Raw genomic sequence first — 144179 nt, 5'->3', positions numbered from 1 at the left:
GACTGAGGATTTGGTGCTATAGATTAACTAGTATTTATTATCACCATCCCATCATCCCAGTATCCTCGGCTGAGGATGAAAGAAGCTTCAGTGCTCTCAGAAGACTAAAAACATGACCAAGGTCAGCAATTACATTGAGTTGTTGTGTGTTGTGTAGTCCATGTCTGTTGCTGTAACAGTAGTTCATGTTTAGAATAAAAAATCCCAGCTCACTGATTTGATAGAGGCAATAGTGTAGTGTGCCTAAAATGTTGCATAATTTTGCTGAGAGATCTTTTACTTTGTGGAAATCTTAGATGAGTATTTTTATGGACAAAAGCCACCAGGTCATTCAATGTTCCCTTAGTGCTAATGTATCAGAGATGTTGGTGTACTATAACTGAAGTAATGTTGTCCTTACAGTCATATTCTTTTGTTGTCATGACTGTATTTGAAGCTATTTTTATTTTTGTATGATACCTGATTTATATGAAATATAGCTGAAGTAAACTAAAGTCTAAAATTAGTCAGTCATTTGTTTAATAGTAATTTAACATTATATAATTCACATGTAAAACTGAATTGTAAGTTTAAATGGTTTAAAAGCATGAAGAATAGCATATGTAGTCAAGTATATATCTCCTTTTTTTTATCAAGAAGCAAAGACAAAAAAGAAAAAAAAGGAAACAGGGCAGGGTTCGGTGGTTAAATCATCTGTCCCCACTAATGCCAAAACCAAATCTACGCCCTGGGAGATAGTGTCTGTCTCCCGAATCCAAACTGGAAGCTGGTTCCGTAGAAGAATGAGTCTGAATGAGATTCCAATTTCATTGCTGTACATCCTGGTGGTGTGGATCAGTGGATCAATGTCCCATTCACTCTTGGCGTACAGCTTGATGTCATCCACGTAGAGGAGGTGGCTGACAATTGCTCCAGTCGGGATCCATAGCCATGCTCATCAATGATCTCACTAATGCTATGTAGAACAGCAGTGAGGACAGAGTCCTTGGTCGATCCTGCATTTGATGGTGACTTGTGCTATTTTCTTAAAGTTGGACTCTAGTGTTGTTCACCACATCCCCATTGAGTTCCCGATGAAGGATCTAAAGGTCCTGTTGACCTTGTATAGTTTGAGGCATTCCAGGATCTACATGCGGGGCATTGAGTCATAGGCCTTGCTGTACCTGGGTTGACAGCACTAGCTAGTGTTTCGCTGTAGTATTCCTGTGTCCTGCTCATTTTTTTAGCCATGTGCCTGTTCATCTTTGCTGCTATATGTGTAAAACATTTTCGATATGGTGAGCGAGACATATTGTGTTGGACATATAACATAGATTAGTAATAACTAAAGTTGTTTTTGTTGTTGTTGTTTCTGTCCAAAAATGGTTTGAACGGGGTTAAACATTTCAAGCAGATTAATATAATTTTTATTTAAAAATTCTCCCTTATCTTATTTTACACCCATAATAGTATGTGCTAAATCAGAAGTGTGTTCTGCATATGCAAATTAAATCTTTCACAATGTAAAATGAAGACCAGAGAAAGAAGTGTATGTTCCTGGTTTTTTAATCATAAAATGGAAAAAAAAAAACAAGAATCTAATAAGAGCCACATCAATCATGAAGGAACTGTACAATGTAGGCAGAAGTGGGTAGCTAGACAGAAACATGGTGTTAGCTAGACTTCTCATTTCATCAGTTGCAAAGTAACATTTGACATAAATACATTTATTAAAAAAAAAAAAAAGACTGAAAAAGTTGTCACTGTACAAAATGTAAACAGCATCGTTGATGACAAAAGACATATTCTGTTTCTCAATGTGATATGGAAACCTTTTAATTCTCAATATTGTTAGTGTTTTCATTTTGCTTCCAGGGTGTCAGGTTTATATAGTGGATTGTCATTTATGCTTAGAAATATTTACTCATACATGCTTAGAGTTGCATAATCGATGTCATGTTGGTAGAGGGTTGATCCTTAGTAGTCTGTGGAGACTCTGTGTGCCTCCCAGAGCACTCTGGCATGCACACACAACTTAAGGTCAGGAGAGAGGTTATATCTGCTCTTACTGATATATGGTATAGCAAACACATGTATATCTGTTTTACTCTTCCTTTTGTTTAGATGAACTGCTGGACTTCCAAACCAGCAGGTTTAGGGAAGTCGTTTATGGGGTCACACTCTGACCCCCCCCCCCACACACACACACACACACACACAGACGAGGTATTCTTTGTCCACATGTATACCTATATGAAACGTCATATGTTAATGAACCTATGCATATTCATGTGACCACAATAAAAGGAGTGCTACAGGGAACCTGGCTGAGAGGCTGACGGAGGTCAAGTGGGTGGAACGAGGAAGGCCTCCCTCATGCATGAGTAACACAAAGAACTTTGCCTACTCGCGTCTTGCTTTTGCTGTGTAGTTGAATTGTCTTGAACGTTCCAGCGAATGGGTTTAAGCTACAAACCTATCACAGGGTAATGCAGAAAAGGAGAAAAGCCTCCAGTCACATTCCAACACAAAAGATACCCGCAGCAGAGAGGACCACCATCAGCACCAGTGATAGTTAAAGGGCAGTCTGCCACCCAGTACTATTAATAATGCAATCTAATGATTCTATGATTTAAAGTCATACAGTATGTATCATCATGCATCATTCATGAAAACCGTCTTCATTTACCATGTATCCTTGCTATGCTACCTTTTACAGCAATGCAGAGTATTTGGCCACCCCACATCATCAGACATTTAGGGCCTTTTCCTAACAATTTTTAGAAAACATAATATTTCATGTCCAACATATTTGATATTAGATCTGATTTTATTCAATATTAAACTGAGGATGAAAACATCACTATATTTTTACAAACATTTAAAATAATAGTACATTTGAATCCAAGGGTACTTTTTGTAGGTTTTGGTATTCAAAACAATTGACAAGCTGACTGGACTTTTTAAGGTACAAGCTAAAAATGCAAAAACAAACAAACAACAACCTATTCTCAAATTCAGAACTGTTCTACACACAGAAAGGATATATAATTTATCCTTACTGTGCAGAACCTAGACCTCTCTTGGTTGAAACTGTTTTTTTTTGTTGTTGTTGTTGTTAGCTGTCTCCTAATTTTTGTTGGCCCCCAAATTCTCTACACCGATGCATATATAGGACATCACATATAATGGGTTTCAACTAAAAAACAAAAGTGCAAACACATATTACAAGGGATCAGTGAAAACAAGTTAAAACATTTAACTGGCAGGTTAAACTTTTCTCTGAATTCTAATGTATGCATAGTACATTAGCAAATTTAGTGTGAGGTGTTAGTGTCAGCTTCTCTGCATGCTTGTGTCTTTACAGTTCAGCTAATGTACATGGCACATCTCCATTGGATGCTTTGAGTTAGGTAAAGTGGCCTTTAAGAAAATTGTTTAAAATTGAATTGGCGCACAAAGCTATTCTCTGGGTAACACAGAATCTACAAACAGGTTTTAGTTTTTGCTAATATATAGACTCACACTAGGCATTGTTGTAATTCACTGTTATATTTTGCCTTTTTGCCTCTGTTCTGATAGAAGGGTCATTTTTGTATATTATAATTTCATTTTTATTTTATAAATATATATTTTCATATTTTTTATTATATTTTATGCAATAGTACTGATTACAGTGAGGATTCAAGCTGTATCACCTCCAAGGCAACTCACAAATATTTTGCAGCCAGTTACGCCGTTAGTGACACAAACAGTATTCAATTTCAACATGATAATAAAACACGCAGGCTGCTATAACATTAAATTACTTTTTTTCTTAAATAATAAAGGACACACTTTTGTGGCTGCAGTTATTTCTACTGCCCATATTGACTATGAAGTCCTTTTAATTGTCGCTCCTTTTACAGTAGCAATTCTGCCATGGTTAATCTAAACTTCACGCATCAAATGATGGTGATGTAGGCCAGCACAAAAGAACAAAAACATGTGCATCTCACAATTTTCCACATAAGACAACAGAACAAACTTTCCTAGGCTTGTGACAGCTGCATGTGCAGCAACGCCGCTGAAGTTGGGCAAAACAATATGCATTCTGGGATACTTATATACAGGAAGAGCTGATTGGGCCATACCAAGTGTACCTCTTACATGGGGGAGAATATATAATTAATTTTAAGTTGTATATTTCCTTTGACTTATGAGTTGTCTATTTACTTTGTATTCTGTTGAGTATTATTGATTTGAAGAGGTTATTAAACTAACAGTTATTTTGTTTTGTTTGGTGTTACATAATTTGTTAGTATTTGTTATTACCTTATGTGTCATCCTGGACTGATCAGCCAGTAGTTATGTCCCCTGTGTTTGTTGTGTGTTAGGGCAGTTATAATGGGGTAAATCAAACCTATAGATGGGCAAAGTGAGACTTTGTGAAACACTGAAACACTCAAAGCATTTGTGCCAGAGTTGTATTGAGGCTTTGAAACAATCTGAAACCCGTCTCCATGATGACATCTGCTGGCCAACCTTCACTACACCAGTACACTACACTGGCACAGACAAGCTCTGCACAATTCCAAACAAAGCTACTTATTATACCAGACTGTTAATAATTATGATCAACACATATTTTGGAGGCCAGAAAAATATTGGGACCGTTAAAGATGGGTGGCAGCCTGTGACTATAGTGATCGATGTACTTCAGCAAAATTCTTCCTCTGTTAATAGTCATATTGCTTTCAGCAACTTAATTTACAAAGTAAATCATTCTTAGAAAAGACCGCTGTGTTTACTGGAATAACCACAGAGGTTTCCAGCTGTCTGGAGCTCAGTCTGTCTCGTTTTTTCCTCAAAGCCTTCAAACTTTGGACGTCTTTGGTTGATTTTGAAGCTTTCCAGGTGTTAGTGTCAGCTTTGTGCTAGAAGCCCCCAGTCTCTGTCTTGATGCTAGTAATCATTCAAAAGAGGTCTTTACATATTATGTATATATCTATATAATATTGGATTGATTACACTATAGATTCCAGTGTTTAATTGAAGTAATAGTATCATAAACATTAATTCAGTAATTACAAATGACTCAGATTCTTGAAACATTGGAATCCTGGTGCTTTGTAATGCCTAGAAGGAGCAAGTTTGGCACCGGTTGAAATTGGGGTGAAGTGCGCCAAAACCTTGTTTAGTTGTGGTCATGCGACCCAGGTGTTTTGAACCATGCTTCGGAGCAGTGTTTCAAAACATCTGCACTTCACAAGCTTGACACAGTGTCGAAACACCATTTCCTCTCCGGTTTATGGGATATCTGCTTTAAGGCACACATTTGTAAAACTACCTTCTCCTACACCAACTACAGGGGCCTGGCTAGGTACAGGTTTTTCAAGGGTGCAGTGCTGGGTCTCCAAAACTACAAACAGGCTAAATTTAGTATCGCTATTACAAAAGGAGGAGGAACCATTAAAGAAGCCATGCTACACATATATATTCGGTGCAAAGGAGGTAGAACTATACAGCAGTGAACCAACAACAAGCTGCATTCAGAGGGTTAGTGGTTAGGGTTTTAGAGTGATGTTATTTTAATTTATATAGTGCCAAATTACAACAGCAGTCTCCTCAAGGATTTATGAGATTGGTAGTCTTTAGATTCCCAAGCATAATTCTGTCATGGAAATCCCTGCATGGTTCAGGAACACTTCCAGAAATCACTGTCTGAACACAGTTTGTTGTGCCATCTACACATGCAGATTAAAGCTCTATTAAGCCATATGTGAACATGATCACTTTTCTCTGGGTCAAAGCTCAGAGAAGACAGTCTCAGTCCATTCTTTGTCTCAGAATGGACAAAATAGAAAAACGTTCTCTGAACGCACAACAGAAATTTGAAATTGTTTTTGGAAAACATGAATACCTTATCCTCAGGACTAACGATAAGAGGCGTCACCCAGCTTGTTATCAGCACCCAGTTAAAAGCCTGCATTTCTGATGGTACAGGGTTTCATTTGTGCCTATGTAATTGGCAACCTATGTATCTGGGAAGGCACCATCAATGCTGAAATGTATATAGAGGTTTTAGAGCAACACAACATAGACAGACAAGAATGAGGCAGCATTCCTCTCGCAGAAGTCCAGCTACAACAGAAAAGGTAGTGGTGCACAGTGGTAAACGTGAAACTGTGCAAACTTTTTGAGACTTGGTTACAATAAAATTAAAAAGGCCTTGGTTTTTTTTATGGTAAATTTTCTCAGTGTTAACATCTGATATGTTTTCTTTGTTGCATTGTGAATAAAACGGAATTTGAAATTTGAAAATTCTGTTTTCATTTACATTTTATACAGCATCCCAACATTTTTGAAATTGAATTTGGATTTCAAAAGTTGGAAAAAGAAAGTAAATTGACTCAGGCGTACAGGTCCCACTCTCACTTTGCACTTATGTGGCGTCTGAGTTGTCTTCAGCAGGTTCAGGAAGCTCATGTTGTCTGTACATAAAGGTGAGGAGAAACAGAGCCACATCATATGAGCACCAATAGGCTGTATGTGAAGTCACAGCTGACCAATAGCGGCTTTCTACTAATCCCTCCCGCAGCTCGAAGTCAATGCGTCTCTCCAATTCCACTGCAACAGAAGAAATGCCATATTAGGATCTAAGATCATGTCAGCCAGGCTGGTGCTGAATACTCATACTGAAGAAGTTCATTTGACTTTTTTTCACTATGCAACATGTGGTTTCCATTTCAGTTTACTGGAGCAATAAAATTTCTACTTTTGGCCTAAACTCTTACTATTAACCAGACATAGAATATTTTGTAGGTATGCATTAGTAAACTACAGTAGATCATAAAACATATTTATAAATACTAAATGTACGCATACATTTGTAACCACCAACCTTTCTTTCTCATCAATAAATTTAATAGAATAGCCCTTTATTGTCATTGTACATGTACAACAAAATTGTGGGTGCACAAAACCAGCTGTGCAGGAATAATCGTTGCCCTGTACCTGTGACATGTGCAATGACAATAAAGTTGAATTCTATTCTATTCTATAAAATATAAATAGCAGACAGCGGGAATAAATAACAAAGAGGAGAAATATATACAATCAAGAGGAATATATAAAAAGCAATAGAGTGCTTGGAAGTACTGCAAAGAAAAAATACTTCTGAAGACAGTCCGTGTGTGTGTGTGTGGCCTGACTGATGGGGGTTACTCAGACTATGGCTCAGATTAGTGAGGTGGGTGGGGTGTGGGGGAGCCAAGGAGAAGGATCTGTTTGTGAGTCTTGAGGTGTGGGACCTGACTGACTTTAGGTGCCAACCAGAGGGCGGCAGGTCGAACAGGTAGTGGGCGGGGTGCAAGGGGTCACCTGTGATGGCCCTAGTTTTCTTGAGACAGGAGGAGCTGGCGATGGCCTCCAGGGGTGGCAGAGGGCAGCCAATGATTTTTTGGGCAGTGTTAATTAACCTCTGTGCAGTCTTTTTTTTTTCTCAGTTGTGGCCCCTGCATACCAGACACCCATGCAGAGCACAATCTCCACTAAGGAGTGGTAGAAGGCCAGCAGCAGCTTCTGGTCCAGGTTACTCTTCCTTGGGACACAGAGGCAGTGCAGCTGCTGCTTGGCCTTGTTTACCAGGGTGATGGTGTTGTGGGTCCAGGTGAGATTGGCGGAGATGTGAGTGCCCAGAAACCTGAAGGTGGAGACAGATTACACCTATATTCCATTTATGATGCAAGGGAATTGGACCTCCCCTCCGCGAATCGCTACCTTATCATGTTGGAGGGATTTGTGTGTCCCAGGGATCCCCGGGGCTATGTTGTCTGGTTTTTTTTTCCCCTGTGGTAGGGTTTCCCATGGCACATTGTCTGGGGAGGGTGCCCGAGGGCAACCTTCTGGTGGCTGGGCCTTAGTCCATGGGGCCTGGCTGGGCACAGCCAGAAAAAGGGACATGGACCCATCTTCCTGCAGGCCTACCACCCGCACAAGGCACCGTAGGGGTCGGGTGCATTGTGAGCCGGGCGGCGGCGAGGAGCGTAGGACCTGGGTGTGTCTGCTTTGGGGTATCTGCTTTTCGCGGATGATGTGGTTCTGTTGGCTTCATCGGGTGATGGCCTCCAGCTCGCTTTGGAATGGTTTGGAGTGTGAAGCAGTGGGAATGAGAATCAGCACCTCCAAATCTGAGGCCATGGTCCTCAGCCAGAAAAGGGTGGAGTGCCCACTTCGGATCAACGATGAGTTCTTGCCCCAAGTGGAAGAGTTTAAGTATCTCGGGATGTTGTTCACGAGTGACGGGAGGAGGAGCAAGAGATTGACAGACTGATTTGTGCTGCGGCTGCAGTGATGCGGACACTGTATCGGTCGCCTATGGTCACGAGCTGTGGGTCATGACTGAAAGAACGAGACCGTGGATACAAGTGGCGGAAATGGGCTTCCTCCGAAGGGTGGCTGGCCTCTCCCTTAGAGATACGGTGAGAAGTTCGGCCATCCAAGAGGAGCTCAGTGTAGAGTCGCTGCTCCTTTACATCGAAAGGAGCTAGTTGAGGTGGTTCGGGCATCTGAAAAGGATGGGAGCCTCCTGGGTGAGGTAGTCCGGGCATGTCCACCGGGTGGAGGCCCCGGGGCAGACCCAGGACACGCTGGAGAGATTATATCTCTCAGCTGGCCTTGGAACGCTTTGGTGTCTCCCCGGACACCTGGTCGAGGAGGAGGTGGCTGGGGAGAGGGAGGTCTGGGCTTCTCTGCTTGGGCTGCCGCCCCTGCAACCTGGCCCCGGATAATAGGAAGGAAGGAAGGATGGATGGGTGGGAGGGAATTTGACCTGTCTGTGCCTCCTGAAGTCCATGATGAGTTCTTTTGAGGTTCAGGTTATTTTCTGAGTGCCAGTGGGACAAACTCTTTACCTCCACCCTGCATGCTGTCTCATGTTCATCAAAGATGAGCTCAATCACGGTGCTATTGGCATACTTGATGATGACATTGGTTGTGTGGGTTGGTGTATAGTCATAAGTGTAGAGGACATACAGTAGGGGGCTGAGAATGCAACCCTCTGGGGACCCGATGCTGAGTGAGAGTAGAGTGGAGAGGTGGGGTTCAAGTCGGACTGATTGAGGCCGGTTGGTTAGGAAATCTTTGATGCAGGAGCAGGAGGCAGGGGGGATGTGGAGGTGGTCCAGTTTGGTGGGAAAGGATGTCTGGGATTATGGCGTTGAATGCTGAGTCCACAAAGAGCTTCCTCTCGCAGCTCTTCCTAGTGATGGTAATGGAATACTATCTGCTCAAAACACTTCATTGCAGTGCAGTGGCAGACCCTGTATTTATTTAAGAGGACCCAAACACAGACGCTCAAGGCAGGAATCAGGTTTAACAAAAAACAAGCTGTTTATTGAAGGCCAAAACACATGCAAAACAAAGGCGAAAGAACATGGAGATAAACTAAACTAAAAATCTAAACTGGGGAAAAACTAACCAAGGTCTAGTCTAAGGAGCTTGGAAAAGCGTCAGGATTTCTTTAAGTTTTCTTGAAGACGTTTTACATCTCATCCAAGAAGCTTCTTCAGTTCTAAGAGCAATTGGTGGAGATTCCCGGATTTAAGCCTTGTGGAGTGTCCACAAGAGGGTCATGGACCCCCTATTGTTCCTCTACCTAATCACATGAGCCAAGGTGTGAAAACGGGTGTGGGTGAACAAATTGTAAGACCTTGCCTCACCCTATCATGTGATTTACTGAAGTCAAATGACCCAGGATGTGAGTGGGCTTTAAAGCGTCTGGGAAGGATCTCAAAACTGGATTACAGAGGGTTGACAGTTGGTGTCCTAAGCCCCGCCCTCTGTTCAATAATGGTCATTCAAAGTGGACATAGATGGCTTCTTTCACTCCTCTTTCAAATCATCTGTCTTATCTGTCCTAAATGTGAACACTGGCATCCTCGAAAGAGTGACCTGTGTCCTTTAGATGCAGATAGACAGCCGAGTCTTGTACCCTGGTGGTGGCTCTTCTATGTTGTGCCATGTGTTTATCCAGTGGCTGTTTGGTCTCTCCAATGTAGAGGTCCTAGCATTCCTCACTGCACTGTATAGCATATACCACGTTGTTAAGTTTATGTTTAAGAGTTTTGTCTTTGGAATGAACCAGTTTGTATCTGAGTGTGTGGCTGGGAGTAGACTGGGATGTCGTGCTTGGAGAAGACTCTGAGTTTTTCTGATAAACCGGCTACATAGGGGATGACAATGTTGTTGACTTTGTCTTTCTGATCCTCCCTAGTTGGTGTCTGATCTTCTTTTCTGTGCGTCTTTGCTGACTTGATGAAAGTCCAATTAGGATAACCACATGTTTTAAGAGCTTCCTTTACACGTGTGTGTTCCCTCGGTCCTGATTACTCCAAGTTTGTGTTCCAGAGGGTGGCGGGAGTCAAAGAGGAGGTATTGGTCCATGTGTGTGGGTTTCCAGTAAACTTCAGTGTTGAGGTTTCCATTCTCTTCAATGTGCACGGCACAGTCCAGGAATGGCAACCTGTTATCATTTGTGTCTTCCCTGGTGAACTTTATGTTTTATCCACAGAGTTAATGTCTGCGGTGAAGGATCCAAGAAGTATAATCCTTCACAGCTCACATCACCGGAGGTTTCCTCCGGTTATGAGGTTTTTCTACCCACTGTTGCTTGCTCGTAGGCGGGTCATGTGATTGTTGAGGTTTCTTTCTGATACTGGAGGATCTTTACAATATAAAACACCTTGAAGCAACTGTTGTTATGAAATGGCACTATATACATAGAACTGAACTGAACTGACTTAACAGAACAAACATGATTTCGACTCACAAAAAAGTTTCTGAAAAATGATTACAGGGAGATAAAAGAAATGGTAAATGGGCTGGTTCTTATATAGTACTCTTTTACTCAAGCACTTTATACATGTCTCATTCACCCATTTACTACTCTCTACTTGTAGAGATTATAGCTAAGTACTTTCTAATTATCATTCACACAGATTCTGTGTGACACAAACATTCTGATGAATGCATCAGGAGCAACTCAGAGTTCTTGCCCAAGGATGCTTTAGCATTCAGACTCAGCCTGGGATTGAACTACCAGCCTTCTGATTAGTGGATGATCTGCTCTAGCCCCTGAAGAGCAGCTACGTTGGTTTAAGATCTCAATAACCACAGCAAATCATAGATGCTTTACTTTACAGCACTTACATGAGGTGATGTCCAAGACAGCTGAGGTGGACTGGGACATGGCAGGCTCCACCTCCCTTCTTTCCTCCATTATTTGTTTGTCTTTGTCTTCTTTCTCTGCCATTGCTACTTCTTCCTCTCCTGTTCCCACATTTTTTACATCAGAGGTCCCACTCTCAGAATCTGATGGCTCCTCCTCCACTCCACCCACCTGGCCGCTGGAACGGGAAAAGCGGGAAAATAGGATTCCTCCAATTCCCTTTCCGAGACTTGCAGCACCTTAGGGGTAATTAGATTTATGCATTAGATCATCTTATTTTGTATTCCTAATCTAAAGTTCTTCATTAACAATATTTACTGTGTTCAAAAAAGTCATGTGTCTTCTGCCCTTTTCTTCTTTCAACTGCTCCCTTTTGGGGTTTTCCGGATACCCACAACCAAGGTATTGGGCAGTAATGGAAAAAGCTGGATTGATGCACCAACCGTATTAATTCTCATGTTTTTCAAAGCCTCAGGGAGTCACTCGAAGGGGGCAAAAGGGCAACAGGTTCATGACCCTTGTCTGTGGACCACAACTGTGGCAGCAAAATGTCACCTTGAAATGTTTGTTTTTATCGTTCTAGTGCTCTACAAATTTCATGACCTAAAAACGCTTGGCTTGTCTCATCTTAAATTTTTGGGAGCTTAGTGGAGTGAAGTTCTAATAGTGTTAGAAGCAGTACCTCTATATCTGCTGTGTAATATCAAATGTCTTTTATCCAGTTAAAGTTACTCTCCAGAGCTAATTGCTTCTATTGATTTGTTTAGAAACTGTTTACTGCCCAGTGCTGGGCCTGCTACAATATCAGCAGCTCAAGCATCTTCTGTTTCTCTCAGCTTACATCATCTGATTTTACTTGGCATTCATATCCATTTCAGATATTATTATTTCACTAAACTGATTTTTAAACATGAGAAGTTAAAAAAAATCACATATATATAATGTTCTCCTATCATCTATGACTCTATTGCCGAAATCCTCACCCATGATGCTGGCCTTGCCCAGGTTGGTGATTGACTCTCCATAGTGCCGCCGGGGCTGGGGGGGAGACGTGCAAGGGCTAGGGATGCTCTCTGAATCTGAGACAGACACAGTCTCCTTCAGGGGATTGAGCAGCGTGGGCCGGATCAGATCATACGGTGCCGGGTTGGTAGTGTTGTACCTGCACATCACATCAACCTCTGCTCAATGAAACATTTTGTCCTACTTAAATGACATGATAGTTATTACTACACACAAAACCAAAAAGTTTATTTTATTCTAGCCTTTACAGCTGGAAAACATCTTTTATATACAAGACACTTGACATTTCTTACCAGTGGATCTGAACAGGTGCAATGTTACTGTAGTGCTTTAAGATTAGAGGCTCCAGTCTGTACGCCTAAAACAAACAAATGTTTAAACTCATTAGGTATTTTAAAGACACAATTTAATCATGACTGTAAGCTTGTCTTTAAATTTTTTTAATTTATATTAGTGTAATACTACCGTAACCTTTTGTAACATTATCTTTGTCAGTATTCGTTGAACAAGATATGAATAGCTTGATCATTAAAATAGGTACTTATTATCTCAGCAGGTTAATAAGATACATAACTGTGGCGCTTCAGCCACAACAGCTCCCACTTTGGACCCATGATACAGACATCCTCTCTACTTTTAATATTTGGCTTCAAACGTTGCTTTTTGCTAAAGCATATTTGAATTTGAATTTATTTATTTAAAAGGGACAGTGCAGTTTTACGGAGCCCCGCAGGGGACATGGGAGAAAAAATAATTAAGACGGACTTTTGCGAGATCTAACTCGGGATCTCGCAAAAGTTTTGCGAGATCTCGCAAAAACAAACTCGGGATCTTGCAAAAGTTTTGCAAGATCTCGTAAAACAAACTCGAGATCTCGCAAAACCTTTGCGGTTTTGCGAGATCTCGCAAAAGTTGAATTCCAACAATTACTTAGTTGTAATATTACTCTTTCTGGGTCACAAAATAAACTTTTAAGATATTTTGAGGCGTGAATGTAGTTGTGTAAACGTCAGATATCTGCTCGGTTTACAAGACATCACGTATTTGCAAAAGTGCTCCATCTCGAAGCTAACGGGAGGTTGAGACCTACTACAGCTGGGAGGAACACCGCTTTCCCGGCACATCGTGCCTCGACCTCACGGTCGGCTTCGAGCTGGCGGCCTCCGAAGAATGCGGCTAAAACTTTTGCGAGATCTCGCAAAAGTTTTGTGAGATCCTGAGTTAGTTTTGCGAGATCTCGCAAAAGTCCGTCTTAATTTTTTTTTCTCCCATGTCCCCTGCGGGGCTCCGTACAGTTTAACATAGTCCAAGTAAAAAACATGAAACTGATGTAACGCACATAAGTTTCATGTTATGTGCGTTACAATAATTTTCAACAATTGTCCCTTGTTGGGATTACAATCAACATAGATACATTTTACAATAAAACATACATTTTCATAAAACCAAAATACATCATAAATACCATTACAATTAATAGATAATTAATTAATAATTAATTACAATTAAAATAAATTAAAAATCATTAGTTAAAATTACTACATCTCTGATTTCCCTTTAACAAAACTTTAACTTTCAATGTAAAGGATCTGATGTCTGTAATCAATTTGATTTCGGTTGGAAGTGTGTTCCACAGATGGCAAGCCTTTATGGAAAAAGCTGATATAGTTAGAGTTGGATCAGATAACCCTGAATCTTCCTTTAGTTGTGCTGCAATAGTTTCTTTTTCACTCACCAGTCCGCATTTAATTATCATTTATTATTAATCTCTGGCCAAACACACCCAACGTTATTTATAAAGCGCTTTAAAACAGCAAGTGCTGACTTATATGTTTGACTGCTTAACATTAAAGACAGAATAAAAAATAATTTAAATTATGTGTGTAAATACATACATATACATATATATATATATATATATATATATATATATATATATATATATATATATATATATATATAAGGGGTGCAACAGTACTCGTATCGATATTGAACCGTTCAATACAGTGCTTTCGGTTCCGTACGCATATGTATCGAACAATACAAAATGTTTAATTTATTTTATCAACTTTTCTTCTGACGATGCTGTCTGTGTTGAGCACTCAGTGGATCTGTGTTCAACTACTCCGCCTAGGCTGCACTGTCGAGTGCAGATCCACTGAGCGCAGCGCAAGCTAGCGAGACAGAACCGAACCGTGAATTTTGTATATTGTTGCACCCCTAATATATATGTATATATCATTTGCCTGACATGGTCCACGTCAGCTGTTGAGGAACCAGGGCACCTTGATGAGAAAAGAAATGGGTGTGACTTTTAATTTCTAATCTGTGGAATTCTTCCACGGCCTGTCTTCAACTTGTCTTCTTACACTCACCCCAACTGGTCGCAGCAGATGGCCGCCCCTCCCTGAGCCTTGTTCTGCTGACGTTTTCTTTCTATGTTAAAAGGGCGTTTTTTCTGCCCACTGTCACCGAAGTGTTTGATCATAGGGGGTCATCTGATTGTTGAGGTTTCTCTGTATTGTTGTTGGGTCTTTACTTACAATATAAAGTGCTTTTAGGCGACTGTTGTTATTGTCGCTGTATAAATAAAACTGAACTGAAACGAATGACTCACCACAGGGTCTGTAGGGTGGAATATGTTAAAGAGGCGATTGCAGATAGATTTTGGAAGGATGTGGTCCTGCATGCCATTGTTTACAGGACGGATTCCTCGCAATGCTAAGAATACAGCCAGAGGAGACCCCATGCAGAAGAAATTCTCTACCTGCAATACAGAGAACAGGGTATCATTAGAGATATTAGAGATATAGTCATTGCTCCTCACAGGCATTTACACTACAAGTGAAGCTCCCTCAGATTGTGATTCTGTGAGCATTTGACATGCTAGGAATGTTTGTACTTTAAATATGAAGGCCGATTTATACAACAATGTTTTTAGGCTGAAATACAGGGAGACTATAGCTGCAATCAGATCTATGACAAAAGATGAATAGAATGGCATAATAGCAACCCATCATTTTTGATATGTGGTTCACATTTTGTCACACTTTAATGTTTCAGATCATCAAACAATGTTAGTATTAGACAAAGTTCATTTCAGTAAATATTAATTTTTTAAATGATGATTTCATTCGGCACCAGGAAGCAAAGTTGCAGTCCTACACAACTCTTTGTGGCTTCTCTCCTCTTGTTATCCCCCCAAAACCCCATCCGCTTAGAGACTGTGTCAGCTCCCAAACAAAAAAACCCCTAAAAATCAGGAAAAAAATGACTTAGAATCACAAAGAGTACCTGAACGCTACATCCACAGAGGTCGATTATCTTGTTAATAATTTCACCTCCTCACTACGTATGACACTGGTTACTGTAGCTCCTGCGAAAAATAGAGCCTCAAATCAGAAGTACTTGACTCCCTTGAATAATTCTCAAACACGTAGCTAAAGCAGATAACTCTTAAGCTGTCACAAATTTAGAAGACAATCGTTTAGCCTGGAGAAAGTTTGCTGCTTTATAAGAAAGCCCTCTGTAAAGTTAGAACATCTTACTATTCATCACTGATTGAAGAAAATAAGAACAACCCCAGGTTTCTCTTCAGCACTGTAGCCAGGCCGACAAAAAGTAAGAGCTCTGTTGAGCCAACCATCCCTTTAATGTTAAGTAGTAACGACGTCATAAACTTCTTCACAAATAAAATTTTAACCATAAATTAATTTGTAGTACTTTCCAGACTGATAGATGTTTTTGTTTCTTTTCTGCTTAGATCTTGAAATGATGTGTCCTTTTTTGGGCTCTTTCTACCTACTTCACTTTGTCAGACAGGTTCTATTTAAGTGACTTTGTGATTCAGTGGGTCTGGGTGTCACTAGTGACTATGGAAGCCTGTAATTCAAAATTTCGAGTTATCTTTCTCAAAATTTCGAGTTAATAAGTCGGAATTTCAAGTTAATCAGTCGAAACTTTAAGAAAACAAGTCAAAATTTTGAGTTAACAACTCAAAATTTAGAGTTATGGATACTTTTTTTTGTGGCGGGAATGGGCTTCCATAAGTTACATTGAAGTTGTCTTTCCATAAAATGTTGTTATTCACAGTTAATTTGTGATTTATTGAGGGGGACTACTTTTTCACACAGTGCCAGGTAGCTTTGGATTGGTTTTTCCCTTAATAAATGAAATCATCATATAAAACTGCATTTTGCATTTACTTGATTTATCTTTGTCTTGTATACAAATGTGACACAATTCAGTGTGACAGCCAGTTTGCCATACATAAGAGTATTTTTCTACCAACTAAAGACATCTGAGTGTAAATTTGCAACACAAAATGACTGTCACAGATGATCCATAGTCCTTTTTGGACATGTTTGAAAATCATCACTTCATGAGCACCGAGCTGGGGTCTGCCGACCACCCTTCTGCCTACATCCAGCAGCTGAAAGATGCAGCTATGTGGTAGCTGCAAACAGGGAAGGCAGCTGGAGAACAACAGCTACAGGAGCTGGTCATCACGGAACAGTTTGTGAGGGATTGAGATGAGTAAATGAGATGTCACGGGCCAGTGAGCTCGAAGGCAGGTGGTTCTTAGCAGGTCGTCACTTTGGCTAAGAACCACCTTGCTGTGCATATAGGGGAACACACTGAAGCAAACCAGGCTACCCATCTAATACCATGGACTGGACCTAAAGTCACTGTCCCTGCTTTACTGCCATGAGTCCAGTTGCTTGCTGGAACTGCACCCAGCTTGCCTTGGGCAGGAGTGCTGCAAGCATGTAGTGACCCTGTCACTTCTAAAAATAAGTGCCCTCATAGGTGGTGGTGGTGGTACAGGTCACTTCCAACACCTTTTCCCAGTCAGGGGGGCACCAAACAGTGTTCTGATCAAAATGCAAAGGGGATATACATTGTGACATGATAGATTCAGACTACATTCAGTCCCTGACTCAAAGGGATCTGGTTCACACATTTTAAGTGTGTAAATGGGGATATTTACTGATATGCAGTAGCATCAATGTAAAATAGGTACAAAGGTAAAATGCCAGTAGCCCGATCCCATTGGCCACATATTTGGGTGCATGTGCACACTTAACCACATAAATCCAGCTCACATTCCAAAAGCACCTTTGTGCTCTTTACCACTTATGGAGGTCATGTTTGAACAAACTGGCATGGATTTCACTGGGTCGTTTCATCAAGCCATTTGTGATAAGTTCAGGTGGACTGTGCAATTCGATATTACAAAGCAGAGCACCATAATATTTCTGCAAGAAATGCCAGATGAATGACAGAGCTGAGATGAGTCCTTTCTAATTACCTTTTTTAATCAGCCCAGAAGGCATGTGTTGCCAAGTTGCATCTTCCAGGTTACAATAATTTCATACAACATCATGTTAAGACTTCCCAATGGTGACGGTTTGGTCAAGACTTTATAGTTTGCCAGAACACAAAAAGTAGTTCTGAAAGAATTTAAACTAAATCTGGAAATGAAGGTAGTAGGAGTAATGGTGCCTGGTGTAGTCCTATTGTTATTGTCATGAAGAGGGATGGGTCTATAAGGTTCTGTGTTGACTATCCCAAGGTGAATGCTGGTTTACAGTTTGCTGCCTACCTCATGCCCTGGATTGATGAGCTCCTTGAACAATTGGGCACCGCTCAATTTTTCATGACACTGGATTTAACCAAGGCCTTACTGGCAGATTTTCTTATCTCCAGAGTACAAGGAAAAAATGCCTTGGTTTGGTGCCCCGGCCTGTTGCATCCCAATACTACAAATGCTACTTTCTACGAAGATTAAATGATCAGCCACAGAAAAACCTGAGCATAGCATGTACAGTGGGTAAGCGCAGTGCTGGAGCCCTTGAAGCAAGCTGGACTTATTCCCAGCCTGAAGAAGTGCAGGATTGCAGAGAGGCAGGTGCACAATCTGGGATCCAATTCCCCTTGGGCAGTGGGCGAATATCCTCTCATGTGGACAAGATGGGATTGGCTTGTTACTATCAGAAGTTCATCCCACATTTCACGGATGTGAATAGCCCATAACTAAACACACCAAGAATGGTGGTCCATCTTGGGTCTGGTGGACTGATTGGTGCCAAATGGCTTTTTATAGGGTGAAAATAGCCCAGTAGTGGAACCCCCTGATCAACAACTTCTCTGTCCCTTTTATGTCGCACATTGATGTGTTGAACAGAGGTTTGGGGTCTTATTTTTTTCCAGTTGGTGTGTGGGGTTAACTCTCAGTGCTTTACATCAGAGAGAAACTTAGTATAGCATACCAAGTTTGGACCATGCCACACTGTTGTTGCTCCACTACATAAAGGATGCCAATGTCCAGATCACTCGATGATGACTGTGGTTAACTTCTCTTTCACTGGGGAAGGGGTTAGAGCAAATAACTCCCCGCCCTAAGTTGGGCAGTGGGGGTGCGTGGCTGTGGGTTATGGTTTGTGGCTTTGCAGTAGCAGGAAAAGGTAGGGCAGGATGACCGAGGGTTCCTGCATCAGTTGCAGAAAGACACATAGGGTGTGTGTGTGCAAATTCGTTTTTTCCCTATATAGTACATGTTGAGCACAATAAAATGGTAAATGGCCTGTATTTATATAGCGCTTTACTAGTCCCTAAGGACCCCAAAGCGCTTTACATATCCAGTCATCCACCCATTCACACACACATTCACACACTGGTGATGACAAGCTACATTGTAGCCACAGCCACCCTGGGGCGCACTGACAGAGGCGAGGCTGCCGGACACTGGCGCCACCGGGCCCTCTGACCACCACCAGTAGGCAATGGGTGAAGTGTCGTGCCCAAGGACACAACGACTGAGACTGTCCGAGCCGGGGCTCGAACCGGCAACCTTCCGATTACAAGGCGAACTCCCAACTCTTGAGCCACGATCGCCCCACAATAAGCAATAAGGAAGGGGGCAAATACTTTTTGACTGCACTGTGGGGCTGAAGGAACGCAGTGGTGGACAAACTAAAGCAGTGGGAATGAACACTATCCATGAGAGTATATTCCCAGAAAGTTTTATAATAAAGATCTGTGTGTGCAAATCTGCTCTGTTTGAGGAGAAACTGCTACACCATCTTTACCTTGAATTTCAGGGCGGGCACTGGAACACAAGACGAAGTCTGCAGACCCTGGAACTGATCCTCTAAGTCCCTCAACCTGGACAGGATGACGGATACCATTTATTATGCCAGTGTAAAGCAGTTGACATGACTTTCAGCCGAAAACATTCTAATACATAATGAAAAAACAAAGGCTGATGTGAAAATTGCGGCCCGAAAAATGTGTGAAAAATCTGAAACTGAATAAAATAAAACTGTTTCTCCAAGTCAATGACAAAACAATAGTGATATCTCTGACAGAGATTATCAAACTCTCAAGCTATATTTTATTGAGCATTGATCCTTATAAAGATATTTGTTCCCTACATTTTGAGCGGCTCCAAGCCATTCTGCTGATGAAGGCCACTTAAACAAAGAGTTAACCTTTGTATTGTATTAATACACAAGTATTATACAATTATATTACACAAGTGATTAAATATTTCTCTCTCCCTTCCTATATAATGAAAAAATGTGGAAGAATAAAGAGGGTCTCTCCTCAAACTCCTTTGTGCCATTAGGTACACTTTTTGCTGAAACAGATGGGGACTGACTCCTTACCTGTTTCAGACAAAAGCCAGAGGAGTACCTGAGGCGCGTTAGTCTCAGTTGCTCCTGAAGGTGGTGCTTTTCATCAGTAGGCCAGTGGATCTGTGGATCCTCTGGGTCTAGGGCTTCTGGATGATGAAAGCGAACTGGATCCCAGCCTGTCATTATGTCAAAGGTGATGACGCAGCCCAGTGAGTGAGACACTATGGACACCTTCCCATTTTTCTCAAAGTCTGGGTTCCGTGAGCAGAAGAGCGAGTACAGACGATTCAGTTCCAGAGTCAATCCCCTGGTAATCTACACAAACAAAACAACAGCATGTGTGCACAACACCATGAGATATAAGTTTAATTATGTCAATCAGATTCAAATAGATATGATTATATTTGATGTTTTAGGGTCATTTTGATCGGCCGGTAGACCAGTGCTGCATAGCCAGTCTGGATTACAAAATCTTAACCAGGTTTTAAGTGTGACAAAGTTTGGTTTAGCCTAATAGGAGTAATGCTGAGTGCCAGCAGGGAAGCAGTTTATTCAACACACTGATCACAATTTAGAATCACCAATTAATCCAACATGCATGTCATGAAGCTGGAGTACCTGGAGGAAAGCCACACAACTTGCTACAGAAAGACCAGGCTTCACATCACAAACCACTGCACCAGCTCCCTGCAGCACCATATCAGTGAGGGGACAAAGGCTAGCCCTTAGGAACACGGTTTGTAGTAAGAATACTTATTTATTGTTATTGTTTTTCATTTATTAGCACATTGAAATAAAAGGTTAAAATAAAATAAAAGTTTTATCGTTGTCATGTGTTGAGTGTGAGAAAAGTGAGGATCCAAATGCAGACATGCAGAGACTTACTGAGGTAAACTAAAAGTAAGGTGTTTTATTTGGCCGATTGCAAAAATGCATGTGAAACAAAGTGCAAAGGGAAACTGAAAACTATTAACTAAATTATTAAACTATTAAATGTGATATCAATTAAGCATTTGGGAAATCCATTAACTCCCTGCACTAAAGGGAAAATTAACTGGCACATGTGACTGACACACTCTGTAAGCGAATCATGACAAAGGTGGTGGATCAGCCCAAAACTACACAGGCGGAGCTTGTTGATGATATGAAGGCAGTCGGGACGACAGTCACGAAGGATTTCTCCATTAAGTACTAAGTCATGTTTTGCTTGGGGATCAAATTTATGTTTTTTGGTTGGCGTAGGATTTTTTTGTTGATATCCTGTTTTTTTTCATTAAACGAACCTACCATCAAAATAAGAGACTGGTCATTTCTTTTTAAGTGTAAGTGTAACAACTTTGACTTACACTTTAACCTCAATAGCTCATCAGTTGGATCAGCCCACAATGGGCAATCTTTGCTCACCACGTGCATCAGTGAGACTTGCCTCCTCATGACCAAGTCGCTGGATCACCACCCATTCCTTCCTTTTGACCACTTTTGATTGATACTGACCACTGCAAACTAGGAACACCTCACAAGAGCAGCAGTTTTGGAGATGCCCATTTTCAGCTGTGAGGACAAAATGTTCAATTGCTCACTATTATATCCCACCCACTAATAGGTGCCATGAAGAAGATACAAGAGAAGAAGAATGAACTAAACCTCTTCTGAGAACATGCATTTGTATTTGCCTTAAACCAAAGGGCAATTTGACTGCTACCACTGACAGTGTGTAACTATCCTTGTTCTTTGATATATAAATAACTCCTTGGGGTTAGTGTCTTGCCCCAAGGATATTGGAGAAGACGAGGATTGAACAACCAACTTTCTGATTAGTAGGCTGCTCTACCATCTGAGCTACAGCTACCCTGAATGTTGAAATGGTGGGGCTTTTTCACTCACCTCATCTCTGTACAGAGGACTTGTGTAGTACATGATGTCCATGGCACTGCTGTTCAACATGTCTCTTAGACCTCTAACCTTGTCTGGAGTGATGGAGTCCACTGTGTCTGTAGGAAGAACATCCAAATACATAAGACATAGTTGTCAGAAGTTCCCAGAGCAAAATGAATTACTTTTTAATGCTTCTGCATATACTTGAGTAGACATTATGATTCTGGCTTGCAATGTATAGATATGGCAAAACTCAGTAGTATTGTCCTTCTGTCCAACATGAATATTAGCGAGTAAACCACAACAATGAAACCACTGACAGGTGAAGAGGATAGTACCATCATCAGCAAGTGTCAGGAACATTTTTCTCACCAGTGCTACTGACTTTATCCTCCTTGTTTTGTAGCATTCAACAGTATGCTACAAAACTTCTCCTCTTTTGGTCCCTTTCGTTTGCTGCATTCATTTCTGTAGTTAAAAGTTGATTTTGGGGGAAAAGTAAGTATGAGGAGGAAGTATAAGGATGATAGATGGATAGTTTTTCAGTGTCACTCTGAGAAAGAACGTTTCTAGTTTCAAAGATGTTGTGCAAATGGAAGAAAACAGTTGTTGTTTAATATGTACCCTGAAGGACGTATCCTGGTCAAAAAAGGTTCCTCACAGTGTTACTGGAGGCCAAGGTAATGCCATCCAGAGTAAGAATCTGGTTTCATATCCATATTTGTAAGCTGTTTAAGGCCAAGTGAATTCATCTCATGTAGACAATAACGTGGCGCACAGCGTGACGTGAAACAAGGCACATACCTTTGACATTGTGTGACGAACTCTGTACTCCTCATCCACACGTAAATGCAAAAAAGGAGTTTTTAAAAATCTGTTTTCGGTGATTTGAAATGCCGTGTACGTGTGGACGAAAGGCCCAAACGCATAGAAACAGCTGCGTTTTCAAAAATACCCATGGAGGTGTGGACGAAGCGGTGTTTGGGGGGGCAGCAAAAAAAGTTTGGGAACCACTGAATTAGAGAATTAGAGGTATTTATGTCTTTAAGACATTCCTGCAGTTTAACTAATTGGTGTGTGTTATCTGGCTAGACAGAGTTGGGTGCCATCTGTATAGCAGTGAAAATGTACGCTATGCCTTCTGATGATATTGCCTAAGGAAGGCATGTATCATGTAAACAGAAATTGGTCCTAGCATTGAACCCTCTGGAACTCCATATTTGACCATAGACAGCTCACACAATTTTCACCACAAACTCATGAGCTGTGCTCTAAAACTTTTTAGTGAAGGACCTATATAAATTCAGCTAAATGCACTTTTTCTAGTTCATTTGATCCCTTACAGTAATGTAAGTTGTCTTCATGCAAGAACATTACAGAACGCCATGTAAAAATATTGTCACATAGCTTACAGTCCTCTGCTGGAGCCCGAAGCCTGTTTCCATTATAATGACTCTGTCTGTCAGACTCCAACCATAGGTCTACACTTAACATACACTTGTATGACCTATAGTTATATGCTTTTTTGATTAGGTCAACAAGCTGCGTCTGTTCTTTTGGTAAATTATGGATAGATAGATAGATAGATAGATAGATAGATAGATAGATAGATGGATAGATAGATAGATAGATAGATAGATAGATAGATAGATAGATAGATAGATAGATAGATAGATAGATAGATAGATGGGTCTACTTATGAAGTCCAAACCAGGAGGTTTTAGAGCGCTTCGTGTTTCCATCTGCTGACTAGCTTCATGGTGATGCTGATTTCCTTTTCTAGCAGGACTAAATGGTTTGCTGAATAAGTTCTTACTGAGGTTGATGGGCAAGGCAGCTTGTCCGACCTGAACCCCAGAAAGAATCAAAAACACAGATGAGCTATCAAAGCAATCTGGGCTTAACAGAGCTGATCACCTCTATGCCACGCTGCATCGACGCCATAAAGGATATTTCATGAGCTATAAGGTCATCATGGGCTGTAAGCTAATCATCAAAATAAAAAAAGGAAAAAGCTAAATATATATTACAATATTGTAATTCTTTATTTAGTTTTTGCACTAGTATTTAAAAATCTTAATAGAAATTCAGTTAAAGATCAGAATACAGAACAAAACACGAGGATGATGGTAGATTTCTTTTCTTAAAAGTAATCCAGAATGGCACTAAATCACTCCCTGTAAAAAAGAATTTGTCACATTTCTTGTTATATTACTTTTGGATTACTCAGTAATATGCCCTGAAGTGCACTCTGACACAATGACCAGATAACAATATAAACCTGAGCTATAGTCTCCCATGTTGACACAAATCACTATCCTAATCAGGACATACATGTGCTCTTTTTCTTAGTCTTTACATAAAACCACAAAAACAACATCACAAAGCAGCTGAAAACCAGCTCAAAGGAATTCCCTCAGTGATTTTACTTTAGAATATATACGGACAAAAATGAAGTCTGCAATGCTGCAGGCCTAACTGCTCATCACCACTTTTGTTGACTGTTAAGGTTCAGGCTCTGGCTACATCCTGGTTCAGCATATGCTCAGCTTTAACATCACTCTGGATTCTTCTGTAGCTTTATGTCAGCATGCTGTTTGTGTAGACATATGCAAAGAGCAAGAGTCGTATTGGTTTTGTCCCAGATGCAGTTTGCACTCTACCAGCGTACTTTTGCCTTTTTGTGCAATTAAAATAAAAGTAAAGTCCATATTTCCATTCCTCAGAAAAACATTGTTGTAATTTAGTCTGCCTCTGGTGTGGTATTGAGAAATTTTGAAAGTCTTTCACTGCATTACCTAATGTGGATAGTTGTTCAAGAGCCAAAGACCACTTGTGGAGAGCTACAGAAAGACCTGGAATCAGCAGGTACAATTGTTTTGAAGAAAACAGTAAGTAATGCACTCAACTGCCATGGACTGTATGCATGCATCTACTAGGATGATGAAGATAAAACGCCGGTGGATGTGTGATACTGAAAACAGGAAACTCTCAACTGTTTTCAGAGAAAGAAAATAATGGCTCAGCCAATCTGTTGACCTCAATCGCATTTAGAATCTATGGAGAGTACTAATGCTCTGAGTCCATAAAAGGGGCCCACAGAGCCTCAGAACCTGAAAACTATTTGTGTGGAAGAATTATCAAGCATCACACTGCACGCGACTAGTTTCTCCATACAGGAGGCATCTTGAAGCCGTCATCACCAACAAAAACTTTTGTACAAAGTGGTAATTGCATTTCGGTAAGCATGTTCAATACCTTTTTTTGGTGTCATTTCTCATTATTACACATTAACTACTTAATTTATAGATAGATAAGATACTTTTATTGATGCCCATGGGGAAATTGACTTACAGCAGAAGACACCTGACATTCAAAAACACCACATAAAAAACAAACACATCACCTTAAAAAACATAAGCACACAATACATAGACACTTTGGCTTTCCTTACATCTTAGGGATGATTTTATACCACACCAACTTGGAAGCCTATGTGTTGCTCATGTTCAGAATTTTGATGGCTTGAGGAAAAAAAGATCATTTGGACGTATTTTCTGTGAACAAAGTGGGACAATAGCGCTGTGCAGATGATAATAGTCCAATAATAGAAAAGGTAAGTGGATGCCTTACATCACTCACAATATTATTTGCTTTACTCCATGCCCAGTCCCTAAAAATGCTTTCTAAACTTGCAGTTTAGAAATGTAATAGCAATGCAGTTCCAGGCAACTTACTAGCTAGTATCACTGTCTTTCTAGTCGTCTTTTTCTGTGCCTCAGAGACATTTTCCAAACCAACAAATAATACAAGAACTAAACACACTATAAATAAAAGCCCAACGAAACATATGAAGCATTTTAGTTATGTTTTATGGTCGAGCATAACGCCCAGACATTTGTATTCAGTCACACACTGGATCAGCTCTCCATTTAATTTAGGCTGGGATACTGGATTCCTCCTAAAATCTACTGGTATTTGGTCTTTGTGGTGTTGAGGACAAAATTTGCCCTCTCACACCATTTAATAAAATATTCAAGAACTGGCCCATCCTCCCCATCATACACGAGGCTCTCTAAAGCTGTATCATCTGCATAATTAATAAAAAGTCTGTTTTGAAAGGTGCTATTACAAGACTTGGTATACAGAATAAACAACAATGGAGATAAAACAAAGCCCTGAGGGGAGCCTGTTGAAATGGTCAGTTTGTCAGAAAGTTGAGTTACCATTCTGACCAGCTGTGTTCTACTCCAAAGAAAATCAATAAGCAAAAATTCTTTTTCCAATTTATCTGCTAAAATAATCAGTAAGATTGTGTTAAAAGCAGAGGAAAAGTCCACAAATAAAATCTTGGCATGAGTCTTTGCTTTTTCCAAATGAGCATGTAGTAAGCAGCAAAATTAATACAGCATCTTCCACCCCTCTCTAGGGTTGATAAGAAAATAGCATGAGGTCTATAAGACCTTGAGTTTTCGATACCATGTACCTTTTCACCACATGTTCAAAACATTTTATGGCCAGAGATGTGGGTGCAACTGATCTGAAGTCTTTTGGAACCAAAGGTCTAGGGAACTTTGGAACAGGAACAGTTACTGACACTTTCCAGATATTTGGTATCGTATGACTGTTAAAAGAAAATCAAACAAAAAAAACTGAAAAATATTTTTCAAATACTCCCACAGACATTGTCAGGATCTGAACTTTTTGGGGGTTTACAGCCTCCGAAAACTTGCAATACTTTTGATTCTGTAATAAAGTCCAAGGGAGGAGTTGGTGAGGACGGCAACTCAACAGGACAGTCATTTCTGCTGCCACTATCAAAGCAGCAGAAAAGGGTGTTTAGCTGATTGGCCATCTCCAGACCCTCACTAACCTGCAGGTTGAGGGAAGCCTTCCCCCTACCTTGATGTGGGACATTTATCATGGGTTTGATACTCTGCCACGCTTCTCTGGAATTACTAGATGTCACAGCACCCTCTAACCTTTGATTGTACTTTTAATTTGTCTCTGGAGGTCACTTCTGGCTATGTCATCATAGTCTTTAAAAGTCTTTTTCTTCATTTGTATAACCTTTACAAGTTTTGGACGGGATCACTAAATTCACAGAGAAATGTATATAATCAGTCACCTGTTTGGTACAGTCATTAATGTTAGCACTTTTAAATACTTAGACATCTATGGTTTGATTTCTTTGCATGTGTGGATTAGATGGGTTGTTACCAACATCTAGTGAGAATTTTATGTCATTAGCGCCTCTAGAAATATAAATATATTTTGCATAGAAAAACTGTGATGTGTTCAATGCTTATTTACCCACTGTATATGTTCAACATTTGATATAGAAAAAAATATGCTGAACAAAAATAAGATTCACTAAATACTAATGCAAATTTTGATCCTGTTTTAGAAGATGAAACTCTGAGTCAGTTTAATGTAAAGTGTTGTAAGCAGGCTTTTCACACGTGCCGTAGCAGAAAAAAAACCCTGCATAATAAGCTTGGACCTACAAACGAAAGTGTTGTAAAACATACCTCCATCGAGACAAAGTTTGGACCTCCACTCCACAGGAAGGAACTCTACATGCTCTGTGGTGCGATCTGAGAAGTGTTTCTCCTCCATCTTTCTGGCAGCATCTCTCATCCTATCCAGCAATTAAAAATAAATAAATAAACTGTTACTTCCAAAATTACTCTAATTTTAATTTGTTATCTGTTCTTGCAATGGAAACACCATAATTTCTCACATGCTGGTGTTCCTGATAATGCGACCCTGGTCCATCTTCTGGCCAATGCCATGCACCACAAATACAATGTGTGTGGTTTCAGGTGGGGTGTCTTCAGGTGCAGCCTCTTCCACGTACCCTCGATGGAGACGTGTCCCACTGCTGGAGGCTGAGGACGTGAGAGACAGGTACAGGGCTGTGAAAAAAGTATTTGCTCTCTTCCTGTTTTTTTTAGTCCATCCAGCCATTCATCCATTTTCTTCTGCTTATCCAGGGCCAGGTCGCGGGGGACGCAGTTGAATGCCTTCTTCACATGTACTTCACATGTATACTGGTAGTCAAACTCCCATGCAACCTCAAATATCCTCAAAATGATAGGGAGCTAGTCCAGTGTTACGTGAACAGGACGAAAACTGCATTGTCTCTCTTGTATCCGAACTTTGACCAATGGACGGACCCTACTTTCCAGCACCCCCCCTATAGTTGGAGCACCACTCTGGTCTGCCAATACAACGGTACCACTTGAGATCGCCATATGACATTGTAGAGGCGTGTCAACCAAGACAGCCTTACAACATCCAGAGCCTTCAGGAACTCAGGGTGAACCTCATCCGTCCCAGGGGCTCTACCACCAAGGAGCTCGGTAGCCTCACCCTCAGTGATGATTGAGTCATGCCCCTCATCTGCTTCCTCTATGGAAGACTTTCCAGTGTGATTAAGCAGGTCCTCAAAGTATACCTTCCACTGCCTAACAATATCCTCGGTTGAAGTCAGCACACCACCCCATTATTCACCGTATGGGTAGAGCACTGTTTTACCCCTCCTGACTCACATGACAGTTTGCCAGAACCACTTCAAGGCAGTCCAAAAGTCTTTCTTCATGGCCTTACTAAACTCCTCCCTCACCCGAGTTTTTGATTTAGCCACTGCCTAAGCCACATTCCACTTGTCCTGCTGGGACCCATCGGCTGTCTCCAAAGTCCCACAGGCTAACCAAGCCGAGTAGAATTCCTCACCAATGGAGGTGCGGAACACGGTCCGTTCTGACTCAATGTCCCCAGTCTCCCTCGGAATGCTGTCGAAGCTCTGTCAAAGGTGGGTGCTGAAAATCCCACATCAGCGTTGAAGTCTCCCAGTAGCACAACAGAGTCCTTAGGTGGAGCACCCTTAAGAACACCACCCAGGAACTCCAAAAGGCCAAGTATTCTGAACTGTTGTTTGCCACATAAGCACAAACAACAGTCTTCATTCGTTCCCTGACGCAAAGGCATAGAGAACAAACACTTGCACTCACAAGGGAAAAATCCAACATACAGGCAGCAAGCCAATGAGATACCAAGATACCCACCCCAGCCCACTCCCTCTCACCAAGGGCAACTCTAAACAGAGGCAGAGTCCAGTCCCTCTCAGGAAGACTAGTTCCAAGCCCGAAAGATTCAATTGAGGTGAGCCCAATTATATCTTGCCAGTTGCTCTCAACCTCATACACTAGCTCAGGCTCATTCCACCAGACAGGTGACATTCCATGTCGTGATCACCAGCCTCGGTAGCCAGGATTGTTTTAGTTTGCTGCACAAATGTTTAAGAACATAAAACAAATTCTAAAATATAACCTGAGTAAATAAAAAATCAGCTCAATATCACAAGCGGCACACAGGTCTGGTTACTGCCATATATACTTAATTGCTTAAATATCGCTTACCTAATCATTTAAATCACTTAAATAGAATCTCTCTGACAAAGCGAACTAGGCAAAAAAAACCAAAATTTTGAATATCAAAACAGCAAGTCCACCTCTGAATGGCTGAAAAAAACAAAAACAAAATTAAGGTTTTGGAGTGGCCTAATCAAAATCCAAACTTTTTTGTTGAAATTTTGTTTAGTTTCATGACATGTTTCAGCTCAGAAGGACACTAAAACATTCTCCTCGTCTTTGCAGCAGCTGGAGTTCCTTGGTGACTACTACTGTCCTGTTTCCCTGATCCTGCATGGAATGTCAGCAGTACTCACCAGGTCAGCTTCGTGGGGTGCACCCCATTTCTCACCCAGTGACAGCTGGGATAGGCTCCAGGGTCAGATGACCCTGAATTGGATAAGCAGAAGAGGATGGATAGAATTCTTGGAATAGACAGAAAGTGTTAATCATCCTATATACCTTTAGAGAAGCCCAGTTTCTGAGTTACAGTACGTGCAATCTTCGAGGTGGTGGCATCGCTGTACAGATACACCTCATCCACACTGTGCCAGTCCACATGACTCCTGTTCAGCTTCAGACTGTGGATAGCTGTGAGAAGTCACACTGTAATTAAGAGCAACTGACATAATTCATGCAGAATAATTAATTCACCAACTCCCATGACAGTATGCAGAATTGGAGTTAATGGGATCACTGCATTTTTAAATTTGTTACTTTTTGTTGATTATGAAAATATTTGACTTGTTATATATTCTTATTCCCATGGACAGATATAACTGCTGTGAAAACAGAATTTCCCAAATCTGGAAATATCTTATTTTATTACAGATTTTAGAATCAATAAACCCATGCATTATAGCATCACTTGACTTGTTTTGTGAACTTCCTGTAAAAGACCATTCTGGCCAACAGAGACACACATCTACAGACATGGTTGCAAACACTCATCTTCTTTGCCTGACACACACACAATGGCATCTCTCTGTCTTTCCTGTCTGTTTTAAATTCCCTACCGTCCTTGCTGTCCACTGTGGTGGTCACTGCCTCGATCTCATAGGTGTCCCTCATCTGTTGCCCCCTGAAGCGTAAAAGATGTTCCTGCTCAATCAGATCACTCTCATCCTCCTCCAGTGGAAGCCAAGTTCCATCAATGAACCACTGGCCCCTCATCACAGGAATTCGGTCTTGCTCTGTGGAACAACATGTGAAGTTTATAAAAACAAAAATTGTAATCTAAGACAGAATGTTGGATCCCAGTAACAGTAAAGAGGAACTAATTTTGAAAACATCAAACACAAAATTTTAAATTAATCATATCTGTCAGTGTGTGTGTGTGTGTGTGTGTGTGTGTGTGTGTGTGTGTGTGTGTGTGTGTGTGTGTGTGTGTGTGTGTCTAATCTAAGAATACTAAGCAAATGTGTAATTATAGGTTCAATTTAGAATTGACCCAAATTAGTTCATTAATATATTAATATATACACTATCATTAAAAAGTTTAAGAACATCCCTACAGAGAAATTGCAAAGAAAGTCAAGGTGTACAGTACAGTTTCCTTCACCAACAAAAGGCACTCAGAAACTGGGGCAAACGCTGACAGGAAGAGGTCTGGCAGACCTATAGCCACAACTGAATCAGAGGACAAGTTTCTGAGAGTTAACGGCTTGTGTGATAGTCGGCTCATGGGACAACAGCTTCAAGCACAGCTTAAGAGTGGTCATAGTAAGCAAGTATCACTTTCAACTGTGAAGAGAAGACTTCGAGCTGCCGGTTTGACAGGATGTGTTGCAGCAAGAAAGCCATTGCTAAGAAGTCAGAATAAGACAAAGAGGCCATGAAACACAGCCAATGGACTACTGAAGACTGGAAGATGGTATTATGGACTGATGTGGAAGAGGAAGTGTGATGGTTGGGGCTGTTTTGCTGGATCCAGACTGGTGACTTGTAATAATAATAATAATAATAATAATGGATTGCATTTATATAGCGCTTTTCGGGGCCCTCAAAGCACTTTACAATTCCACTATTCATTCACTCACACACTGGTCGAGGCAAGCTACAGTTGTAGCCACAGCTGCCCTGGGGCAGACTGACAGAAGTGAGGCTGCCATATCGCGCCATCGGCCCCTCTGGCCATCACCAGTAGGCGGCAGGTGAAGTGTCTTGCCCAAGGACACAACGACCAAGACTGTCCGAGCCAGGGCTCGAACCGGCAACCTTCCGGTTACGTAGAGAATAAGAGGCACCCTGAACCAACACGGCTACCACAGCATTCTGCAGCACCATGTAATATCCACTGGTATGTGCCTAGTTGGTCAGGGGTTCATCCCACAGAAAGATAAAACATAAGTCCAAGACCAGACCAGACCAGGCCAGACCTACCTCAGAAAAAAGAACAAGATAGTAAGCTTGAAAATATGGAGTGGCACAGTCCAGACCTAAACTCCATCGAACTGGTTTGGGATGAACTGGACAGAAGACTGAAAGCAAAGCAACCTACAAGTACCACACATTTATGGGAACTTGTGCAACAGATATGGGAACTTTGTGGAAAAATATTTTATGTCTATAGTAGAAAGAATGTCCCGGGTTGGTCAGCTGTTATATCTGCCAAAGGGGGCTACTTTGATGAGTCAGAAGTTTAGAATAAATTAATTCCATGGTTTCTTTTTTTAACTCTAATGGCTTATTTGTACTATGCTTTCATTTCAGAGTGTAATAGGAGAATAAAGTGCATAACCTTCAATAAAAAACTAGAAAAATTGCAGTGTTCCAAACCTTTGACCAGTAGTGTGTATATATGTATTCCTGCTCTCTGCTCTACATCCCTGTAAAGTATTGCTGTTGTGTTGGACAAAGTCTTGAGAAGTCTCCTTCTAATATACGACTAATTGTGCGGAAACAACTGTATTATTGTCTCGTTTCAAAGAGCACGTCTAAAAACATGCTTGTTAAGTGAACTGGTAGTTGGAACGTGGCCACGGATGTGAGGCAGATAAAGCACTTAATGTGTACAGAATAAAGCGCTGAGTGAATGCATGGCTCAGTGTGGCTTTTGGTCTAAAGCACTCTGGGTGGTCAGTAAGACCATGACGATGTCAGTAACAGAGGACGTTTTTGCAGCAGCCTATTAGCGCAGTCCTCAGAGCTCAGAGGTGACAGAGTCAGCAGCAGCAGAGGTTTAATTTTCTTAGAAGTGGTCAAAGATACTGACAGCAGAACACGTGCTAACAGTCCTAACAACAGCTATGTCATTACTGAGATGCTCACGGTTCCAATAAACAGGGTAGCATTCCTTTTCTTTGATATCCACTTCATAAAGGCCCCCTCTGACACACACTGCCTCCACGCTGGTGCCGCCGTTGTGGACCGGCTCTGTGATTTGCTCTGACACTGAGAGCTGTTGCACTGCCGGTTCCGCCCTGAAACTTGCACTGTCCACGGCCGAGCTTTCCGGCTGCAGCTCAGAGGACCCGGCTGTCTCCTTTTCGTCGGCTTCATTGGGACCCACGGCCTTATCCTGGTTCTGGTCAACGAGCCGCCGGTAGATGATCTCGATTTTTAAAGAATCGTGTCCGACGAAAGGCTTCCACGTCCGTTTGTCCTCTTTGTAAAACCAGCGGACCTCCTCTGGCCCCAGCTCTGTAACGATGTCACCGCGGTGCCGGGAGCTGTTGGACCGGATGCGCTTTTTGGTTGTAAGGTTGCCATCGCTTTCGGTGTAGTTTGGCTCGAAATCCAGATAGGATGAGGCAGAATATTCAACCCGATCCAGGCCCAACATCATCCCATCCAAGGGCAGACGCGTGTCCAGTAAGCTGGACTGTGCCGACTCCTGGTCCCCATCACCGATGCTGTCCGCTAACACGCTGTCGTCAAAACCGGACACAAACACATCGTTTGCCATGTCCCACTCACTGCTGCTCACAGAGTTATTCTCGGAGCTCTGCTGCCGAATAGTCCCTTTTTCCTTTATACTGCTCATTTTTAGAGTCCACAGGAAAACTCACAATGATGTCCTCCCACCAGACCAGTGGACCCGATTAACGGTTTACTTTTCTGCACCTACTCACTGTCTTTCTTGCCATTATAGCTACACATTAAAGCTGAACAAAGTGAAGATAAATCCCTGCTTTCCTGGCCCCATTTGCATCCTCCTTTCTCTGATAATGGCTGGAATAAACACAATAAGCTATGATGGGATTCGCAGTCGCTCCCTAGTGTTAGGTAAAATACGAAAAGTGGAACTTCCTGTTCAAACGTTCAAAATAAACAGATTTTTCACAATAAGACGAAAATTGTAAACCCAACTAACGCGTGCGTGCAGGACGCACACAACGCGCGTGCGTCCTGCGCGCGGTGAACTTACACATCCAGCTACAGACCTTTAATTTGAAGATCAGTCTGTTTTTTCACTCGTTTATTCAAAATCAGGTCAAACAATCGTCTGACATTTCATCTTATACTGTTTAGAATTTTGCTAAACTGACTATTAACCTGTCGTCGTGTCAAAATTAAATTCCAAAATACAATTGTTTGTAATAGCAGGAATCGCACGGTGCATCCAGTTCAATTAAGTTTTATTTATCCCGCGCCAAATCACAACAACAGTCGCCTCAAGGATCGCTCGATCCAGAAAGTATTTACAGCGCTTCACTCGTACCAAATTTTGTAATGTTACAGCCTTATTCCGAAATGGATTCATGACAAAGTGAAATTCCAGGATTCCAGTGAGCGCAGTGACCTCTATCATCCATAAATGGACTCTTCCTAGAGTTGGCCAAGCTGACCTATTTGTTAACAGTGCTCACAACAATTTTTCGAGTATGCAAATATCTCATAAACAGAGAAGCCATGTGAAATAAATGGAACCCAAACTCCAGTCTCAAACAGTCAAACATCATGCCCCAGTCACACACAATATTACATCCCTGAGGAAAGTTTATCAGCTGAACAGCACATGACATGCAGTTTCAGATTCAGGGGCAATTCTAGGATCAAATCTTTAGGTGACTCAGCCCCTGTTCATAATGTCACGCATAAAGTCCTGAAATTAATATTAATTGAATATTCTGCTTTCACACTGGGTAAACAAACAAACAAACAAAACCCCTCAGTTATCAATGGATGCTTACACAGCTACAATATTCATTTACAACAGTGTCATATTTGCTATGTCCACCTCCAGACTGTCACAGAGCTTTGCACTGCTACAGATAGACAAGCACACAGCTCCTCCCCTCAGTAACAGGTTTGTAACACTGAACAGTACTTTAAGAGGAATTTAAAGAGGTCAGTAAAAGTGCTTTTCAACAGCTTTGGAATATTAAACAGTTTTCATGAACATGGGTGTAAACCTGGCTGGCACACACATTAAGATAAGCTCTTTAACTAATAATAGTTAGTCGCCTGTTATGATTAACGTAGTGGCAAGTAGATTTCAGGTTGCAGATGGAATATTAAGCTGTTTAGATGTGGAGAACATGGGGCAAACCAGGAGTGTTGCTGGCAGTGCACAGCACCAGGGGAAGCTGAGGGCTTCGAGAAGTAATCTGAGCAAGCAAAGACTGAAATGTGGACCAAAGCTGTGGAGTCAAATGGGTTTCCATCCATCCTAAAGATCTGAGCTGAAGATTTAAAGCTGCAGACTGAAGCTGGTCTTATGCTCCTCCGTTTTATGCTGTCTGCTGCACTCCAAGATTTGGGCCACTCTTGCTTGCATTGTTGTTGGTCAGTCCACCAGCTACAGAGAAGAATGAAGTTATAACATTCAAAGATCTGAAAGTGAGAGTTAAAAAATATGAAAAGTGTGCACTGCAGCCACTGTCTGTCGGCAGGGCAAAAAGGAAGGGGATTAAATATAATAAAAAGACAGAAAAGCATGCTGTATGGTCAACTGCTGCGCAAAATATAGTTGATAATAAGAGTGAGAAGGGACAATAATTTCACCCTAGTGCATGCGGATATCACTTTGTATTAGTTCTGATGGATTGTGCAACACGAAATCCCAAAGCAGTGCTACTGTGCACCTTTTTTTTTTTTTTACAAAGAGTGTTGCACAGGTGCAGTTTCAGGCCATTTTCTGAGTTGGCATCCTGAAAGAAATACTGACTGACCAGGACACATCGTGTATGTCTCGCACACTAAAAGAACTGCGTGAATTATTGGGAATTACCTTTGAGAAAGTCATGGTGTTAGACCTAAAGAAAGAAAACTGGAAGCAAGGTCCAAGACCAACTAAAATGAGATTTAATATGCTTGCCAATTGGGGATTCACAGGATTCATCCATAATTGACAGTGAACAAGTTGTTTGTCATTGGTTACAACTAAACTTTCACACGCCTCCTCATGAGTGACAGCTGTAATTCACCTGAGATCAATTGTTCAATTTCGGAGACATTTCCAGGGAAAATGATACAGAAAGGTATAGGATTTGCTTGACAGATGGCCAATATTTGGCATGTGATAACTAGTTCAACAATTTTGTGTGTGATGACTCAAGCAATGGATGTATGACTATTAGTTTTATTGGGAACGACTATTCAGCATCCATAGGTATGATTACTTTTGACTGACATGACATAAGCAAATGGAAATGTCAGAAAGCAGCAGGGAAATGTATGGAAGCAACTGATTCATGTCCAAAATCATTTTCAGTTTGTTCAGAGAGAGGAGAAATTGCTACTATGATGTGCACAAATGACTGAGTGTTGTGGAGGTTGAACTAATAGTTATGAGAATTTCAATTCTGATCTGAGAAACGCACCAAAGCGACTGAGAAAAACTGTAATGTTGTCCGTGTGTAATTTACGTTGAGTAGGCTAACCACGTTATTACATTAATGCATGTAAGGTGAACTAGCAAACATCATCATAGCTACATGCCGCTGTCTTCTTGTTTGATGGCAGATACTTCCCTTCACCCTGGCCAAAAAGGCTAAAATGACCAAAGAAAAAGTGGAAAACAGTTAAACATGAGAGGTTTTTGGATAAAGTTTGTGTTTTTTCCATTGTTTAAGCACTGCTTCCAGCCAAGAGTGATACCATATATGCCCTATAGCTGCAGAAAAGGCTAACATTGTTATCTTTTTACAAAAAAAAACAGCTGAACATGAGAGGTTTTTGGACAAAGTTTGTGTTCTCCATTCTTTAAGCACCGGTTTGAGCACCGTTTAAGCACCGGCACCGTTTCAAAAGTACCGGTTTGGCACCGGTATTGGATAAAACCTAAACGATACCCATCCCTAATAAAGACACACATTGCTGTCCCGGACCAGCTGTTATATGAGAGATTGAGAGATTGTCTCATTTTTGTTTCTTTAATGTTGTCTAAAACACCATCATCAGTAAAAATCAATTATACATTCATATGTATTTTGAATGGGGAAATCAGAGTCTGAAAGAGTAAACAGTGAAAAACATTTCAAACACGTAAAGAAAGGCTACACCATGTCAGAGGAAGCTACGATATCAAATGTATCAGCTACCGTTTCTTAGTCTTAAGCTTTGTACATATGTAAAACTGCATTAAGGTGCTATAATTCCCCTGTTATCAAAACGCTGACAAAAGAGGCATGAAAAATAACAAATCTTTGGCCAGGTAAAATTAACACCCTGCCTTATCATAAGCACAGCAGGACACCACCATCTGTTTTAATCAGCTCTGAATTGGCTTTGGTCATCACAGAGGCTTATCTCCCAGCGTGACCTTCTGAAATCCCCCTTTGTCTGACTGATTTGAAACATAAAACCTCTTCCTCAGAAGGCCGTAAAATCAGTTATATTTCCCACTGGTCAGCTCAAAGCCATTCTCCCCGCTCTCTTGTTGGTCTAAGCAAGAGCCTGCCTATCCCATATTGCTTTATTGGTGATTCAGGGAGGAGCACCCAGACAGCCAGTATCGTCAGGTGTGGACTTGAAGTTTGTGAGTTGGTGTGAAAAAGTTTTCACCCCCTTCCTGATCTCATATTTTTTGGTGTATTTTCCACATTTAAAAGTTTTAGATGATCAAACGAATTTAAATATTAGAGAAGGATAACACAAGTAAACACAAAATGCAGTATTCCATTATGATTTTTTTGCTTCTACGGTCATAAATCACAGGGCCAGAACTCACTTTCTAAAAGTACTCTTATCCCTCCTTAGCATGAATGGAAAATGCAGTTAACATTTACATGATATGCGCAACTTTCTTGCTACTTTGTTGTTATTTTCATGAATGGTCGGATGATCCGTCACAATGAATTTTTCTCCTCCCCTTTCATAAAGGGTGGTCCAGTGTATCCTCTGCTAAAGGAAGTGCTGATGCTTCTTTCCTTAGTATTTGGAGAATATGAACAGCTCTTACTTACTATGACAGCCACAGAGATACTTCCGGGAGTGAAAGTTATCAGACTGTTTCAAATTATGGAAGAGGATTAAAGTCACTGGGGAAAAATAAAAGTGGGCACATCGTTTTTTTTCCAGAATTCTGAGAAAAAAAGTTAGGTTTCTGCCTTTTTTCTCAAATTTCTTTTTTCAGACATTTTCTCAAATTTTTGTGATATTTCACTCCACACCAGTTGGTGGCGGTAATGCACCATTTTGCTGTTTGACAACCACCAATACATAATAAAAACAAAAAGAAGAAGCTATTTCCGTGTTACGTCTCAGTGAGAACCTTGCTAAACAAGATGGATTATTGGAATGAACCCAAGGTGTTATATGAGGTTTTTTAAATAAACACGCTTATTCTTGAAGCTGATGTGAAATGGCAGGGGTGTTTCTAGCCACACTCTACGAGTACTCTCCACTCTTTTATATTAGTGTGGTGTCGCTTTGTTTCGTTGTAACCGCTGCTATGGTCCTCGGCTGGTAAGTTGTATTTAGCTAATATAGTTAGCCACACTTTGATATATAATTTACATTCGTTGTCACCACACAGGTACCCTTCGACTTTATATATTAACGACTTGAATGTGGCCTTCATGATATAACATAGCATGTAGGTCAGGCGCAGCGTGCTGTAACATGTCTATCAATCATTTTGCTTATTTTCTGTTGAACAAAATACTGCATTGACCTTTAATTAAAATAATCCAAACTATTTTTTACAGTCCATTAATTTTCACGGTTTCAGAACTAACTGGAGAAACTATCATAATTAAAAATCTGAGTTTAGTATCGTTCCCATTGATACTTTAATCATAATGTTTACAGTCACTAATGACTGCCTTAAGACTGGAACCGACGGGCAATAACAAATTTGATGATTTTTTTTCCCTCGGTGATGCTGCCAGACAATCATAGCTTCTGCACTGAGCGATCAATCTGGGACTTCTGGGCTTTGTTATGATGTTTGTGTTCCGGTGATGTGGGTGAGCTTGATGGGTGTGAAAATGTTCTTTCCACACTACCTGGCGTTATCTACGCTAGTGTACTCACCGTTGCTTAAGTTTGGTTTCTGGGTCTCATCGGGGTGCACTTTAGGGCTGTGGATATTATGAAGATTACTAGAACAACCTCACAAATGTGCACACACACACAACGAGGTGAAAAAAAATAATGGGCTAGTGATGTTTCAAAATAATATTCGTTGTCAGAGGCCTCGACCTGTAGATGATAGTAAATATGACATGTGACTCTAGTAGCGCGGCTTACCATTTAATTCTTTTCTGATCCCCCGCCCAAAGGAGAAAAAATAAATAAAATCAATGTACAGGAGTCTGGCGTGGTTGTCTTTACTGTCCAGGTGGGTTAATACCGAGTGCTGTGAGCAGTGATGTGTCAGCAGGGAGCACACCTCTGTGGTCTTCCAGGTTTTCTGATTGCCACATGTAGTGAAGTTCTTACCTACAGTGACATCCTCTGTACACTGTGCAGTGTTGCTGGTTACTGTCTTCGCATACTCTTGGATGCTTATGTGGTCTCGCCGAGAGGCTTCACTCAGTGTGCCTAAAGTAGAAGTGCTAAGGCTGCATCCTCTGTTTGTCATTGGCTTTATGTGCTTCAGTGAGGTTTGTAAGCAGGTACAAGCATAATGGAAAGATGATCAGGTGGGGTCAGGGGGTTGCCTTGTATGCGTGTTGGTGGTTTGTGTACACCAAGAGTCCAGCATGTTCACCCCTCTGGTTTTAAAGTTGTTGTATTGCTTGAACTTGGGGAGCGCAGTCTTGAACCTGTTGTGGTTAAAATCCCCTCCAATCACTTCAAAGCTGCTAAAGTGTTTAGGTAGAAGCCCAATGTTGCTGTGGTGTAGTCCTCCAAGTGCCTAATTAGAAATAGCCTTAGCACTGGGAGCAGTGTACACAATGGCAGTGATAATAATGGTGAATGGCTGCCGTTTACACTGAGGAACTCTGCCATCTGTCATTTTTTCTCCTTGACAATTGGTTTTTCTTCCTCTGAAGTTTTTGCTCATTACCTGAATTTCTTTCATTTTCCAACCTAATAATTGCCTGTTATTCTTGAATATGTTATTCTGTGAAATGGACATGCAACACTTAGAAACAATTCAGACGTTGTATCTGGTTAGCTGATGAAGAAATAACAAATTGCTCAATCCTTTTACAATAAAGTTCAGAATCTGCACTTGAGTTGGATTTTTGATTTGTGATAATTGGTTGTAGAAACATTTCCAGGCATAACTGTGTCATGTTCTAGACTACAGTCAACATAGTAGCAGTTAATTCAGAAGAGCATGTTTCTACACAGCCAGCCAGTGTGTGCACCCCTCTGCATTTAATCGAATCGGTTTAGATTTAAGCGAGAACACCACCAGACAGAGAGACTCTGCTTACTCTCGCCTCTTTTCTGTAGGTTTGGCTTTGACGTTCCAGTTATACTTCGCAGCTATGATGAGCAAGAGCCCAGCTTACCAGCCGCTGAGAAACAGATGGTTCAGGTGACCAATCCCTTCGCCCTGGAGTTGGGTTCTGGATCAGCAAGTGTTACCGGTGAGAACAGATGAGGAATGAAATAATGCTGTTACTGGGAAAAGGTATTTTTTTGGCCCAAAAGTATTTGGGGATGTGAAACTTCCATGCCTGCATCCAGAAACATCCGTTAACCCTCATATTCGAGTGTGTTTCCAGAGGATGGTGTCCAGCTGGATGTACTAAATAGAAAAAACTGTAAATCTATTGACTGCCAAGAGAATGTTTCTGTGTAGTCTATATAATTATCAATTTGATTTGCGGTCTGCTGTTCAATGGAAAGAACTCTAAATGGTGATGCTGTGGAACACTGAACCTTTTTCTGTTTTTGCTCTGTTCAGACGGTGTGCTGGTGAGACCTTGTTGTCTGGAGTCCTGTGTCCTGAGCTGTTTCTGGGGCTGTGAGGTCAGTACCCTACAAGGAGTGCTACATGCCCACCAGCACGGCATGATGCTCAGCACCCACCAGCATTTCCAGGAAGCCCTGAACCTCCACTACTATTATTGCCAGAAATTCCAGTATCCTATTTGTTGCTAACCAAGTATCTCAGTGGTATGCCTCTGCCAAACAGTTTAGACTTGATCTTTGAGCTGTGAGATCTAAAATTGTGTTGTTCAGTCGAGCTGGAATGTAGAAATTTCTTCTTTCTTTTTTCACACTGTGTGTCACTCCCCTCTTCCCTCACTCCTGAACGAAACCCAGAGACATCTAAACTCCCCTACTTGGGGCGTCAACTCGTCCTTGACCCAGGGTGGGCTCTCCACCCTTTTCTGGCCTCAGATTTAGAATGGGAGATTTCTATTCCTGCTATTTCAAACTCTGCTGTGAACCACTCTAGTGCAAGCTGGTGGCCACCACCACCTGATGAAGCCAACAGAACCACATCATCTAAAAAAAGCAGAGATGAGGCTGAGGCTACCAAAGTGGAAGCCTTCCGGCACCTGAATATGCCTAGAACTTCTGTCCATAAAATTTATTATGAAGAGAATCAGTGACAAAGAGCTCTAGCGGAGTAAAACACCTACCAGAAATGAGTCCGACTTATTGCTGCAATGCTGCTCTAATGTTCTATGACCAGGACGAACGCCACACTGTTAAGATTCAACTAATGGACAAATTGTCCTTTCCAGTATCCTGGAAAAGACCTTCATAGGGAGACTAAGGAGTGTGATCCCCTGTAGTTGGAGCACACCGATGTTGCAGCAGCCAGCCTTGATAGCCGGGTATCCAATTGCTAGGGCCTGTGCCACTGCCCTCCGCCTGAAACACATTGCACCTGACCCCAACGCTGTGTCCTGGAGGGGGTGGGCGTGCCCATGTTGTCTTTTTGGGGCTCCTTTCTTTCCGTCCAGCTGGACCAAGTGGGCTAGGGTCCGGTCATCAAACACTTACAGCATAACAGCATAGTCCCTGGGATCACACAGTGGAGATGTGGCTTGTTTCCGCTTGTAGGAACCTTTGAGGTCCATTCAGGTGATTGGCACTGGACTAATTGTTACATGTGGTCTGTTCAAGTTCTTGTGCCAGTGGCAGCAAAGTTTGTGTTATTAGTCATCAGTCAAAGCAATCATTTCTAACATTTCCGCTCTTTGACTCATTGAGCTTCATGCTTCATGTCTGCCTTATGAAGGAAGACATGAAGCATGTCTTCATGTCTCCTGCCGTTAGTGTCTTTGACCTTCTCTCAGTATCAGCAGTGAAGATAGAGCGGAGCGGCACGCACAGATCCCCGCTGATCAGGGCATCACTGATTTTGGACCACTGCCAAGACAGCGCTACCCTCTCGTGGCTGTGCTGACCCTGGAAGAGGCACAAGAAAGACACGTGAATGACATTGTGAGTTTAATCATTTAATTTATTTATTTTATAAACATCTCTAGTTTGTCTTAAGGCTCTTTATACTGTGAGAAGGAAACCCACACAGGAAGGCCCCAACTGGGATTTGAACCAGGAACCTTCTTTCTGTGAAGCAACACTATACCATCTTGCCTTCACTCAGGGTAACAGTGTGGTCAAAATGAAGAGGGGCGTGGGGGTAGAGAAAGTGGGCAGTGCACCATGAGAACTCCCCGAGCAGTCTGATCTAACCCTAACGATGAGTTGTATCTAATAAGAAAACTTAAAGTGTGTCAAAGTGGGAGCAGCCGTCAGTCAGAGAACAGCAACACTCACAGTGAGTTAAAAAAATGCAGATTTACATGGTGAACTGGTAGAAGTGATTGTAAATGTTTTCTCTTTCAGGTGGCTAGTGTCATAGTTATTCATGTTCCTGATGACAAATACAAGCTTTCTGCACGGATTCTCTTCCAGTACCTCCTCACCTCACAAGGGAGCATGTACGAGTTAAAGGTTGGTCACATCTTTTTCTGTGTGCATTGCTGCTCAATAATAATAATAATAATAATAATAATAATGCATTTGATTTCAAGGACACCATTAAAGGACACCATTAAATGTCAAAAATAACATAAAAGGTCCACTTCTTTGTACATTCTGATGTCAGTTTCATCAAACTGTCAGGACTTTGCTGTTATTTCTAGGTTAATGCTATTATTCTTATTATTCTTATTCCTTATACTGAGACCATTGTTATTCTGTCACTGACAAATTCAAAAACTGAGGTGAAGAATTGGCCAGAAAATGCACGAGAAGAACAAAATGGAATAGTTGTTGGCTTTGTTCAGTTTTTTTTCACCCATGGTTTCAGAGGGGGTTGCGGTTATGACTTCATTTCCCACTGAAGCATAAATCCCAGTGACTCCTGGATTCTCCTGTGTCAGTGCAGCCAGCCAGCAATCAAGAAGCACTTATGTTTAAATGCCAAGAGTGAAAGTGGACAGTCTTTCCTTGGGTTTCACCATTAGAGTCATTGCTGCAGCCACGGCCAGCACAACAAAAAAGCAGCTTTTTTTTATTTAACCAACAATACAAACATCAGGAAGTTGGTTACTATTCTGTAGTGCCACATTATGGCACATTATGGTTTCTATGGCCCTTAGAAACCAAAAGAGCAGGCTCTCTTAGTAGAGCTAGAATTCCCATCACTTGCAGGATGAACACTCAGAGGAATTCACTGACTCTTCTTGCAGTTCTCACCCTGATGCAGATTACTGCAGATGCCTATCAGGCAGATCTTGTGGCTTTAGACTAGCAAAATGTTACATATTTTGTGTCGTGTCTGTCAGTGTCAATACACGTGTGAAAATCTCCAGTTTGCCAAGCACTTAGGGCCTTGTTACAGCAGTTTAAGAAAAACCTATCTCTTGTCTCTTGCAGCCTCTTTTCATGTCTGCTGACAGCGGGGGGATGTCTGGGTCTGCTGATTCGGGGCACACTTTCACACCCAGTGACACTCAGAGCGAGGATCAGATCCCAGTGATGGAGGAGGAGGACTGGTCAGAGGGGACGGAGGGCAGAGACTGTGTGGTGTGTCAGAATGCAGCAGTGAACAGGGTGCTGCTGCCCTGCAGACACGCCTGCATGTGTGACAGCTGCGTGTCCTTTTTCCAGCACTGCCCCATCTGTAGAGCCTTTGTCCAGGAGTCGTTTGCACTGACACAGAGCAATGACTGTCAGTGAACTGGTGAACATGATAGAAGAGATGACTACAAGGATCTGTCGCCTGTGTGACAGGTGTTTTGGTTAGCAGCAGATCAGACCTGTCTGTGCTCCTTTAAGGTCTGGTGGCTTTCTTTAAAACATTCTCCAGGACTTTACAGCGTTACCCAACTTCTGCAGTGCTTCAGCTAGCCTCTGGGATAGTTTCCTTTCTACGAGAGTGACACTGCCTCCACCATACATGGAAGGATGTTCTCGGGTTGTTCTGCAGTACTTTTGTTACACTAAACAGTTCCTTATGTTCACTCAGTTCTTCAGCAAACAGGAGTGTTCACAGTAGTATTGTGATGTTTTCTGGCTCCTCTTGCTGAAAGTGGCATCACTGTGACCGCTTATGTTGTGGTTGTTACTCACAAAAGTAATGGATTAGATATTACTTGATAATCTTCCTAAAAGTAATACATTATATTACCTATATTCACCACTTTTGTGTTACTCCATAATTGTCTTATAGTTACCAGTTAATAATTTAAAACTACAGTTCTGCACAACATGCATACAAGCTGTGTTGTACTTTTGACATATGAACAGAAAAACAGCCCAGAGTGATGGCCGGGGTGATTCTATGGTAGAAACAGGTGGAAGTGGAAGCTACAAGGTTATTGTTGGCTTTGTTTTTCTTGTCCTTTAATTCAATAAAAAGATTGTCCAGACCTGCACTCATCAAAGCTGTCAATCTCTTCATTTTCCACCTCCCAGAAACAAGCTGATTCAGCTGACTGTAGTGTGAGCATGCAGGGTAAAAAAAAAAAAAACCTGAGAGCCATTGCAATTTAAATAATAACATAATTGTAATAAATTACTAAACATGATGACTAAAAACATGGAAACTGGTTACAGTAACTTGTTACATAACTGCTTGCCAGAGTTTAGTTTCACTGTTGATGCTCATTAACTAAACTCTGGAGCATTGTCCAGCTCCAACTTCTGAGTTCTGTGTCAAACTACACAGCAAAACTTTGATGCATTAGAAGGAACAGCATACATTTTCACTTCTATGATAATACTTTATCTTTCCATGATAATTAAACTGCAGGTGTTTCTGTAAGACTTAAAGACCTTGATGACCTCTAATTTCTTGTTTGCTTACTCTGGATGGCATTATCATATCAAACGTAGACTGAGCCCATGTTTGACGTTTGTTTTTATATTTTCATTCAGTCTTTTATTTACAGCATAGGTGTCAAACTCTGGCCCGCAGCCTAATTACATTTGGCCCGCGAAGCCATACCAAATTACTATTAGAGCTGGCCTACTGGTATTATACAGCTAATATATACATTGTTTAGTATTAAGCTTTGCTTGTTCCACATTCAGTTTTTCAGCAAAACTTGTTTGAGTCCATAAGAAGAGATTCATTCTTAAATCTGGAGGAAGATATTTTTCAATAAATATTAATGTTAGCCCGTGACCTTGTTCTAGTTTTGAATTTTGGCCAACTGTGTATTTGAGTTCGACACCCCTGATTTACAGCATGTTTTAAGTGACAATATAATGGGGGAATATGTTTTATATGAGCAGTGTGCAGCCTGCTGTACTAAAATCAGTGCGTCGCATGGTCACAGGAACATGCGTGTATTAATTTGGTGATTTATTAAATGTATGAATGTTGTACTTGATTCTAATCTGCTGCTGAGTCTCTTACGCTGAAGAAAATAATGCAGATAACAAAGAACACACATCACGAACACTCGTTCAACCAATCGCATTCATTTCACTTTGACCTGCAACAAACTGAAGCATTCATCTCTTTTACAAGTGTTGCGTTTGACTGCTATATTTTTATGTTCTTTACGATGCAGGTTTTCCCATCTCTGGAATAGTTGGCAGTAATAAGGATGAGTTTATGTTGATGAACACAGATATGACCATTAGATTACTTTGATGCTTTCATGTGCCCATGCTGGGAAACCTTGGGTTAACTTAGAGCTCCTAACCTCTTATCCTGGTCCCAGTGTTGGGGTCAGCGAATCCAGATAATGGAAAGATATCCTGGAGATGCTGTCCTCGCTCCATGGTGTACAGGGCTCTGAGGCAGCAGCTGGACTGCCTGTTTAGCCTCATGATTATTATTCACAATAAAATATTAGTCTGTTTGTGTTTCACTAACAAGCCTGGTACAGTTAAACCAAACAGTTACTACATGACGGACACCAATGTTACCCATTTTAATAAAGTTTATGTGTGTATACACAGGTCATGCTGATTATTGAACAAAAACTCAAAGATCAGATGTTAATCAGATTTATTTGCTCTCTCTCCTCCTTTAACATGTTTTAATGTTAGTTATAATTCAGAATTGGTGACTGAAATGAGCATGACACATACGAACATCACGAGAGAAAGACTCGATAGTTTAGTTAGTTTCTATGTTTGTTGTTGGCGCTGAGAAACGCCCGCTGAAAGGCCAAAGCAATGGTGTTGACTCGACCAGCGTTAACCCCGCCCCCTGACTGTGATTGGTGAGGCTGACTGATAAAATTAATTCATGAATTGTCCCTCCTGGCCCTCCATAGACACCCTCTCTACTTTTAGAAATAAAGCATAGAGTTAGGACTGGGTCCATTTACACTCCAATAGGTCTCAGCTGCTTCCCATGATGTACCAAGTGTTTCTTCTTCAATTACTGTGTGTTTATACAACACTCTGCATTAGTTACTCATTAGTTATTCTCTGGCGCTCCTCCTTTTCCTTCACCCTCAACTACTGGTAGCAGATGGTCTGCTGGAGGTTTCTTCCTGTTAAAAGAGAGTTGCTCCTTCCTATTTTTGTGCTTGTTCATAGAGGGTCATCTGACTGTTGGGTTTTTTGTATTATTGTGAGGTCTTTTTAATCAATATTAAAGAGCCAACTGTTGTTGTGCTTTGGCGCTATATAAATAACACTAAATTAAATCAAGTAGGACCTTCACCATGGATCCATAAAGTTTAGTCCATATTATTAAGTCCCAGTTGCTGCCATCTTAAAATATGCATTTCAAAGGTTAATATCACCCTTCTAGATAAAAATCAGAGACTGGTTGAAAAAGTTTAAAAGCAGACTAAAACATAAACTGAACACCTCTGTGGTCATCTGTGGATGTGATTAGTTAACAGGAGCATGTTTTTGTCAAATTTCCATTTCAGTTGTGCATAATTAAGAAGAAAACTGAACGATGGAAATAAAACACAGCTTCGGCAACAGTTGTATTTGTGGACATAAAGCCGTTTTATACAAGTGTGGATTATAAGACAGAGCCTCTTTCATGTGGTGTAAACACTGAGGCAGGTTCGACTAATAAGTGGAAACAGCAGGTAACGTCACTATGAAAGTCACTTTTGGCAATCTTAAAGGTGGAGGGATTTTTTTTTCCTTTTTCCTTTTAATACCGCTTCCCAACAAACAAACTTTAACACAGCAAATCCATGACAGAGGAATAAAAAATAAAGAAAAGGACAGACAAGTTATACAGGTTTGTAGTCCAGCTTAGACTCGAGCTTCTTTGAGTCTGCCACCTTCCTCACGGCCTTCATAAAGTCCTCCTGAGTTACGTACTCACGATCTGAGCGGATGGCAAATAACCCTGAAAACATACACAGAGCCATGTGAGAGAAGAGCTTCTCAGAGCTCATCATAGATCTGATAAGGAATGATCATCTGACCTGCTTCTGTGCACACGTTTCTCAGGTCAGCTCCATTGAAACCATCTGACAGCTTCACAATGGCTTCAAAATCTGAAAGTAATCATACAGTTAGATCCATGAAAACGGAGGTCACGTGTCGATTATTCTGCAACAAATACATTAACAAAAGCCTTCAAAGAACAGAGATATGTACAAGTCATGAGTAGGCAGCAAAGAGGAAAGCAACCTGTTGTTCATCTGAGGGATTTTTGTCAAGTTAACATGCTGAAACTTCCAGGCAGAGCACCTTAAATGAGCAAACTACCAAAGTAACACAGAGTCCGTTTGACATTTGGATAAGTGCAGCAGGACTGAGGTGATGCTCGTCTACTCACCTATTTCTCCGTGCTTGGTGATAGGACTGGAGTGAATCTTAAGGATGTCAAGACGAGCCTGCTCATTGGGCAGTTCAATGTCTGAGGAAGAGACAAAGGAAAGTGGTTTTCCTGCGTGGGCTCACATAGAGCTGACAGAGAAGCTGAACAGGAGAAGTTCTTACGAATTTTGCGGTCCAGTCTGCCAGGCCGCAGCAGGGCAGGGTCGAGAGTGTCAGGTCTGTTGGTGGCCATGATCATCTTGACTCTGTGCAATGTGTCGAAGCCGTCCATCTGATTCAACAGCTGAAAACACACAGACATGTCATGTAATCTGTGTGATTAAGCACTTGTCCACTGCAACGGCAACCATGTTACTGGTGACTACAAGAGTCAAGTTAAAAACAACAAATGTTTGGAAAGGTCTGCTTCAAATGAACAACAGACATACTGACGTGATGTCTTATTGCCTAAACAGACCCAGTACAGACGATTGAAAAAGCGTGTTGTGCTGTTAATGTCTTTGTGTTAACATCTGTTATAATAACAACAGATGGGTGGGGTGGGTTGGGTGGCTGCGTCAGGAAGGGCATCTAGGGTGAGTTGATGTGCTGCTTGTGAGCAGCCAAAAGCATTTTTAATCTCACAGACTCAGAGAATCGGGACGCTTTTATTGCTCATGTTAGGATCACAGACGTTCTCTCTTACGACACTGTAACCACACAATTTTACTTTCAGGTAAACTTGTCTCCTGTATAGAAAAATGGGAATGTGTGGTATGTGGATAGCATAGTGAGTACCAGCCCAGAAATTTGGAGTAGTTCTGATTCATGTCACGCATGGCAGAACAAAAGTGGAGATGCTGTAGCTCAGGGGGGAAAGCAGGCGAGACACTAGCCCCAGTATATAGAATATAGAAAGTATTTAAACATAGAAAGTGCTTGTATGTATGGGCGAATGAGGCACGCTGTATAAGAACCAGTCCACTTTAAAAGCTTTGCATCAATTTGATGGAGATTTTGTGTGTGAGCTTTTTTCTCGTGCAGGGTAAAAACGTGCATCCTTACTCACTAAGGCTCAATTATACTTTCATTTGTACTTTGCTTTCAAATTCATTTGGTTTAGTATGTTTCTTACTGTAGATAGTCACTATGTGACTGCAGAGTTACAATAAACTGATAACTGGCAGTTATTATTGGCAGGGACTGATACAGCTAAGGACACCCTCCAAGTACAATACAATTCTGTAGAATGGAAAATGAAGTCCAATAAAATGTTTTTTAGTTTTTATAAAGGCACCTAAGCTGGACAATTGGGGTATTGGGTGGATTGAGCACCTTCTGGCTGCAACATGAAAGCATGACGCAAAACAGGCGATCACACTGTTCCATATTTGCTGTTTATATTCAAACAACAAAGAGTGCTGCTGAGTGGTGTTTTGGTGCTTCTGTTACCTCCATCAAAGTCCTCTGAATCTCTCTGTCAGCTGAGGTTCCCTCTGAGAAACGTCGGCCACCTACAACGAAAAACACAAGTATCTCAAGCACCCTTCTAACAATTTCACTGTAAATAAATGCTCAGTACACAACTCTTTTTTGAATGAACTTTGTGCTTGCTGTGTCAGTATTGAAGCTCACACCTGTGACATGGCTTTACAAAGTACTTCAATTTAATTCAAACTGGTGACAAGCAGGCAAATAAAAAGACAGCTCCTGTTTTCAGTACGTCTTAACTTTAAGTATGATCTGAATTTTGGAAATACGGCTTTACTACTTTAACAAAAGAATTTCCCAAATATGGGATAAAGCATTTCCTATCGTTCTCTGTAGAGCTGACGCTGACTTACCAATGGCATCAATCTCATCCATGAAGATGATGCATGGCTGGTGGTCCCTGGCATAGTTGAACATTTCTCTGATCAGCCTGGCACTCTCACCAATGTACTTGTCCACAATGGAGCTGGACACCACCTACAGCAGCCACAAAGACACACAATAAGCTGAGTGACTGTGTCCGAGTGTGGCAGTACACTCTGATGGAGCTGCTGAGACTCACCTTCAGGAAATTGCAGTCCAGTTGACTGGCCACAGCTCTAGCAAGAAGAGTTTTTCCAGTGCCTGTTTCACAACAAATCATCACTGACCATTAGAAGTACTGGTTGTACGGATTTCAAAAATACTACATCGTGTTCTAGTCGATTTATCACATTCACAGACTTGGGTGTCCATGCCACCCGCCTGTCTTCCTGACACCAACACCCCCGCCAGGCTTTTACGGCTGATTGATTACATTATGCTCCCAACGAAGAATCAGTGGGGAAAAAATTGGTGTGATTACATCAGTTCAAGAAGGTGTATTGAAACCAAGACAAGGCTGACATTTTCAGCTAAGGCAACAATTTGCTCCACACTGCATCGAGGTGTGATTAGAGCGTGTAGCCTTTAATGTGTACAGCACTTTGGCTTGCACTGACAACCCAAGGCTAACTAGAGCTGTATGTTCAAAGTCACTTTTCGCATATGAAAAACAATGAAGAACTCTAATTGTGATTAAAATCAGGTGCAGTTGAAACACTACAGTGACAAATTAGTAAAATCCAGCTTATTCAGCCTCACTTTAACACAAAGACAAGAAGAAACACAGAAGACTCTTTGGACTAAAATGAGTGAAATCACAGGATTTCTTGGCAAGCTGTGAAAACATTGTATTCTAACTTGATCCTAGCTGTTAGATGTACTCTTCCTCATGCCATTGGCCATTAGGAAGAAATATTCATAGGTTTATGAATGTTTTCAAGAGAATAAAGCATTGTATTGTAGGGTCTACCTTACAACATAAAGCACCTTGAGGCAATTATTGCTGCGATTTGGCGCTGTAATGTGAAAACACCAGGAAATGACAGTTACCTGGGGGCCCATACAGCAGACAGCCTTTAGGAGGAATGATGCCAACTCTCTGGAAAAGCTCAGGGTTGGTCAGTGGGAGCTCAATCACCTGCAGGAAAACAGCAGCAGCCCCATTATTGTAGACTCATTTAAATATATAATGTAAAACAATGACTAGTGAAGGTGAAATCATACAAACAAAATGTAATAAAACACTGGAGCCAGTCACACTGAGATAAATAATGCAGAGCACATGAGGGTTGAGGAGGACTTCATTTTTGTTGTACCTCTCTCAGCTCACGGATCTGTTCAGACAAGCCTCCGATCTCAGAATAGGAGACGCTGCCAGGGTCCTCATGGGACATGTTGTACACCAGAGGGTCCACCTCCCTGGGCAGGTACCTGTGAAAAAACAGGCCACACATACACTGGCATCATCACATAAGCCAAGTTCAGGAAGCTTCCTTTTTATTAAGTTTGCAGACGACACCACCCCGATGGGCTTCAGCACAAATAGGGATGGGTATCGTTTAGGTTTTATCCAATACCGGTGCCAACCCGGTGCTTTTGAAAAGGTGCCGGTGCTTAAACGGTGCTTAAAGAATGGAGAACACAAACTTTGTCCAAAAACCTCTCGTTTAGCTGTTCTTTTGTAAAAAGATAACAATGTTAGCCTTTTCTGCAGCTATGGGGCATATATGGTATCACTCTTGGCTGGAAGCAGGGCTTAAACAATGGAAAAAACACAAACTTTGTCCAAAAACCTCTCATGTTTAGCTGTTTTCCACTTTTTCTTTGGTCATTTTAGCCTTTTTGGCCAGGGTGAAGGGAGTATCTGCCATCCAACAAGAAGACAGCCGCATGTAACTACAACGCTGTTTGCTAGTTCACCTTACATGCATTAATGTAATAACATGGTTAACCTACTCAACATAAATTACACACGAACAACATTAAGCTACTCGCCCAGAGAAGAACGGCTGCTGCCATCATCATTTCTGCTACACTGGCAGGGCTAGGGGCCAGGACTCTCCTCTTTTGGTTCTTGGGGGATGTTGCTAACTCCGGGTCCGATAACAGGCACCACACCCGCAGTAGATGTGCTCGGTGTGAGGTCTCGCAGCAAGCTATCAAATACGGTGCATTTTTCGGCTTTTAAAAAAAACCCTATGCATCGCCAGGTGTTTCATCAGATTCGAGGTGTTACCTCTGCACAGCATCACCTTAAAGCACTTGTTGCAGGCTGCTGAGTTTGCATCTTTTGCTGTGAAGTACAGCCAGACTTTTGACCGCTTTGCCTTGGGCATTTTTAATCTGTAGCTCTGCTCTAAAAGAACGTACGTACCTCGGCCCGCCTACTGTCCTTGGAAAGGTAAAATGATTGGCTAGAATCCCAAAAAAATTCTTTCCATCTCAGGAAAAAAAAAAAAAAAAAAAGCACCGAAATAATGGCACCGGATACCAGTACCCATCCCTAATCACAAAGGGAAATGAGGCTGCTGACAGAGTGGTGTGAAGCCAAAAACCTGCTTCTAAACACCTCAAAAACCAGGAAGGTCCTCGTCGCCTTCCGTAAGACTGCAGGGGATTATACCCTCTATGGAGACTGGGTAGAGACGATTTCTGGGAGTTGCAATCATAAATTATAATAAATTATCTCTCATGGTTGGAGAATACACGGGCGATGGCAGTGAAGGCGATGCAGGGTCTGCACTTTGTGCCAATCCTCAGTAAAAAGAGACTGAATCAGAAGCTGCTTGTGTCCTTACTTACTGCATCTCAGTGTGGTACAGTGGAAGCAGCAGAGCGTGATAAACACAGCACAGAGGATCGTCAGATGCTCTCTGGCCCTTCCTGGAGGAGATCGCCAATTCCAGATGCAGAAGAGCCAAAAACATCCTGACTCCTCCCACCCAGCTCATCATCTGTTCAGCTTAATGCCTTCAGTCAAGCCCTACAGGTCGATGAAAGCTCGCACGAAAGCTCGCACAACTAGTATGAAAATTATTTAATTTATATTGATATTTAAAGGAAGCTGCAACTGTGATTTCATTATGTCATATAATGACAATAAAGCAAACCCATATGGAGTTTCCCCACTGCAGCAGACTTATCAATTCAGAGATGTAAAAGTAAACAAACCTGTGTGCTGCGATAAATCTATTGTTTATTAATCAGTGCTGAGGGCCGTACTGCAAAGCAGGAGAGCACTTTGTTGAACTTTCAGTCAGAGCTTTCCTGTGTCATCAAAGCAGCTCTCTTTTTTCCTGGCTGAATTACTATGGTAGCTTATTGTGAATAACAACCTGATAAAAGATGCTGTGTTCCTAATTTGGGTTTTTAGGAAGCTCCACATTTCCTGGGATCTGCTCGGGCCACTCGCCAGGTTTGGGGGTCACTAGCTTGAGTGCTCCGATTACCACGTGCTCTAGGACCACTGTTGCCTTCACCCTCCACATCTTCTTGAGCACCTCTCTCAGCCCTTATTACTTCTTGAGCTTGTTGTGTTCCTTCTTCCTGATGTTGTTATCACTACGGCCTCCTTCCTCTGCTTGTCCACTACTATGGTAATAGTAATACTGTTGGTTAGCCACCACCAGCCACCACCATCCTCTAGGTTGTATTCCGTTTTGACCTCTGGACTTCAGGTCACACTTGGCACAGATGTTTCTGTATACTATTCCAGCCACTTGGTTATGGTGTTCCATGTATGCCCTGCCTGCTAGCATCTTGCACCCTGCTGTTATGTGCTGGATCTCACTGCTTCTTTACACAGCCTGCACCTGGGGTCTTACCTGGTGTGCCTCTATAAACCTTTTTCTTAGTGCTGTGAGACACGATTCTGGTGAACCAATTCAAAATAATAATCATATTCACCTTACCTCATGATAGTAAGCGTAGTCATGTCCAGAGCCACTCTGGTCCCCGGCTTCAGCTGGGATTTGTCCAACTGGAAGAGTTTCCATTTTATACAGTCAAGTCAGCATTTGTTGAGAAAGTTTGATTAGTGAAAATTAAACAATAAATCATTTTTAATATGTCACAATGTAAACATTGTGAAGTGTGTTTCTTCTTTAGCTGTATTGACCCAATATACAAGAATAAAGTTAGACTGCCACTGCTGATTCTAAAAATTACATAACTCAGTGCTAAATAATGGAATACTTCCAGCTGATTTACAACATTGTACACAAAGAAACAGATCTGGTCATTGGTACAGAGTCTTTTGTAAACCTATTTTTATTTCCTCATCATTGATAAATGATGAAAATCAAATGACTTAGCACTCAAAGCTCTCAGATGTGACTACAGAGGGCTTCCAAACCCTAAAGAAAATTCTGCATTACAAGACAGCACAAACACTAGAATGTGATCAACCCTTACCTGCCTGCGACATCCAACCACATATCGGGGTCCATTGGTAGCCTTTACAATGACTGTAATTTAGGAGCAAAACACAGATGACTTCAGTCAAAAAACAAACAAACCACACACCTGAGTTTAACACTGTAACACATGTCACAGATTCACATTTGTTATTTCCATTGATTACCAGGCTTCAACATAGGTGTTGCATAATGAGCCTGACAGTAGAAGACTAAAGAGAAGTATAAAATCAATCAGCCTTTTCTACCTCTGCTATAATATATGGGAAGACTTACATTTCTCCTCAGTGAGTTGTTTGAGCACTTCTCCAACAATCTGCAGGGAAGACAAATAGTTAGCTAATAAAAAAAATACATCAGGTCCCTTCTGTTTGTGTTGAAATTAGCTTCATGTACTATAGCCTCACTATTAGTTATTTAACTGGGACACAAAGGGGAAAAGGAGAAACGAAAAATCACTCTTTTCATATTGTCTGCTGTTAGTTTCTCACCTGTAGCACAAAGCAGCTTAGTCAGCTGAAAGTGTTTAGCACTCTAGCGCATTGGTGGAAACTGCTTGTTTCTGTCTGTTGACTTACAACAGCCAGAAATATCGCACATCTAATTACTGTCACTGGCTTCAGATTTCTGTCATCAGATAACAAGTGAACAGTCTTCTCTTTGCATTGCTTGAGTGTGAATGCACTGATGTACAACGTTAACCTTCAGTCTTTAGTTGAAGCCAAATGATTAATTTCCACACGGTATATTTACCTGACCGACGCTTTGGAGAGCCTTGAGATCATTCTCTGATTTCTCGTACTGTTTGGTCTGTTCTCGCAGCTGCTCTCTCACTGGAAAACAACGGACAGTCAACATGTTTCATACACACACTCTAAGAGCTAACTGGAACAGTTTGTTATAGCTAATGTTCGCATCAACGTGAAAAGTCAGACGTTAGCTCTACTTATAGCTCTTGATAACGTTAACAAATAATGACCTCACATTCTTAGATTAACCAGCCTTAAAATATGAATTATCCAATGAACGGACGAACTGTATCACTGTCGTGTTTATGCTCCTAAGCTGGTAGCGAGACCCGGTAGCCTCCATACATTTCCACCAAGAAGCTAACTGCATGACAAAGCACTAGCTAGCTGGTATGCTAGTCAATGCTGCCTGTCCATCTACAAGTAACCAGTCAACTAAACAACACGAATTTCTAGCACGAACGCAAATATCAGTGTTAAATGTTCCTTTACATTCTTTTAGTCGCCCATCAACTTCTTTGTGTTCCAGCAATTTCTTCCTGTAGTCCTGCAGCGCTTTTTCTCTAGTGTCCGCCATGACGCCCCGCTGAATGATGGGAAAATGCGGTGTCACTCCACTCTTGGTTCGTTCACTTACCTCAGTCGGATAGCGAAATTTCGCGCTCCGTGATGTTGCTGTTCGCTGGGATTGATATTCACACACACACTGCTGCCTGTCATTTTGACATGCAACACGTATAATGCAATAACTGATATAACACTAATAGAAATAAATAAATAAACAAGAGGACCCTATAGAAAGTTTACAGAGCTCATCTTAGATGATGACAAAAGATGACAAACGTCCCAACCAAAACCTGAGCCGTTTGTACTAGATGATCGTGTAAATAAAGCTTACATTAAAATAGTCATTCATAAATTATTTAGCCGCATAGCTAAAAAATTAAAGATTAAGTGCACTTGTGTATGCACACCAAAGATCCACACCTGACCTTTGGAAGAAGTATGGGGCGAACTCAGGGATAAAAAAAACTCACTATAACGCCACAAAACCTAAAAAATGTGGAAAAGTACATTCTTAGAGACTTGCGCAATTTCTTTGGGAGTGTCGAATATGTTCAGGTTGCTCTGGAGTTACAGAAATCCACAGCTGTAAAAACCATTGCACATAGCTTGACTGAACATCTGTCAGACGCAAAAAAGAAGCCAAATGGCATAGTCAGGTTTTTCACTGCGTTGGCCAAAGCCATCACCAAGCCATTTAGACGCACAACTTGAAGTGGTGTTTTTTAACATCAACTTAGTATTCATCTTGAAGGGAAAAAAAGTCATCTTTTTCCTTGCAGATGAATACCTAAATACATCAAACATCAAAAATGTCGTCGCAAGAGAGAAATTTGATTATAACTGGATTATAATCCCCCAACCGGTCTCGGCAGATGGCCGCCCGCCTGAGCCTGGTTCTGCCGCAGGTTTCCTCCCATTAAAAGGGTTTTTTTTTTCCTGCCCACTGTTGCCAAGTGCTTGCTCATAGGGGATCATCAGATTCTTTCAATCAGCTTTTCTTATTGGGCCCTGTTTAAATCAAATTGCTCAGCAATTTGAGAATATTTTCCAAATCAATAAAACAAATTCTAAATGTTAACTTGTATTTCTGTCTCTTTTTATTTTCTGATTGTCATTGGATTGTCTTTTAAATGAACATGTACTGTGATTTTAAAATGAAAATGCATTGGTCCTTGTATATAATAAAAATATTGTTTCTTATAAATAAATACTGTTAAATGAATAACTGCTCACTATCAGTTTTCAGGAAATGAATAATGTTGATCATTTTTCTATTAATGGAAAAATGGAAAAGTTCTGCTGACATACGAGCTGTTTATTTAAAAAAAGGACAAAGCCTTATATACCATACATACTATATAAACAACATATATAAACAGATTTTCCAATATAATATTTACCTTTGAGTTGTTGGTGCTTTGTAAATGGAAATCTCCAGAGATGAGAAGATGGAGCAGGTTTGTAGTCCTGGTTCAGTCTGTTCCTGCATTGTGGTCAGACATACAGCAGTGTTAAAGCTGCTGCCTGAGTCCTGAAAAACAAATAATAATGCTACAAATTATTTCTCTTAAAAGATGTAAGCTGTCCAGAGTGCTGCACATGTAACTTTGTGACCATTAACATGAATTCAGATTCGTTTTTTAACCTGAATATTTGAATCAAACTCTGTAAAAATAAAAATAAAAATACAGAGTCGGTGCTAAAAAAAAAAGAATTAATTAGTGGGAAAATTAAACGTAAATTTTAACTTAATCTGCCTGCTCTATCTGCCATTCCCAAACACAAGTTTCACCGTGACTGCAGCTGCCAGTCAAAGAATCAAACATGGGAAAGGAGACCCCTTGAATATAAATGATGAGAACTATTGATAGTTAACGAAAGAATCTTTGGAGAAATTTTTTTTTTTTTTTTTTGATCAAGGTCTTTTTATTGAACAAAGAATTGCTTCCAACAACAATTATGGCAAAATTAACAAACAGTTGTGCCCCCACCCCCCCGAGAAATTTTTATTTTAGTCTTACCCCAGTCCCATCCGCTAACATGGAGGAGGTGGGATTTATGAGCTATACTGCAGCCAGACACCAGGGGGCGATAGAGACGTTTTGGCTTCATTTTTGGGGAGCTGTTGTGTCGTCCATGTTATGAGTTGTATGAAAGGTCAAGTTAGGCGTGCAATCTGATATCAGGTTGTACTTAAGCTCTCAAGGTTACTTTGTTTATAAGTTGTTGATCAAGTAATTTCTTTGTGCGTGACAGAACAGATTCATTTTTAAATAACTCATGACCAAAACTAGCAAAATTTGGCATACACAATGAAGTTGTTTACTAGATGATGTATTTGGTGAAAAAACTGAATATGTGTGGGTAGCCAGTAGTAGCCTCAGTGTGGGTACAAAGTTCTCTCCGTAAGTACAGTGAAATGACATTAAAGAATCATATAGAAATATCACTGTTTCTTCGTGTGTATAGAAAATGTACAGTGATTGTAAAGTAAAACCCAGGGTCAACCCTGAAGTTACCCACATAAGCTTAAAGCCTTTCTTCACAGTATAGAGGCCTATCAAACAGGATTTTTGACTTATCCAGATAACTTCAAAGCTGACCTTGAAGTTATCCAATTTTTGAATAGCGTGACTTTGAAAAATAGACGCTGTTTATTATCTAAACTTGCATGAGTTAAAAACTGACTCCAGTCCACACAATTTAAATTCCATGACTTACATTAATGAACAACAGACCACACTGTAGTGATGGGATTTCCGTCTCTTTTTAGAGAACTGGCTCTTTCGGCTCGACTCAATAAAAAGAGCCGGCTCTTTCGACTCCGAACCGGCTCTTCAGGTTGTTTTGTTGCTTTAATTAATTTATTATTAACAATAATATAAAATTATGCACAAAAGGAATTACTAATGTAAAAAAAAAGAAGTTGTTTTATTTATATATGTTTATATATAAATATAAACCGCATATATTTATATACAAACATATATAAATATATGCGGTGGCCCCTAGAGACAAAGCACGTACCAACTCCAAAACACATTTCTAGCATTAACTGAACTTCCAAAACAGAGCTACCTAGATCACTTAAATGACACAATTGAAAGCATGTGTGTATTGTTTGTGCATTTATACACAAGCACTCATATATATTCAAATAATTTAAAAAAAATGTTCATTTACCTGTTACTATCACACACCAAATCCGGTCTTTGGTACTTGCTGGCTGGTGTAGCCACTAGGTAACAAAGCTCAACACTGCGCCCTAGCATCCTGGCACACTTCTGTTGTATTTTGTACGTGTTTTGAGTTTTTATGTGCTTCTGAGTTTGTACATGTTTTGGAGTTTTTACGTGTTTTGCAGTTTTTACATGTTTTGGAGTTTTTACGTGTTTTGGAGTTTTTACGTGCTTTTTGTCTAGGGGCCACTGTAAATATACTTTTATTTATTCACTCCACATAAAATGTAATAAATAAATCATATAATACAAAAACCAACTATTCACATTTCAACTTTTAACTATTTAAATTTTCAGCTTTTTCCTTTTACAAATTTAAAGTGAAACAACACAAAACACTGGAAACCACAATGCAATTAAATATAAATTACGTCGTTCACGTCAAAGACCCGGCTCTAAGAGCCATTTCGTTCGCGACCGACACATCACTACTCTGTTCGGTTCTCTGTAGTCAAACGCATACGCAGCAGCGTCTCGTTTACCTTGTCCAATCCGAGAGCTACGTGTATCACACGCGGGGTTCGGAGTTCAGAGGTTGCCAACCAGAAAACAAGATGGCTGCAGTCATGATGAGCCATAAGCACTGCTGAGCTCATTTACGCGGATAATATATCAGAATAAAGTGGTCGTGTTCTTGTACTTTATCCGGGGTTTTCCCCCTACACGAAATGCGGACACGAATGGCGCTTATGTATAGTTTGTTATGGCGGCTATTACTGATTCTCGTTCACGTCAACAGAGCGCTCTTCTCTTGGCTCCACGTCCGCATCCAGAGCTGGAAGGGCCGGCTGTGGGAGCGAGCAGCGACCGTCCTGCTGTTGCCGATATCTCTAGTTGGATTTCCAGACTTTCAGAATAATCTGAATCATGGCCCAGATGCTAATGTTAAACCGATAACTGAAAAGCGCACCGGCGGTGGCCGGTCACGGTGTCTGTCTGACGGAAAGTCCCTGAAGAAGATACCGGTCCATATCGGCCTATTGGTTGCGGAAGAAGAGCCCAGTTATCCGGACATAGCAAACGTGGTGGTGTGGTGTATGGCTGTCGGCATATCCTATGTTAGCGTGTATGATAATCACGGTAAGCATGTTACTCCTATCAGCTGAGTTTGCTGCTTGTGCTTTTATACAGTGAAGTTCATAAAATAATAAATCACAGTTTCATCAAAAATAGCTTTAAAGTTGTTGTTTAAAAAAAAAAAAAAAAACTATACACGTAGTTTAGTGTAGTTTGGATATTATTTGGACAAGTTCATCCGATGTGAATGCAATGATTTGCAGATGTCACTGAACCCATATTTTATATCTTTATATCTCTCTCTTACACACACACACACACACACACACACACACACAGATTCTTAAGTGAAAAAAAAAATCATAATTCCAGTCTTAAAGAGTATTAATGCATGTGAGCTTTAAATATTCAGTATTCTTCTGACTCTTAAGTATTTTTTTTATTATTATTAGATGTACATTGTTTCTAATATGCATTTTAAAGATATTGTTTCCAACTTTGAGGCTTTTACTATTACATTGTATTACATTCATTCTCTGTATAAATTTCCCCTTTTCCTTTTCAGATTAGCAATGCCCTGTTTAATTGTTTACATTAAATGCAAATTAAATCTGTCTTTTTTCACCACTTCCAAGTCCTAATTTTGTTTCAACATACTTTCAGCTACAGACACTATTCAAATGTTAAAACAACTGCGCAATATTTAACTATTAAACTTGTATTCATCTTTTCATTTTTTTGGTTGATTCTGTTCATTTGGATGTCACATTTTCAGTAGGAGAAACGTTTCATCACTCATCCAAGTAACTTGACAGTGACAGTGACCTCAGCTGACTGCAGATTTTCACTAACCTTATAAAACGTTATTGTGCAAATGCACTGTTTATAAGATTGGGGAAACATGGATGAGTGACGAAACGTTTCTCTGAGTGAAAACGCTACATCCAAATGAACAGAATCAACTTTTGGGATTCACTTACCTGGATGATTGAGCATGCATCAAGACTTCATTTTGTTACTTTTTTTTCCCCAGTTACAGTTATGTTTCTGCTTTTTAACTTTAAGCGGAGGTTATACTGCAGCTGAGCATTTTAGCCTCAAATTGTTGAAATTATTGTCCCCTTCTCCCTAAATGACAAATCTCGTAAAGCTAAGAGATATTAACGTTTTGACTGAATTAGGGAGAGTGCCTTCTGACTGAAGTTATTTTACATTCCCAAACTACCTCAGTTGGCCCCTTTTGATATGGAGGAGCAGCGGCTCTATTCCATCCCTCTCTAATGACCAAGCTCCTCACCTTAGGGTCTCTCACAGATTGTAGTTTTTGTCATTGCCAAATGATGTAAAGTCTCCACTATGGTGACTGTTTCTTATTTAGCGGTTTTCTACCTGTCCCTCAGTTAAAGCACTTCATACAACATGCCACATTGTGTCTGTCTGATTACTGAATCACACAGACGTAAATACAGTACTTTTATCTAACTTTCACACACATTCAATTTTCAATTCAATTTTATCACAATAGCAGTTGCCTCAAGGCACTTTATATTGTAAGGTAGATCCTTACAATAATACATATAGAGAAAAACCCAACAATCATATGACCCCCTATGAGCAAGCACTTTGGCGACAGTGGGAAGGAAAAGCTCCCTTTTAACAGGAAGAAACCTCCAGCAGAACCAGGCTCAGGGAGGGGTGGCGATCTGCCGCGACCGGTTGGGGTGAGAGAAGGAAGACAGGATAAAAGACATGCTGTGGAAGAGAGCCAGAGATTAAAAACAAGTATGATTCAAGGCAAGGCAAGGCAAATTTATTTGTATAGCACAATTCAACAACAAGGTGATTCAAAGTGCTTTACAGAGACATTAGAAACAAAAACAAATAAAAAGCATGATTTAAAATTGATTAAAACAAGCAAACAAACAAACTAACTAAACACACACATTTCACACCTGTTCGCGCGATCTGAACCCTTATCGTAAGGGGAGCTACCAGTCCTTCTGTGGACGAGCTACTTTCTATTTTAAATTCACTGAATTTAAAATACTCTCTAGACCCAGTCTAGACCCAGCTGGGGAGCTACCCAGAGCTCTAAACCCACTTAACAAACAAACAAACAAACAAAACAGTATATAAAATCAAAACAGATAAAATCAGAGAGGTCTATTAACACATAGTGTGTGAAAAAGGTGACTGAAAAGGAAAACCCAATGCATCATGGGAGTCCCCTAGCAGCCTATGCCTATTGCAGCATAACTAAGGGAGGATTCAGGGTCACCTGATCCAGCCCCAACTATATTCTTTATCTTAAATCTTAAAAGTAGAGATAGTGTCTGTCTCCCGAATCCAAACTGGAAGCTGGTTGCACAGAAGAGGGGCCTGAAAACTGAAGGCTCTGCCTCCCATTCTACTTTTAAATACTCTAGGAACAACATGTAAGCCGGGAGCGTGAGAGTGAAATGCTCTAATGGCAGGATTTTGAATTCAATTCTGGATTTAACAGGGAGCCAGTGAAGGGAAGCCAATACAGGAGAAATATGCTCTCTCTTTCTAGTCCCTGTCAGTACTCTTGCTGCAGCATTTTGGATTAACTGAAGGCTTTTCATGGAGTTTTTAGGACTTCCTGATAATAATGAATTACAGTAGTCCAGGCTAGGAGTAATAAATGCATGAACTAGTTTTTCAGCGTCACTATGAGACAGGATATTTCTAACTTTAGAGATGTTGTGCAAATGGAAGAAAGCAGTCCTACATATTTGTTTAATATGTGCGTTGAAGGACATATCCTGGTCAAAAATGACTCCAAAGTGCCTCACAGTGTTTCTAGAGGCCAAGGTAATGCCATCCAGAGTAAGAATCTGGTTAGATACTAGAGGTGGGAATCACCATACACCCCACGATACGATATTATCACAATACTTAACGCACGATACGATATTATTGCGATTTTTTTTTTAAATATCTGCAATATTCAGATTCTGTACATAAAGGTAAACTTTATCAATATTCATTTTATCTAATATCAAAGTCTCACACTCAGTCTTTCTCTCATTTCAGTCAGTTTTATTGTTGACAAACTGAACGGTTTGTATTACAGTCTAGTTCAACTTAACTGAATGCAACCATCTGGTACAATTATAGCTATTCTGAACTATGCAATTTAAGAAAACTATGCAGCCCATTCAGCAACTGAAGAATTTGAAAGTAAATTAAAACAAAATATAATTTTACATTAAATAAAAAAGTTTTAAACTTAATTAAAATAAAACATGTCTTAAATTAAAATAAGTAAACTGTCATGTTTATTGCTGCCAAAAAAAAGTTAAACACATTTGGACAGTGAAGGAATGTCAGGATTCTTGCTCAGAAAAAGGATCAACATGCTCTGAAGTCAGAGCACAAAAACTTTTTTTGTAACAAAATATCGATTTCTGCTGTCCCTGTATCGATACATTATTAGCAAACAAAATATCACGATACTACACAGTATCGATTTTTTCCCCCACCCCTATTAGATACCATATTTCTAAGATTTTCAGGGCCGAGAACAATAACCTCAGTTTTATCTGAATTAAGAAGCAGAAAGTTAGCGGCCATCCAGGTCTTTATGTCTTTAAGGCATTCCTGCAGTTTAACTAATTGGTGTGTGTTATCTGGCTTCATAGATAGAGCTGTGTGTTATCAGCATAGCAGTGAAAATGTACACTATGTCTTCTGATGATACTGCCTAAGGTAAGCATGTGTAATGTAAACAGAATTGGTCCTAGCACTGAACCCCGTGTAACTCCCTAATTAACCTCACCATGTGAAGAGGACTCTCCATTTACATGAACAAATTGGAGTCTACTAGATAGATATGATACAAACCACTGCAGTGCAGTACCTGTAATACCTACAGCATGTTCTAATTGCTCTAATAGAATATTATGGTCAACAGTATCGAACGCTGCACTGAGGTCTAGCAGTTTCTGTGCTGTGATGAGCTCTGACACCTGACTGAAACTCTTCAAATAAGCCATTCCTCTGCAGATGATCTGTTAGCTGTTTGACAACTACTCTTTCAAGGATTTTTGATATGAAAGGAAGGTTGGAGATTGGCCTATAATTAGCTAAGACGGCTGGGTCTAGAGATGCTTTTTAAGTAAAGGTTTAACTACAGCCAGCTTGAAGGCCTGTGGTACATAGCCGATTATTAGAGATAGGTTGATCATATTTAAATTTAAACACATGTAGATGAATGCATTAGGGGATTCAGTATTTTGCACATTGATACCTGGTTTCTCCAATCTATCTATTGACCTTCCAAGTGGTAGACCACGCACCCTACTGACTGAGCCACAGTTGCCCCTAATTTTGGATTTATTTGCTTTGTTTTAAAGAAAATAGATTCTATCAATCCAAAAGTCATGTTTCTTCACAATTACTTTTTCTGTCTTAGGTCTACTTGGTGAAGTGAATTAACTCTGATTTTGATCAACCTGAACTGAATGATGTGCTTTTCCTCAACCCAGGTGTTTTTCAGAAGAACAACTCTCGTCTACTCGAGGAAATAAAAAGGCAGCAACAGGATCTGCTGGGTGTTGATGGATCTATGCACAGTGTGGAGTTCCTGAGCAGTGGTAGTGACCAACACCAGCACAATGGTAAGAACCTGGCATGATATCTTTGATTTTAAGTTCATACAATTACAGACTCGGATGTACTTGGAAGCTTTTTACCAACAAGAACTTTTAAACTTGTAATACCAACATTTTGATTAGTAACTGCATTTTAATTGTATATTTCCAGATCAATGTTTTTCTTGTAATTAAATTCTGTGACTGTTACATATAAGTAGTTACATTCCAAAATTTCTGTGTCCACTTGTTGGAAGTGCCCACAACCTCATTTGTTTTCTGTATTGTTCTTCATTAGGTTAGATGGAATCCACTTATAAAACTTCAGACCCTTACACCCTTTACCTTGGAGAGCCCCAAAGCCCCCGGTACTGGGGGCAAAGGGGTTAAACTGCAGTTTAACGTCAATTCTTTGATGCAAATATCAACATGTTTGATATCCATAGAAACCTCAGAATCTCAGCTAAATGCTAATATAAACCATTTCTACAACCACCGAACACAGAAAAATAAATAAATAAAAGAAAGACAATTAAATGAGTAGTTACGTAATTGTGCAAAAACACACACCTGAGCCACTTACTCTCAAGTTCAAACTTTTCATGTAATGTATGTACAGGCTGAACTTTTTGTCCTCACACAGTGTCAAGAAAAAAAAAATGAAGTCAATGTTAAACCATGATGAGCTGGTCCTGAAGTTTCGAATTAAGACAATAAAATAATGGAAATTTTGCGTTCATCAGATTCTCTACAGATAGTAGTAGCAGGTAAAATTTCATGGGGCAGTTTCAGCTGTTCTTGGTAAAGTTGCTGTCACATCTGAGGAAGAGAAATAATTTCAGACACCCAGTTGACCAGTCATGTTTTGAGCTATGAGTCCACTGGTCTGGCTGGTCAGAGCTTTTTATTCAGACTTGGATTGGTAATAAATGCCACAAATTCATCCAGTGAAATTACATGGTCGGTGTGAATGGTTACATTAAGAATAGGTGAGTCAGAAAGTGTCAGTTCATTTCATCGTAGTATTTATCCACATATTTTAGTTTTCTTTAAGTAGTTCCTTTGTGGAAAAAAATTATTAGTCAACGAAATGAACATAGATGGTAACATAAATAAATAATGTCACTAATTGGCTTGTTCCACTGAGGTAATGTCTGACTGAAGCCGAAGCATCATTATATTGACCCAGCAGTTTCTCAGTTTACCCAACAATATGTTTCCCAGGTGTAATCCTAAAATCCCCGAATCCATACTTCACCAGTGTGCTCCAGTAGTCTACATCAGGTGTGCAAGTGAGGTTACAGTATTAAAAAAATATATATATATATACAAAGTTGAACATTTGGGGGTGTATTTGCAGAAGAATACCATTAGTAGTCATATTTAATTTAATGTGTTTTTATGTGTCCTTTGTTGCAGTTGTGTCCTGCAGGCCCACAGTGAGGGTGCTGTCTCCTGACGATGGGAAGCAGAGCATTGTCCATGTAGCACAGCAGCTCTGCCGCTCTGTGGAAAACAAGGAAAGGAGCTTCAAAGACATTAATGTTTCCATGCTAGACCTGCTTCTCAGAGGTAGCACTGTATGCCTGTGTGCATGTGTAAAGATACTTTGATGTTTTTCAGAACACACTTGAGAGATTGTTGCTCACCAACCTGGGAACACCTTGGTAGCCCTTAATAAAGCTAGAGGGGGTTACTGAAGCTGCGTGTGCTTATTAAGAAAGAGTCTTAGAAGGCTTCTTTTCCCTAATCATTAGAAGTGTGTCATGGAGTTCATTAACTCATTACTGTTGAAAGCAAAAGAATATCAAGATCCAGTGGATGTGTGTACTGTGTGTTTTAAAAGTAATTAAGACGTGTCTTAATTAAGTATTTTATTCTGTCTTTATCCACTCACTCCCAGCTGGTTACGCAAATGGCCGTCCCTCCCTGAGCCTGATTCTGCTGGAGGTTTCTTAATATTAAAAATGGTTTTTTTCTTTCCCACTGTTGCCAAAGCGCTTGCTCATGGGGGGGGGGTGTATATGATTGTTGGCATTTTTGGTTTTCTTTATTTATTATTGCATTGCATTATTCTAGGGCCACCTTACAATATAAGTGCCGTGAGGCAACTGTTGTTGGTGCTGTATAAATAAAACTGAATAGAATTGAATCATTATTGGACAGCTTAAAGAGGGAGCGTAACCTGTAGAGGATCCAGGTTAGCTGGGCCATGTCATGGGATTGTACTTTTACATGCAAGAGATGGACATGACATTGAAGTGCTGTAAAATGTTTCTCCTGAGCATTTTTTCCCCACTGTTGAACCTCTTGGGTTAAGAGGCCTAGGAAAAGTGTCGTATGGATATGTCCAAAAAAATACTAAGAGGAGAAAAGTGAATGTGTGCCATGTAATTTATGAGTGTTGGAAAGAACAAAGAAGCACAGATGTAGCAGTCAAAATGTCTTTTTGTTATTTGACACAAAATAATATCCAAAAACCATTAAGCTATTTTAAGAAATAAATCATCTTGTAACAGAGGTATTACACAACATATTGCCATAGTAGAATTCCAGTCCACTGGTTAGGCTTCTGTATTTAATTAGACTATCCAATGCCACAGTTCAGCCAATTGGAGACAAATAAATGCAAAACAAACAACCTCTAGAAAATCAATTTAACTTAAATAATGACTCAAGTTTTCTAAAATTCCAGGGATTGGACACATTTATGGCACCAAAAATGACCATAACTGTGGAGAAGTGTATTATCCAGTGAGAGTGGATGTATATTACCTAAATTTTCTTTAACCTGTGTGGCTGTGGATCTCGGGTGACAGCTACACGACTACTGCTGAATGGGAGCCACTCTCAGATTTGAGTTCATTCTATAGTCAGAACATGCAGATTCTCAGTAAATAGGAGAAAAAAGATTGTCTTGATTACATGTTCGCTTTCTTTGTGCTTGTTTCAGAATCAAAGAATATTCCAGACCCTGAGTTGGTGGTGAAGTTTGGTCCTGTGAACAGCACACTGGGCTTCCTCCCCTGGCACATCAGGCTCACAGAGTTCATGTAAGCTTCTTTACGTCTCAGAATTTGCATGTTTCGATGGACCACTTTTAATAATGACAATAAAGTATGAAAGTTTGTTTGAATTTTGAAATTGATGTCATTAACTGAATTCACTTTGAAGCGCACTATGTTCAATGCGTAACCTACTCTGTGCCCTCAGCTCCCTGCCATCCCACAGAAATATCTCGTATGAGGACTTGTTGGGTGCCCTGCAGCGGTACGGGGCTTGTCAGCAGCGGCTCGGACAGTGATATTAAATACACAAGTGTGGGCTTTACACAGCCAGGACATCCTGGACAGGTAATGACTACCGTCCCTCATTACTCGTCGGCTCAGCTATGCCCATCTGCTGGACCTCTAATACAACAAGACATTTCAAATATATGGAAACCAGGAAACATAGCCAGCCAATCTTTACCACCAGCTTGTCTTCTAATGAATTCACATTCCAGGACTCATGGAACATGCTCGGTAAAACAAGAAAAAATGGCACTGACGTAAGACTGTCTCCACAGACTCGGTGGTCCTAACACCCTTGTTTGTTTCATTCTTTCTCCAGCTGTCATTTACTGCTGATGGAAAAATTGCCTTCACATAGACTATAAAGAAAAAACAAATCTTTGTGTGCAAGCTGCATCACAAGGAAATATAGCAGCAGTTTAGGGGCATGCAGCACAGGAGCTGAACAGCAGAGTGGCTAATGTGTAAATATGAGAAATTCCTGTAGCTCTGTTTGTCTCTGTGGCCTCCAGCTTGCAGTCATGTTCATGTGTAGTGTTGTTTCATGCACATACAGACGGTTGTTCAACATTGTTTTTGGTCTGAAATAAAGAAATGCACTGTGTGTATTTGAGTGTGTTTTTGTGTCTGTTAACACTCTTAGAGGAAAAGAAAGCTCCCTTTATGACAGAATGAACTCTTTCTATTATGATTTAGCCTCGACTCACTGTGTGCTTGGACACGACTCAGTTCTTTATATTTTGCTTCAGTGCAGCGAGACTTGTTTGTCATTTTTAAGGTGGTCTTGAATAATAGTTTGTGTCTGAAGTTTTTCTTCGGACATTAGTCTGAAAATGGTTAGGTACAATGTTGGTTTTTTTTATTGTTTTTTTTTTTTTTTAGTCACTTAGCATAGATCGTTGAATCAAGCATAAATCCAGCTATGAAAAATGCCAATGGTGACATTCTGATGGGCATCAAATAGTATTTGTGCATCAAAAAAGTTTTTAACTGAAAACTTGGCATATTAGCATTCTTTGCATTTTAGTTTTATTATTTCACCAAAACACAACAGTCATCTCAAGGCACGTATTGCCATGTCCTTGAGATATAGAAACAGAAAAAATCCTGCAAGGTAATGGCACAAGACCCGTGAGATGGATCTGACCCTTCAGGTGATCCATATGTTTTCGAAGCCTCATGTAAAATGGTTGCTGCCAAGAAGCCATTCTTAAGGAAACTGAGCAATGCCAAACTACACAATTTTCTTCCCAGACCAATCATTTCAAAGAATCCTGGAGGGGTGGCTTGGCCTATGTTATCAATGAATGCTTCACATACCATCTGGAGAGACACCTGCTATTTTATTATTTCTCATCACAGTAATTTTACTTAGTAAAACTTGATAATGAATGCAATATTCTAACCTCACTCATAATCGTTGGTTGTTACTTTTAAATAGTAATTCGTTACTGTTACATCTCCAAGAAAGTAATCCCATTACTTTAAAAAAGTAATCAGATTATGCATTACTGCCCATCTCTGCTCATAATACACTGAAACCCTTAGTAACTCTCTAGGGTTACATTCAATATAGAAACAGCTTTAGTGAAGGTTTCAAATGATCTTGTGGACTCATCTCTGCCTGTCATGCTAGACCTCTGTGCAGTGATCGAAAGTTGATCACATTTTATTACAGCGATTAGCGCCAGCTGTAGGCATTAAAAGGTACCGGGCTATACTTGTTTGAATCATTTAATAGATCTAATATGATCACGGAGATGGAGAGTCCTCTTCACACACTAAGGCTAATTATGGAATTCCACAGGGTCCCATGTCAGGACCAATTCAGTTTACATTATACACGCTTCCCTTATTAGAAGGCATATTTTCATTACTATGCGGATAAAGAGCTCTGTCTGTCCACAAAGACAGATGACACACACCAATAACTTTTTAATAAATCTTAAAAGATTTATGCAGTTAGAGGTCATCAAATTAGAGGTCAGCTCCTGGATGATCTCTAATTTTCTACTTCTAAATTCAGAAGTAGAAACAGCGTCGTTGCTTTTGTATCACCTGCGAAGTGCATTGCAACCTGTGCACTGCTGCCCGCGGGACGGAGACCAGTAGCTCCGCAGCTTCTCTGCCGACGCCCCTCCTTCTCCTCCGGTACTCCTCCGAGCACAATGCGCTGATATCCGCATGCTCGGTAAAAGAATGATTTCTTTTGTGTCGACAGTAGAGGGTGTTCCCAGAGATACGGGCACCGCAAGCCTTTACCAGCGGATCAGAAAGGTCTTGACGAGGTAAGATGATCGTGATGGCGCTGAACAATTTACATTCACTCTGCGCTCCAAACACAAGCTGGCCATCACACCCGTCAGATTCTGCTGCATACTGAGCAACAGATGTCATCGTAGCATCGTGCAAAGAGCTCTGTGTGTGGAGGGTAAAGCATTCGAGAAGGAGCGTTAATACATTTATAATACATTTCGTTTTATGTTGGTGTCCAGGGCTAGACAAGTTGTGTTGGGTCGGTGTCTGCTGCCGTGCTGCGTTTATCTTTCCGCTAAATTGCTGCTGTCCAGTCCCCGTGTCTGCTAAAGCCTCCGTCACCTCTACTCATTGGCCTCACTCACTGCATCCTTCAAACTCCCTTTGTATTTGCCTACTACATGCCTACCAATACCAATATGTAGGACTGCTCGCTTCCATTTTCGAAACATCTCCAAAATTATAAATATCCCTGTTCACAGTGATGCTGAAAAACTAGTAGATGGATTTATTATTTTTAGGCATGATTACTGTAATTCGTTATTATTAGGATGTCCTAAAAAAAACTCCCTGGAAAGCCTTCAGTTAATCCAAAATGCTGCAGCGAGAGTCCTGACAGGGACTAGAAAGAGAAAGCATATTTCTCCTATATTGGTGTCGTCTATTAGCTTAAACTAGCTCGAATTTATATGTGCAACACATCAACGTTTCAGCTGTGAAAACAACGTGACAAAGTGAAAGAGTCACTTGTAGTAACCTACAGAAAGGCTTAAATTGATCCTTCTTTTGCAAGATGCGGAAAGTAATCGAATGGGTTCAATAGGTTCTTCCTTTTCTCATGTCCCACATCTCCACCAAGTTTAATCAACATCCTCTTGGTAATTATTGCACAAATAGTTATTTCTGTCTTGGTGGAGGAGGACCATTTCAGTTTTACATAGCTTTATGGTAAGTTCAATTCTAATTCTATTCTATTCTACTTCTAATTTTTAGCTGCCTTCCTTGTACTGTTTTGATTCATTCTCTGTCATTCCAACAGTGGACAACCTTATCAGACACAAACAGTAAGATATCAAGTGATGATCATTTTTGGTTTCCATGGCCGAGCAGCTACATTTAAGCATTACATCACTAAGTGCAATATAAAGCATTGGATGCAGTGGTTGGTGTAAACTGGGTATTATGGTCTGGGGTTGTTTTCACAAGCTCCAGTGAAAGGAATTCTTGTTTGTTTCAAACAAACTATTTTGTCTGTTTTTGTCTATTTGTTTCTACCTCCCCACCTGTTGTATTTTTTTATTGTTTTGGTGTCTTGCCTGTCTTGCCTTAGACATCGTTGTACTATTCCACATATAATGTAATGTCTGAAATAAAACAAAAACAAACAAACAAATAAACAGATAAAAGATTCACATGAACAAGAGGAGCCTATAGAGATTCTGTATAGCTGTTGTTGCAAAAGCAAAATGTGTTCGGCACCACCGTGCACTCAGATCACAATACTGACTGCAGGACAGGTTTTCTTTTTTAAAAAAAAGTTCACATACTTGTGAAGGCGGACAAGCGTATACTTTTGACAAAATATTGTGGGTCACTGTGTGCTTCTTGGTACATTCAAGTACTCCTGGTGGCCAAAAACGGTTATTGCATTAGTAAGTATGATTTCAGGTATTTAATTTTATAAGTCATCTCTTATGACAGAGAATGATGTAACAAGCAGAGAACGTTAGAGTATATTATTGCCTTATGATTGTAATAATCCTTGCCATTCATGCTCAGTGATAAAACTGACTTTTTGTCCGTGTGTGCTGTCCTCCACAGGGACCTGCTGGTGACCTTGGCCCTGGGTCAGGTCCTGTCCTTGTTAATTTGCGCTTTAGGTCTGACAAGCAAATACCTGGCGAATGACTTTCACGCTAACACTCCAGTGTTTCAGAGCTTCCTCAACTACATCCTGCTGTTTCTGGTGTACACTACCACGTTGGCAGTCAAGCAAGGTAAAGCCACAAGCTAAGATGTGTGAGTGCATAAATCAATATCAATATTCTATCTAGCTATCTAATTATAATAAGAATGATAATAATGAAGATGAGGCAACTGTCTATGTCAATGAATACCAGGGTCTATACAGTCTTTTTTGTGTTGACTTTTAATTCAAGTTCAGTTTGAGTACCATCAGGCCTGTTTTATGTTTTGTTTTTATGTTAATATTGTCACAGCCTGCGGAGGCAGACTGTGTGGAGTGTGTGAGGAGGACCCAGGTGGAGACACAGATGAGAACCAAAACTAAACTTGAACAAAAAGCAAGCCTTTATTTTGGGGCTGAAACTCACAAACATAAGACAAGGCAAAATGAGAGAAAACCTAAATATACACTGGGCAAATTTTAACTATGACTTTAAACTATGATTCTCACTATGATTTTTAACAAGATAACTATGAAAACTGTGACATGATGTGGGTAGCACAGACACAAGACACTGAAGTCAAGAAGACAGAGGGCTTAAATACACAAACGAGGAGATCAATGGAAGTGGAGACACATGAGGAAACAGCTGACTAGAATGAACCTAATGACACCATGGAACACAAGACCCCTTCAAAATACAACAGGAACTATAAATAGGACGCAGACGTGACATGAGCTTGACAACATGAACCACGCAGACATGAGACATGACAGACAGACACACTAACCAATATGGGAGACTTAAACACAGGGGTGGGACACAAGGGGAACGTGATAAGCCATGAACTTACACTGTAGCCTAGGCATGACAGAATTTAACCAGATAAGCTGAAATGAAACTAGACTCGCAAATAAATACCAAAATGAAGAGCAGGGATCCAAGCACAGAACCTTGAGGCACATCTTGGTTAACTGGAGTAGACGTGTAACAGACTGGGTGGCTGTAGCTCAGGCGGTATAGAGCAGGTCATCTGCTAATTGGTTGTTCAAACCCTCCAGTCTGAATCCTAAATATCCTTGGGCAAGATACTAACCCCAAGATGCACTCCGATGCATCCACTGGAGTATGAATGTGTGCTAATGTTAGTTAGAAAGCACTTGTATAAAGTGCTTTGAGTGCGAGATAGAGTAGAAAAGTGCTTTATGTCCATTTACTGTTCACAAACTATTGTGTGTTGGAGAGATAGGACTGAAAGCAAGAGAGTAAAGCACCGGTTAGTTAGATGAGAAACCGGTGTTGAAGGCTAGAGAAAGGTCCAGCAGGATGAGGATGCTGAGTTAGAGGTTAGTGGTCAGAGTCCACTCCAATAAGAGTGGACATTAGTTATTTTGATGAGAGCCACTCATTTAGCTTGGGAGTCACTTCACCGAGCGCTTCGATTACCACTGGGATCACTGTTACCTTCACCCTCCACATCTTCTCGAGCTCTTCTCTGAGCCCTTGTTACTTCTCAAGCTTCTCATGTTCCTTCATGCCTTCCTTCTGTATTGCTACATCTATCACTAAGGCCGTCTTCTTCTGCTTGTCCAACACTATGTCTGGTTGGTTAGCCACCACCATTTTGTCCGTCTGTATCTGGAAGCCCCTCGGTCATTCTCCACCACCCTTGGGGGAGTTTGCCATTTTGACCTCGGGACTTCCAGGCCATATTCGGCACAGATGTTTCTATATACTATGCCGGCCACTTGGTTATGGTGTTCCATGTATGCCCTGTCTGCTAGCATCTTGCACCCTGCTGTTATGTGCTGGATTGTCTCGGGGACATCTTTACACAGTCTGTGCCTCGGGTCTTGCCTGGTGTGATAGACCCCAGCCTCTATGGATCTTGTGCTCAGAGCTTCTTCCTGTGCTGTCATGATTAGTGCCTCTGTGCTGTCTTTTAGTCCAGCTTTGTCCAGTCACTGGTAGGATTTCTGGATGTCAGCCACCTCCACTATTTGCAGTTGTACATATTGATAAGTTTGTAGCTTGAACCCATCCGCTGGAACGTTGAAGACAATATAATTACTAGGGGTGCAACGATACACAAAACGGTTCGGTTCGGTTCGATACTTTGGTGTCACGGTTCGATATTTTTTCGATACAAAATAAAATGTTCATGCCTTTTTCATTTGTCATTTATTAAAATTATAAATATATATTTTAACTCAAAAGTACAGTTTTTAAATTTAACCCTAAACCTTGTGCGTGTTTTTTATTTTGACAGCGAATGCGCACCTGCGGACCACTTATGTGCACCCCTGGTTATTTAGCTCGTCATATTGCAGCCACAGAAATTATTTTGTCCATGAAACCATAAAGCTGCACTTTCTTTTTGCCTTATAGTCCGATTTGTCATAACTTTTCCGTTTTGCAGTAAGCTTTTCTTTGGCTGTCACTTCTTCACCCTGACCTGTCTTATTTGGCTCAGCAGAACTGAAATATATATCCTGCTGCTTTTACACACACACTCACATAAGCTCAGCGATTCTCTGCGCGATCAACCTCTCACATGTTTAAGCTTGCTGCGGGAGATTTCACTTGTCATGTTTGCGTAGTAAGCTAACGATTGATAAGACAATGTCAGAGGAATTGGTGCACAAATTATCATCACTCACCAATCAGTACTGTCGCTCTCTATACACAGTTCACGCGATTGCAAAGTGAAAGCAAAAAACAAGCGCAAATTCAAACGCGATTTGAATATGTCACATATTGACAGTGGCTCACCCATGCCAATGACATAATTACCCAGCTACATTTCCGAAAGAATGCAAAAGCATTGACATATATTTTTCCTTCCTACGATAGGCCGACGGGCAGGGCAGAGATAGATTTTGGTAGCCCGACTGGAAAAATCACTAGCCCCGGGACGTCGGGCTAGCGATTTTGCGAGCCCTGTATCTGATTGAGGAATCACTCATCTTTGGAAAAGAGAGTTTATTACAGAGAAATGGCTCTTTCCAAAATAAAAGCTATACTATCCGCTTCTTCTGGGCTATATTCTCAGCAGCATATTAAACATATCAGGTCCCCATAAGGAGAATCCTGTTCTAACGGCTGTCTAAATGACTCTGGTAAAGTTTGTAGCATGCATGCTTGTTGTTTTTGTCTTTGCACTAGGATGATATTTGTTGTGTTCCCACTAGTGCTTTCAGGTTAACCTCGTTAAAATGACCTTAACGCCACAACACGGCAAATCTCCGTTAACGAGCTACCGCCGATCGCCCCGTGCATGGGGCTAGACGGCCAACACGTTAACGAGCTAACTGCGCTAACACACTAGTTCCCACCCATGTAATTGAGCATTGCATGGCACATCCAACATACTGTTTTACTTTAGTCCATGACTCGCTTACCTTCAGGGTCATACGTCACATGAAAACCAAAATAATTCCAAACGCCAGATCTGAATGTTGCAAGGAGAGCTTAACTTCTGTCTTGCTAGCTTGCCCTGCGCTCTTCCTTCTGACTATGCTGTCTGTGTTGAGCGCTCAGTGGATCTGCGCTCGACAGTGCAGCCTAGGCGGAGTAGTCGAACGCAGATTCACTGAGCGCTCAACACAGACAGCATCGTCAGAAGGAAAGTTGATAAAATAAATTACAAATGTTGTATTGTTCGATACATATGCGTACCGAACCGAAAGCACTGTATCGAACGGTTCAATATCGATACGAATATCGTTGCACCCCTAGTAGCTACGTTAATCCTACCATAAAACAATAAAACAAGGTACGACCTCTCCATGCTCCTAGGATGTAGGTGTGCATTCCAGTGTGGAATACACACCAAGCCTTTGCAGCCTGCTAAAGATCACAGTCCTATCACTACACAATTGATTATACACCTCTAAGCATATATGGTTAAATATTTCTAAGCATAAATGACAATCAACAATACAAAACCTAACACATACCGTGCAGGGGCCTGTCCTTCATGATGGTTCCTCCTCCTCCTCGGGTTTCTGCTGCCTGAGGTATTCACTAAGCACGCTGTCGGTTGGGGCCGTCTTGCTGATGTATTCGTGGATGTTCGTTGTCTCATCCTGGACTGTGGTGCTGAAACTCATGGTTCCATTTGCCTGTGGGATCCCCAAGTACTTGTACCTGTCCTCTATGTCTGCAATGTTGCCTTCTGGTAGTTTGATCCACTCAGTTCTGACTACCTTCCCCTCTTTTTGTTATCATCTGACTACACTTCTCCAGTCTGAACTACATTCCGATGTCATTGCTGTATATCCTGGTGGTGTGGATCAGTGAATCGATGTCTTGTTCACTCTTGGCATACAGCTTAATGTCATCCATGTAGAGGAGGTGACTGACAACTGCTCCATTCCATAGTCGGTATCCATAGCCAGTGTTGTTAATGAACTCACTGAGGGGGTTCAGGCCTATGCAGAACAGCAGTGGGGACAGAGCATCTCCTTGGTACATCCCGCACTTGATGGTGACTTGTGCTATGACTTTGAAGTTGGCCTCCAGTGTTGTCTGCCACGTCCCCATTGAGTCCCTGATGAAGACTCTTAGGGTCCTGTTGATCTTTCACATTGATGTGAAAGACTCACTGTCACTTATTGCAAACTTCTGTGTTGCAAGATCCTAACTTTATTTGATAATGACAAAGTTGTGGAAATGACTTTCATATTTGATCTTATGGTATAAACTACTTGCACAATTTTCACGAAATATAAACAGAAAATAATATTTTTGGCTGACTGACTAAATAGGACATTTGTGACTGTGTGTGTGTGTACACAATGTTTACATATATTTGTGGGGACCAAAAATTTGAATATTACTAAACTTGTGGGGACCAGTAGCCCTTATGGGGACAAAATGCCTGTCCCCAAGAGTTTGAAGTCTTTTTGACACTCAAAATGTGGTTTTAGTATCAGGGTTACAATACGTTTATGGTTAGGTTTAGGCTAAGCAGTTAGGGTTATTCCTTCATTTGTGATGGTTAGGGTAAGATGCTAGGGAAAGCATTAGATGTCCCCACTAAGATATGAAAACACGATTTTGTGTGTGAGTGTGTGTGTGCACATGTGCTGTAATGGAGCGAATTATCTTGTCCCTATGTTTGGAATACTGTTGTGAGATTCTTTCCTTTTGTTCCTTTCTATGTTTCTCACCAGGGGAAGGGAACTTGCTGGCCATTCTAATGCAGCGCTGGTGGAAATACATGATTCTGGGTGTCATAGACATTGAGGCCAACTATTTGGTCCTTAGGGCTTACCAGTACACTACACTGTCCAGTGTACAGGTTGGTATGTGTGAGTGCTTCTGTGCGTGTTTGCAGACATTACATCAAAGCCAGCTGTCCTCATAGTACCCATAGAGTTTTTGTGAAGTCTGACAAAATAATGTTGATGTTTATGGTACAAAGCTTGTTTGAGGGGTTTTTTTTTTTTTGGTTTTTTTTTCTTAAATAAAAAAGCCCTTGAGTTCCATTATGGAAAATCAGTGAAGAATCAGGATACCTTGACTTCTGCTTCGCCAGTGTGGCATGGTGGTGCCATGCTAGGTGTTGCTGCATCAGAGCAAGCAGGTTCTTGGTTGGATATGTGGGATTTGCAGTTCAGAATTTAGTTACTCTGGCTTCCTCCCACATTTCAAAGACATGCATGTCTTTGAAATGTAATAAGTGAATTTAAATTAGCACAGGGTGCAAGGTATGTAAAGTGCTTAAAGTGTATAGAATAAAGTAGGGCTGGGTGATGAGAGGAAAATCTAATATCAAGATATTTTTTGGCCCTCTCATGATACACGATATATATTGCGATATGTTTACGCGACTCAGGAGGGGAAAGTGGTGCTCTACCTGCACTGTGTATAGTGCGAGTGGAGCACTGCCGACTTCAGTTGAATTCAGTTGAATTCAATTTTATTTATACATCACCAAATCACAACAACAGTTGCTTCAAGGTGCTTTATATTGTAAGGTAGATCCTACAATAATGCATACAGGGAAAAACCCAACAATCATATGACCTCCTATGAGCAAGCACTTTGGCGACAGTGAGAGGGAAAAACTCCCTTTTAACAGGAAGACACCTCCAGCAGAACCAGGCTCAGGGAGGGGTGGCCATCTGCCGAGACTTGTTCTGGAGAGGGAAAGAAGACAAGAAAAATCATATGCTGTGAAAGAGAGCCAGAGATAATAAAAGTATGATTCAATGATGGGTGATGTGAAGGAGATGTGAAGGAGAGTCCGTAGTTGGATACAGGAGGAACAATGCGGCTTTCATCCTGGTCGTGGAACACCGGACGAGCTGCTTTGTGGACTTGTGGAAGGCATTTGTCTATGTCCCTGGTAGTGTCCTGTGGGAGGTGCTTCAGGAGTATGGGGTGTCATAAATGGAAACTCTAACGGCCTTTGAGCCTGTTACCAGCTTAGGTGGGTTGCCGAACTGGCGGTGAGGTGACAGTGAAGTTGGCCATAAATAGCCTCCATTGATTGTCCAGATCTAACTCTAGGTGCGCTGTCCAGTTGAGAGAATGGTAGGCCCGCCCCAAGGTGGTTACAGGAGGCAGGGATCCACACCAGCTACACCCACCTGCTCAAATGGACACTTCTCTGCTTAGGCTGCTGCTCCCTCGACCCAGATCCGGATAAGCGGAAGAAGATGGATGGATGGATGAATAATTATTCCTGCAGTCTTACTATTTATATTATATTCCTGCACAGTTTGTGTGGGTCACCCACAATTTCATTGTACATCTACAATGACAATAAAGGGCTATTCTGTTCTATTCTATTTGATTATTAATCTTTGGGTCTCTTAAACATTAAATTGGTATCCTCTGACAGTGATGTGGATCTAATCTGCATTGACAGACCACTAGGAACTCTACTGAAATCAAACTCTACTGAAAATGTTTAGAATACACAGTAATGGAGCCACTAGTCAACAGTAACAAAAAGATAAGTCTGATTAGAAGGAAACAACACTTCCGGTGTGAACGTAAAAAAGAAATCATCAACCTGTTTATTTTTTTCTCTGTGCACGATTCTTTCTCTCAGCTCTTAGACTGTTTTGTCATCCCAGTGGTATTGCTGCTGTCCTGGTTCTTTCTCCTAGTGAGATACAAGACTGTCCATTTTGTCGGGACAGGTCTATGTTTGCTTGGCATTGGCTGCATGGTAGGAGCTGACATTCTTCTTGGTGGACAGCAAGGCTTTGGCAAGTACCAAGTACACACTGTCAAGTACACATAAATACTTAAAAGATGACACTCAACAAATTTACATTTGATTGCAAGCAGCTCATCAAGGCACAGATCCACTGGTAATTTGATATGATAAACAATGCATTATTGTGGCCCACTAAGGGTGCATGCATGTGTGGGTGCTGTGAGTTTGTTGGGGTCTCTTGGTCATTTGTGAGTGTTCATTCCTCCTCTCTTTCTTCCTGAATCTTTCCAGGAGAGCAGAAGCTGTTTGGGAATCTGCTAGTTCTGGGAGGAGCAATGCTGTATGGAATATCCAATGTATGCGAAGAGTTTATTGTAAAGAACTTGAGTCGTGTTGAATTCCTGGGCATGTTGGGACTATTTGGATCCTTCTTCAGCGGCATTCAGCTGTGAGTTTGTGTGGAGGAGAAACATGCTTCATAAATGCAAGTGGTCAAAATTTAATAAGTAACAAGCTAGGTATATTTAGCACAGTTTTGATGTAGTTTTCTTTAATTTCTAAATTGAATTTTAAATTTAATCAAATTTTAGACATATTGTACTTTTAACTGAACTATGTGTATTTTACAGCATTTGTTATTAGCCTTTAAGAGAATACATTTTACCTTTAAAAAAATTAAGTATTAATGCATAATGATAACACAGGTTCATTACAGGTACAAATGGTGAGAGGATGTAAGAACAACACTTTCTGAATGTAACTTATAGGTAGGCCTTTCCACTCATTCCTATCAGGTATTTTAGACAAATTTTCACCAGGAAATGAAATCTAAAACTTTGAGGCACATGGACTAGTTCTTATATAGAACTTTTTTTTTACTCCACCTGAGCACTCAAGCCAGTTTATACAACTTAACTTATTCACCCATTCACACAAGCACTTTTTTATGTGTTTTCTAAGTAAGTGCTTTCTATCTAACATTCATACTCCAGTATATGCATTGGAGAGAGCAACTTGGGGTTAGCATCTTCCCAAGTATATATGGCATGCACAATAGAGCAGCCAGGAATCAAACCACCAAACCTTCCAGTTGGTATGCAGATGACCTGCTCTCCCTCCTGAGCTACAACCACCCCATTTATCTGCAATTTGAACCTTTACACAAAAAGCGAAACAGCACTGAAAGTGTCTTGATGCATGCTCAATCATCCAGGTAAGGAAATCCCAAAAGGTTGATTCTGTTCATTTGAACATAGTGTTTTCAGTGGGAGAAACGTTTTGTCACTCATCCAAGTGACTTCTTCAGTCTCTGCTGACTGCAGGTTTCTCCAACTGTATAATGAGTACATTAGTATAATGACTGAAACTAGCACCACTGGCAAACAATGGGCCATGAGGTCAGTTTCTTGATCATTAATATGCAAATTGTTATGTTACGTCCAGATGAACAGAATCAACTTTTTTGGGACCACTGAAAGTGGTTTTGGCCATACTAAACTAGAATAAACATTCTTTGTCCACTGTGCACCAAGTGCCAAGACCCTAAAGGAACTCTGGTTCTGTAAAAATAAGCCAGTGCTATTAAATCTCTGTGTATGCTTTGTTGCAGGGCTATCATGGAACACAAAGAGCTTCTAAGAGTATCCTGGAACTGGCAGATAGGTGACTCTGAACACACACACACACACACACACACACACACACACACACACACACACACACACACACACACACACACACACACACAGAGTTGTGTGTGTGTGTGTTAGTTGACCCTCGGATACAGGTGGAACAATGCGGTTTTCGTCCTGGTCATGGAACACTGGACCAGCTCTTTATCCTCTTGAGGATACCCGAGGGTGCATGGGAGTTTGCCCAACCAGTCTACATGTGTTTTGTGGACTTGGAGAAGGCATTCGACCATGTACCTCGGGATGTCCTGCGGGGAGTGCTCCGGGAGTATGGGGTGTCTGGCCCATTGCTACGGGCCATTCAGTCCTTATACGACCGCTTTTGAAGAGCTTGGTCCGCATAGCCAGCAATAAGTCGGACTTGTTCCTGGTGGGTGATGGGCTCCGCCAGGGCTGCCCTTTGTCACCGATTCTGTTCACAATTTTTATGGACAGAATTTCTAGGCGTAGCCAAGTGGCGGAAGGCTTTCACTTTCTCAGGATCTCATCTCTGCTTTTTGCAGATGATGTGGCTTTTTGCAGAGATGCTGACCTACAGCATCTCTGTATTGACCTAGAGGTCAATGAAAATGCAGTTGATGCATTTACTCACACTTCCAAGCACATGGGTCCTCGTATTGAAGTATGTAATGAAGCTCATCACTTAGGAAAACATGGGAAACCATCACTCAAGGATAAAAAGTCAAAGCATTTGTTTCTCAAACTTTATCAGACTTTCTCAAGCTTTCTCACAAATAAGACTTCAAAGATTTGCACGCTCTTCAGTTCCCTTCTGTAAGTGACAGAGTCAGAGATGGAACTAGTGTGCTTTATCAAGGGATGGGCTTCTGAGAAGAAATTTTCAAGCTACATGCTTGCATTATAAGGTAGCCCTTTCTAGTGGCTGCTGCCAGTCACACAAGATGGCATTTTGATGGTAGGTACATCAGCCATAAAAGAGGAGGCAAAGCACCCTGAAACCTCTCATTCTCAGATATGCTCACATGGATCTTGGTCAAAGTGGCAGGAATCACATTCAAGTTAGTTCAGTTCAACTGTATATGTGTATAGAGACTATTTACAACAGTCCCTTAAGGCACTTCATTGTAAGATAAAGACCACATAGTATTGGAATCAGACAACCCCCTATGAGCAAGCACTTGGAGACTCTGTGAAGAAAAAACTCCCTTGTAATAGAAAGAAACCTCTGGTAGAATCAGGCTAGAATATAAATATAGATCACATTGAGGCACCTATTGTTGTGATTTGGTTCAATAGAAATACAACTGAACTAAAATGAAAAGTATTGGAGAAGTACCCTGTTCACTTACAAAAAGACACAAAATGTGTTAGGAAATCCCATAAAAGTTCTTTGCCTTGGTTTGTCTGGAGAAAAGGGCTTGTGACTATGCCTCAGTATGTAAAAAATGTTGGTACACAAATGTGTTTTTCTGCATCTCTACAGTGTAGGTTGGGAATGAAGAGTTAGCAATAACTCATAGCATGATCCATAAGATCACAATAACCACTTTTATGGTAAATGGTACATAGACTGGTTCTTATATAGAGTTTCTCTACTGTATTTGAGCACTTTATAATGAAATAAAAATAAATCCTATTAAAAACGATACCTCTTTGTGTGTTCGCAGGTCTTCTTTATGTTGGTTTCAGTGCCTTCATGTTTGGCCTTTACAGCTTCATGCCTGTTGTGATGAAGAGGACTAGTGCCACCTCAGTCAATCTGTCTCTGCTCACAGCTGACCTTTACAGTCTCTTCTGTGGCCTCTTTCTCTTTCACTACAAGGTAATCAACTGCCAGGAATCATTTATGTGATGATGTGCAGTTTAAAAGATATATATATATATATATATATATATATATATATATATATATATATATATATATATATATATATATATATGAGTAAAGCACTATTTAGTTTGACTAGACTAATTGATTTAGTTGATTAAAACTAAAATAACTGAACTGCATTGTGGTATAAATGATGTACACTGTTGTGACTTATGAAAATGCTAATGATACTTGTTGCACTTAGAAATACTTTTTTTGCTCATAAAAAGTGATATGAAGTTAAGAATGGATGAGGTGAACACAAAAAGGCAAGAGCTATGCTGGCAGGCAGGTGGCACAGGTCTGATGGTGGAGGGTGAGTGGGTTTGGTGACATGGGCAGCAGGACATTCACACAGGCAATATACAAGGAAAACGGAGTTTATCTTTACTGTATTCGGTGTTGCTATAATGAGAAATGTATCTTCAAAGCTGAGAACTTGAGATGTGTTGTAAAAATGTGTCAAAGCATATTTTAAAATGCCACCTAAGAGTTTAAACTGAGCAGATTTTCTGGAAACTGTTTTCTTACAACCTTAGAAAAAAATTTTTTATAGTAAATTTTTATCGGAAGTCTCGTAACTGACGGTCTTTATGCCACATTTATTTACGTTGTAGCTTAGTTGTAGCATATAAGAAACTATCAATAGCTTAGTTGCCATTAACCATGTCCACTAGAAGGGAAAACAGGTAATCCCAAAACTGGGAGCTGAAATGCTTAAATAATGCCTTGAAACCATTAAAACATTAGAGTTTATTTGTCAGATGATTGTTTTAGCACAGTACATTGGGTAAAATAAGTATTGAACGCTTCATCTATGTTCTTAGTAAATATATTTTTAATGGTGCTATTGACATGAAATATCACTAGATGTCGGTAACAACCCATACAATCCACACATGAAAAGAAGTCAAGACACATATGCATATACCTGGTCTCAAAAACGCCATCCCAACACCGAAGTTTGGAGGTGGGAACCTCATGATGTGGGGCTGTTTTTCAGCATAGAGCATTGGTATGCTTCATATAATTGAAGAAAACATGTACTGAGACGATGATGATAAAAAGCTGCTGCCATCTACCAGGATGATGATGATAAAATGAAGGTGGATGTATAAGCAAGAGAATGATCGCAAATACACAAAGTGTGGAGCATGAAATTGTCTAAAATGTCTTGGTATGCTGAACTATTAAGAGTTCCTGGGAACTAAGGGGCTAAGCTCACTTCCTGAAAAACAACCCCACACCATATTTCAATTCAATTCAATATTATTTATATAGCACCAAATCACAACAGCAGTTGCCTCAAGGTGCTTAATATTTTAAAGTAAAGACCCTACAATAATGTAGAGAAAATCCCAACAATCAGATGACCTCCTATGAGCAAGCACTTTGGTGGCAGTGGAAAGAAAAGCTTTTAACCTCCAGAAAGAAACTTCCACCAGAAGCAAGCTTAGGAAGGTCATCTGCTGCAATTTATAGAGGTGAGAAAGACGGGACAAAAAAAATGCTGTGGAAGGGAGAAAGAGCTGAATAATAATGCTTAATTAAATGCAGAGTGGTGTATAAACACATAGTGAGTGACAAGGGTTGAGAGAAGGAGAAATACTGGGCCTATGGCGCAATCACTAAGGGAGGATTCAGGGATACCTGGTCCAGCCCTAACTATAAGCTTTGTCAAAAAGGAAAGTCTTTAGCCTAATCTTAAGTTAGAGATAGTGTCTGTCTTCCAAATCCAAGCTGGGAGGTAGTTCCATAGAAGAGGGGCCTGAAAGAAGGCTCTGCCTCCCATTCTACGTTTAAATACCCCAGGAACAACAAGTAAGTTTCCAGTGTGAGAGTGATTGGGGCTGTTGGGATGATATGGTACTATGAGGTACCATACCATTTAAGATAACATGAGGTCTGATTTTGGTCAAAATCTTTTGACTTATTTGAGCTACACTGCCAGTCAATTTGTCCAGTTTGTTATTGAAAATTATCCAGTTTAATGTCTGATTGAACTCTGAAAGGAAAGCACAGTACAAATAAGTATTCTAAACTGTTGACTCGTCAAAGTAGCCACCCTTGCAGATATAACAGCTGAACACACCTGTGGCATTCTTTCTACAATACAATCAAATATTTGTCAGAAAGTTCTTCCCATATCTGTTGCACAAGTTCCCATAAATATGTGGCACTTGTAGGTTACTTTGCTTTCACTCTTTTGTCCAGCTTGATGGGGTTTAAGTCTGGAGACTGTGCTGGCCATTCCATGTTTTCAAGCTTACCATCTTGTTCTTTTTTCTGTTGTGGTTTATCAGTTGTGGCTTTGGGTCTGTCAGACCTCTTCCTGTCAGACTGTTCAGAGTGAAAGGTTGGAACAGCTGTAGGAATTAGTATGAACAGCTTTCAAGGCTTGATGAACCTCTATTGCTGCAGAACAGCTTTAAATTGTTAACCCATTTTGTGTTCACTGAAAAAGGCATTTTTGTATAATTCTGAAATAAACATTATCTTTCAGTTTTTGGTAACCTTACCTTTTTTAACCTCTGGCAGTTCACCACTTACCCATTCATTAGACTTGAACGACTTGAATTGTAAGAAATAACTGGAAAAATTGGGGTGTTCTGAACCTTTTGACCTGTAGTGTACCTTACTAAATACTGATGTACTAAATAGAGGACATCCTATGCTTTCCATTGATATGTCATGTGTTTTTTGGTGGGCACTTTTAGTTCCCCAGAGGAAGGAAAACACAAAAAAAATTCAATGGGAAGATTCTACTAGTTATTACTAGTTAATGTTAAAGCTCAACAGAGCCAAGTTTTCTTTTTCAGAGGAGCCAGAGTATCCAGGATCATACTGACCAAAGATGTAACATTATTAACAAGATAATCGACCACTGTGGGAGTAGAATTTAGCTAGCTGCTCTCTGTGTTGGTATATAACATTGAAGAGAACGGTGGAGGAATTCTTTCCGTACTTACCAGACTTTCAAAAAGACATCTACTCTGATATTCCCCTACTGCTGTGTAATCCATTAATCTAAATTTAAATGTTATTAGGAAATGATCAGACAAGAAAGGGTTTTCTGGAAACACTTTTAAACGTAAAGTTTCTATGCAATATATTAAAACAAGATCTAGAGTGTGATTAAAGTGGTGGGTGGGTTCTTTTAAATTTTGAGAGAAGCCAATTGAGTCTAATAACAGATTAAATGCCATGTTTATGCTGTTATTTTCAGCATCTACATGGTTGTTAAAATCACCCACAATATAATTATTTTTATCTGAACTGAAAACTAAATCAGTAAGGGCTAGGGTGGACAATAGATAACAAATAAAACTGTTTTTTGAGTTTTCCAGTTAGGGTGAAGAAGGCTAAGCATCAGGCTTTTAAATGAATTAAAACTCTGTCTGGGTCTTTGGTTGATTAATAAGCAGGAGTGGAATATTGCGGCTGCTGCTCCTCCTCCTCGTCTTGTGCTTTGAGGATTCTGAGCTAGTATAACTCAGGGGTGTTGATTCATTTGACCAGTTTTCTCTAACGCAGGGTACATCAATATGCTGATCAATTATTAAATTGTTTTCTAGCCTGGGCTCAGAAAGACAGACCTAATGCTTAATGATCCACATTTAACAGTTTTACTCGTTGGTGCAGTTATAGATACTAAATTGGTCTTTCTTTGTGATTTGTTTATGTTTAAGTTGTCTTTTGCTGAGTTTTGGTTTGTTTTTTGTTGGACTGGGAGCAGATACAGTCTCTAAGGGGATGGGTTTTTGGGGAGATAACGGGAGGAGAGAAGCTGCATAGAGGCTTTTAGCACTGCAACTCTGCTTCCTGGTCCCAGCTCTGGATAGTCATCTTTTGGGGGCTTTAATACATTTCTAGAAATGAGAGCTGCTCCATCCAAAGTGGGATGGATGCTGTCTTCCATGCTAAGATCAGGTTTTCCCCTGAAAGTTTCCCAATTATCTATAAAGCTCACATCATTTTTTGGACGCCACTCAGACAGCCAGCAATTTAAGGAAAATATGTGACTAAACATGTCATTCCTGGTTCGACTGAGGAGGGGACGAGAGAAAACTACATCTACGTCTGACATTGTTTTGGTAAAGTTACACACTGGTTCAATATTAATTTTACTGACCTCCGATTGATGAATCCAGGTTTTAATTGCTGCCGATGTGAATTAGAATTTTACCAAATCTGTTTATCTTTAGCCAGCAATTTCAGGGTTCATTGAATGTCCCTGCTCTGGCCTTTGGAAGACATGGTGTTTGTAACGACACGTTTCTCAAAACAGAATGACCCAAACCAGAGTTTGTTCCTTGGCGGGTGTGCCACAGAGTGGGGAAAAATTTTAGATGTGAATGGTTGGTGTACTAGGGGTTTCTGTGTAGGACTACTAGGACTAAGGTGCAGGAGGGACAGTTGAAGACACCGTACTGCTAGTAAGTTGGCTAAAAGCTAAGCTAATGTAATGAATCCCTAAAGACACGGTGAATGAATACTGTAAATATAATTAGCCAGTTATTCAACAAAGAGTGTGCTTTGAATAAAGCTTTGGGACACTAGGAAAAAAGTCATTTTCCAAGAGTTTTTACTTAAATGGGCTACACAGATAAGCTACACCATTGTGTAACAGGAACAGGAAGTGATACTGTTCCCAACACTGGACCCACACAGAGTGAGAGTGCCACCACCCTCGACCAAACCTTGGCACAGTACAGTCAGATCTTTCTCCTGGTAACCACCAACCCAACTTCATCTATCCGATTGCCAGATAGAAAAGCGAGATTCGTCACTCCAGAGAAAATGCCTTCACTCCTAGGGATGGGTATCGTTTAGGTTTTATCCGATACCGGTGCCAAACCGGTACTTTTGAAACGGTGCCGGTGCTTAAACGGTGCTCAAACCGGTGCTTAAAGAATGGAGAACACAAATTGGTCCAAAAACCTCTCATGTTCAGCTGTTTTTTTTTTTTTTTTTTTTTTTTGTAAAAAGATAACAATGTTAGCCTTTTCTGCAGCTATAGGGCATATATGGTATCACTCTTGGCTGGAAGCAGTGCTTAAACAATGGAAAAAACACAAACTTTATCCAAAAACCTCTCATGTTTAGCTGTTTTCCACTTTTTCTTTGGTCATTTTAGCCTTCTTGGCCAGGGTGAAGGGAGTATCTGCCATCAAACAAGAAGACAGCCGCATGTAGCTATGATGATGTTTGCTAGTTCACCTTACATGCATTAATGTAATAACGTGGTTAGCCTACTCAACGTAAATTACACACGGACAACATTAAGCTACTCACGCAGAGAAGAACGGCTGCTGCTGCCATCATCATCCGGGTCCGATAACAGGCACCACACCCGCAGTAGATGCGCTCGGTGTGAGGTCTCGCGGCAAGCTATCAAATACGGCGCATTTTTCGGCTTTTAAAAAAAACGCTATGCGTCGCCAGGTGTTTCATCGGATTTGAGGTGTTTTCACAGTATCACCTTAAAGCACTTGTTGCAGGCTGCTGAGTTTGCATCTTTTGCTGTGAAGTACAGCCAGACTTTTGACCGCTTTGCCTTGGGCATTTTTAATCTGTAGCTCTGCTCTAAAAGAACGTACGTACCTGGACCCGCCTACTATCCTCGGAAACGTAAAATGATTGGCTAGAATTCAAAGTGTATCACATCTCAGGAAAAAAAAGCACCGAAATAAAGCACCGAAATGTGCGCTGCTTTTCGGTCTGGTTACTACCGTTTATGTCAGAACCGGTGCCATCATGGCACCGGATACCGGTACCCATCCCTATTCACTCCAGAGAACAGGCCTTCCTTTCACTGCCTGCACTGAAGTCCAGTTGTCCAGCATGCTTTACACGACTGCATGCAGGTTTTGCATTGCGTTTGGTGGTGTAAGGCTGGATGCAGCTGCACAGGAATCTGTTCTTGAGCTAATCTGAAGATCACATGAAGTTTGGAGGTCTGTAGTGATTGACTGTGCAGAATTTGGTGACCTCTGCTCACTATATGCATCAGCATCTGCTGACACCACCAATTTGTGAATAAGTTACCGTCTTCCCCAGTCACTTCCAAGTTGTTATAATACCACTTACACTTGACTTTGGAATATTTAGTAGCAAGGAGATTTCAGAACTAGACTTGTTGCATAGGTAGCATCCTAACATGGCACCACACTGGAATTCACTGAGTTCCTGAGAGTGACCCATTCTCTCACAAATGTTTGTAGAAGCAGTGGCCATGAAAATAAGTGGGACACTTGAATTTGGTGATTTGGATTGGTGAGTGAATACTTTTGGCAATATAGTGTTAATACCAACAGCAGAGATCTCACTTTGACACTGCCTTCTTGGATAATACTGATTCCCCACATTTTCTACCATGCACTATCAAATAAAGACAAATATAATAGATTTTTATGAGACTTTAAATAAGATTTAAATAAAAGACAAGTCAGGACAACCAATCCCGATGAACTGTTATTAATCAGCATTATCCTAAAAGAAATGTGCATCTTTACATTAGTTTTAGAATAGGTTGAAAATAAAATATTGCATATATGCATATATTGAACGTCACATGATAGCTCTGTCTCTGTGTTTCAGTTCTCGGGTCTCTATCTGTTGTCATTCTTCATCATTATCTTGGGCCTGGTTTTTTACTCCTCCTCGTCAACCTATGTGGTCCAGGACCCACGAGTCTACAAGCAATTCAGAAACAAAGACAATCAAACACCATATGAACCACCTCCACTTTGCCCTAGAGTCTTGGAGCCCACTGTCATCTACACTACCCTGAGCCCTGAGCAAGGAGACGAGTTTCCTGTTAAAGTAGCCTAAGAACTGGGACAGAGTTAAGTGCATTAGCATGATAAACTTGTGAGTCAGGTGCAACCCCCAGGTTTCCCTTGTATACAAATGAATAGTGCTAGGCTTTGCCCAATCTGGTAAGCAGGATAGCTGGGATCAGCCAGGTAAGTCATGGTATTCATTTTATGGTCTGAATGGAGAAATGTCTCCATGCTCATAAACACAAATTCATTTAGCTACATATTGTATGTACTGAGAAATGACTCACCAGAATGTAATTTAAACGCATAGCAATGTGAGTTGAGTTCACGGTCATCAAAGACTGTGCATAGAGTATAGTAGCTGTATATGATGATGTAAAGAGATGGTATTGTAATTTTTATGTTATCACGTATTTCTTCTAATATTTGCAAGAGGATATTGTATGGATGTAAACTATCGTCTGCCCAATATTGCTCTTATTTCAAAGAAAGAAGTTCAATAAATTTACAAAAATAAGTGCACATTGTATATAATAAGAAGGATTCTCTGTAGGATCTGATTGTTTGCAGGCTGAAAGAAGGATAACTATATTCTAACGCCCTGTTTTCCACAGTGTAAGTATTAGTGAGGCGTGAAAGAGATTTCAAATTCAGTGTTATATTTGTCATAGGCCCTAGAATGTTGAATTCAGGATCCAGCAGATGTTTGTGAGGTACATTTTGGTTTTTCAAGAGATGCATTCATATGACTCATGTATCATCTGGACTGCTGTTACAGCTGTATACTGTTTTGAAAAATACAGGTCATTGTTCAAAATGTTTTTGTTGGTTGCTTTGATTGAAAAAAAAAAAATGTACAGTACATACAGTGAGATCAACCATAACTGAGTTTTATTTATCGGACACGGTTTTTATGTGTAAATAATTGTATGCAATTGGAACATAAAAAACAAAGGTTGACAAAACATAACTTAATTGCGTGCAATCAATGTACATTTTTTTATGTTAATCCCACAGGTTATTTTTTTCAGTGTACTCTAGTGGTGTACATGACAGATGATTCATTTCAAATAATAAAATATAAAAGATGTCCATTTGTTGGTGTTCATAATTCTATTTTTCACATCCCAAATTTCCTAAAAATAATTAGAAAACCATTTCTGAAATGCACTTACTCAGTAGAAACAATAATACAGACATAATACTGCTGAATACTGACTGACATTTTTAACAATATGTTGCGTTACTACTGAGTCACTCATATTAAATGAAACCCATTGTGGAGGAGGGTGTTTCTTCTTCACTCACTATGTGTTAATAGACCTCTCTGCATTGAATCATACCTGTTATTAATCTCTGGCTCTCTTTCACAGCATGTCTTTTATCCTGTCTTCCTTGTCTCACCCCAGATGGCCGCCCCTCCCTGAGCCTGGTTCTGCTGGAGGTTTCTTCCTGTTAAAAGGGAGTTTTTCCTTCCTACTGTTGCCAAAGTGCTTGCTCATAGGGGGCCATATGACTGTTCGGTTTTCCTCTGTATGTATTATTGTGGGGGTACCTTACAGTATAAAGCACCTTGAGACGACTGTTGTTGTGACTTGGTGCTGTAAAAAAAAAAATTGAATTGAACTGAAGTAAATACAAATAGCAATTTAAATGATGACTTTATTTGTTGAGGAATAAAAATATCCAATCCTACTGGTCCTGTGTGAAAAATAGTTGTAAGTTGTTAAGCTAAAGATTAATCATAGAAAAATAATTTAGGTTTAAACCGAATGAGAAAATGTAACATGTGAAATAAAGTGTTCAAGCATGCCAGGAACATGCTTGGATGTAGTTATGTGGAAGTATAAAAGTGCTGAGCAGAGAAGACAAACTGTTATTCCTTGTTTCAAGCTGGTGAGCGGACGGGTGACTGATCTGTGGGATCTGCAGTAGAAATAGTTGAAACGAGGAGCGGCAGGGGAATAGCCAAATCCCAACCACTGCACGTATCTACTCTTTGCCCCCATTATTGTCAGAAACCCATCAGAGACAGGTTATATTTTTATGCCTTAGTTTAGCTTGTGTTCATTGCTTATTTTATTTGACCTCTGAATGTACTAAAGTATTTATATATTTTTGCATTGAAGTTACATTTAACTAGGGCACGTAGATAGACGTGGGTTGGTTCTTTTGACAGACGTATCTAAAATGGAAATTTTCACCTTTTGAATATTTATTATTGTTCATTAATAAGAAAATGATTTATCTGATTAATTGGTGGAATACTCGATAATTACTTGATGAGCCCTACACCTCACTGCAACAAAAGAAATCCTTTGCAAATGTTGACATACAAGCACTGAGAAGAGATGCACTTTATTTGTCCTCTATTTGATACATTCCTTTATTACAGCAGTTGAAATTAATATCTGCAGAGCGCAGTACTGTATTATAGATGAAGATTATATTTGGTACAAAAGGTTTCCACCTGAATCTTTCGGTACACGGCCTGCATAAACTGAAGAACACTGCAAGATATCCAGAAAGTGGAAAACTGTCGTTGATGAGCACTTAAAAAAATAAAATACAGGTCTAACTGCCTGGGCGCAAACTACAAAGAAGTGAGCAAAATTGAAGATAAATGTAAACGTCTGTATATAGAAAAAGAACTTTAGAGTTTCCTGCCACTACCCTGGTGGTTTTTCATGTTACTGCCATCTCATCTTGTGATTTCAGCTTGGATTTAATGGTATTAAGCATGATGAGATGAGATTTCCTTTCAGGAAACAAATGACTGAACACTGCGTGACACATTACCACAGGAGACCTTTAGGTTCAGAGCTCAATGAGTGTTTTGGTGGACCTACCAAATAATGGTGAAGCTGACAACTGTGTACGACCCAGCTAAACAACGAACAACAAATTAGACTCGACTCCCCCCGCCCATATTTATTTTATTAAATCAGTTACAATATACTGTTAGGTCAAGAAGAAAAAAAAATATCACAGATGAGAGTCAAACACATCCACAATATGTCTGAAACAAGCTAATGCGCTACGCAAGAACTTATCAGGAAGCTTGTCAAGCAGTCAAAACCACAAATGTTATCAAAAAGTAAGTCAGAAGCAACAAAAACAAGAATGCATCTTGTTACTCAATTAGCTGAGCGTGTGCAGACATGTGCAATATAAAGAAGAACTATCTACACCAACACATATGCACAACACTGCTCACGCAGGGTGATGGAGCCAGTGGGAACCTACTCTTGCTTCTAAATGTCACAGCTGCTCATGCACAACTCAAAAGAATAAAAACATTTTTTCCCTTTTTTAAACAGGAAACAGCATACAGAACATTACAGTGCAGAGTTGATGTGCACGCAGGATCATAGGAACCTTTTCAGATACAACTACTGTTAACATCACGTCGAGTTTTCAAAGAAAAACGTGCAAGTCGTCACTGGGTTTAACAGGATATACTAATGACTGCAACGAACTGTTAAGGATTCATGAGAATGGGCTGAAGTCACAGCTGGAAAAAACAAAACAAAACACATGAACGTCCTGACTAGTTCATCACCTTCTGGTTATGTAGCTACACTCAGCAATACAAGCAAGTCACCAGAGCCAATAAACAACCATTCCTTCAGCACTGACTCATGCAATGTTATTTAACTACTAAGTTTCTTAATTTGCAGTAACAAAACACAGGTGAAAGCTTCAATATTTGGAGGAGCAGTGGGACAGTGTGCAGTTTCAGTCAAAGTCCCTATTGACCAGGACCAGTGGAGCCACCAATGTCCACACATAGAGTGCGATGCAGATCCAGCTGGAGGAGATCTTCACCCACACAGACGGCCACTTGCTGGTGATGGCCTCATACTTGGAGTCAGGGCTGCGGATACACACAAACAAAGTGGACTAGTTGCTTCTATCCAAATAATATACCTTAGCAGAAACACAAAACGCGCCTTATTTGGACCTAAACCCCACATATGAGGTAAGAAATCCAGAGCAAAGGTAACATCTCTGACTATTGAAGACTGCGAAACTTTAAACTTATTGTGGACAAAACCTATGAAATAACAAATATAAAGTACAAAGACAGACTTATACAGGTCTCCTACAGCGTGAAACCTACCTATACCAGTTGGTGAGGGTCATCATGATGTAGAGCGACGCAAGGAACAACATGAAGTGGAAGAAAGAGTAAGAATACGTGACACCATCTTTCTCATTGTCCACAGCTCTGTTGGGGCCGTTTCCCTCCTCAAAGCTGTCCGTCTGAGGCCCATCTTCAATGAGAGCAGACTCATCACTGGTCAGAGTCAGCTTGTTGACTTGGGCATTGGATGAATTGCGGATGCTGAGGAATAAACAGAGGGCTACAGTTAGAATCGTGCTATCCACAAAGAGACAGCCTGCAGGTTAGTAAATGAACCATTTAGTTGTCTGGGCGTTTGCAAGTTTAGAATTACAAAGATAATTAAAGAGTTCCATACCTGGAGTAAAGGACACACATGAGGAAAAGGATCAATCCCACAATCCCTTGGGCATCCCACCACTGAACCACATGGTTCTGACTGCCAGGACTTGTGGTGTTTAGCCCAATAATGCCCAGAAGGCTTGGGTTACATTTCCTGTCTGAGAGACAAGAAGAGATTCTTTAATTATCTAATTACCGTGATCTGCACAGCCACTGAAGTCTATTCAAATGCACTACATGTCAGTGATATCGGTAGCGTTTAGCATTTAGGAAGGTGTTCTATCCATCTATATTCTTAGTGTGCTCCTGTACTTCCTCTCCTTCCTGTTGCCACCAACTCAGTGAAGAGGTAGAAGACAGCAATGCCCTGCAGGAATGCTCTGACACTACAGACATGTTCTGTGATCCAAATGGAAATGACAGCTATAGCATCACAGACTACATCACTGACTGTATACATTTCTGTGAGGATCGTCCCAACCAGGACTGTATGCAGTTTTCCTAACAACAAGCACTGGATCACCATCGACACTACACTGGTTGGATGTACTAAGGGTGGGCAGGAGTCAGAGTACAGAGAGCTGGTGAGGAAGAAATCCCCTCGTTCTGAATGTAATCAAGACAACAGAGATGGCAGTTGACTTCCAAAAAAAAAAAAAAAAGTCTTCAGCTAGGCCCATCAACATCATGGGTGAGGAGGTGGAAACAGTGGAGAGCTACTGGTAGTTGACATTGATGCTGTTTGTAAGAAGGGGAAGCTCAGATCCTTTAATATGTTGGAGGTGATCTACCAGTCTGGCCATCTAATTTGCTGTTGTCTGCTGGCGGAAAAGCATCAGCGCCAGAGTCCGTAGGCTTTGAGTTGGTGAGGGACAAACTGCTCTCCGTCATGGACAAGCCAGCATCACTCCACACTTCGAAGGCAGCAAAGCTCCTTCCTGCATTCTTCCTCAGTGTGATTCAACCCCGCTGCCTCAAACAACACTACAGAAAATCATTCCTACTGTTTTATAGAGAACAGTACAGTAACTACTTGTTCTATGACAGCAGATCACACCTATTAGCCAAACCATCCCACACATATTTTTGTATTATACCTTCATGCAGCAGTTTCTTAGATTAATAGTGGACATATTTATCAACACAATTTGCACTACTCTGCAAAACGTCAGTCTTAATTTTACTGTTTTTTTTTTAAACCAACTTCGTTGCTACTTTTTTAAAAATCACTGTTGTATTTGTAAATCTTTGCATGTGCATTTATTAGCGTCCGCACTAGGCACCTGTGGCACTCTGTTTATTGTACACTGCAGTATTTTTATTCTTTGTCCAGCTGCTCTAACACAGTTTTCCTTGTGGGATCTATCTGGACCAATAGAAACACCCATATTCACAAGTAGAGTGTGACCATGTGGAGAGAATGGAACTGATAAATCACACAATAGATCGATGCAGCATGAAGCATCCCAAAAATACACATTTAAACATTACCAGTGCAGTGCTGACGGCATTTTTTCCAACCAATTTACACTTATCCTCTAAAAGCATCAAATGCAGGCATTCATAAAGCCAGTTTTACTTATACAGCCCAAAATTACAATGACAGCTGTCTCAAGGTGCTTCATACTGTAAGGCAGCGATGGGGAGATGACGCCACACGGAGTGTGTGGCAACATTGGCCTTACTGTGTCGCCACTGTGTTGGTGCGTCAATCAAGAACGACACCTACTGGACCCAAAGAAAAGGAAAAAACATTTCTGGATAGTATTAGGCCCACATTAGATAAAAACTATTATTGATCAGTTTGAGAATAAAGTTGAAATCCGTTGGTGTCAAACTGATTCTCAAAGCAGCGTTCCGGGATCACTGCTGGCTTTGGGCGGGCACCTGTCCGTTCACGTCAGAGCATGGGGTAGATGTGGACGGACGTGTATCTGTGTGTGTGGGGCTAGACCTGGGTCTGGGGGTCAGTTATGGGCACATACCAGTACACTGCAAAACACAGCAGGCTGAAAAGCTTTTGTTTTCTTACCAGGCTCATTGGTCATAGCAGACCAGGTCAGGTACATGGTGTACAATGTCACCAGAGAAGACTGCAACAGGCCAGACCTGGGCTGGGACTCCTGTACATGACACACCACACATCAGTTATCTCTATTTTCTAAAAACAACTTTCATAAATGACACATTCTGAATTATATTAGGCGACACCTCCATGACTCCATCATCTCATATCTGACTCATCTTGCTATAATTCATGCCATTATTCTTTTAGTGTTACATTGCATAACATCACTTCATAATAAAGCACTTCATATCCTGTCATGTTAATATGATTAATGCATCTTACTACTTCATATAAAAGCTGAACATGTCGAGTCATCTAATGTACACAAAATGTGCGTCTGTATAAATGTAAGAGAAGTGGTGTGAACCTGGATCTGTGGCAGGATGGACATGACGGAGGCAGCAATGCAGAGGAGCATGTTGATGCTTATGAAGACCTTGTTTTCAGTGCAGCCATCAGAGTGGGTGTAGTAGACATAGAACATGACCAGAGACACCAGAGACAGCAGGTAGCTGACTGTGGTGACTGACAGCAGAGCTGTGAACATACAAAAACAAAGAAACCTCATTAACATAGAGTTGTGTTAAGCTTTTCCAGCTAAAGGAAACACCACCTTGAATTGTTTACTTGTCATATAAAACAAATACACCCAAGCGTACACCTAATTATTTCTTGTGACTGTTGTAATTAATAACATAAAAATAAGTCTTAAGTAAATCCTATTTTTCCAGCTATGACCAAAACATTTTTGTCTGCACTTCAAATCTATTAGATCAAAGACAGAGCTCTTTAGTCATCTCCACGAGTATCCTCTGTCACTTGTCATCATACCTGCATACCAACAGCGAGAGTTGCCCTCCTCCATCTTCTCCACCCAGGACTCGTTCCAAGAATGGGCAAAGTCGATGAGTAAAACAAGCTGGATAAGGATGAAACAGAAGGCCCCCGCCATACCGATGTAGAACCACACTGTGGATCAGAGTGAGAGAAAGAACGTCACACAAAGGACACTAATATAATGAAACCTCCAGTTTAGTGTGAGATGAATAGAGAGCTTTAATCTGGCACATTCACATTTCTTTATTCTTGTCCTTTAATGTGCACTGTAAAATGAAACAAGGTGTGTGTGTGCAATCAATGATCAATGTATTGTTTATCAATGTAATCAATTGGACTAAGTGAGAGTGAACCAAAAACAGTTACCAGTAGTGAAGGGCCCTTCTGAGATGAAGAAGGATCCAACAGTGATGGCAACAGCTGCTGCAAACTTGAAGAACCAAAACCTGACAAACAGAACATAAAGAAATTAACAATCAGATTACTGCTGAAAACGTTTGCAGATGTTATCATTCAAGTACATTAATGGTAACATGTTTTAAACGTGCAATGATGGACATCAGGAAACTGTGAGCAACACATCTGGTGCTGTGCTATTTAAATAAAACTGAATTTAATTGAAAATGCTTCTTATATTCATGAAAATAATCACTAGCTGCAGTCCTAAGTGGGATGTTCCGCAGTAAAGATGGCCTTTCACTCCCTGCTGCTAGTTTTGATGTGAGCTATAACAACAACACGTTCCAGCTTGTCACATGTTCTAATAACATGATATGTTTGGCATGTTTAAAGCAGGTAATCAATCCATCAAATCTCAATAAAACCTGACTTTGTGTCATAGCAGACATGATGTGGAAGATGGACATGCTGACTCACCCGTTGTGGAGTGCAGCACGGGGGTCTTTACTGCTCTTGACTTTGATCATGAGCAGAGAGAAAAGCAGGAAGAACATAGCCATTCCGAAGCAAACACGGTACACGGCCTTGTAGCCAACCAGCACATCACAGTTCACATGTCCCTCCACACCAGGAATAGACGAACCCCTCCCTCCTTCACAGAAACCTGGAATCTAGAGAAGAGACAATGTATACAGGTGTGTCGTAGTGCAGCACCCGCCACGAAAGGGCAAAGGAGCCACTGGATGCAACAGAGGCACTGTACTGCGAGCCAAAGGAAATCCACAGAGATCCCACAGGTCAATTATCCACCTGTCAAGTGCAGGCTGGACATGAGCTAGCCAAAATTATCCTTTAACATGTTGCATTTTGTACTCAAACGACGTGTCGGTCATACAAACACCACCACTGGATACATCAAAGCTAATATTTGCCTCTTTTCTAACTTTTCTTTTGGTCAGATATGTCACGCTTAGATATTTTAGAGCAAACACATTTCAGTATTAGACAAAGATAACCTGAGTCAATAGAGAGCAATTTAAAATGATGATTTCATTTATTAAGAGAAAAGTTATCTGAACTGAATCTGTTTTAGTTGCTTTTGTTTTAAGACAATCAGTGTTGCTTAATGTCACTAACACAACTGCTTGCACAAGGCCATACAAAGCTATCTTGAAAATGGAAATTGGTCTGGTTCTTATACAGCGGTCAAAGTGCTTGAGCACACTTGGGTTATGCAGCAGGACAATGACCCAAAGCACAACAGCAAGTGGTGGTTCCATCTCTCCAGTCTGCATGCCAAATATCCTTGGGCCCAGTCCCAATCTTTTCTCCGCCGCATTCATTGGATGCATGTGTGTAAATGTTAAATGGAAAAAATAGAGCTCGATAGAGCCAGCATAGAAAAACGTAGAAAAAAGTGCTTGGGTGAAAGAGACAAGTTGAATAAAGCACCGAGTGCTCAGGTAGAGTACAAAAGTGCTACATAAGAACCAGTCCAATGACCATTTGACTAGTCAAAGCCTGGACTTAAATTTAACCAAGGTCATGAACTTAAAATCCTCCTTTGTCGCTGAATTAAAACAATTCTGCAAAGAGGGGGCAAAAGTTCCTCCACAGTGATGTGGTGCACTCACTGTCAGTTATCACAAAACAAGGAGGATACAATCAGTTATTACGTTTGAGGGGCAATAACTTTTCCATTAGAGCATTTGTAGTTTTTCCATTAAATCAAATTATCATTTAAAAAAAAAAATTAACATTTACTTGGATCATCTCTGTCAATGTTCAAATGTGAAAAATTTGTGATGTTTGCGACTAGCCGACTAATCGTTGTCACTATTTGGTACCAGATTTGATGCCTAATGCTGGTAAATTGTTGGATCATAAATGTTATGCAGCCACCTGCCACTAGATGGAGCACTGTTGAAAAAACACCAAAAATCTGTTATTCTAATAGTGAAGGCCTGGATTGAGACAGCTATGCAAACGGCGGACATTGGCTTTCTTCGAAGGGCGGATGGTCTCTCCCTTTGCGAGGCTGAGGAGTTGGATCATTATGTAGGAGTTCAGAGTAGAGTAGCTGCAGCTCTACACAAAAAGGAGATGGCTAAAGCTGTCACCTCCTGGGTAAGGTGTCTAAGCTGGGCGCGTCATATCGGAGGAGGCCGCAGCGCAGACCCAGGACACACCAATGGCTGGATGTTTCCCCGGATAACCTCGAGGAGGTGATGAGAAGGAGGTCTGGGCTCCCCTGCTGCTGCCCCCGCGACCAGACTTCAATAAACGGAAAAAATGGTTGCAAAATTTGTTGTTTTCTTATTTTTAGATTTGAATTTTTATTGAAGTCGTTGTCATGAATTTTCAAACAGTGTGCATCGTTCATGATGCAGTGCCACACTGTTCAGTTACAGTTTTAGTTTTTCAGATGTTCATTTGTCCTATTTTAATAATTCGTGAACATGTTTCCATAACATATTTAACATTGGTTTATCGGAAGGGTTTTTCCTCTTTGGTGTCTATTTTGAGTATAACGTGTTGATGATGAATGACAAGAGGTGGCGCCCATCTAAACAGCACTGAAGAATCGGATTAATGGTTTGAAATGCCTTTTTATTAGTTTTTGACATTTTCCACTAAACTGTTCCTCAAATGTAACATATTATCTTAGTGTTTCTGACTTGTCAGTTATTCTAGTATTAGAGTGTTGTCTCACTTGCTTAGTTGAGAAACAAAAAAACCCCCCAAAGAATGAGGTTTTTCACAGCACTGCAGCTTCCAAACACGGCCGACTGAACACCGTTAAAACTTTTTTCCAAACATCCCACCAGATTATACAACAAAACTGCACAAACAGAAAAAAAAGGGGATTGAGGCCACTGTAGGGATCAACATAAAAACAGTTACCACGTGAGAGGAAAGATCACAGTACATTCACAGCCGTGTATAGTTCTCTTGGTGTGAATATCACACATATTTAAGTATTTAGCAGTTGGAACGGGCAGGTATGGCTCATTAGGAGAATATGGTGATTAACAACTGGTAAGCTACTTAACAGCAAACAAGGACCATGTGTCTTACATAATTAGGAGCAATGAACCAAACTATATTTACTCTCACTGCAGAATCCTGTTAAAGCCTTAGCAAACTAAAATATCCATGAGAGTGTTTTCGTAACTTGTGACATCTCTGTGCTGCAGGACATATGCAGGCATTATTCCAAGGCTAGTTTTATGTCAGGAACACTGCGTACCTTCTTGAGCTGGCCCTCCATGCCAGGCATCAACATGATACAGGCAACAGCCACTCCCAGAAGCAGGAAGAAGGCATAGATGAGGCGAGTCACTGTGGAATTATTTCCACTGGGGCAGCATCGACATAGCAGACAGGGGGCGCTGCCACAGAGACACGGGATCTACATACACACATGGGAATAAGTCGAGTATTAGAGTTAAGCACAGATATTTTAAAGCTCATTGGTTAACAGGAATAACGGTAATCGTTTAGTTCCTAGAAGCACCTCGTGTCTGTAAGTGTATCTGTCCGTTTCACATGACACGAACCTGCTGCGTGCAGCGGATACCGCACTCTGTTTACAAGGTTGAGCTAACGTCACACCCCGGTGTTTTCATTTCACGGACAGTGTGTTTACGAGCCGTCACTGTGTAACATGAACATCAACAGGCCTGCTGGATGGGAGGTAGTACGGCGATGGTTCGCATAATCGGCTCCGTCTAACTAAAAGCGCAGTAACACGCTCACAGTAACTGAATCACTAAAGTGTGTTATGAGCGGTGATGTTAGTATGTCTGCGCCACAGACGCTCATCGTGTTGGCCTGACATTTTCCTCCTGCGCAGTCACTGCAACATTTGTTAAATCGAGGCAGCTAAAACGTCCTGTCGCTGTTAAAACTGTTCTCACAGTCAAATGAAGAATGATACTGACCCAGCTTGCCATCGAGCACAAACCCAAAACAGCTCCCATGATCGCTGTTGTTGTTCTTTTGTTGTCCAACAGCAGACCGCTCCAAGAGCTCGGTTGACAATTTAAGAGAAGATGGCTGACGCCCGGACACTGGCTTCTTTTGCGTCATAAGGCGACAGTGTCGGTGCCGTTCACCGCTTGGCTGCCCCCTACAGGACAGTTATAGAAAACAATCCAAATCAAAACGGAACTCTAGAAAAAGGAAGAAAAATACGCAGAAATAGTCTGATAGCCCATTTCTTACAAAGAACTGTACGTGGAAAGTATTGGCTAGGCCTAATTACTTTAATCCCTCAATCAAAGAAAATATTTTCTATCATTAAACAGTTGGCTACCAATATTAAATCATGCTTTTACCTTGCAACAGACTGACCGGGATTCATGGAAAACAGACATATTTAAGTCTGAGCTTAGACATTTTTACTCTGAACTTGTTACAGAAGACAGCTTTAGTCTTTTCTTAGGCCTCTTTAAAGCATTTCCTCAGTATATGAGTTTATGGCTTGATGTGTTCCTTATAGCAAATTTGTCAAAGCCCCAGTGGTTCTCAATGTTTTTACATCATTCACTACATGCAGGAGGAAAGATTTTCACGCCACAGACAAAAACAAAACAAAGACAGAAAAGCCTAGCTGCAACTTTGTTCTGATAATAAGCACATTCACAATGAATTCTTCATTCATTTTTCTTTTAAACAAACAATAGAATAGAATAAACATTTATTATCCCACGAATTAGAAATTTGGGTGTCACACAGCTCTTATAGCAAGAGGAATATAGACACAAAGTAGTCCTATATACACAGCAACCGAAATTCGTATGCACAGATATAAATGTACAGAGATATGTACATAAGTGTGGGGGGTGTATAAATGCTCCTGGTGAAATATACAGTGTACAAACAAGCTGCTAATGAGTAGCAGCAATTAAAAACATATGATATGTCAATTAAACTGGTGATGAGTGAGATAACCATGTTAAACTCTGTAATAGAGTCTGCTGTAGAGGCTGCTCAGTACAGTCTCATAAAGGGGGTGGCAGGTGTTGTCCATGATGGATGTTAGCTTAGACAACATTCTCTCCTCGCCAACCTGCTTGATGGACTTCAGTGGACAGTCCAGGACAGAGCTGGCCCTCTTGATCAGTTTATTAAGTTTCCCCCTGTCCCTCTCTGCCATTCCACCACTCCAGCAGACCACAGCATAAAAGATAGCAGACACCACCACAGTGTCGTAGAAGAACGCCTTTAAAAGAGTCCTGTTCACCCCATAGTATCTCAGCCACCGTAGCAGGTGAAGACGACTTAGACCTTTTTTGTAAAGGGGATTTGTATTTGCGGACCAATCCAGTTTGTTACTGAGGTGAACACCCAGGTATTTGTACTCCTCCACCATTTCAATGTCCAAACCCTGGATGTTCACTGATGTAGGGGGGGACTTCTTGCTGAAGTCAATCACCAGCTCTTTCGTCTTGCTGGAATTGATATGAAGATGGTTCTGTTCACACCAGCTGACAAAGTCATTGATGATGACCCCCCCTGTATTCCAGTTCGTTTCCCTCTGACGCCTAGTCCACAATGGCGGTGTCGTCTGAGAACTTCTGGAGATGGCAAGTGTCTGTGTTATAACTGAAGTCCGCAGTGTACAGGTTGAAGAGGAAAGGGGCAAGTACTGTTCCTTGTGGGCCCCCCGTGCTACAGACTACCACCTCAGACTACAACAACTTTCATTTCAAACAACTTTGTAACTTTTGTCACTAGACTGTGTCATTAGTCTGCACCACTTCTTCAAAAAAGCAGCAAGTTACACAGAATGTGAACTTTGCCAGAAATGCAAAAATAAAGTTCAGTCTTAGTCTTATGAAAAAAGAAATCCAGAAACTCATGAACAGAGATGAAAAAATATATAATTTAGTGAGAGTTTAATACTTGTCACTCGTAGTGGCTGCACTGAGCCTGTGGTTGCAGGCTTGATACCGCCATTGTCAAGTCATGTTCAATGTTCAACCTAGATCTATATTTTGTTTTCAGTGAGGCTCACTCCATCTCACAGAGGTAGGACGTGCCAAATGGAAGCAGAATGCCCACAGCTTTCTATCCATGAGTGGATGCTCCCTCTCCACACCAGCCAGATTCACTCGGGGTGGGTTTCGATGATAGATTTTCTGAGTAAAATCGATTTTAGTTTGAATAACGCGATATCGTTCATTAAATCCTGAGTTCATTTTTAAATATAAATGTATTTTGCCAGAAACGCCAGAATCTCAGGTTAGAGCTTTTATTTTTTTTTCCTGCTGACGGTAATCTCCAATTTTCTTTGAAAGAAGTCAAGTGTCTTATGGATGTCATTGGGGTGTAATGTCTCTGAGTGTCTTATTAATTTGTTGGGCATCATACTGTCAACTGCCAGAGTTCTCAAACATAAATTACACACCGGTCTCTTTTCATCTCCTATCACATTCACCGTGAAACCAAGAGCAAGATACACTTCATCGTATTTCCTTTTTGCCTTATTATCAGCATTTGCCTCGTTTGTCTCAGATGCAACGCATGTTTCTCGTCAGATATCTCTCCATTTTAACGACCATCCAAACCTGTGGCTGCAGCAGATGCGCATATTATTATCGCAACTGCGGTGAATTTCTTTGTTCCACTGTGAAAGTGATTCCGATGCCCTTTTTGACCTTACAGGTCGGAGCCGTTTCAGTTGTAGGTGTTATTATTGCAGGAAAGGAAATCTATCAGCTGGGTGGCAGATGACTGATAGAGATTTCATCCTATTATTCATAAAAGCCAAAATCTTCTAACTGGTTACAAAAAAAAAAGATTGTCCCTTAGGTCAAATCTGTTTCACCTCTCACTAAAGTGTGAATGCTAACATTGGATCACTCTTACAACAGAAGGTGATCTCAGTTCCTTCAACAGTATTTCAACAGCATGACTTTAACATCATTCTGAAGGAGGCTGGAGACAATAAGCTGAATGGACCGTGCTCAACACCTCCATTGCTGAGGCTGTTGCAAGGCACTGTGGTTGTAAGATGGTACCTGACATGGCGATAATCCATGCACTGGATGGTGGACACCAGAGGTGAAGGGTTCCCTATCAAGAATCTCATACCCAGATTCTGCTTCCTCTACACAAGATGTCATTGGGATTAAGGAGGTCCTGGACTTTTTCCTTCCAGTCAATTTTCTTTCCAAGCTCCTTAGATTAGTGATGGCAAAATGAAGCTTTGTGAATCACTGAAGCTCGTCTTGAAAAAGGGTTTGTTACTCTAAGCTTTTCGACACCGTCCTCTCTGGTGGCATCTGGTGGCCAAAAGTATGAAGAGCAGCGCAGCTTGAATCTACAAGTTGAACTGCTTCATTATGATTGCCCACTGTACAGAGCTGAGTTGACAGCTTTAGCATCATGTGACTGTGGCGTGGGTGTGGTGTCTGGCCGGCTACAGAGGAGGGGTGACGCAGTGAGCTCCCGGGGCGGCGCAGGGGCGGGGTGAACAGGTGTGCTGGGAAGTGAAGGTGATTGTCACTCGTCACTCATTCGCAGTGACAGTCAGAGGCGGAAGAGTGGACGTGACAGCAGAGAGCGGGAGTGACTGTGTCCCAGTGAACCTGAAACCACAGTATTAATGAAGGTATTGCTGTCCCCACACCCGTGTCCTGTGGATGCTTTACAGGACAAACGTCACAGTGACAAAACAGTGTGATATCAAAATCTATCACTTCTAGGCTTGAACATAAAAGCCTTGCTTCATCTGGTGTGGTGTGGAGGATATTTTTTGGCACGTACCAACTGAGTATCATTTAAATGTCACAGCCTGAGTATTGTTGCTGAACCTGTCCCTCCTTTTATGATTGCAGTGTATCCATTTCAAAAGACTGCCTCCAACTGGATAACACGCAATGTCACAAAACCTTAAATCATCTCAAACTAGTTTCTTGAACATGACATTGAGGTCACTGTACTCAAGTGAGCTCTACAGTCATCAGTAGTGATGGTGACTGTAGAGGCCAGTAGTGTATGAAGCAGAAAACAGTGACTCCCCGTATCACTGCGTGTATCGCTTTAAGAAAAACCATGAGACTGGTGCAGCTGCTGTGTCATACTGCAGTGAGGCGCCAAATTGTATAGGAATTGTGTAGAAAGCACAACTAAGATGATAGGAGACAGCCTTTAGTACTTACTTTTTAGCTTGTTGTGGAAGAACGCCAAAGCAACTACTAATGCCATCACCCAAGTCCAGCAATATCTCTCAGAGAGCAACATATCCAGAACACAGGATCCTCTAGAATACTGGGAGTATCAGAAACATTTACCTGTACCTCTACAAATTTGCTTTAAATTTTGATGTTACTAAAACCTCTCATTCTGTAGAAAAATTTGTAAACCGTGCCTTCTGCCCTCAGATACAAATACACAAACACTCCCACTGTCACAAGCACTTCTATTTCCTAAACAAAACCTTGGCTTTTATTTCCTGTGTTCCCACTTATACTTGCTTACAAAAAAGATCAGTAAATTTAGCATTTGACAGACTATTAGTCAATCATATGTAGTTCTCATCTAATTAATGTGAATATATACACACTTCTCTTTCATTCAGTTTGCACTCCATCATCTGCTGGTTATGTAAAGACCATTCATCACTCAGTTAGTCCAGATGTTGTAGTTTAGTCTCTAAGCTTTATCCAGGTTGCCTGCAATGAATATTTAATCCAGCAGATGGTGCTATTGAACACACCTACACTCTTTCAGAATCAGAATAGTTGTTATTGTAGCAATGAAACACTGAACAAAACTTAGGTGCAATTCTCAGCACAACAGAAGCATGGCATTAGCATGGTATCTTCACTAGCCAAGCAGTATGCATTTCCCAGATCAGGTCCTCCCTGACCTTAACTCCCAAAAAGCAGAAGTCTGAGAGCCTCTCAACAGAAAACCGCTTGACAGTCAATGCCAGGATATAATTGATTTCTTCCTGAAATCAATGATCATTTCTACTTTTCTCATATTCTTATTTGTCTTATTGTGTACAAAATGCTAAAAGGTTAAAATGCTGCTGGCCCTCAGTCTCCCAATAAATAAGGTATAAATTTAAAAATGGTAGGTGGCTTCCTTCTTCAGTTAGCACGTTCGCAAAATGTTCCGAAAACTTGACCTCTGTCACTGAATTTGTAGTAGGAGCACCAACTGTGCCTCATTTTGGAGCTACTGTCTGCCCGGCCGGGTGATGATAAAACAGAAATCAAACTTCTATATAATCTATGACCACCGTTCCAAAAAACACACCGACACTTACAACAACTCAACTTTATTGTTATATACTGCTAAAGGAATGCAGGACAGATTTCGCAATATATATTTTGTATGTCTCGTGTGTGGTCGGGTGGACACAGCGCATTCTTTCCACATCTATCATATCTGTAGCATGCACACATGCTAAAGCCACTCACATATTATCATCAAGATTTTTTCTGTCTGCAGTTCTGAGAATGAAAACTATGAGCTGACTGAAGGATTGAATATTATCCTCTGTTTCTGTTTTTAATCCAGTGTTTGCCCCAGTCCTCCAGAATTCAACTGAATGTAAATGTACAAGTTACTTTCCGAGGTGTTCCCTAAACAAAACAATCCGCAGGAATGTTGCTTAATGAAAAGTCTAAGCTCTGTGCACAAACATTAAGCCAAATAAACAAAAACTAGAATAAATAGATTATTAAATTATATACAACGGTTTACTGTTCATCCTCACTAAAGTTGTAGAAGCAAAACTGAAGCAGTTTTCTTTAGACTACAAAGACGCTGAAGGAGATGGAACGGAAGCCAATGTATTCTTCTGTCTGTGGATCCAGCAGCACAGAGATGAACCGAGCTTATACACAAGTGATTACAATGCCTCCACTTTGTACCTTATTTTTACATTTGAGACCTTTGATTTGAAAAAAAAAAAAAATTCAAGTTCTAGAACTTGAAAGTAAAATGATCAAGTTTCAGAAATGTGGAAGTTCATTTAGCTCTTTGTGCCCCTCCCACAGATGACGAACACACCTTCCAGGATTTTCCTGGATTGTTTTCCTTACAGAACACAAAGAGAATGAGTATGGAGTAATCAGATGTGACTTTTGAGTGACTGACTATTACCTAAACCCAAAGCCAAAGTCATAAATCTAAAAATGTGTCCAAACTGCAGCCGCGAAGATTTTCGCTTCATTTTCTGCTGTTTAAAAGAACTCCAGAGATGAGAGGAAGTATTAACATAACTGAGGGATACAGTCTGTGATTGAAGCAGTCTCGGTGTTCACACTCTGCTAAGCTGAACTGAATCAGCTTCAGGCCCAGCAGGACTCAGTTCACATAGGTAGAACAGGGTCTCCTCACTAGCTTCTGCCTCTGTCAGGGGCTCCAGGCGAATCAGCGAGCTGCGATGTGCCTGCTTCGACTCCAAGCTGGTGTCCACTATCTCTGATGACTTCTCAGCATCAATAGAAGCCACAGAGCTGGAAGAAGGCTCATGTTGGGTGCTTGAGGAGCCTGTGCTGCTGCCGTCTATGGCTAGATCCAGGTCTGGAGGAGGAATACAGCCATCGAGGAAAGCCAACAGAGGGCAGGTGGTGTACTGGATCAGCTGCTTATCTTGTGGGGGGAGCAACAAAAAACAAACTTCAAATATATCTGGTTCTATGAAGAAAAACATGTGAAACATCCTTTACTTTTCCTAACTTTATTAACAACATAACATTAATGATCATCTGCTCATGTCATAAAGAAAAGAGCTTCAAACAATCAACACTAACTAAACTTGTGAAATATTTGAATGTCTGCTCTCTGACGCCGATTTGGAGACACAATGTTGCAGGTAGAGAGAGTTGTTAATTAATTGTAATTTTAGATATTACTCCATAACTTTATCAGCTGCTTATTAAATAAAACCAGCAAGTTCACACTGCAGTGTGGGAAATAAAAGCTTAAATGGCATTATATGAAGTATCATTAACCCTAATAAAGTGTAATGTTTCAGTAGTATCATACCAAATTAAGTACTAATCTTAGGAAGATTGTTTTGCTTGTAACTGCTTATAACAGTCTGTATTACAGATTTACAGCACAAAACAGTGACGACTTTATAGCATTAACAATCAGTAATTGCCTACAGGATACTGAAAGTACATAGTTACTGTACATCTGTTGTTGTATTGTAATTTAGAAAATAATGACATCCATATGCATCTAACTCATTTCAGCAGTACCTTTTGGATTTGCAATATATCCAATGGCTAATTTAAAACTATCTTTGGTTAATTGTGTAGTTTATCCTTACCTGTGTTATCTTCCTCACTCCTCCCTTTGCTCACCTCTGCTGTGCTCCCTTTGGAGGGCACATTCTCCTGAAGGGTGACATCACAAGACAGAAGTTTTAAAACAGACAAAAGCTAACAGCATAGATGTAAATTAGAAGTTAGAGAACAGATTTACATGTTCAAGAACAAATATTCTTACAGATAGGGAATGAGCTGCTGCCATATGTGGAACACTTGCAAGTGTCTCTGAGAAGAAAACTGGCACGTGCAGACTGGTGCAGCTGCAGTCTCTTCTTGCCGAGTGTGCAATCGACGCTATTAGTTTACCAGTCAATCTATGTTACCACTCTCATCTATGGCCATGGCTTTTTGGTAGTGACTAAAAGAATGAGATTGTTGATACAAGCAGAGAAAAAGAAGCTTGCTCTGTAGAGTATCTAGGCCAGATCGTGAAGAGGTTAGCAGCTTGGTCATTCAGGAAGGACTTAAAACAAAAGTCCTCCCTCCAATTGAAAGCCCTGAGATAACAGAGTCAGACACTTGACTAGAACCACCTCTTAGGTGAGGTGATTCAGGCATGTCGAAACTAAGAGGAGACACACTGGCAAGACTATGTCTCAGCCAACTTGGGAACGCCTCAGCGCCCCCTCCCCCAGAAGAGCTTGGAGGAGGTTGATGGGGAGAGGTAGGTTTGGCTTTCCTGCGACCCAGAAATGGACAGGCAGCAGAAAATGAATGGGTGGCTCCTTCCATATTTTTACCTCAAAATGCTCCCATTACATTACCTTTATAGCAGTGGAAGTACCAATGGTCAGCTTATCCAATTTTGGATAACACATCTGATCAGTTTGACTAAGGCTAGAAACCACCAATGACCTAAGTGGGTGTTTATGATGTGTGTGTATAATGCTATCTTACCTCTTGAGTATCAAAATCAATGCCACACTGTTTTCCATAAAGCATGGCCTGGAAGTCCTCTAGGCTGCAGTCAATACTATCCAGATAGTCCATGAGTTCCACCCTAACAAAAAAAGACAAATTCACACACGTTAAATAAAATGAATGAAATGGAACACCATATTCACATGATCACATGACCAACATGGAGTTGTAGAGTTAAAATGTGACAGCACTAGACACTTAAATGTAGTACATGCCTGTTCAGCTGTCTAGAATTTGGGGAATTTGTGGTTCGCATACTGCACACAGCACACAGCAAAGTATTTAAAATACTAAAAACAGCAACGCACATGTGATGCTTTTACAATGTTACATATGCATCTTGTGCATAATCAGCCCCCTTACAATGTTGCTTCCATGACTCTGTACAGACAGCATAAACACAGCAACATATACTGTCAGTATGGATGGGTCAATCCAGCTTGGAAGGTCAGAGCAAGGGTATGTGCTAATTAGCTAAGATAAGGTTCAGTGTAATCAGTGTTCTTGGGAAACTGTGCCTGACCAGTCTAACACATGACATTAACCATAACTGATTTCCAGTGAAAGTTTATATGGCTTGCCAAAAACAATCTGTGATTTGTGCTGCCTTGCAGAAAGTGGTACTGTTGTAGTGAAAGGGTTTGGAGAACTAAGTGGCTAATCCAAGGACAGGCTGGCTATGCAAGACACATCTCCTGGATGCACTGGTACGCATCTTCTGTGATGTATCCTGGGGTCATCAGGTGTTTCAGGTCTCGCAACATCATACACCCTCGCCCAGGCGACCCAGCCGGGGGTGATCAGGCCCCAACTTGGTACCAGTAGCTGCCCATGGATCAGCCCTCTCAATCCACAGCCACCTTGTGGCTTTCTCTGCCGCTTTGTTCACAGCCTGGATAGCCCTCTTCTTGGCTGCCCCAGCCACTCCCACTCGGCCCAGGACTTTGCAGAGTGATTGTCCTGCAAAGCCCCTACAACCCACTTCTATGGGCTCATAGAAAGTCTTGCAGCCCCTTCCCCTGCAGTCCTGCACTAGTTCCTGGTATTTGCGCGTTTTCTCTCGTTGGCCTCCTGGATCTGCTCTTACCAGGGCACTGTGAGTTCCAGCATGATCAGATGTTTTGAGGCATCAGAAATAATGATCATGTCTGGCCAGAGGGATGTTTTTACAATGTGCCGTGGGAACTTTAGCTGTTTACCCATAAACAGCTAAAGAAACCCAGTATAAATAACTAGCAGGCAGAAAAGGAAAGACTTTTTTTGGCCTCCACATGGACATTTCTATAACGCTTTGTTAAAGCTAAGACATTACATGTTACAAACATGGGAAGGGTGCATTTGATACTGCACATGTAATCCAATGATAGCTTTTAAATGTAACTTCTCGTGTAGTTCTCACTTGATATTAGGCTACTCGATATTTGGCTAGCAGAATTGGTAGAGTTCATTTAAATTATTTGATTACCTGGGGCAGACCTAGCTTTAAAGCGTAGTTTACATATTTCAGAAACGTAGCGATCACTGTCCCGTGGAAACATCCAGTTGTGTGTCAACTATTTAGCTATTGTTGCACAGCCTGCTCCTGGGGTCTTGCCTGGTGTGGTTAACCCCAGCCTCTATCTACAGTTTACATGTGACGTCAGAGCTACTGGTGAGAAAAAAAACAGTATCGTGCTCCTTTGCCCTCTAGCCATCCTTTGAACATATTTGAGACTTAGCCAAAATGCCAGCTATTGGATGGCCAGTGGAGAATATCTGGTTTATTCTCCTGGTGACCATCTCTCCGCTTCTTCAAGCAGGTGGCAAAGCCTGTGAGTGTTTGTTTGGCAGCTTCCAAGTCCTCAGGTATAGACAGCTTGCTGTACTTCTTAACAAGTGCACAAGACAACCCCAACAAGGTGGTTTTACAGGTGGTAGACACAGACCATCCTTCCCGACTAATTTTACTTGAGTTCTGCTTCTTGTTAAGTGTCCATTTCACTACTTGTAGCATGAAACGGTACCTGCAGCCCAGTAAAAGTGCTGTCTCATCTTTATATACACCATCACAAGACATTTTGATGTCACCCAGCATAATCTCAAGAATGTGCACAAGATAACAAAAGACAGCCCCCCCCCAAAAAAAGAGCATCTACCCAATGGCAAGACCAATGTCTGCTTCTTTGTGCAAAGAACAAGAGGAGCACTGCCAGAGGCCGACAAAATGACCTCTACCTGGCTACTAACATTCATGTTTCTTACCAAATCATCAGTAAAAGACTCACGAGGGCCACAAGGGTCCAACAACATTAGAGTGACCCATATTCACACACCAGTTTAACTGACTATGCATTACACTACGATGATCCCCCGCGTAGTTTGGAAGATCAGTTTTTCACACAGAAGGATCTGGGTCACAGAGTATCTTATAACCAAGGGATGACCTCAGTGTAACCAGTCAGCCATCAGTTCCACATCAGCTCAGTGCTCCATTTAAATGTTTTGTAAACATCTGAAAGGGATCGATAGTCTTATTTGAAAATAAAAATCTCACAATCTAAACAACCAATGAAGCATCAAAATTCAGTGAGAATTTCGGTTCAAACTTACTTCCCCAACAGGTTGATGTTCTGTGATATTGCTGCTCCATTCTCATTCAAGATGGAATCCATCATTTTCACGGGGTCCTCAAGACTCAGCACTGAGGGTTTATTAAGCTGTAGGGCACTACTAGTTGTTCCACTGCTGTCTAGAGTGCTGCTCCTCTGACCGTCATCTGCTGCGGCTGCCGACACAGCTTCATTGTGTTTGAGGCCTTCTGTAATGGTGGTGCACACCTCTGTTTCAGCTGGAAGCACTGGACAGCTCTCGAGCTCTACTTCCACAATTTCGACATCGCTGAAGGAAAACATATAGAATATATTTAACTATATGAATATATTTAAAACTTAACCTAAACACAACTTTCTAAAGTCAGTGTATTGTCATTTTACTTAACTGGCAAAGACTTTATGGCACTGGTTGCCATATACATTACCAGTCTTTAAAGTAAAATATTTAGTGGGAAAATTAACAACACAATGTTGCAATAATATGCAAAATTTTTCAAACCTGTATTGAATTGAAAAATGAACAAATGTTGAAAGTGAAGTGTGTTGTTTTCCTCTTTTTAAAATTTATTATCATTATTTAAAAAAAATTTTTTTTTAGCAAAGCAACAATAACACAAGACAAGGACATACAAAAAGGAAAACAGGATGAGGTGAAAACGAGCCACAAGTGAAAAAGCTCAATTTTTGGGACAACCAAAAGCAGCTGGTCGACTGATCTAAGGGCCCGCGAAGGAACAGAAATACATCAGAAAGATTTGCTAGGTATTTACCTGTTTTTCCTAATTGTACTGGAATCTGTGGACCTCATTTTTAACAATGAGTTTAATTCCATATTATTTTTCCTTATTTCACAAAGCTTTTTCAAACTGATTGGTTGCAAATAGATTTATAGTTCTGTCATTTTGTGCCTCACATTTGATTTCTTGTTTGGTGTGTTTTTTATTTGATGCATATGAAGCGATCATGCCATGCAGAACTGCTTTTTTAGTTTCCCAAATAAGTATTTGGGGAATCATTTATGTCCACAAAAGGATGTAATTGATGCATGCAATGGTGCATCACTCTTTACACTTTAAGTGTGACAAACATATTTTAAAAAAAAAAAAAAAAAAGGGGTGGGAGGGGGAAAATCAAATACTTTTTCACACCACTGTAACTACTTCACAGCTACAAAGAGCTCAGCAAGTATGATGGGTCTTGTTTGGTAGCAACATGTCATGTAATGACACTATATAGATTGTAATGATGACATAATTACATTTAAACAAAGGTTTAAATGTAATTAGTTTAAATCAACTAATCAAAACAAGTTTTGATTAGTTGATTGGTGTTAGGAAGACAACTACAAGTGAAGTGCTGGTTTAAAATGAACATGTTTTTAAAATACATTTTTTATTCTCCTATTGTGTGTGTGTGTGTGTGTGTGTGTGTGTGTGTGTGTGTGTGTGTGTGTGTGTGTGTGTGTGTGTGTGTGTGTGTGTGTGTTCGTTCCTGTCTAGCTATCTTTATGACTGCTGATGCAAACTGACTATTCCATTGTTCAGTGTAGCAGGTTGGAATACCAACTCAATATCTTCAAAGGCACTTGATAGAGCAAAGCACACCTCTACTACAGCTGTTAAGATGTTACCATCTGATGTTATAAGGGCAGAATACTAATGCCTTTCAAGAAGTCTTAGGTAAATCGTCTTACCCTTGCTCGTAGGCTTGTGACTCTTCTGTGATCTCCGACGTTACCTCTCCATCATTCTCAGGCAAGTCACAGATAATGACATCATCAGACAGCTCAGAACCCTTTACGCCATTGATACTACTGACAGAGGACTTAACACGGGGCACAGAGAGATTCATGACTTTAGAAAAGATTGTTTACAGAGCTCTTACAAGATGATATAATCAACATGCCAATGCTCAACTTTAGGACCACACACACACACACACACACACACACACACACACACACACACAATTGGGGCAAGGTGAACAAAACCCTTAAAGCGGAACATTTCAACTTTAAATTGCAAAGAATTTGGGAATATCATCATCTGTTGTTCATAGTCTTAGATGAATGAAATCTGTACGCAGAGAAAAAGATAAAAGCAAATTTTGAATAGTCAATAACTTTAGGCACTTAGAGCCACAGCCTCAAGAGTAGACAGTTCTGCTGTGACAATCACTGCCTGTACAAGCACATCTGTGACCAACGGTCAGGGGCAGAGTTCTTCACTGCATCTACAAATACAACTTAAAACCTTAGTATGCAAAGAAAAACAAAACTGGGATCCATCCCAAAAAAAATAAAACAAACTGTTTTGAATTTGTATTTGATCATTTAGGGTGACTACTGCTCAGGACGTCCAGCACACTTTCTATTAAATTAGAAGGTGAGTGATTCAGTCTGGCTCCTCTAGTTTGAGTCCCTGAACTACCCCAAAGCATCAGTTTATAGTGAGTGTGAGTGTTTGTGTGCTTGGCAAAGTACTTGGACAGAGAATGAAGTGCCTGTATGACAGGATTTGTGAATGGATGAATGAGGCTTGTAGTTATAAATATACTTCTCTTACTCTAATTTTACCAAAAAGTTAATAAATACATTCATTCTTACATGGAAAAACTCAGTACCTCTCTAAATTAATCAGACCATCAGATTAATTGAATTACAATCAGGACTTTCAAACTAAATGCCAAGAACCTGTGTCAACACAGGAAGCCAGTCGCTTGTCTTGTATTGCTTTGGTTTGGTTAGTTGCTGCAAATCAGCTACAGCAACATGCTGAAGACTAAGGCCAGCCACATAAAAAACTACATACTAAAGAGACCCACAAGAGCAGCAGCTCGTGATTGACTTGTTAATGAGATAGTACTTGGTGTTGTTATCCTGAAATACACGTTACCATTGTGATTGTAAAATTAACTATGTTCAGTTAGCTAAAATGTTTGCAATGGCTAACATTATAGAAATTTTCATTTTTCCGCTGTGGTACAAAGTTGGGTATTGAGTTCAGAGTTACTGTATTGGTAATCATACAGGAAACATTTCTGGTATCACTAGACTTCTAATTTATTTAAGGCAGCACTTAAAAACAATACTTTTGAAAAGCATAATGTGAACAGTAACCATTCTTTACTGACCTGTTCAACACACACTTTGTCATCATAGATCTGGTGAATGAATTTGGGCTTCTTCCCATTGCCATTCATAAGAATGGGCCTGTTTAAAAACAAAGACAAAAACTGTGATATGGTAGTCCTTTGGAAAACATCTTTATTGTTAAAAGTTCTTATTTGTTGTACCATTGTATTTAATGGCCAACCCTTTGTTGAAAACCAAACTAATATTTTATGTCACTAGTAATCAATAAAAAAGCAGCTTTATCATTTGTATAATTTAAACTCACAAAAAGTTACACTTTGAAACACCTACAACAGTAACTTTATTAGTATGATATTAGTGTTATACTAGTGAATTATTTTTATCACATACGCCTTACATAAAACTGACAACCCCACTTCCAAAATGTAATTCAATTTTCTTTTGCCTCGAGGCGCCTTGTACAGTAAGTATAAATGCCCTACAATAATACAAAGAAAACCCCAACAATCATATAACCCCCCTTTGAGCAAAGCCCTTTGAAACAGTGGGAAAGAAAAACTCCCTATTAACGGGCAGAAAACTCCAGCAAAACCAGGCTCAGGGAGGTGTGGCCATCTGCTGCAACCGGTTGGGATGAGGGGATGAAGACAATATGAAGACCAAAGATGAATATAACTAATAATTAAATGTAGAGGTGTATAAACACATAGTGAGTTTAGTCAAAAAGAAACCCTGCATCATGGGAATCCCCCAGCAGCCTAGACCTTTAGCAGCTTAACTAAGGAAGGATTCAGGATCACCTGATCCAGCCCTTACTATTGTATACTGTCAAAATGGAAAGTTTTAAGCCCAATCCTAAAAGTAGAGAGGGTGTCTGTCCTCAGTAGTCAACATCACTACAGGATTAGTCGTCTGCTTGCCCACCACTGGTGTCTCCAGTTGGTTAGCCATCACCAGTCTGTCTGTATCTGTAAGTACCACAGGATCCTAGCTTGGTCATTCTCCACCACCCTAGGGGGTGTCTCCCATTTTGACCTCGGGACTTCCACACTATACTCAGCACAGATGTTTCTGTATACTATGCCAGTCATTTGGTTATGGCGTCTCGTGTATGTCCTGTCTGCTAGCATCTTGCACCCTGCTGTTATGTGCTGGATTGTCTCGGTGTATCTTTACACAGCCTGCACCTAGGGTCTTGGTCCCTCAACACGTGATGCAGACTTTGTTAATTCAGGTGATGTCCAAGCCTTCATTTACACCTTGCTCATATTGGAGGAGGGCTTTAAGCAGCATGGGGGGGGGGGTGTCTAGCCTGGGGACCCTTACTGGAAACAGACGCCCTTTATCCACGAGCAGTCTTACTTACCGCTTACCACACAGTTTTTTTCCCCTCCCTAAATTACATGTTGACCGTTACTTTTGTTACTATTTATTTATCTTTAGCACACAAGGTTTTTGGCAACTTATTAGTATAGGGGTGGTCATCTACCAATCAGAAGGTTTGTGGTTTGATTCCTTACTGTGCCAGTCTGCATGGGCAAGATACTAATCCCAAGTAAGCACTTACAGCAGAGCAGAAATGCATTATATCAGAACCAGTCCATTTACTATGTATAGCTACTTACTGTAAAGAATTAACACTGTAAACTCACCTTTTACGTTTTAAATTCAGGATGCGGTTGTTCTGCACCAATGTAACAATAAAATGGAGCAACTGAAAAAAAGACCAGTATGAAAAATTCAAGCCTGACATGAACACTTCATCGCTTTTCATCTCTGTATTTTTAATACATGCTGATAAAGGTTTTACGTCTGGCTGCTGAAAAATTAGGTGGTAAAAGAAACGGGATAAATCACTAAAAAACTCGTTTAGCTTTCAATGTACCAAGTAATTAGAAAGAGTCTTTTAATAACATATCAACAACATAACGTGAATAATAAGGCATAATATTATGACATTTATTACAAAAGAAGTTCAACTTTAAATTCAGTATAATCTAATGAAGATACAATCATAACTTATGAATACAGTTCCAAATCATATGACTGCTGACCTTTTTGATGAGCTGTTGTTGGTGGGCATGTTTCTGTCTCAGATCTGATAACTCTCGCCACAGAGACTCGTTCTCTCTGAAAAATAAGATGATTTTTGCAGTCAACAGATTGGACTACAGGACCAGCTGTCACCTGTAAGATTCAGTATTCGATTACACAGTCTTGCATTCATGTAAGAATTCCTTCCTGATACACTGATCAAACACAATCGGGTTATTACATCTCAAATCAGCACGAGCTTACTGCTCAACTCTCTCTGATCTGCATAACAATTTTAATGGAACATATATAGTTGATCTATTTTAACTTCAAATATAAAACACTTTAAGAGATGTGTTTTCATGCCTTTGTTCTGGCACAAACAGGAATATCTCAAAGGTATATTTTTTGACTTATTTCTCCTAAATTACAGGTCCTGGTGCATTTTGATAGCAGGAAAGACGAGTGAAAATTACAGGCTTTTATGCGCAATGGCCATTGAGATGTTCACTTTGAAACACTGCCAATGTGCAAAAAAGAAACAATGTTTTAAAAGTGGATGGAACAATTTAGCTTTCTGGTGAGAAACCTGTTATTTAGTTGGGTGTTACTTTAACATGTAACTACCACTTCATCCAGCAGGCTACACGACCAAGCTCTGTGATTGACGGTGACCTGTTCAGAACATACATAGTGTCAGGTGTGATAGGTTTCTGTATTTTTGTTGTGTTAAAAAAAATGATACCAATAACAATAAGAAATACAAATGACTATTTACTGACCAAAACCTTTACATGCAACTTCTCCAGATGTGTTGGTTTGCATCTGTTGGTTTAAAGCCCTACACTCACCTCTTGAGTGTTGCCAACCGGGCATCGATGTTCTCCTGTTTGCTGTGAACACTTTGAACACTTGCCAAAATCTTGGTCAGGTCTTCCTGTCGAATCTTGTTGTCCTCTGGTCGAGCATTAGAAACCTGAAAAACATAAAGCATGACTAAGTCTTGTGCTTAAAGGACAGCAAAGTTGTGATCTGTCACAATGGATCAGAAGACTGAGCAGATGGTTTCATCAACAAACTCTCTGAGATGATTTAGCACAGCTGAGACTATTTGCGAAGTAACAGTTGTTACTGCTGTCCTTGTAATGACACTAAACAAATAGAGGGGTCCAAATGTGACTGTGGTATAGGCTAAATGTAAAAAAAATAAATAAATAAATAAATTAAAAAAAAAAAAAAAAAAAAAAAATTTTGGAATGACATTTGAATTTTCTGACTGAAAATCATTTTTTGATTCAGAAAAAAAGGAAATGGTTTGCAAAATACTTTGTTCCATATTTACTTCCTAAAACATTTGTACAAAGGCAGCATTTCAATCGACTGGAGCTTCTTAACACATGGTTGTGTATGATAAATGGAAATGGACTGGTTCTTATATAGCGCTTTTCTACCCCGAGCACTCAAAAACACAACTTGCCTCATTCACACCAGCGCTTCTTTCTACACTATCAGAGTCTGGCTGCACGTTGCATTAACATTTTCTGGAAATCCCCCAGAGATCAGGAAAAAAACAAAACATGGGTGCTGGCCAGCGGTACTCCTCAGCCTCCTAGTAGATGCACCTATGGTATCAATTTCAAAATCTTACATCGCTTTGTTAGCAATCACCTGATTTTCAGAAAACTTGAATTCTGACCTTGACCTTGAGGTCGAGGTCACTAAGATTTTAACTGCTCCATGATTTTTAGTAGATGCATCTATGGCATCAATTTCAAAACCCTAGGTGACTTCTTTCTTGGGTTATTGCATTCACAAATTGGCGTGTCCATGTTGCCAGCCTGCCCCGCAGGGTGACAATACCACATGAGCTTTTCGCAGGGTAAAAACATTTGTTCCTTATGCTACTAAGGATTATACTCTCTTATGTTACTCTTCACTGTTTTACAGTTAGTGGAAAAATGTCAGAACTCTCATATCATGGAACTGTAGTTCAGCAGCCTCAGTTTATCAGTAAGAAGCACACAATTTCAAATGGACTAAAACAAATTCCCTGACAAACTTGAAAGTGTCTTCTCTCAACCTAACTAGAAGACAATGGAAGCTGTCATTTGCATCTTACATTTAGACTCCTAATGAAATTGTATACATTTGAAAAATATGATGGTGAAGGTCAGGAGGTTTCCAAGGAGCAGGAGGATGTTTTTGACAAACAACAATCAATTTTTTAAGTCATCAAGGTTTGGGACTCGTAGATACTGGCAGCTGTCTGAATCATGGGGGTAACTTTAGCTACATTTTTACATGACACAATGGTGGAAGACACCACCTTCCTCTTGATGTTCTCCAACAGATCATCTTGTCCTTGTCTGAAGTAGGGGTGCTGAAATTCCACTGGACCGTCTCTCTCCTGTTTCACAATGCCTGTATCAATGTGCATCACCTTACGGAATCCATCTACACACAGACACAAAGAACAGGGAAGAAAAACAAACAATCAATTGACCCTGGATTTCAAGTATATATACAGTATACTGACACTTGTACAGTCATACGATCAAGAACCAAAAACTTAAAATTATATCATAGATTTCAGTGTTTTGTGACTTTTGCCCCCTCTAAGTCCATAGTTTGTAGTCACGTGACTGACTCGATGCCTGGTGGGAGCTCCACTAATTACCCTATTATTCTAAGGTATTTACCTTACAGTATAAAAAAACAAAAGCAAGTGCTGCTGTGATTTGGACGATAGAAATAAAATAAAATTTTGTTGAATTTATTAAAAGTTAACAGTTTGAAAGACAAAACAATATTTTTGCAATATGAAGGTGATTCTCAAAGAGCTATGAGCTGAAAAGTTGGCAGGATCGGGTGCAGCATTTCTTTTAAGAATAAAAAAAACAAAACAAAAAAAACAAAACTAAATTTGAGAAAACTGGACAAGTGACCCGAGGACACTCGCTCAGGGGAAGAGCCGCCACTGAGACCCACAGGGGACCCGCCCAGTTCCAATAATTCACTCCATGGATGATACACTCAGCCTTTGACCACGTGATGAAAACTGATGGTCAAACGGTGCGCCCTGATGGAACGCTGACAACTTCACATTTTGTAATGACTAGGGACATATTATATCGAGTGAGGCGTGACATGCGCACGCAGAAGAACACAACCAGTTGTTGGTACTGAAAAGCAGCTGGGAAATTATTTTCCATATGGCACATTACAACCCAATGGCTGGTTGTTGTTACAGCAACACGGCCAAGCGTCCCTTGATGTTATTAGTATGCGACACAAACGCTACAACAAAGGTGGACGTCGAGGCGACGAGCCCGACGTCCCGGGGCTAGCGATTTTTCCAGTCGGGCTACCAAAATCTATCTCTTCCCTGCCCGTCGGCCTATCGTAGGAAGGAAAAATATATGTCAATGCTTTTGCATTCTTTCAGAAATGTAGCTGGGTAATTATGTCATTGGCATCGGTGAGCCACTGTCAATATGTGACATATTGAAATCGCGTTTGAATTTGCGCTTGTTTTTTGCTTTCACTTTGCAATCGTGCGAACTTTGTATAGAGAGCGACAGCACTGATCTGTGAGTGATGATAATTTGCGCACCAATTACTTTAACATCGTCTTATCAATCGTTAGCTTACTATGCAAACATGACAAGTGAAATCTCCCGCAGCTTAAACATGTGAGAGGTTGATCGCGCAGAGAATCGCTGACCGTTATGTGTGTGTGTGTGTAAAAGCAGCAGGATATATATTTTAGTTCTGCTGAGCCAAATAAGACAGGTCAGGGTGAAGAAGTGACAGCCAAAGAAAAGCTTACCACAAAACGGAAAAGTTATGACAAATCAGACTATAAGGCAAAAAGAAAGTGCAGCTTTATGGTTTCATGGACAAAAGAATTTCTCTGGCTGCAATATGACGAGCTAAATAACCAGGGCTGCACATAAGTGGTCCGCAGGTCCGCTGTCAAAAAAAAAAAAAAAAAAAAAAAAAAAACACGCACAAGATAAGAAGTTGCAACGCGTGTTTGCATACATAAGATTTTCTGGAGGAGGACAGACATTTGTTTAGAACTCTTAAAGATGTCGAAGAAGCTCCTTGAAGCAATTACTTTGGTGTTCCTCCACCTCCAAAGAAATGTCAGAAGGAGTCCGAACCACAAAAGAAGCACGTATTCTCGGAAAAGTGGTTGCAGGAGGTGACCTGGCTTCAAACAAATGATGAACGCACAGAGATGTGGTGCGGAATGTGCCGTGAAAATCCCACTCTAGCGGACAAAAACAGTGCCTTTTATATGGACGCAAACGCGCGTTGCAACTTCTTATCTGGTGCGCGTCTTTTATTTTGACAGCGAATGCGCACATGCGGACCACTTATGTGCACCCGTGTAAATAACATAATGTTCTGCCGGGTGTGTTGTTGGTTTTCCCTCGATTTCTGAGTCGACAAGCGCCTTTGTTACTGGGACCAGTCATATTAAGAAAGGCCCCCATTAGAACCCATGAGAAATGCAAGAAATGCATTATTGCTCAGTCTGCAATATCTTTCCCAGAACAAACACCAACTGCAAATAACATACTAAAAATAAACCTGAAAATCAGTTTAAAACAGCATACTATGTAGCAAAGAGTGAACTACCACTGGCAAAATTTAGCAGTCTTTGCAAACTTCAAAAAGCAAATGGCCTCGATCTTGGTTCCACTTGCCTCTTACCCGTGACTTCAGTGGAAATTTCACATTCAGGATCTGACACAGACTGATTCATGTCCTACACAGTTCTTACAAGTTCATAGAAATTTCTGTTCAATTAGAACCAAGTATTTGAGTTGATGATTGTAATTTTTATACAATGTTGCAATTTGTTTTTCAACAACTTTTTGATTAATGTTTTGTTTCCTTTACAATATTATACTTTAATGTATAATATTGTAAAGGAAACAAAACAGGAAACAAAACATCAATCAAAAAATTGCTCTCTTTTTTATTCGGGCTACTTAAATTTATTTTGGGCTACCAAAATTGAAGAGTCCCTGCCCGAAGGGCTACCAGGGATTTTGAAATTTTGCGAGCCCTGAAGGTCATGGATAAGATGAAGCAAAATACGTTTTTTTTTTTTTTAATGCAACTGCTCTAAACACACTACCCTATCAGTTTCACTTACTTAACACTTCATTAACCTTTATAAGGGGGTACCTACAAAAAAGGAGGACAAACGGAATGCCGTCATAAAGCTATTGTGATATGTCACAGAACAACAGTTTCAGGGACAACTTCACCAACAAGGTGCATGGAGTATCTGAAAGACTGAAGCTCACTCTACACTTGTAGTGAAGCTAACAGCTTTATTACGACCATGGCATGTGACTCTGATAAATGCCACAGGACATGAGTTGATGTATCGCAGCCTACTCCATGGTTCCCACCCTAAATCTGACTATAATAACTTAAAATGTGAAAAAACAAAGGCATATAACAAACAACTGTGAAAGTAATCTACAAATTAGTTGTAATCAATGGCGGTCTTGATATTGTCCATGCATTTTTGCTAGGTGGTCCAGTGGATGGGTGTTTAAACAATAACCTGATTGTGATCTTTGCACAGAAATGAATGAAGTGAACTGACATGTGTGTTACTACTTACCAAGCACCTGCGTAGCTGCTGTCTAATACACAAAAAGCCAAATTCAAACAAACTTACTCAGCAGAAAAAAGGACACTTTTCAGAAGCAGAATGCGTTTGCTTTGACAGCTACAGACCAAGATGAGGTAACGAAAGCATTCTTACACATGTTGAGCTGCCTGATGAAACTGGCCATGTTATTGTGCTTGAAAAACTTGGGGAGGATCTCTTTGGCAAAGCGCTGCTCGTCCAAAACTAGAAAGCTGTTGCCCTCCTGGAAAAAAGAAAATCAACACTACGACAGTGAGAACGCACCTTCAAGGACAACTGGAACTATTTTAGCGTGTACGTAATTACACACAAACACAATTATCAGCCTGTAGAGGCCAAAATTTGAAACTGATCCTCGCATGCAGGGACTGGTTCTGTATGCGTAGGCTAGCTAAGCAGCAGACACGCAGCAAAGAAAAATTATTGGCTAGCTAATAGTTTGTTTTTAGCTTTGCACAATGCAATTTGTCGAATACATGTTATGAAAATCAAGGATGATCACATCCTGTTGTTAATTTTGACTACCGTTTTTTAAATTAAGGTTATTCTCGCTAGCTAAATGTTTTGTTTGCTTTGGAATTTAAAACTAGCATGCTAGCTGTATGCAGCTTTAACTTTACCTGACTCCAGCAAATAAATTCATTGGTGTCTGTGTCCTCGACCAACGTCCACAATTTAGTGAGGAAAGCTGGGACATTCGAGTTGTGTTTCATCTTGCCAATTTAACGACAGGTACACTTCGAAATTTAAAAACGGTAATATAAGGTTTGTTTTGTAGCCTATAAAAACGCTGGTCAAGTCTTGCTTTAAGGAAAATGCCAATGGCGTACAACTTCCGGTTCTAGTAAGCAGGAGCTGATTGGTCAAAAACGATTTTACGTAAGCCTTCTCACGTGGAGTTTCATGCAAACAAAAGAGAGGCTTTGCACATCGGTCTCCGTCAAGTCCCTCGTTTACTTTTTTAAGGGGGGGGGGGTTCCAGACTGAACTCGGAAATCTCGATTGGTCCCGCAAACGTGTCCGTCCATGTACACGTTTCCGATAGGACGGGGAGGGTGCGGGGATCACCCAGCCCGTGCTCACGTGCAATCCAGCGGCGGAGCCAGGAAATTCTCAGTGGGGTGGTCAGGATGGATCGCTGGCATACATGTTTCACAACCACCACATACCTGCAATATTTGGAATGCAGGTAGTGGTGAAAAAGATCAAATAACTGTTGTACTTATATCGTGCAGATAAAATAACAAAGAACCATGCACTATACAAACGTAGCACAATTTACAGACAGTTGTAGTGTGTGTGTGTCACTACTGTTCTGAGAGGAGATTTCCTTAAAGAGCAATGAAAAGTTATTCATTCATTCACAAACAAAAAAGAAAAAAAGAAAATCAAAGTACATTCTGGTATCAGTACCAGAATGTACCTGAGAATAAATGAATAAGTGTCATGAAACATGGTGTATTTTGATTAGTTTTTGATTAGTACTACTGTGGTTGTTGCATATTATTGGAGTAGATATTTATACGGCGACCTGTCCAGGGTGTACCCCACCTCTGACCTTATGGCAGCTGGGATAGGCTCCAGTTGTGACCATGAAATGGATAAGTGGAAGAGAATGGATGGATGGAAGTTATATACTTGATTAATCTACAGCATTACATCATATTTTATAAGGACGTTATGTGCCTGTCTCATCTTTGCCCGGTTGGTTCCTGCTTTTTTTTTCTCCCAGTGTAAAGGAGTGTAAAAACTGGCTCAAGGCTGTCTTTGTTGGAACATAGTTACTGCAAGACTACAGTTAAAAACAGACAGATTTACAGATGAATGGTCACCAGTGATAAAACTATATAAGAATAGTAGATCCCTCTTATAGTTCTTTGTTTGTACTTTCTTGTTTGTTTGTATTTTTTTCCTTTCCTGTCCTCCACTGGTGATGGTACTCATGAAAAAAACATTATCTATACAAATGGGAATCAATAATTTATAAATAAATTGATATAATATAGAAGGCTTGGTTTTCTAACCAAGAAATTAAGTTGAGAAGTGTTTTAAGGGTTGTATATGTTTATTTTCATGTTTTGCACTTTCTTTATGTTTGGTCATGTATGTGGATGAATGAAGTAAGTTAAAATAAATTCTGCTCTGCCTAGTCTTCATTTATCAGAAACATGCAACTAAGCACACCTTGTCTTCTTACGTTCAGACAAATGTAGTGGAGCCAATATATTAAAATAACAACATTTGTCTCTTTTACATGCAATACATCCAAACATATTGTGTATGGATGCATTTATCTTTGAGATGAAGATATAAAGTGATATGAAATAGAAATAAATGCACCTTGAATTTTTGCTTGAATTTTTACTAAAGAATGCATTTCCTGAAGAAAATGCAACGTGAATGCTGATAGATGAATTGCTTGAACTGAAATCTAATGACTGCTGAATCTGTGGTGAAAAAACATGTCAAATGTTTGTGTTTTTGATTATTAATATTCTTCAGTTTAGTTAGTTTCTGGTTTTCTTTAATGATTTTTAGATCTTAGGTTGTGTCATTGTGCCTTCCTTGTGCTCCATGTGTCACGTCTTAATCAAGTTATGTTTTCATGTCTGTGCTTCTCGTGGTTTCCTTGTCAATTCTGCGTCTCCGTGCCTGTCTTGTGTTTCCTGCTCTACTTTGATAGTCTTGTATTCAGTGTTTTCAGATTTTGCCTCCACCTTGTCTCATTATGTCAGATTAGTCCCAGCTGTGTTTCCCTCCTGTTTCCCATTTCCTCATTACTCCCTTGTGTATTTAAGCCCTGTGTTTTCCTCTGCACTTTGTTGTGTCGTACACCTTCATTGCTGTGTGTCTCCTTTGTTCTCCTGGTTTGTTTCCTAATTTTGAGTTTTGCATTTCTAGTTCCCAGTTAGGTTTTGTATTCAGTATCTGAGTTTTTTTTCCAGCAAATAATGCTGCTGTGTTGAGTTCAACCTTTTGAGTCCTGCATTTGGGTCCTCATCCTGGCTGCTACACAGCTGCACATGACAAAAATGTTGAATGAGCTGAAACACACTGAATCATTCATCTCAAAGCCAAAGTGCAGAACTGCAGAAAGCTGAAGTTCACATAGAAGTGGAAAGTAGCTGAACATCTGTAAAATGTACAGTAGAAAAAGCTGACTAATGACAAAAGAATAATTAGAGTCGGAAAACATCTGAATGAATATTCTTTTAATTACTAGAAGAGTGGGATTTTAAATGTCTAAACTAAGGAATCTTAAAGTTACAAAAGTAAAACCAGACTATTTGCTTGTCTACTATAATCTGCTATGTGTAGATCAGTGACTTCCTCTCAAACAAGAAGTCAGTAAAATAAGGCTGAAGCGGTGGACAGCAGCCTCTTGCCAGAGGACAGTGTGACAAACAGTTCATGTGAGGCGCCATCAGCTTTTGTTGCTTCCTCTCAAACAGGAAGTCAGTGTTCCACCTGAAAGTGGAAGTCCACAAACAGTAGCCTGACATAAGTTCCTTCAGAGTCCAGATTCTCTGTCAGAAAAGAACTCAACCAAATCTTTGGAAAGACATCAACTGACACTGACTAACCTGCTGAGTTTATGTCTGTGTGCGTATGCGTTTGTGTTTGTGTGTGTTCATCTGCGTGTTTTTGCAGGTAAAATAATTTTTTGATTTTAACAGTTTTTGTGGGTTTTATTTTCACGCTGAGTGTTAGTGGGGGATAAACTATACAGACTAATAACAGAGACATTAAATTCAATTGGATGAGTTGAAATGTGGGAGAATCCACTATAGAAAGGTAAATGGTTTCATTTCTGATCATCCAGTCAGAAAAGATTATTCTAAAAGTCATCAACTGACTCAAACTGCCCAGATTTGAACTAATTATCTGCTGAAGACAAATCCACAATAAAAAATTAGCATGAATTTACAGTGGCTTGCAAAAGTATTCGGCCCCCTTGAACTTTTCCACATTTTGTCACATTACAGCCACAAACATGAATCAATTTCATTGGAATTCCACTTGAAAGATCAACACAAAGTGGTGTACACGTGAGAAGTGGAATGAAAATCATACATGATCCCAAACATTTTTTACAAATAAATAACTGCAAAGTGGGGTGTGCGTAATTATTCAGCCCTTTGGTCTGAGTGCAGTCAGTTGCCCATAGACATTGCCTGATGAGTGCTAATGACTAATTAGAGTGCACCTGTGTGTAATCTAATGTCAGTACAAATACAGCTGCTCTGTGACGGCCTCAGAGGTTGTCTAGGAGAATATTGGGAGCAACAACACCATGAAGTCCAAAGAACACACCAGACAGGTCAGGGATAAAGTTATTGAGAAATTTAAAGCAGACTTAGGCTACAAAAAGATTTCCGAAGCCTCGAACATCCCACGGAGCACCGTTCAAGCGATCATTCAGAAATGGAAGGAGTATGGCATAACTGTAAACCTACCAAGACAAGGCCGTCCACCTAAACTCACAGGCCGAACAAGGAGAGCACTGATCAGAAATGCAGCCAAGAGGCCCATGGTGACTCTGGACGAGCTGCAGAGATCTACAGCTCAGGTGGGGGAATCTGTCCATAGGACAACTATTAGTCGTGCACTGCACAAAGTTGGCCTTTATGGAAGAGTGGCAAGAAGAAAGCCATTGTTAACAGAAAACCATAAGAAGTCCCGTTTGCAGTTTGCCACAAGCCATGTGGGGGACACAGCAAACATGTGGAAGAAGGTGCTCTGGTCAGATGAGACCAAAATGGAACTTTTTGGCCAAAATGCAAAACACTATGTGTGGCGGAAAACTAACACTGCACATCACTCTGAACACACCATCCCCACTGTCAAATATGGTGGTGGCAGCATCATGCTTTGGGGGTGCTTCTCTTCAGCAGGGACAGGGAAGCTGGTCAGAGTTGATGGGAAGATGGATGGAGCCAAATACAGAGCAATCTTGGAAGAAAACCTCTTGGAGTCTAAAAAAGACTTGAGACTGGGGCGGAGGTTCACCTTCCGGCAGGACAACGGCCCTAAACATAAAGCCAGGGCAACAATGGAATGGTTTAAAACAAAACATATCCATGTGTTAGAATGTCCTGGTCAAAGTCCAGATCTAAATCCAATCGAGAATCTGTTGCAAGATCTGAAAACTGCTGTTCGCAAACGCTGTCCATCTAATCTGACTGAGCTGGAGCTGTTTTGTAAAGAAGAATGGGCAAGGATTTCAGTCTCTAGATGTGCAAAGCAGCAAAAGGTGGTTCTACAAAGTATTGACTCATGGGGCTGAATAATTACGCACACCCCACTTTTCAGTTATTTATTTGTTTAAAAAAAAAAAAAAATGTTTGGAATCATGTATGATTTTCGTTACGTGTGCACCACTTTGTGTTGGTCTTTCAAGTGGAATTCCAATGAAATCGATTCATGTTTGTGGCTGTAATGTGACAAAATGTGGAAAAGTTCAAGGGGGCCGAATACTTTTGCAAGCCACTGTAACTGGCCAATCAGAATGCTCTGTCTAGTTGTGGCCTACTCTGTGGCAAATGCCTGTCAAATCTGCCTCGGTACACCTGTTGAAAAACTGCTTCTAAATCCGAGATGGTAACTCCTATCAAGATGATTTTTGAACCATCAGGATCCAGAGGACTTGTTTTAAACAACAGCGGTGTGTGGTTTTTTTTTTTTTTTTTTTTTTTTTTTTTTTTTAATATTCCTGGTGTCAAAAAATGGGGTCATCACTTTAAAAAGTGGGGTCTTTCATGCTGTTGAGCCAAACTCCTGACTGAAAATCCAATGTATTTCTATGGGTCGGTTAGAAGGTACTCCCTACACTTGGATCCACACAGTTCAAAAAGTTTACATCTCTTAACTTTAAGAGATGCATCGTTGGAAAGAGAGCAACAATGGCTGCGTTTTAAGTGTAAAATGATGGGTGTAGAACAAACACTGTGGATACAGCAGCAATTGAAAAAGCCTCTGATGTAATATTTTTTTTCCATCATTTATTTTGTAAAATTACTGGCCTTCAGTTATCCAGGTACGGTATATTTCTTTGGTATATATGGAGTAAGTGTTATCACTCCTTGTTTATACTGAAAGTTAACTTTCACCAATTAGTTCTTGGAATACAGCAAGCAGAAAAGAAGCCAACTCTGTGATGAATGTTTTATGAAATTCCCCTAGTAATCCATCATTGCTTGGTTTCATATAGAGCCAGTTACTTCAGGATGCTTAATTCACTGTCACATATTTCACCTGTCTTACCTGTCTGTGTATTTACTGTCAGTTCTCCTTGTGATTATGACAGGAGGGAAACAGTATGTGTGGAGAACAAACGAGATAACTTTTGGTTTGCATTTCTAAAAAATAACTGAACAGAAAGACAAGATAAGACAATACTTTAATTATTTCCAAAGCTCGGAAACTACTGTTACTTTCTTGTAACACTGGCATGTTGTTTGAATCTGCAGTTTTGGTTATAGTGAACCTGCAGCCTCTTGTTGTTTATGAGATATTTGCACCAGAAGCGTCAGTGGGAATAAAAAAAGGAAAAGGAAAAACTAAGCAACAGACTATAGTGAGGATGAAGTCACTTAATGCTGCAAATAACATTTTCTGTTGAAAGCAGAAAAGAGACGGAGTCAGAGCTGGAAACTCCTCCTGTTTTATTTCCCCTTGAACACAGGGGCATTTTTTATTAAGATATTTTAATGAGTTTACACCACAGCGTGCCAGTCTCTCTCTGCTGATGTGAGTTAATGCAGCTCACCCACCAGTCTCCTTTTTTCTCAATTTCTTATATTATTTATATACCTATGTCATATTTATTTAATTACACTCTTCATTCCAGTGGATGGCCAGTAGTGGTCAGATAATGAAAGATGGGGTATTGTTTTATTTTACACATGTGCATGTGAGAAATCCATCGTAAGTGCCAACAAACATTAATTCAGTAATTACAAATGACTCTGGCTCATAAAAAAAAATGTAATCCTTGCACCTGGCACTGTGTAGAAACAGCAGGTGCGCCATCTGTTGAAACTGGTATGAAGCGCACTAAAACCTCCTTTAGTCGTGGCCACTTGATCTGGGTGTTTTGAACAATGCTTTGGAGCAGTTTTTCGAAAACCTTCAACAGCTTGACACGGTGTTTCTTTCGAGCTTTCCATCCCCACTGTTACAACAGGGAAAACACACAAAATGACCTAGTTCAGTAAAATACATATAATATCAAAGAACAAAACAGTTCAGAAAATTATACAAATGAAGTAAAAAAGAACCAAAAAAACTCCCAACATCTTATGGGCTGATTGTTACATAGAGCGCTTCTACTCTCCCTCACTCAAAGCACTTTATACAACATGCCACATGTTGCCACAAGTACTTTCTTCTACGCTTTTAAGTGCTTTCTGTCTAAGCACACATTCATACTTGGGGTTAATATCTTGCCCAAGGATACTCTCCGTGGCAGACGAGGATTGAACCACCAACCTTACGATCAGTAGACCTGCTTTACCACCTGAGCTACAGCCACCCTGAATGGGAACGTTACAAGTGAAATCTAACAAATAAAGTAATGTACTGTGGAGGCAGGAAGGATTTTTACTGATATCAAAACATTTAAAAAATGTATGCGATCACTTGGCCACTAGATGGAATAATTTGTTCATTTAAAAACAAGACTGAACACAACAGCCAGAATTGTTGTATTTAATGTACAGAATTTTTTGTGTTTTATAGAGTCCCTCTGCTATAAGTAAATATGCAATTCCTTGCCTTCATTTTTTTGTGCTTACAATCTGCCTTTGTGAACTTGAGTTGGTCAGAGGCTCTGTATATATTATATTTTTAAATTTGAATTTATATATGTTCCATTGCTCTGATCTTTATTGGACTTTCACAGAGAAATGGCAACATGCTAACTATAGAACTAAATATAAATATAGAGCATTTATTGCGTTATTTAATCTGTATGACATGTAATCCCTAGTGTCTGATAAACCATACAGAGTAACACACACTCAATATAAATACAAAACTAGGTAGGGTTTGATTGGTGCAGTTAATCAGTAGAGGTAGTCCAATGTGAATTTGAAAGAACCAGTTGCTGCCTGGGACTAACTTCCAGGTTAGCATAAACTGCTCATCAGTGTTGAGTAAAGTTGACAAGTGTTGGGCTAATTGGATTGGAGGGTAATGTTACATCAAAAGATGTCACCCGCTCCTGTAAAATGGCAGTAATTAGTACATTCTTTAACTCAGACACAGGGGAGATTATGGCAGGGCAGGAATCAGAATGTATTAGAACCACCCAGGTGATCCATAGAAGGGAGTTTCACTTCACATTGCAGTTATTCCTAATGCTACATCTCTCTCTGTCTACATCTATATATACAGATAGAGTGGGTAAAATAAATATTGAACATGCCACCAAATCAATATAAATACTTAAGTGTGCATGCGTCAACCAACATACTAACCTTTTTCCCTTTATCTTTACTTAGTATTTCTATGGTTCGTTTTTTTTAACAGCTTTCTGAGATGCTATTGACATGAAATTCTCACCATATATTTGTAACAGACCATCCAATCCACACTTGCAAAGAAATCAAACCATAGATGTCCATAAATTATGTGTAATAATGAGAAATGAAACAGGTAAACAAGTATTGAACATGCTTATTGAAACGTATTTTTTTTTAGTGATGACAGCTTCAAGACTTCTCATGTATAGAGAAACCAGTGAAATGCATTGCTCAGGTGTTATTTTACCCATGATCACTGACAAGTTCTCCCAGCTTACCTTCTAGCTTACCTCTCATTATATTAAGCAGTTCATCCCTATAGGCGTTTCCTAACTTATCTTTAATTGTAATCAAATTACAAGTCTACTTAATATGATGAATGAGAAATGCAGTTTTGAGTAATGAAAATAATGAAATAATGTCAATGTCTGGATTTTTTTTTTTTGATGATTCAAAAGGCTTCTCACTGAGATTCTGTATGGAGTGGCTTGTTTGTGCTAAATATGACCTCGGAGGCTGTGTGTGAAAAGGATGGGAGGGTGTCTGAGACATTGAGGAGACATTAATCTCAAAAGAATTTCTGACTTTAACATGAATAAGTATACTGTGACTGACAAACACAGAGTTATGAAGAGAAAAAGTGAGAAAAAGTATTTCTGTGTAATTGAGTTAAAAACACATGTTGGAATCATACAGTCATGATACTCATATAAAAATTGAGCCAATGATAAATCCTATTGAAGTAAAATAGCATAAGATGAATGAGACATGAAGAAAAGTATATTCACATGTGACTGAATATTCATATGTAATGACAGATCATGTTAAAGTACAAGATAAAAAAAGAAATATACATAAAAAGGAGAAACGGAGCATATATGACTATAAAAGAGGGATCCTAGCAGCATTCAGTGTTCTTCTCTGCCTCTCCTGTGAGGTTTTCCAGAACAGAAAATTGGATCAAAGAGTTCACCGTTAGAATCAGCACAGATGTCAGAGGGACCAAGTGCTGCCAAATTGTGGACTTACAATTAAATAAAATACAAAATACAAACATGTGTTCCTGCTGGATTACAACTTTCAAGGATTTCCATTGTTATCCTGTGGATTATAACTTTGAGAGGATTGGGATTGCCACTGCATTCCTGGAGAACTGAATATCCAAGGGATGCCGCTTTCCCGTTTGACTATATCTACACAGAACAGAGATAAGTGCACCTTCAGGCCTGGATGTGCCCATTCTCTCCTCAACCTCTCTTCTTTGAAGATTAGCTGCTGATAATGGATGTGACTGAGGGGAGGGCTTGACCCGGGGGTGCCCAATCCCAGTCCTCGAGATCTACTATCCTGCAGCTTTTAGATGCATCCCTACTCCAACACAGCTGAATCAAATGGTGTGATTGCCTCTTCAGCATGCCATCAAGTTTGGCAAAGGCCTGATAACAAGGCATTCAGTTGATTCAGGTGTGTCAGAAGAAGGATGCGTCTAAAAGCTGCAGGACGGTAGCTCTCGAGGACTGGGATTGGGCACCCCTGGCTTGACCAAAGAGCCATATTGGCAGGCATGCCTCCAGAGGCAGCAGGATCAACATCCACAAGCCCTTCTGTAATGCATTTCATGAAGACGGGGCAGATAAGAACGCCTTCTTTGCGAGCTCTGTATGAATAATGAAATAGTAAATGTAAGGATGTCCTAAGACCACAGACTATGACTAAATTGTTTGCTTAACATGTATTCTGATAAATAAGAGGGGAGTAAACCAGAAAGCGATTGAAGATAAAAATGATACCAATGAACTGTCTACGTAAGGCCAGTGAGGACCAGTCAACCAGAGAATATAGAGTACAATGGTGTGTTAATGGTTTAAAGCCGGTTATAACTCTTAATACCTTGTAATAAACAGATTCTTACAGAGAGCGAGATGGGCAGAGGCATTCATCTAAATTATATCACCGTAATCCAGGAGAGGTAAGAAGGTGAAAGCAGCAACCCTTTCCCTTGCAGTGAAAGAAAATACACAATCTGTTTTGGAAAAGGAACCATTGGTCTCTCTTCCAGTTTTTTTTTTTTTTTTTCAATGTTATGAACTGTTTGCGGTCTGAAAGGTCATTAGAAAACCAGCCAGCTGCTTGATTTGACAGGCCTATTTCCAATAGCCTCTGACATAAAATGCCATGGTCAAAAGTGTTAAAGACACTGAATAAAGATTGAGAGGAAGACAGCACTATAGATATACAATGGTAATTAGGCAAAAAGGAAACATGCTGCTAGCAACCTTTGAGTGTTGAAAGGCTGCTTTTTCTCTGACCTCATGATGGCACTGTTGTTTTTGCTATTAGAAAATTAATATGGCCAAGCCACAGCAATAAGATATCCAATTTTATTTGTTTCTTTTTCTTTTTTGGATACTGGACTTCATGACTTGAAGATAAAGATGTAGAAGAACAGTAATGGAATAGGGCAACTTTCTGATTTAGGAGATCAAAAGGAGACAGAATAATTTAACAGTTTGAGGTTCATGGGAGTCAGAACCATAAATAACCTGTCACATGTTTCCCACCGAGTAAAGAAAGCCAAAAATAACCCCTTAACTGTACTTCTTACAGAAACTGAAGAAGGCCTCATTTTGATTTCCATTCAGTGACCCCTTATGCATTATGAAAGAGATAAAGAACAACTTGCTCTTAATTGCTTGCTCCTCTTCTTTCTAAGAGAACAAATGGGCCAAAATCATCAAAGCGTCATGGTTGCTGTACCTCCCTGGTTGGCTCAGCGCGGCCATAAATGTTATTGTTTTGATTTTGCCTTTCTCTCTCTCGCTTGCATCACTCTGCCTGTGCAGAGCTCATCACCGGCTCCTGCCTTACGGCCCACACACCTGCAGTTAATTAACTCACCTGTGGTTCATCACTCTGTTGGCTGGCCACTTCGTAAGGCAGTGGCTCTGATCTACTCGTCGCTGGACTATTGAGTAACCCATGTTAGGTTAATCCCGGCTCTGTAAAACTTCTGTGTAGCTTCATATTTTATTTGGTTGCAACTGTTTGTTTCCGTACATAGATTTCATCTTGAACCCTGAACCCCGGAACCCTGAGTGCTGGCAGTTTGGCGTGTTGTGTGTGTGAGGAGGGATTCTCTGTGAGGAGCAAGCAAGCTGGCAATGGAACGTGTGGAGATGAGTGCAAGTGTAAAGATCCCGCTTTTCCGAACCCCCCATGGATCCCTGGAATCCTGGCATTTCCCCCAACTTGTATATAGAGCACTTGGTGTTTAAATAAAGAACTGTTTAACTGCTGTTTCCAGTCTGCGCTTGAGTCTGTCACACCTGCCATGACACAAAGTATATAAAAACAATAATAGAGCAACTACAGGCTCTCAACTGCAAAGTCTTTTTTTTCTTTTCTTTTTAACATAAAGGTACATAGTGATCATAACAGATATGAATCCTAATAAGGTATAAATGCACACAACAGGCAATGTTTTCTTACTAAACACTGGCTTTTTAAAAAGTAATCTCCAGATCATTTCGTCACATCCTAAGATTTCTATATAACTATGTATAAACCTGTTAATATATTAATTGTAAACTAATTTTCACTGTATTTGCATTAGCCACCTGGAGTTTATATTGCTGAATAAGATATTGTGGAATGGCAGCGACGGAGCAGTTCAGGGGGCCAACCGTGTGGGAAGCGGCAGCGATGCAGGTGAATCACTACGGAGGCTGACCGCATGGGAAGGGGCGGCGGTTAAGCTGTCCGGAGGCTAAGCAGGATGTGCCGGCATGCTGACCTCTGGTGGAGGCAGAGCAGGACCAGATGATGTGCGTTTGGCAGAGATGGAGCTGGAACAGAGGGCCTGCTGACCTCTGGTGGAGATGTGGCTAGGCCAGACGGTGGGATCGACGCCGCAGACGGGTGAGTAAGGGGTTGAGCTTCAGGCGGTGGCATGGGAGCTGTGCGTGGCTGGACAGACTTTCCCGAGCCCCTAGTGGAGATTTGTGGCGGTGTAGGAGCCGTGGGTGAAGTCACCAGAGCCCCCAGTGGAGACAGGTGGGGTCTGCATAGATTCCGCTCAATCCGCCGGGAAGGATGACGGTGGCTAGGCAGACTTTCCTAAGCCCCCAGCAGGAACAGGCAAAGGCTGGACAGACTTTCCAGAGCCTCCAGGTGATGAGGAAGATAGCTGGACGAGTTCTCCTGAGTCTCCAGGCAAGTCAGGTGGCAGCTGAATGGGTTTTCCTGAACCCCCAGCTGGCACAAAGAACTGACTCAATAGAAAGTGGGGTGTTTGAAACAGATTCCATTGTACTCACTGTGGTGGCTGTCTTGGATGATGAAGTAGCAGGTGGAACTCGGTACCCGAGGAATTGACAAAAGGATTGTCCTGCAGTGAGACCACCGTAATCAGACTGTGGCATGAACACTGGCGTGCTGCTTCCACTGGGAGGAGGGAAGTGGCGGGCCGGGCTGCGAAATCTCCAGCGGACTGGGCAGTGAAGCCTCCAACGTGCATAGCGGAGGCATCCAGGCTGGAGAGTGGTCCCCGCGGTGCTCCCTATGCGAAGGTGGAGGTCCAAGGATTTGGAGAAAGTCTTTTAACCAAGCCGGCAATAAGTGTGCATACTGGGACCAGGCCTGAACCAAACTGAGACCTTACCGCAGCTCTTCCTTTCTCCTGTCACAAACCTGGGGGTCAAAGTGGACTCTGAACTGAAGCTTGTCAGTCACATTAAGGCAGTGGTAAAGTCAAGCTTCTCAGCTGGCTAAAATAAAGCCAAATCAAGCCAATTCTTTCATGGCAGCACTTTAAGACAGTTATCCATGCCTTTGTTACCACTTGGCTGGATTACTGGAATGCACTTTAATGCCCTCCATGGCCTAACCCCATCTTATAGCTCTGAGCTGCTACACCGACCCGCTCTCTCAGGTCAGCTGATCAGCTGTTCCTGAATGTACCCAGGGCTGAGTATAAACTTAGAGGAGATTGTGCTTTCACTGTAGCAGCTCCCAATGTGTGAAACGGTCTGCCTTTAGAGTTTAGACAGGCCTCTTCTCACATGGTTTTTAAATCACTTCTGAAAACCCAACTCATCACCCTGGTCTTACACACCTTGTGAGATGTTGTTTTTTAGTTTCTTTTTATTTTAGTTGTTATTAAGTTGATTGGATGTGGTTTTATATTGGTTTTAATACGGGGCTGTTTTAATATTTATCTATTACGTGTTTTATTTATTTTTTATTTGTTGTTGTTTCGTTTTATCCATTGTTCTCAACTTATTTACTGTGTGGTACTTTGGTCCTGTGCTGGCTGTTTCAAAGTGCTTTATAAATAAAGTTTGATTGGATTGCTTGACTATGGAGATGTAATTTATATTTATGCTTTGTCAAAGTGCTGAAATTCTCTTGTGACAGTCTATCATGGAGCCTTGAGATTCATCACAAACCTCAATAGTCTGACCCATGATTGTATGTTGTAGCATATGTTCTATCGTTTCTATAGCATTACACCAATTACAGAAACCAGTTCGATGTTTTCCCAACCTAAAAAAAATGTGATTCAGAAAACAATGACGTGCTCTTATTCTATTTATAATTATCTCCTCCCACCTACTTATTCCTCTATTTCTTATAACTTCAACTGTATTTTGAACTTTATATAAATGTCTCCCTTTTACTTCATTATCCTATGCCATTTTCCATAAAAGTTTACTTTCTTTTCCAACCATAATTTTTGCCTTTGGATTTAAACAATGGTATCTACATATCAATATCTACTCTTTTTAATAGCTTCTTTAAGCAACCTATCTGCTTTTTCATTACCCCAAATATCTAGTCACTGTACTTGTTCTCCACTCTATTATAAAATTCTTCATAAATATCTGTTGTAAATTTCCTCTTCTTAATATCTGATAGTGATGTGTCTACATTAATGTATTTCCACGTCCATGTAGGCCTTAAAGGCCACAACACTGTCTGACTAAATTATTTGCCATATACTTTAAATCAGCGGTCTCCAACTCCAGTCCTCGAGAGCTACTGTCCTGCTGCCATTATATTTCTTGACTCTGAAAATGATACCAACCACTAATTCACCACACTTTCCATCAATTTACACATATTGGAAGTCAAAGTAATGGGTCTATAATTCCCAGGATTACTATGGTCTTTTCCAGGTTTCTTAATTGGGATAATTATTGCTACTTTCAATATCTTCTTAAATAACACGAACAATTTATTCCACGCTACATCACTTAAATGTTTCAGCATAATATAACATACTCGTCTTCGTCTTTGGAGCACTATTCCTGGTTCTACCCAGAGCTCTTTTCATTTCTCCAATGGAAAAGGAACAATTCATTGTATCTTCAGTATTCTCTTTCCTTCTTAAAGCTTCAAGATTTCTTCTTTTAGTTCTCTCCCTTCGTCATTTATCCTCATCTGATAAATTTCTCTCACCATGTATTTCAACAAAAGTACTTGCTAATACAGACCTTCCCAAAGTGTGGGGCCCGCCCCCTGGGGGGGCACAGAGCCATTGCAGGGGGGCGGGAGGGCGCGGTGTGAAAAGGGGGAAAAAAAAAAAAAACAAGGCTTGGACACTGCTAGCACAGGCGCCTGCACAAATGCAAAGCAGGAGATGAAGCATCGCTGAATATGTTTCCAAACCAACTTCATTCTAAGCCAAAGACTAGAAAATATGATGAAGCATGTCTTCCCTTTGGCTTCACCTGCAGAAGTGCCAAGGTAAGTCTCCCCTGCATAATTGGTTTTCCCTTCATCGGGAGCAGCGCTGGGCTGTTTAAATCACGGACAAACAGTATCCCACAGTTGTTTATGTTTTTAAACCCATTTTGAACAGAGAGGCATTTTTTGACAAATGTATTGATAGCAATGTTGAATATTATTACACAGGAAAAAAACAACTACACGTAAAATAATCACATCGTGATGCCTCTGCCTTTCTAAATAGAGGGACAGTAACTGCATGTGTATACGTAAGCCTGTAAAACCTGAAGATGGAGACAAAATACTGTTAATCTGACTATCTGCCATTCTGCAATTCATCTCATGTAAACAACGTGGCACACAGCGTGACGTGAAAAAGGCACATACCTTTGACGTTGCATGACGAACTCTGTATTCCTTGTCCACACGTAAACGCAAAAAAGGAGTTTTAAAAAATCTCAGTTTTCGGTGATTCGAAACGCTGTTTATGTGTGGATGAAACGGCTGCGTTTTCAAAAATACCCGTGTAGGTGCGGACGTAGCCTAAAAGAGTTACGGTAGTAGTTTATTTTATTACTACCTGTAATTTATTGCAGATTACTTGTATTTGCTTAATTGTTTACTAAATGTTTGAGGTGTGAAATAAACCGCAATGGAGCAAAATATGGGTGTGTGTGGTTGGAGGATGTGTTTGTGCGTGCGCGCGCGGGGGGCGCAAACATTTTTCTTGTGCTAATAAATCGACTTTTCCCTGCTACTTGATTATTCTTATTAGGTATTGGATAACTCTATTCTCTTCTGTCTCCCCATTTTCCTGAACATCCCCCAGACTTCCCCTAGTTATCTATTACGACCAATTATATTATAGAAATCTCTCTAATATGTTCTCTTTGTACTTCTTATTTGTACTCCTGTGTTTTTTTGCATTCAATTAAATGTTAAAAATGATGAGACCTTTTGACCAACTTAAATGCTCTATTTCTTTCTCTTACTACTAACTTACACTCATCCTTCCACCACAGAACTGACCTCTCCCTAACTTTACCTGATGTCTTTGGAATAGCCTCCTCAGCATCTATTAAAATGCTTTGACTAATCTCTTAATTCATTCCTGCAACACTCAAATGATCTTGAACCCGTAAGAGCTTCCTTTCACATAAACTATTAAATATTCCCCAATTCTTCTTCTTATCTTACCTCCTATCCATACCTCACTTTCAACATACTCTAACTCTCCTTCCCTGTCAATTATTTTATATGGAATACCTTCCTTAATCAATGTAAGACACCCAATTCCATTCTTTCCTATCATGTCTAACTGCAATATATTCATATACTCTAAAGTCCAAAAAAGGGTTCAACAATGTTTCCTGTATACAAATTATCTCAGGTTTTCTGTCTGATCGTATATAAACTGTTTAATATCTTTACCATTTGACAAAAGACTCCACTGTAGGATTCTCCGTCGTGGACTTGTTGCATTTATTACTTCTGCAATTAAATGTCACCATCTTCTTCTTCTCTTCCTTTAACCATAATTACTTGTTTAGCCCTGTCATGGGTTTTCCATTCTGTCTCTCTTGCTCAAAGATTTTACACACCTCTGCATTGGTCACTTTCCGTAGTACCCTTGTTCACTGAACAACTGTCTGCTGCCTCAGCACTTCACATCCCCAAAAAGCAACACTATGTTCTCCTTCACAACTACACTACAAACTAGCTCGAGGACAGAGGAAATTATTCGGTTTAGAGTGGCTTAGTTGGCAGGCAGAGCACAGCAGGCTCAGAGGGGGAGGTAAGGGTCCAGGTGAAGGGATTTCAAGAGAGATGGTGGCAGGAGAGCAGGCAGGCGTGTGTGATGGAAAAAGCGGCGAAGTGCCAAGCAGAGGGAGAGTGAATTCTTGCTGTCAGAGAGAACGAGAACTTAGTAAGCAATACTCTTCATCAGGAGAGGGATAACTCCTGGCCTCAAGGGCCGGTGTCCTGCAGGTTTTAGATGTGTCCTTGATCCAACAGAGCTGATTCAAATGGCTAAATTACCTCCTAAACATGTCTTGAAGTTCTCCCGAGGCCTGGTAATGAACTAATCATTTGATTCAGGTGTGTTGACCCAGGGTGAGATCTAAAACCTCCAGGACATCGGCCCTTGAGGCCTGGAGTTCCCCACCCCAGCTCTACATGAAACATACATGCATAAAACACAGTGGAAAACTACTGGCAGCTCATCCAGACCATGACACCGTTGTGTTTAGGAATTCTCTCTGAATCTTGCACTTTGGGTCCTGAATCTGCTTGCCACGCACAACTTATTGTATATATCATTTGTTCTGTGAGCTCTGGTAGATTTGTCTTTGTAAATGGACTGGTTCTTATTTTATGCTTTTCTACTCTACTCGAGGACTCAAAGCACTTTATACAAACATGTCTCATTCACTCATTCAACTTTTTTTTTTATACACTTAAGTGCTTTCTAACATTCTTGCATATTCACACTCCGATTAACTTATACTGAACCCTGAGTTGGTTTGGATATTTCCTTAGGATACTTATGTAGACTACAGCAGCAGGGGAATCCAGCCAACCTTTCGATCACACTAACTATACTGTTGCTCTCTCTCCCCACTCCCACAACTTTCCCCTCTTCCTAAGCAACCAAATGCCACGTGTTGCCACAATTTTTTTTGATTGATTGGCATGATGTCACAAGGCCAAATGGACAGTGTGATTAAGGAGCGGACCCAAAAGCAGAAGCACAAGTGACAGAACTGAACTTTAACAAAAAGCCAACCATTTATTCAAATAGCAAAGGCAAAAAACTAAACCATAACCTGAAATGGGAAAACTAAAGCTAGACATGGTAAACTTCTAAATATAAACGTGAACATGAACCCGAGAAAACATGAATTCCAGGAACATCAGGTGAGTAAGACAAATGACCTGACAATAAAAAAAAGAAGTCAGATGACTTAAATACACCGAAGGGTGAAACAAATTAGTAGAAACACACGGGGAACACAGCTGACACAAATGAACATAAGGCCACAAGGGAAACAAAACTAAACACACTGAACATGGAACACAAGAATGTCAAAATAAAAAAGGAAACATGGAGGGACATAAGCTGGGACGCGCAAGCTTGACACAAGGGTCGAGGAAAAGCAGACACGAGAGAGAGAGGGAGCGGGGAAAACAAGAAGAAAGAAGCACGAGTGAGTGAGAGAGGGAACGAGACATGACGGGCTGAAGAAACTTACACATGACAGGGGAGACGTGGAACGGACAGGGAGCAAAACATGTAGAGGAAACAAATATAACTAAACATACAGCAAATGCTAAGAATAACTTCATACCAAATAATAGAAAACTAATACATTACAACACAAAGAAATTACGAAAAGACCACGAACTCAAAAGCTGGGTCAAATGATCCAGAACCATGACACATGGTGCACTTTTCCATCAATGGGAGAGTTTATTTATTTATTTTTTTGGGCTTGCAATGACTTTGAGCTTGTGTGCTTTCCTTAGAAAATCCAGTTTTTACCCTTTCTTCCTGCACCAAATGTGACAACAGTATTCAGAAAAAGTGTAGTGCAAAATATTTATCATAGCTCTGGTTTTACTTGTCCTGTCAGCTCAATTTAAAAACTGGTCATTTGAAATCTGCACTCTAGACACAAGTTGAAATGGAGAGTCAGAGAGGCTGAGTCTTGCTGCTGTCTTAAATAGATCATGTGATTTGGATGTGCTGACACAATGGCGACTCAAGAGAGTTAAATCACATTTTTTGGTTTTTACAAAAATGCTCTATGATCATGGCAAATGTATTTATTTTTCTCTTCTGGATCTAAATACTGTAAAAAACAAACAAACAGTGTTCCTAATATGAATTATATGCAACAATCTTTTTCAGGTTTAATCTTTTTTTAATCTCTTAAAAGCATCGAGACATTCAGTGATGCCTGATGTCTGATCCTTGAAAACATCAGTTGTCAAAGGTGGACTCTAGACAGACTTCCTGGATCAGTAACAGCACTTGCAAAGACAGGGCGGCTTTAACAGCAATGTCAAGTGTGTTGATATGCTTTTTGGAAACTACAAATACATCTTCTCTTCTGTGGATGGAATTCGGCAGGTGTGTCACTACTGCCATACTGACTTCCCTAAACTCTGAGACATCCAGCTCATCCAGCTAAAGGACATTTTGGCCCAGATTCGTACTCGTTCCTCAGCTTTGGTTTGATGCAGTGCAGACACTTGTTAAACATGTTTCGCTGCACTCATTTCACACCAAAGGATCCACTTAGGAGACTACAGTGAGAACGTTGAACACTCCAAACATGTAACATAGTGGTCATATACACAATAGGAGAATTCATAAAAACATATATGTGCAATGGATAAACTGGTGCAATTTGATGTTGCTCAGCAGTTAGATGATGGCTTTGTTGTTTATTAGTGAGAAGAGAAATTGTGTCCATGCCTGTGTGTGTGTTAAATGTGGCTCATGTCTGTGTTAGTGGAAAAGAAGTATCCCTGTTCTGTCGAAAACAAGCAGGCATGCATAGTGAACGTGCATGTCAAGGGGCACCAGAGGCCAGTATATGGAAGTGGACCCAAAGCACAGACACCAAGCAAAAAAGTTTGATTGTGAACACAAGGATAACAATGACAAGGCGTGGGTGCGTAAAATCAGACGAGGTTAGGGGGTGGAGAATCACTGACGTGAGCAAGAATATAGTTAGATTTAGGGAATGAGGAGTGAGTACCAGAAGGTGAGAAGAATAATGAATTTAGTGGCTTACTTGCAGGTGGAGTCATTGAAGCTCTGGGGCAGGCAGCCAAGTGAGCGTCTGACAGGTGAGTGAGTGTATGAGGTTCCAGATGATTCAGAGAAGACAGTGGGCATAAGGACAGGCGAGTGAAAATTAAAAGGATTAGACTGGGGCAAGGTTTAACTGCAAGTAGTGATGTTACGTCTGACACTATAGCCCTGTATCGAGTAAAGGGGTCGTGTCCAAATGAAGTCTGTGTTGAGGCCTGCCTATTCTTCAGAATATCACCTGACCTTGGCCCTGTTTCTCTGAAGTGACATCACTGCCTCATTATGTGGTTCAAGCTGTTGAAAGGACACAGGGGTTCGGTTTTTCGTGTTTACTGGATCTGAGGTGATTCTGAGTATCATCACAAGCTTGCATGGAGATTATAAGCACATTGTGGAGCCACTAAAAAGGTGAAAAATATCAGGAGTTAGTGAGCATGTTGACATTATCTCTCCCAATAATAACAGATCTTAAATCAGTCTCAGAGAGGATGGTTAGTTAGGGGTGTGTGTGTATATATAAAACAGGACCTCATATGTGTATTCTGCGATTTGTATGTCATTACGTTTACATATCCACTGGTATGTATCCCACATGTATTGTCACAGCAGGGATGCTGTACATCAAATAACCAGCAGATGTCAGTACTTCCAAATGAGCTGTTAAACAGGGCCTTTTGGTGAAGGCTTCATCACACCATCACTAACTGCAGATGAGCAAAGCAGGGACAAGATGAGGAGAACTGTAAATGCGGGTTTGAAGGGATGTTTTATTCCTTGGGAAAAAGATTAGTACTTGAACAGTTTGTATATAGTTATAAGCTCCAAACGCTAAAGAGCAGCATTTCAAAGCTGTGATCCACTGAAACATACACATTCAAGTGTCTTGATTTCTTTTTCTGCTTTTGTTACAATATATTTTAAGGGTTAGTTCTTACGATACAGAAAACGTCTTTAACTTACAAACATTTAAAACAGGGAGTCCCTTACCTTTAAAGGATTTGTTCTTTCTGTGACAGTGTTGGTAATGAGTAGCTCCCACAGAAAGCTACTGTGTTGAATAACTGACTGTAAACACTCAGGGAATGTTAATTAAGCCTCTCACAAAACCAAACAGATTCAGTGGATAATTATGCTCAGGGGACAGGGAAACCTCAAACAGTTCAGTACACTGCAACTTTGTTGAAAGCAAAGTGCTTCTATCAGTGTATTATGTAGTATTCTACTGAGCACTGACAGGTTAAAATGGTCTGAAATGTTTAATAAATTTAGGACCTCAGCCAGAAAAACATTAGAAACCACACTGTACAGACTATATAGATTTAATGGAACGTTTAGAGACCTGAAGTTTAGATAAAAGTGTAAAGATGATTTAGCCGTGCATTTAGTCAGACCTGGTGCACAGACCAAGTACTTAGCATTACATTCAAGCATGTTCTAACTTGTCCTTTTTAATGTGTGCACCTTTTTTGTGTGCCTTCCTCTTGATTTGTATGTGTTCTCCTTGCTTTGTTATTTGTTCCTGTTGTCTTGCTATTTATATTTGTTGCACAGTTGGGTGGCACACGCACAATTTCATTTTACATGCACATGAGCTATTTCTATTCCTATTGCTAAAAATGGTGGTGCTTAGTACAAACCATAAGGAAATTCAATG

The 144179-nt window shown here is 40.5% G+C and overlaps 7 protein-coding genes across 8 annotated transcripts; 3 read left to right on the top strand and 4 right to left on the bottom strand.

Moving 5' to 3' along the window:
• Positions 1-3088: 3088 nt before the first annotated feature.
• Positions 3089-33462, bottom strand: ddhd1b (DDHD domain containing 1b). The gene is made up of 13 exons (XM_040026911.1): positions 32412-33462; positions 30158-30334; positions 29604-29732; positions 27470-27617; positions 27258-27367; positions 21736-21842; positions 19910-20166; positions 19303-19378; positions 14829-14978; positions 12505-12569; positions 12172-12350; positions 11170-11427; positions 3089-6588 (listed from the first exon to the last, which is right to left on the bottom strand). The coding sequence occupies exons 1-13, from the start codon at positions 33124-33126 to the stop codon at positions 6404-6406; spliced, it is 2556 nt and encodes an 851-aa protein (XP_039882845.1). The 5' UTR covers positions 33127-33462; the 3' UTR covers positions 3089-6403.
• A 4290-nt stretch (positions 33463-37752) lies between these two features.
• Positions 37753-44337, top strand: cgrrf1 (cell growth regulator with ring finger domain 1). 2 transcript variants are annotated; one of them, XM_040026898.1, is made up of 6 exons: positions 37753-37837; positions 39939-40075; positions 40396-40573; positions 41744-41891; positions 42297-42404; positions 43332-44337. In XM_040026898.1, the coding sequence occupies exons 1-6, from the start codon at positions 37827-37829 to the stop codon at positions 43632-43634; spliced, it is 885 nt and encodes a 294-aa protein (XP_039882832.1). In that variant the 5' UTR covers positions 37753-37826; the 3' UTR covers positions 43635-44337. The 2 variants fall into 2 exon arrangements, with proteins under 2 accessions (XP_039882832.1, XP_039882824.1); XM_040026890.1 differs by having other exon boundaries at positions 37764-37994.
• Positions 44338-45817: 1480 nt separating this feature from the next.
• On the bottom strand, positions 45818-55299 carry psmc6 (proteasome 26S subunit, ATPase 6). Its single transcript, XM_040026879.1, has 14 exons — positions 55162-55299; positions 54674-54753; positions 54197-54236; positions 53919-53971; positions 53417-53484; positions 50822-50936; positions 50556-50643; positions 49705-49766; positions 49496-49619; positions 49104-49165; positions 47835-47955; positions 47671-47751; positions 47315-47386; positions 45818-47235 (listed from the first exon to the last, which is right to left on the bottom strand). The coding sequence occupies exons 1-14, from the start codon at positions 55244-55246 to the stop codon at positions 47117-47119; spliced, it is 1170 nt and encodes a 389-aa protein (XP_039882813.1). The 5' UTR covers positions 55247-55299; the 3' UTR covers positions 45818-47116.
• Positions 55300-59023: 3724 nt separating this feature from the next.
• On the top strand, positions 59024-68009 carry nus1 (NUS1 dehydrodolichyl diphosphate synthase subunit). Its single transcript, XM_040026870.1, has 5 exons — positions 59024-59555; positions 64004-64135; positions 65528-65680; positions 67062-67161; positions 67322-68009. The coding sequence occupies exons 1-5, from the start codon at positions 59144-59146 to the stop codon at positions 67410-67412; spliced, it is 888 nt and encodes a 295-aa protein (XP_039882804.1). The 5' UTR covers positions 59024-59143; the 3' UTR covers positions 67413-68009.
• A 118-nt stretch (positions 68010-68127) lies between these two features.
• slc35f1 (solute carrier family 35 member F1) lies at positions 68128-89991 on the top strand. The gene is made up of 8 exons (XM_040026859.1): positions 68128-69689; positions 71479-71654; positions 76742-76869; positions 78631-78790; positions 79033-79189; positions 80351-80403; positions 82061-82215; positions 88864-89991. Exons 1-8 carry the CDS (start codon positions 69586-69588, stop codon positions 89095-89097), a joined length of 1167 nt encoding a protein of 388 aa, XP_039882793.1. The 5' UTR covers positions 68128-69585; the 3' UTR covers positions 89098-89991.
• A 1962-nt stretch (positions 89992-91953) lies between these two features.
• Positions 91954-100902, bottom strand: serinc1 (serine incorporator 1). Its single transcript, XM_040026852.1, has 10 exons — positions 100765-100902; positions 100071-100232; positions 97298-97491; positions 96788-96867; positions 96416-96553; positions 95952-96121; positions 95549-95639; positions 93533-93674; positions 93172-93396; positions 91954-92925 (listed from the first exon to the last, which is right to left on the bottom strand). The coding sequence occupies exons 1-10, from the start codon at positions 100801-100803 to the stop codon at positions 92787-92789; spliced, it is 1380 nt and encodes a 459-aa protein (XP_039882786.1). The 5' UTR covers positions 100804-100902; the 3' UTR covers positions 91954-92786.
• A 5200-nt stretch (positions 100903-106102) lies between these two features.
• Positions 106103-123396, bottom strand: hsf2 (heat shock transcription factor 2). Its single transcript, XM_040026839.1, has 12 exons — positions 123067-123396; positions 122561-122669; positions 119093-119220; positions 117618-117742; positions 116787-116862; positions 116385-116446; positions 114771-114849; positions 113332-113462; positions 111637-111924; positions 109024-109126; positions 108126-108192; positions 106103-107440 (listed from the first exon to the last, which is right to left on the bottom strand). Exons 1-12 carry the CDS (start codon positions 123157-123159, stop codon positions 107106-107108), a joined length of 1596 nt encoding a protein of 531 aa, XP_039882773.1. The 5' UTR covers positions 123160-123396; the 3' UTR covers positions 106103-107105.
• Positions 123397-144179: the final 20783 nt, after the last annotated feature.

Source organism: Simochromis diagramma, unplaced genomic scaffold (genome assembly GCF_900408965.1).
Source record: "Simochromis diagramma unplaced genomic scaffold, fSimDia1.1 OVJJ01000746.1, whole genome shotgun sequence".
Lineage (NCBI taxonomy): Eukaryota > Metazoa > Chordata > Actinopteri > Cichliformes > Cichlidae > Simochromis > Simochromis diagramma.
Note: the sequence above shows the minus strand (reverse complement) of the source record. Positions and strands in the feature narration are given on the sequence as shown.

Excerpts from the sequence above, each read along its gene's own strand:
- cgrrf1 (XM_040026890.1), top strand. The coding sequence starts at position 37,891 with ATGGCAGGGGTGTTTCTAGCCACACTCTACGAGTACTCTCCACTCTTT. Across the intron at positions 40,076-40,395 it reads TGGATCAGCAAGTGTTACCG|ACGGTGTGCTGGTGAGACCT; the intron begins GTGAGAACAGAT and ends TGCTCTGTTCAG. Across the intron at positions 41,892-42,296 it reads AAAGACACGTGAATGACATT|GTGGCTAGTGTCATAGTTAT; the intron begins GTGAGTTTAATC and ends TTTCTCTTTCAG.
- ddhd1b (XM_040026911.1), bottom strand. The coding sequence starts at position 33,126 with ATGAGCAGTATAAAGGAAAAAGGGACTATTCGGCAGCAGAGCTCCGAG. Across the intron at positions 12,570-14,828 it reads TCCACCCTACAGACCCTGTG|GCGTACAGACTGGAGCCTCT; the intron begins GTGAGTCATTCG and ends TGTTTGTTTTAG. Across the intron at positions 6,589-11,169 it reads TGTCTTGGACATCACCTCAT|TGGAATTGGAGAGACGCATT; the intron begins GTAAGTGCTGTA and ends CTTCTGTTGCAG.
- serinc1 (XM_040026852.1), bottom strand. The coding sequence starts at position 100,803 with ATGGGAGCTGTTTTGGGTTTGTGCTCGATGGCAAGCTGG. Across the intron at positions 96,868-97,297 it reads CGTGCTGCACTCCACAACGG|GTTTTGGTTCTTCAAGTTTG; the intron begins GTGAGTCAGCAT and ends TCTGTTTGTCAG. Across the intron at positions 95,640-95,951 it reads CCATCCTGCCACAGATCCAG|GAGTCCCAGCCCAGGTCTGG; the intron begins GTTCACACCACT and ends TGTCATGTACAG.
- nus1 (XM_040026870.1), top strand. The coding sequence starts at position 59,144 with ATGCGGACACGAATGGCGCTTATGTATAGTTTGTTATGGCGGCTATTA. Across the intron at positions 65,681-67,061 it reads GCTAGACCTGCTTCTCAGAG|AATCAAAGAATATTCCAGAC; the intron begins GTAGCACTGTAT and ends TGCTTGTTTCAG. Across the intron at positions 67,162-67,321 it reads ATCAGGCTCACAGAGTTCAT|CTCCCTGCCATCCCACAGAA; the intron begins GTAAGCTTCTTT and ends CTGTGCCCTCAG.
- hsf2 (XM_040026839.1), bottom strand. The coding sequence starts at position 123,159 with ATGAAACACAACTCGAATGTCCCAGCTTTCCTCACTAAATTGTGGACG. Across the intron at positions 113,463-114,770 it reads ACAAAGTGTGTGTTGAACAG|TCCTCTGTCAGTAGTATCAA; the intron begins GTCAGTAAAGAA and ends CCCCGTGTTAAG. Across the intron at positions 107,441-108,125 it reads GAGTGAGGAAGATAACACAG|ATAAGCAGCTGATCCAGTAC; the intron begins GTAAGGATAAAC and ends TCCCCCCACAAG.
- psmc6 (XM_040026879.1), bottom strand. The coding sequence starts at position 55,246 with ATGGCGGACACTAGAGAAAAAGCGCTGCAGGACTACAGGAAGAAATTG. Across the intron at positions 54,237-54,673 it reads CTCTCCAAAGCGTCGGTCAG|ATTGTTGGAGAAGTGCTCAA; the intron begins GTAAATATACCG and ends TCTTCCCTGCAG. Across the intron at positions 47,752-47,834 it reads CAGACTGGACCGCAAAATTC|ACATTGAACTGCCCAATGAG; the intron begins GTAAGAACTTCT and ends TCTCTTCCTCAG.
- slc35f1 (XM_040026859.1), top strand. The coding sequence starts at position 69,586 with ATGCTCGGTAAAAGAATGATTTCTTTTGTGTCGACAGTAGAGGGTGTT. Across the intron at positions 71,655-76,741 it reads CACGTTGGCAGTCAAGCAAG|GGGAAGGGAACTTGCTGGCC; the intron begins GTAAAGCCACAA and ends GTTTCTCACCAG. Across the intron at positions 78,791-79,032 it reads TGGTGGACAGCAAGGCTTTG|GAGAGCAGAAGCTGTTTGGG; the intron begins GCAAGTACCAAG and ends GAATCTTTCCAG.